Genomic DNA, 144,179 nt, shown 5'->3' on the forward strand with positions numbered 1-144,179 from the left:
TGACATTTCTATAGCCCTTAAACCTATAGCTGATTACCTTGTCTATTTCGCCATCTAAAAGAGAATCTGACTACTACAATAATCTGCATGATGTTAAATTGGAAACTGTGACTGCTTACTGTGGGTTTACATAAAGATACTATAGGTAAGACAATCTAAAATAAGGTACCTGAGCAAGATACACATTTTCAAAAATAATTTAAAAACAAAATAAATAACTTTAAAAGGTCTGCATTAAGAGCTTCAATGATTCCAGTTGCTGAATTTATAAAAAGATTTGAAAAATGTAATTGTGGGGAGAGATGCTTGTAATTTTTTTAGTTCAGTCTGCTATGTAGGTGAACAGAATTTAGCAGAAAAGGGTTAAAGAATCACATAATTTCCAGAAGCTGAGAATAGACATTAGAGATGAGAAATCTCCAGTAAAGAAAATTATCCCAGGCTCACAGCCAGCTAGAAAATAAGAATCTCACTCCTATAGCCTTAAGGAATGCACTTCTGCTAACAACTTGAATAATCTTCTAAGCAAATTTCTCCATGGAGCATCCAGATAAGAGAGTAGCCTGGCTTACACCTTGAGGTTGGCATTGTGACATCCTAAGCAAAGAACCCAATTAAACCTTGCCCAGATTTCTAATCTACAGAACTGTGTACTCACAAATAGGTGTTGTTTCAATTTGCTAATTTTGTGGTAATTTTTTTACACAGTCATAGAAAACTAATACACTTTCCCTGCAAACATCGATTATAAATTTTTTAAAAGAGAGACTGTATTGTTCACAGTCATAATCCCAGAACCAATGGGTAGTGCTTGACAAAATAAATACTTATTGAAAATGCGAATTAATGAATGAACTTCATAGACTTGCTGTGGAATTAAAAGAGATGGTATGAAGTTTATAACTACAAAGTACATAAATGTGAGATTACTTCCTCTAGTTCAAAGGTAACACCTAGCTGTGTCCTGGTACACTATAGCCTGACTTTGACCTGACTCAATGAAAAAGAAGCTATGATATGTATGGATTCTAAAAAATTTGAATTATTTTATATTTATATCCTGTATATTCCCAACTTACATCCTTATAGAGAAGTTTGCATATTAGGAATGCATATGATTAATCTAGTGAAGCAATCTGAATGTTAGTTCATTCTCCATTATATGAGGACTGTGTGTTCAAACTCATAGTAAAATTATCTATTTTACCAAAGAAAAGGTAAGATATACAGAAAATATTGCATTTGCTTATATTTGAAATATAGATACTTCATAAATTATGGTAAAGTAAAAATGTAATGGAATTATTTTCTAATAATTTCCAAAGGCAAATAAATATGTTTAAAACAGGATTGCATCTGGAACATTCTGCCACTAGAAATAATTTACTCAAAGACTAAAGGAGGATTGAAATGAATTTAAAAAGCAGGTCTGTGTTTTGAGATCACTTCTAAAAGTAGGCTTTGGTCATGTAGTCTGAATTAGAAGAGTAGTAATATGAAGGGGAAAAAATGATTTTGAAACAAGAAAATAAGAGGTATTCAAACAGAAGAATTCCTAGGATATTAGAGAACCCACAGTTCGGTGTTAAAGGAGATATATATGCACACATTCACATACATCTTATTGTTCACAATAATCATACCAGAAAAGAGGGCCACATTTTAGTTTTGCCTGGTTCAGAAATGGCAAATAAGAACAAAAGGAACTTAACTGAGAACAAGAGGAAAAACTAAGAAAGCAAACTGGAATAACTCCCAAATGAAGCAAACTACTGAATCTTCAAGAGTTGAGAAAAGGGGTCACTCACAAAAGTAATCCACCCAAAAATTATTGAAGACATTGAACACTCATAGACTGGTATATGGAAAAGGGAAAAGCTCAGAATTGGACTGATATTATACTTCTGGCATAATGAACTGAATTTTAAGGCTATGTAGTTACTATACATTAAGATGCTTTTATGGCACCTGTGCAGAGAGACTAAGAAACATTTAGAGGTGGATCCCTGCAAAAGACACAGTGCTGAGGTACCAAAGGAGTGTCAGGTAGGAGGATTAATCAAGGTCAGGAGTATATTACATCTTAGACTTATGCAAGGGTGCCTTCTAGGTTGATTATCTCAGAGTGGTGAAGACATGAACATTTGTTTGAACAGTGACTCACTCGCTATTGAATATGGAATTCAACAGAATCTGGACAAGCTTTTTAGAAATATACCTGTCAAGGTCCAGAACAGAAAACTAATGTAGACAATATAATCCTTCAAAAATTTTTGTTCTGCAGGTTACAGAGAAAGACGTGGAGCAGATTACATTTGTATAACTCAGCTGAGCTTTCTTGAAAGGTGTAAGGAAACAACAGAGCAAAATAATCACATGGCCCACAGTTTTAGCAATATCATGTTACAGAAATAAATTTCTATGTTTGCCACTCGAGTATCTCTAATCACAAGACATCAAAAAATCAAATTTTTAAGGAAAGGCAATGTTTTGGGAGAGTTGCTCGTTATAGGATAAAATGGTTTTCTCTGGGTATACAAAAGCAAGGACAGGGTTTGGAAGCCCCAGCAGCTGCTCCAGATCAAGATTCACTGAGGCTGATTCTCCATCGGAGACAAGTGCTCTTGCCACAAGGTAGGAACTCAAAATTTCTTGAAATGTTTCAGTGAAGATAATATATCTGTACGAATGCCTATGCTTTTTTAAACTTAGAATTGTATGAGGGAGGCAGGCAAAAGATTTTTTATGTTATTTCCTAACACATTTACATTTTATGTATTTCACAGTAGGACCTATAAGTAGTTTACAGTTATATTAGTAAGAGCATTCATATATACAAAAGCATAAACAAAATTTACTGTCATTCAGATAAAATTTCTATTTTTCCTTATGAGGCAGCCATGTATCCCTGTTAGAAATGCTTCCAGAATGTTTTTCTTAGCCTGGTAATGAATGCTCAGTCTATGAACTTTCTTGCTGACCCTTCAGTGCAGGTTGTCTTCTGAATGGATAATTTTGTAACAAGCATATAACTCAAATTGCGGAGAATTATTAATCCCTCTGCCTACATTAAACATCAACCTTTAATATTAAATACAAAGTAATAATCGCATTGATATAGCTTACAGTCTGAAATGATCTTAAACTTACTACTGGCCATCCCCAGTGGGTTAAAGTAGAATTACTAAAATTTAAGAAATTTTATTGCACCTCAAAGTGTTCCCTATGAAATGCCTGTCTCCAGAAATGGCTTTACAAGGACTCAAATTCAAATGCTTTGAAAATTTCCTTTAGCCTTCTGATCTCCTTTGTCTGTGGGAGAGATTCGGGTTTCGCTCCATTTGAGCAAGTAAGCTTCATTTTATTTGAAATGGCCTTTTCCTAAACACAAAATAATTCATACATTTTTATATGCCTATATTTGAACATCAAGCATCCACCTCACTCTACTCCTACTTGTTGTTGGCAGTTATGGAGTTGCTATTTAACCATTTCAAGCTCACTTCCCTATAAACTAAACTTTTTAACTGAATTTTTTTAAAAAAAACTTGATTAGATGGACTCCTCAACTAATTCAGTAACTTGTCAGTGGCTGAACAGCTCCAGCAAAATAAGGAAAATTCTTTGGAGCTATAGAAACAGAAATAAGTATATGCCAGGAAAATGTGATATGTTTTATAAAATGCCAGACTTTTCTAACTTAATCAAATTAGAAAGACATTTTATCCTTGTTGCAAACTAAGCAACCTATCTCATTTAATTTCAGATATCTGGATTATTCTACAATGAGTATCAGCTCTTAGCAATTAAAACTCAAGCTACCCTCATGAGCCCACGAACTCCAGACCAGGTACTAACCCTGAAGGCCAACAGGTGCCTCATCTTTATTATGTCTCAACTAGATTTCTCATTTAGTAGCAAAACATGGAAATGGAAGCCAATTACTGAAAATAGAATTAATCCCTGTATAATTACCTTGCCCTATAGTTGGTTACTTCTACTCAATAATAACGTAAGACAATTTGATGGGCTTCATCTGTGGGGAAGACGCAGTCACGAGAGAAATGCAAAGACGACTTTCTAAAATTTCCTTTTGTATTTGATTCAACATGCATTTGTGTCGAACTTTACAAGTGTTTATACTACGTAGCCTAAACTCATTGTGCAAACACCACAAATATTAATATAACAAAGGACAAATGGAAAGCTTGATTTATTGTCAAATTGGATAAACAGACCTCATATCATGGGGAATGAACTAACATTCAGATTGCTTCACTAGGTTAATCTTATGCGTTCCTAATATGCAATATTCTCTATAAGGATATAAGTAGGGAATATACAGGTTATAAATACGAAAGAATTGAAAATTTATTAGAATCCAATTAGAAAGTCTTTGACAAATATATTAACAAATAACGGAGAATAGTTTGCCAACATTAACTGTAAGTTTTAAGATTGATATGCAATTTGCTTCAAAATTCAACTTCTAATCATTATATCAAAGAAATACCTGCACCCCCATGTCTATTGCAGCACCATTCGTAATAGCCAAGACATGGAATCAACCTGTGTTCACCAACAAATGGATTTTTAAAATGTGATTTATATACAAAATGGAATCTATTCAGCCATAAAATAGAATGAAATCCTGTCATTTGCAGCAATATGGATGGAATTGAAAATCTTTATGTTAAGTGAAATAAGTCATGCACAGAAAGACAGATATTGTATGTTCTTTCTCAGATACCGGAGCTAAAAATTTGATCTTGTGGAGATAAAGAATAGAATGATGGTTACTAGGGGCTGAGAAAGGGAGATGAAGAGAGGTTGGTTAATAAGTACAAATATGCAGCTAGATAGAAGAATAAGTTCTGTTCAATAGCACAGTAAGATAACTATAGTTAATAATTTGTTGTATACTTCAAAATAGCTAGAAGAGGAGATTTGAAATGTTCCCTATACAAAGAAATGATGTGACAAATGTCCTAATTACTCTGCTTTGATCATTACACATTGCATACTTGTACCAAACTATCACATATGCCCTATAAGTACATACGATTATGTCAGTTACAAATATTAAAAACAAAATTCAACTTCTAAAAATGTATATATCAATAAGGCATAATAATAATGATCACAAAGAGCTGATTAGAAGGCTGGTAATTGAATTTTTATTTATAATAGCAAAAATTTGGAAACAACCCAAATGTTCGAAAATAGAAAATAAAGTATATTACTTTCATATATGTGAATACTATATGGATATTAAAATGTGATAATAAGTAGATAAATCATAGATAGATAGATAGTTAGTTGGCTGGGCCTGGTGGCTCACACCTGTAATCCCAGCACTTTGGGCAGCCAAGGTGGTCAGATCACTTGAGGTCAGGAGTTTGATACCAGACTGGCCAACATGGTGAAAACCCCATCTCTACTAAAAATATAAAAATTTTCTGGGTCTGATGGTGGGCGCCAGTAGTCCCAGCTACTTGGGAGGCTGAGGCAGGAGAATCACTTGAACCTGGAGGCAGAGGTTGCAGTGAGTGGAGATGGCACCACTGCACTCCAGCCTGGGCAAAAAGAATGAGACTCCATCTCAAAAAAAAAAAAAAAAAAGGATAGTTGATTGATAGATAGTAAAATATTTATGTTAAGTTATTTCTAAGAAAAACTAACACCTTGTCCTGCTGCTATTATGGGTATATGTACATCACATTTTATAATCAGAGGGAAGGTGAGGAACTTTAAAACCTGAGCTAGACCAAAAATATGAACAAAAGCAAATGGAAGAAATTCATCCTGTCTAGTTCTAGATCCCAACATAAAAATAACATTAAGCCTTCTTTATTACTGACTTCCTAATAATTTTGCAAGGCTGATATCTGCACATATATAAAAATGAAAACTCTTTCAGATAAGCATGATTATGTGAGAAAATTACTAGCTTCTCTAGGAACAAAATTAGTATAAAATCTAGGAATTTTTCATAAGACATATTTGTTTTCTGTAAACAAGTTTTATTTTTTGTTTGTTTGTTGAATAGTCCTTATAATGCCTGAATTCTCTTATAAAGGTTTATAAAGTCTTTATTTTAAACTTTATTTACTTCTAAATGGTTTGGTGTCTCAGTTTTTTTTTTTTTTTTTTTTTTTGATGATCATTCAGTGTTCAACTTTTGGAGGTAGGAAGTCCTAAAATCAAAGTATAACCATGGATGCATTTTTTCTGGACACTATGGGAGGGGATTCCTTTCCTCATCTTTTCAGCTTCTAAAACACATGTTTACATTTCTTGGTTCTTGGGCCTGAATCACTCTGACCTCTGTTTCTCATCTTATTATCTGAATCTGATCTTCCTTTTAAGGACTCCTGTGATTATATTGTCTCACCCAGATAATCCAGTATATTCTTAGTCCTTTTTTTCATGTAAGGTAACATATTCACAGATTCCAAAGACTAAAATATGAACATTAGGAAATAATTATTGTATCTACCACTTCAAGCAATTCCAACCCTCAGTTTTATCTGTCTCATCAGCTTAAAGTCCCCAAATCTAATAATCCTAATACTTTAAGTTAGATGAGTTAGTCTCTGCATATAGTTGACTCTAGGATAGAATTCCTCTTCATCTGGTGCCTGTGAACTAGAAAACAAGTTATCTGGTTCAAAAATATGATAGGACAGGTATGAAATAACAGTTATAGACGTTCCCATTCAAAGTGTATAAAAATGGAAAGAAAAAAGAAATTACTGCCGTGAGAATACAAAATAGTACAGCCACTTTGGAAGACAAATTTGGCGGTTTCTTACACTTTTATCATAAGGTCCAGCAACTGGGACCGAAACCTATGTCCATCAAAATATTTGGATATTGGCATTTATAGTAGCTTCATTCATAATTTCCAAAACAGGAAGCAACCAAGATGTCCTTTAATAATTAAATGGGTAAACTGTGGTATATCCAAACAATGGAATATTACCCAGCACTAAAAATAAATCATCTATCAAGTCATAAAGAAACATGAAGGAAATTTAAATGCATATTGCTAAGTGAAAGAAGCCAGTCTGAAAGGCCACATGCCATATAATTCCAATTAAAAGACATTCTGGAAGAGGCAACAGAATGAAGAAAGTAAAGATCTCAGTGGTTGTCAGGGATTAGGGGGAAGGCAGGAATAAATACCCATAGTTCAGAGAACTTTTAGAGCAGTGAAACTTCTCTGTAAGATACTATAATGGTGGATACATGGCATTGTACATTTGTCCAAACATAAAAGGTAGAATAGCAAGTGAACCCTAATACAGACTATGAACTGTGTGTGATGATGACATGACAATATAGGTTCATCAATTGTAGCAAATTGTCCCCACTCTAGCCTGGGATGTGGGGGATACTGGAAATGTCAAAAATGTCTATATTGCTATGAACCTACAACTGCTCTAAAAAATAAAGTCTTTAAAAAAAAAAAAAAGAGTCAACAGTCCCAAGCAATTTTGAAGTCTAGCTAGGAAAACGGTATTAAATTTCAAGGTCTGAAAATAATTCTTGTAGTTTTTATCTTCATCCACTGAGCCAAGACCTCTAGTCTCTGGACTCAAGTCTTCCTCATCAGAAATATCCTTCTTTATTTGTGAAGTTTAGTCCAAATTTAAGCTGAATAGCTCAATCAGCCTGTTTCCTGCCTGTAGAGTTGGACTCTAACAGCTTCTTTAATTTTATTCTTTAAGTCCAAACTGGCAGTTTGCTGCGCTTTAATTCTGAAGAAACTTGTGGGGCACCTATTCCTGTCCTGGGATTCACTACATTAGACAAGAGATTCCACCTTACCCTCCCTCGTCCTAGTATACTTCCTGGATAATTCTATATCTATTCCTCATTTCTGCTTACATGGCCGTTCAGGAGGTCAGTGAGTCCCATCCCTCATCCCTTCAAAGATCCATTTGTACAATTGAATACTGTCTTTTTGTGACTTCAAAGGTACTAACAAAAGATTTTCCAGACACATTTGGGTTTACTTACAAGAGCACACTTTTTAAACGGTGAATCTCCTTATTTTATTGTCTTTTATAATCTGGATAAACTTGAGGATTTTCCCAAACATCAAGTTCTGGTTCATTTTGGCTTAACAAGTTTTCTACGTGTTTCTTTCCTCTTGTATTTTACTATAAGCAGCAAGGAAACACCAGGCTTCGCTTTCAGTGCCTGCTCGGAACCAAGCTCATCACTTACAAGTTCCACTTTCTACATAACCACAGGACACAATTCCACTAAACTTTCTGCCACTAATAAGAAAGATTTTCTTTCCTCTAGCTTCTAATAAAATATTCTGTATTTCCTTCTTAAGCCTCCCCAGTGGTACCTGTAAGATTCATATTTCTAAGTCTGTCTTTGGTTATTTAAATATTCTCCGCAATCATTGTTATCTTTATCACATTCTTCACATAAATTATCAGTCCTCACTAGCAGAGTTGTGAACATCCATGTTTTTAACTGCTGACTGAAGGCAATCTAAGTTTTGCCTGTCATTCTTCTGAAAACTTTTTCAATCTTTTCCCATTGTCCAATTCCAAAGCCACTATACATTTTTAGGTATTTGTCACAACAGCACTTCACATTTAATACAAATAAAGTTTGTATTAGTTGTCTGTTGCTGCCATAACAAATTCCACAAAATTTGTATATGTTAATGTTCATGTTGGAGGTCTCAAGTTCTAAAATCAAGGTGTAAACAGGGTTGCGTTTTTTCTGGAGTCTTACATGAAAGTTTTTCCTACCTTTTCCAGCATCTGGAGAATGTCTGCATTCCTTGGCTTGTGGTCCCTTTCTGTCATCACTCTGACCTCTGTTCCCATCATCATATCTCCTCCATCTCTAATCTGTCTACCTCCCTCTTATAAAGTCCCATATGATTATATTGAACCCATGCAGATAATCTATTATAATCTCCCTGTCTCAAAATGCTTAATCACATCTGCAAAATTCCTTTTATTTTGTTAGGTCACATATATATACACACACAGTTTCCAGAAATTAGGGCACAAACACCATCAAGCAATGACTAGTCTGTCTCACCAAGGTTAATCAGAAACATCTTAATTTTTTTCCTATGTCTGTTTTTAAAATATGGTATCAGTCTCAATTTCTTTTTTTGGATTTGAACAAACATTTTATTGAAGAAACAGCATTTAATAAGAACATAAATGATAAGATGGATATTTTTAACTATGTATTTGGTTAAAAAGTAAAAAAAAACTTTAATATTTAATAATGTATGAACTGGATCTTGAAAAAATTATGAGATTCCAATTAAGAAGAGTATGAAAAAGTATGAAAACATGACTCAGTTTTTCTTTCTCTGTTTTTCTCTTTTTTTTCCAATTTTTATTTAATGAATACGTTACATGTGTTTCTCTCTTCATATCATTTTATGAAAACATTTTTTGTTACTTTAGTTCAATTGCTATTACTTCTATGTCGATAACATTTATATTATACCTCTGACCCCAAGCTCTAGTTTTATATTTACAGCTCTTGAGTAGATTTCCACTTGAAAGTCTCATTGTCACCTGAGAATAAAGTCATCAAAAACCTGACATTTTGTTCCGTAAGATCTTCTATTCAGTTTCCAAATCTCTTCATTATAACACTATTTTCTCAGTTGCAGAATGGAAAAGTTAGCATTATATTTGAAATCTCTCTCTAGTGATCCACCCTTATCCAGTTAAACTATAAGCCTTCTCAATGAATCCTTTGAAATGCTGCTGCTGATCATTTTTTCAACTTCCTAAAATGCACCTTTCTGGTCACTACCACGAATCAGACCAATTTTATTTTTTGTAATTAATTGAGTATTTAAAAGTCCAAGCCACTCTAATTGAGAGCTTAAAATGTTAAAGGTTCTGTACTCTTTAAACGAGGGTCTACCCTACAGCTTGAAAACCACAGTTGGGAAAGAGAAATGTAGTCTGCCATTTACTATACCCATCTCACCTCCTCCTCTCTGACTCCCTTGGCCCTTTCAGAATCGGTGTGGAAACTGGGTATGGGAGAGTGCTTAAGGAAAAAAGCTATAAATCTGTTTGGTAGCTGGTGTTATCTATAGGTTTTCTTGGTTGATACCAGTAATTCACCAAATGTTCCAATATGGCAATGACTTTTGTTAGAAGCATTTTCAAGACCTCTCAAGATCCTGTGGGGACCTTTCCTCACACTGTTTCCTGACTCAACTGATGCCCTGTCTGCTTGATTTCCTTTCTCATCCCTCGGCACTGGACACCAGGCAGGAATAGTTGCTTATTATTAGGTTCACCACAACCCAGTAGACTTTCCTTGTATTCAACCAATTTAAAATTTTTGGTCTAATTAATTTTATTATTCACTGTTTCCACAAGGACTTCTATACTCTTGCTCTCAATTGGTGAGTGTGAAGCTTGCCCAATTTCTTTTTGCTCTTTCAAACAATTTTTTTGTTGTTCTTACAAGCCTCCTCTCTTTTTTATTTTTATGAGCAAGAAAGATGTATCCAATTCTAAGGTGCTGAACTTGCTCCAACTCAAATAACTACCTTGGGATATGTTAATTTATTCTAAGGATTCTTTGGTAACAATATAATGTGGGCCTATAAGCTTCTGGCAATCACCAATACTCAGCAGGAATTGAATGCTAATTTTTATTCTTATAGGCATTCTAATCTCTAGGAATGGTTATCTTGGAGGCAATTCAGAACATCGCTGCTTTGATCAATCCCTCTAAACCAACAATATCTAGTGTAATAGTCCCAAAATTAAATTTTGCCTGCTTTTTTTGTGTCTAATATTTCTCTTTTATCTCTTCTGACATATGTTCATCTTCACTCTCCAAATTTCATCCATCTTTTCTGAAAAATTCTTTTTTATATTTTAGGAGATGATATGATATATGAAACTACTGATGAATATTTATAATTCCTCAAAATAAGTTTGATATCCTGAGTTTTTGAAAACATACATTTTATATCAAAGTACTACTTTATCTTCTTGGACAGATCTAAATAAATAGTTCAGGTGCTCCTATAAAGTACTAACTAAACTGAAGTTGGAACAGAAAGATAACTATGAGCCTCATTTCTCATCATTCTCTTAAACCTTCTATGTTGTTTCCTGCCCCAGTCTTGGAGTAGTAAGACATTTCACATTATGTACATTCTCTCTTACAGTTGTTATTGTTGTTGCTACTATTGTTCTTCATGTTCTTATTAGAGCAGGCAGATAGCTAGACATGAGCATCAGGGAAAGTCCCTGAGAAAAGGGAGGTCTAGAAAATCTCACACCCCAGAGGTGACCTAAAACCTGCATGCTAAATAACCTATTCCTGAATCATCATGGAACCAAATATGAAATCAAGATGGAAATTAAAAAATAATTATTTGAACTGAACAGTAATACTGACACAACTTGTTAAAGTATCTGGGATACACCAAAAATGGTGCTAAGAGGAAAGTTCATAGCATTAAACACCTACATCAAAAAGTCTGAAAGAGCACAAACAGACAATCAAAGGTTACACTGCATGGAACTGGAGAAACAAGAATAAACCAAACCCAAACCCAGCAGAAGATATGAAATACAAAGAGCAGAGCAGAAATAAATGAAATTTAAATTAAAACAAAAGATAACCGAAATAAAAAGCTGTTTCTTTGAAAAGATAAATAAAATTGATAAACCATTAGCAAGATTAACCAAGAAATGAAGAGAGAAGATCCAAATAAGCTCAATTAGAAACAGAACAGGAGATATTATAACTGGTAACACAGAAATACAAAAGACTATTCAAGGCTACTGTGAACACCTTTACATGCATAAACTAGAAAACCTAGAGGAGATGGATAAATTTCTAGAAATACACACTCCTCATAGATTAACTCAGGAAGATATAGAAACTATGAACACAGCAACAGCAAGCAGTGAAATTGGAATGGTAATAAAAGATTGCCAACCAAAAAAAGTCCAGGTCTAGATGGATTCCCACCTGAATTCTATCAGACTTTCAAAGAACAATTGGTACCAATCCTATTGACACCATTCCAAAAGATAGAGAGAGAATCCTCCCTAAATCATTCTATGAAGCCAGTATCACCCTAATACCAAAACCAGAGAAAGAGATTAAAAAAAAAGAAATCTACAGACAACATCCCTGATGAACATAGATGCAAATCCTCAAAAAAAAAATGCTACCAAACTAAATCCAACAGCATATCAAAAAGATAATCCACTATTATGAAATGGGTTTCATACCAAGGATGTAGGAATGGTTTAACATACATGAGTCAACAATGTGATACACCACATAAACAGAATTAAAAACAAAAATCACATAATCATCTCAACAGATGCAGCAACAGCATTTGACAAAATTCAACATCCATTTATGATTAAAACCTTCAGCAAAATTGGCATAGAAAAGACATACCTTAATGTAATAAAACCCATCTATGGGCCTGGCACAGTGACTGACACCTGTAATCTCAGCACTTTGGGAAGCCAAGGTGGCCAGATCACTAAGGTCAGGAGTTCAAGAGCAACATGGTGAAACCTTGCCAACATGACGAAACCCCATTTCTACTAAAAATACAAGAGTGAGCTGGGTGTGCTGGACGGCACCTGTAATCCCACCTATGTGTGAGGCTGAGGCAGGAGTATTGCTTGAACCTGGGAGGCAGAGGTTTGCAGTAAGCTGAGATTGCACCATTGCACTCCAACCTGGGCAACAATAGCGAGACTCTGTTTCAAAAAAAAAAAAAAAAGCCACTTATCACAAACCCACAGCCAACAATCAGACAAGAAAAAGAAATAAAGGGCATCCAAATTGGTAAAGTGGAAGTTAAATTGTTGCTGTTTCCAATGATATAAGCATATACTTAGAAAACCCTAAAGACTCATCCAAAAAACTCCAAGAACTGGTAAATGAATTCAGCAAAGTTTCCAGATACAAGATTAATATACACAAATTAGTAGCTCTGCCATACACTGACAGTGACCAAGCAGAGAATCAAATCAACAACTCAACCCCTTTTACAATAGCTGCAGAAAATAAAAAATAGAAATATTTAAGAATATATCTAACCAAGGAGGTTAAAGACCTCTACAAGAAAGACTAAAACACTGCTGAAAGAAATCATAGATGACACAAACAAATTGAAACAAATCCCATGCTCATGAATGGGTAGAATCAATATTATAAAAATGACCATACTTCCAAAAGCAATATAAAAATTCAGTGTGATCCCCATCAATATACCACCATCATTCTTCACAGAACTATAAAAACAATCCTAAAATTTATATGAAGCCAAAAGAGGGTGCACGTAGACATAGCAAGACTAAGCAAAAAGCAAATCTTGGAGGTATCATATGACCTGACTTCAAACTATACTACAGGCCAGTCGCTAAAGCAGCATGGTACTGGTATAAAAATTGGCACAAAGACATAGAACAGAATAGAGAACTGAGAAATAAAGCCAAATACTTACAGTCGACTGATCTTTGACAAAGCAAACCAAAACCAAGTGGGGAAAGGAGAGCCTATTCAACAAATGGTGCTGGAATAATTGGACAAGCCACATGTAGAAGAATGAAACTGGATACTCATCTCTCACCTTATACAAAAATCACCTCAAGATGGATCAAAGGCTTAAATCTAAGACGTGAAACCATAAAAATTCTAGGAGATAACATCAGTAAAACCCTTCTAGATATTGGCTTAACCAAAGACTTCGTGATTAAGAACCCCAAAGCAAATGCAACAAAAATAAATAGATGAGACTTAAACTAAAAAGCTTCTGCACAGCAAATAATAATAATAATTAGGGTATACAGACAACCCAGAAAATGGGAGAAAATTTTCACAATCTATGCATCTGACAAAGGAATAATATTCAGAATCTACAGATAAATCAGCAAGAAATAAATAATCCCATCAAAATGTGAGCTAAGGACATGAATAGATAATTCTTCAAAAAAGATAAACAAATGGCCAACAAGCATATGTAAAAATGCTCAACATTACTAATTATCAGGGAAATGCAAATCAAAAGCCACAATGTGATACCACCTTACTCCTGCAAGAATGGTCATAATCAAAAAATTAAAAACTAATAGATGTTGGTGCAGATGTGGTGAAAAGGGAACATTCTTACACCATTGGTGGGAGTGTAAACTAGTACAACCACTATGGAAAACAATATGGAGATTCCTTAAAGAACTAAAAGTAGATCTACCATTTGATCCAGAAATCCCACTACTGGGCATCTACCCAGAGGAAAAGAAGTCATTATACCAGAAAAGATACTTGCACACTCATGTTTATAGCAGCACAATTTGCAATTGCAAAAATATGGAACCAGCCCAAATGCCCGTCAATCAACAAGTGAATAAAGAAACTATATACATACCCACCCCACAGAACACTACTTGGCCAAAAAAAGGAATAAAATAATGGCATTCCCAGCAGCCTGGATGGAATTGGTCACTATTATTCCAAGTGAATTAACTCAGGAATGGAAAATCAAACATTGAATGTTCTCACTCATAATCAGGAGCTAAGCTATGAGAATGCAAAGTCATGAGAATGATACATTGGACTTTGGGGACTCAGGGAAAAGGATGGGAGGTGGGTAAGAAATAAAAATGTACACATTGGGTACAATGTACACTGCTCTGGTGATGCATGCACTAAAATCTCATAAATTACCACTAAAGGACTTATTCATGTAACCAAACACCTGCTCCCTGAAAAACCTCATTGAAATAAAAAATAAACACACTCTCTCTCTCTCTCTTTATATATATATGTATATGTGTGTGTGTGTCTATTATATATATATATATATATATATATATATATATATATATATATATGCATAGAGAGGGTTGGAAATATCTTGTTAGGAAGAAAAGCCCCTTAAGATGCCCAATAATCTTTCACTCTGCAGTTAACCTGTCAGAATGTAGTTAGCTGCATGGTGATAAGAAGGAAAAGAGGGCAAAGGAGAAATTACTAAGAGACACACAAATGCAATAAGTATAGATTTAATTGCTAAATGACCTTCCTGGTGTGATGGTAATGAGCAATGCCGCCATTAGGTAGAATTCTAGAATTTGTCTCCAACACTGGGCTCATGCATGCTGATTAACTAGCAGTAAGGGATGGTCCCACAAGCATGGTCAGGAACTAGGTGGGGATAAAGATGGGGACATAAGGCAGAAGTGGGACAACTAGACTAAGTAAAAGGGCAGAGATTTAAAACAGAGGTGGAAACTCAAAGAATCCAACATAATAAATATACCAACTCAGAACTCTTGGGGCTGTTGCTTACTCATTCTCTTTCTGCAGCCTGCTCAGTCTCATCTTTCAGAGCATACTGTGTCTCTAAATAAACTCTCTGCTCTTTATTTTCCTTCAATAAATTCTCTTTTTTGGCTAAATTTTCTCTGCCAAGAAAGACAAAGGATCAAGGATTTTCACACTTCCTGGTCAGGTTCTGACCCAATTAACCTTTGTATTAAGGATAAATGAAAACAGAAAAACTAACAGTTTATCTCTGCATCTACTTAAAAGTTAAAATATTTGTTACATTTTCAACAATAACAATATGTTGATTTGTAGAACAAAAATGTCTGTATTTTTAGTAATCTTTGAGATTGGCTTGAGTTTAGAAACATTGTTCTCATTAATTTAATGAATTCTACTTATTTCTAAGTACATTTCTCTATGTTTTCCAAAGGTATAACCTCCTCATCTCACTAATAAAATTGCTTCATATAATAAACTGATTCTACAAACATTGATGTGACACTGTAGGAAAATGAAGAATTTGAGGCATAATCCGATCCTTCCTACTGGCCCTGAATTAGGAAAAAGTTTCAACCTGTCCATTTTTAAATTGTTCAATGTAAATAGAATGGTCTGGCATCCCATGATGAAAAGCCTGAAATTTCTTTGTAGACTTACAGCATGATCAAACATTATAATAGCATTCACCATTCCTATCAAAGGAGCCTACTAATTGTTTCTACATTTTAATTATTTTTTAAAAACTGATAATGGGAGGGCCAAATTCAACACATAGAGATGATTTGTAGGGCCAGTAAAATGTTTTCTTTTATTGTAAGCTTTTGAATAGTGTTAGATGACTTGCATCCTCTAATTTATCCCAAAAAAGATATTAGAGATTTATATTATTTTGCTTCCTCTCCTTTCCTCTATTCCACTATTATGCACAGAGATCTGTGCATGTCAACTTCTCCAGTGTAAGAAAACTAACAAACTTCAAGCTGGAGGAGTAGGGTAAAACAGAGAAGAGAGAGTCAAGAAGAAAATAGAGAATAGTTTTTGCAAATAGCGAGTAGTTGATTCCACATAAAAATAATCAACTGTCAATCATTTAATTCATTTAACAAATAATATTAAGCAACTTCTATGTTCCAATATTTTTTCAAGATATATTTATACAATAATGAAGAAGAAAGACAAAGCTTCTGCCCTCATATAGCTTGCATATTAGTGGGAGAGACAAGGAATAAACCATATCATTTCAACATCATTTCAGTTATTAATTTATGAAAAAAGTTATTAAACAATGTTTGTTTTAGTGATTATCATTTTAAATAAAGTGGTCAGAAAACATCTCTCTAAGGAGGTGACAATTGAGCGGAAACTTTTATAAAGTGAAATAAGATAAACATTTTAAGGCTTAGAATAGATTTTGAAGTTTGCTGGTCATTTATAATACTTGTAGTAGTAATGGAGGAGTAGATGGGCAAAAGTCAGATTTTAGTAGTTGACAGGCACATGAAAAATGTAGGCAGAAAGTAATATGAGTACTAAACTAAAGAAATAATTTTCAAGAATATTGTCTTTGCAGGGAATGAGAAAAATAGAAATATTTGTATCTAATAAATCTTATAAGGATAAAAAACACCAGGCAAATACAAAGAAAGCAAGAAAATGTAGCAATATTAACTTCAGGCAAAGTAGATTTATAGTGATTTGTGTTGTGTCAACTGAGCTAAGCTGTAACTGTGTTCCCCAGAATTTCCTTCGCATTATGCTTCTGGGTAAAGGGAAGGGAAAAATTCCTTAGACCATAAGAAATTTTTGCTTGAGATTTCAAGATGGGGAATGAAGTAAAGCAATAGTCATTACACTCTGAACATCTTTGTTAGTTAGAGGTAATGAGGGTTGAGTACAGAGGTATCAGGGGTTCCAGTTGTTTTCACATTTCCCCTTTTCTGTGCCCAGCTCTGCTTCTGGACTGTCAGTCCTGCTGACAATAAGTCACCCTATCCCTACCCTATCCCTTCACTGCTAACTCACACAGGTAGAAACAATGAAGAGCCAGTAACTTTGTATAGTATTCCACACCACCCACTTGCCACTGTACTCCAACAACTGACATGACTCACTTTCCACAAGCTCTAAACTCATTCACCCATGCCAGTTGTGGTTAGCTCCTCCTACATATTTTCAAGGTCTAATTCCTATTACAAAGTCCTTATTCTGCTATATTCATAATTGTCCTTCTTTCCTGCCTGAAACTTCAATGATAAAGAATGTAAAATAAACACATATTAATAGAATTAAAGAGTTAGACCTAATAGCATTTAAACAGATGCACATGAGAGACAATGTATGAAACAGTACTGGAAACTATGCCTAGAAAAATATATAGGAACAACAAAAAACAAAAACAAAGCATTTTAAGAAGAAGTTGACAAGATTTATAAACTCTAATCCTGGAAATTTTAAAAATCACAATGAATATAGAATATTTAGTCAATGTAAAACAAGCTTGATCTGATATTCAGAGCTCAGTTTCCAAAATTTAGAGAATGGACACTATTTTTTTAAAAACACTCAAATTGTGATGTATGAAGTTACCAAGAAAGTGTCAACAAATTTCAGATTTAATACCAGAAATAACTGTTTTCTGAAAAGAGTAAAATTAAATAAAAAAGAAAATATGTGTCCAAATTATACATGTTTTAATTGTTTTAAACCCAAGTAATTGGGGTGTTAATGAAAATCATTATGATTGAAATTATGTATTGCTGACAATTGATTGGTAATAATAGTATTATTTATAAAATCTTGTGAAATGCAATAATAATGGCATTAAAAAATGTTTTTGCCTTTGAAAGCATTTCTATAGGAATAGGATGACTTAAATTACACTGTTTACATTACAAAGGCAGAAAAGAACAAGACAAGGTGAGCCAAAGGAGTACAAATGATTAAAAAGAAGCAGAAACATAAAAGAAAGCAGCATTAAAAAATAGTCTCATGCCTGTAATCCCAGCACTTTGGGAGGTCTAGGTGGCAGATCATGAAGTCAGGAGTTCGAGACCATCCTGACCAACATGGCGAAACCCTGTCTCTACTAAAAATAAAAAAAAAATTAGCCGGGTGTGACAGCACACATCTGTAATCTCAGCTACTCAGGGCTGAGGCAGAAGAATCGCTTGAACCCAGGAGGTGGAGATTGCAGTGAACCGAGATCACGCCACTGCACTCCATCCTAGGCAACAGAACAACAACAACAAAAAGAAAGTCTTAGATGAGATTAATTTTAAAAGATGGTTTACTTGAAAAGACTGTAAAATTCTATAGCACAAATAAGAGAAAAAGGAAAGAGCAAAGTGAAAGAAAAATAAACTTAGGAAAAGAAAAAGAATGTAACTAAACGTAAGCAAAATTGTAGTGCTTGAGGTGCACAAATTAGGAAAAAATGGAAAAATATATAAATTTAACATTTTTAAGACAACTGATTCAAAAATAACATAAATAAATCTATAGTTATTAAAAATGCAGTTTAAAAACATCTTCCTGGTTTTCCCCTATCCCAACAAAAGACATCAGATTCTCATGACTTCATAAGTCAGATTTTGCAGTGATACTACAAACAAATTACAACGCCATATAAATTGTAAATGCTCAGCCAAAAAAAAAAAAAAAAAAAAGAAAAGGAATGAGAAGGAGAGAGGATCTATCCAATTCATCTTAAAGATAACTATAATCTTTATTAAACCAAAATATCTACAGGACAAAAATAAGAAAAAATGTATGTAGAAACATAGATTGGTTTCATGTAGAAGAGCCAAGGGAGTCTATCATAATTATTTGAATTAATTATATTTAATAAATTTATAAGTACGAATACTGTTTCTACATGCTAGCAATAAATGGGAAATATTTTTAAATCAGTTTACAGTAACATTGGAAGTCACAAATACTTAGACACAAACTGAATAACTGAAATATATACAAAGTTCACAGGAATTCCAAAACAGTGTAGAGAATTAGCAAAGACAGATTTAAAGAAATCTAAAAAATAGTGAAATAAACTGCATTCAAACTATTTGAGGTGTAATTTCTTTAAAGAATCAACATATTTATAGTCATACTCACAGAAAGCATTAGTGTAGAAATTGTAATGATAACTTCAAATTTATGTAGAAATTAAAGAGCTCTATAGTAGCCAAAAAATCATTTTTAAAAGGTTCAGTCAGAGAACTTGCACCACATGAAATAAAAATGTATCAGAAGGCTACAGCCATCAATGTTATATTGCTTTGTTATAGACAAATAAAGGAATAAAAGTATTTTTTAGAAATATTGTTTCATTTATATAGTGAAGTTTTCTAATTTATTTTACTTATATGTAATTTGCATACTATAAAATTCATTCTTTTGCAGTGTACAAGTTTTGTGCATTCACAAAGTTGTACAAACATCACCATTATTTAATTGAGAACATTTTCACCATTGTAAAAAGAAACCTTGAGTCTATTAGCAATCGTTACCAAATCCTCTCTCCCCAGCACTTCAGCCACAAATCTACTTTCTGTATCTATGGATTTGCCTATTCTGGACATTTCATGTCAATGGAATCATGCAACATGATGTAGCCTTTTGTTACTGGCTTATTTCACTTAGCATAATGTTTTCAAATCTATGTGTCAGCATGTGTCAGTAATTTATTTTTATGACTGAATAACATTCTACTACATGGATATATCACATTTTATGTATCCATTCACCAATTGATAGACTTTTCAATTGGTTCCACTTTTTGGCCATTATGAATAACTACACACACATGTATATGTTTGTGCATAAAGATCTATACATATATATACACACACACACATTTGTATTATATATATATATATACACACACATATAATATACATTTTTAATAGACATATATTTTTAATTATCTTGGGTATATGCCTAACAGTAAAATTATTGAGTCAAATGGTAACTCCAGGCTTAACTTTTGGAACTTCCCAAAGTGGCTGCAACATTTATATTCCCACCAGTGATATATGAGGTTTCCATTTTCTTCACATCCTTGCCAAAACGTGCTCTTGTGTATCGTTTTTATAATATCCAGTTCAGGGAACTAGTATCTCAGTGTGGTTTTGATTTGCATTTTCCTTGTTAACCATGTTGAGTATCTTTTAGCATGCTTATTGGCCATTTTAAAATTCTTTTTGAAGAGCAATCTCAGTGTATTCAGATCATTTGCCTATTTTTCAGCTGGAAAACATGTCTTTATGTGTTCAGATACTATACCTTGACTGATATATAACTTATAAATATTTTCTCTGAAGTATGTTTCTTGTAAAAAACATAGTTAAAATGGTTTAAAAACATACAGGTAAAACATTTTTAAGTATTAGAAAATGGGAGTGCTGTTTTTAGTTCCCCTTATATTTCATTACATATATTTCAAATAGTCTAGAATAATGAACTAACAGAACAAGAATGTACACAGAACTATATGTAAATAACATAGAGTTATTCATAAGAAAACAAAGGATTTTGTCCATATTGCCAATATCTGCCTTTTGATTGACATTTTAGCCCATTTATATTTAATGTAAATATTAGTAACAGAATCATTTATTGTAATTTTGTCATTCCATTTTCTTCTGGCTACCTTACTTTCTTATAAGATATCACGTATTGTTTTTGGAGATCCCTTATGTAGAATGAGTTGTTTATTTCTTGCTATTTTCAATATTTTTTGTCTTTTTTGAGTTTAATTATGATAATACTTGGAATTCATTGAGTTTCTTAAATGTATGAAGTTTCTCTTTCAATTTAGAAGTTTGGGTCATTATTTCTTCAAATATTTTTTCTGCCAGTTTGTCTTCTTCCTCTACTGCAACTCCCAGAAATAAGCTTGGTAAGTGTCCCATGCATCTCAGATTTTATTTATTTTCATTAGTTCTTTTTTCTTTCAACTCCTCAAAATGGATAACTATAATTGACCTGTCTTTCACTGATTCTTTATTCTTTCCTTCAAATCTGATCTTGAACTCCTATGATAATCTTTTTTATTTTGGTCATTGTAAGTTCAATTCCAAACTTTATGTTCTTTAAAAATATAATTTATATACCTTTACTGATATTTTAAAATGAGATATAACTTTCATCCTTTATTTTAAAATACTTGATTTAAATTCCTTGTCTAGTAAGTCTAACCTCAGGGCTTCTTCAGAGATGATTTGTATTGGCCTCTCATTTCATGTTTATGGATCATACTGTCTTGTTTCTTTCAATGTCTCATTGTTTTGTAAAAACTGAATATTTTAAATAATGAAACATAATAACATGCTGAAAATCATAATCCTCTCACCTCAGGATTTGATGTTGTTGTTGTTCCTGTCACTTTTAGTAATTTATCTGAACCAATTCTGTAAAGTCTATATTATTTGCCATGTGTGACCAATAATAACGTTTCTTCTCAGCTAGCTTAGGGGTTGACTAGTGATTCAACAGAGATATACTAAAATAAATCTAATGTATAATATTCCAGCCTTTGAAAGCAATTCTTTGTGCATTGGGGCTACACTTTTAATGCTCACACAGTAGTTTATAACTTCACCTTACTCCTCACTTTCTACCTGTACAGAACCTCAAGTTCACCCAGAGGTAAGAACTTTGGACATTTCCAGGTCTTTTCTGATCAGGTGCACAGCTGTCAGAAATTACATATAGCAGAATACAAATCAAATGATCCTTTAAACGCTTGTCCTTAATGTATAAATTTTAACTTTAGGAAGACTAAGTACGGTCTTAATAATGGTGAGCTGAAAGATACCTCATTAAGCGTCAGATGTGAGTTTATCTAGGCAGTACAGCTACTGAGCCTCCAATACACAGTGCAAATGCTGTCACTGAATGATTGTTAAAGGTGACCATGTCATGCATCTGCTCTCAAGACACTGAACCGAGAAAACCAACCATTTCCACTGGTAGTAATAACACTGTGTCCTTTATAATTTGAACTGAAATTATGGGAATAATATTAGACAAATATTCAAAAATTAAAATGCAAGCAATTGTAATGCACTCATACTGACTCTATATAGAATACTCCAAAATGGTTCTAATTATAAAACAAAAAAATTGATATTAAAAAGGCAAGAGGAAAGTTGAATAAAATGTTATCAGATGTGGGCATTAAAAAAGTGATCTTTCTATAGTAATACATAATTTTTCATAATAGATAGTAGAAGTATTTGTGTAAGTACATTAAAAATCAAAATTTATAGCCAGATTTCCCCTCCTTCCTAGCATGCTTATTCATGTAGGCCCCCAAAATTTTAAGTATTAAAAAATAGGAGTGCTGTATTGAGTTCACCTTAAAAGTTCATTACATGTATTTCAAATAGCCTAGAATAATGAACTAACAGAACAAGGTTTACTTCCTATGTGATTCTTACCAGGACTTAATAATGGATTCTGCAACTTTTCCTATTCTCGCATTCTGTCTTTTTTTTTTTTTTATTATACTTGCATTCTTTTTTTTTTAATTATATATATTTTTTATATTCTGTTTTTCTAATCATTTAAGTTCTGGAGTACATGTGCAGATCATGCAGGTTTGTTACATAGGTATACACATGCCATGGTGGTGGTTTGCTGCATCCATTGCTCCATCATCTACAATAGGTATTTCTCCTAATGCTGTCCCTCCCCAATTCCCCCACCCCCTGCTATTCCTTCCCTAGCCCCCCACCCCACAGGCCCTGGTGTGTGATGGTCTCCTCCTTGTATCCATGTGTTCTCATTGTTCAGCACCCATTTATGAGTAAGAATATTCTTTATTAGTAAATGTGTTCCTTTTTTCAACTACCAAGAAACTGAAATTCTGTAATAGAATTCTTAATATGCACCTTCCAATTGACAAGTTTAAAAATTCCCTGTGATATGATTCCATATGGAAGGGTTGTCAGACTATTATGTGGATTCATACCCTATGTTTAGCCTCAACTTTGTATAGTAGCAGTTTCCCTTTCCTTACCCAGACTGATCTTTCAATTTCAGACTTTTGGGGAGACTATTCAAATCACTGCCTCTCATTTTTTTTTAAAAAACCAACTTTTTTGTTGTAATTGGTCTCATGTTCTATTATATCAGCCGTGTGTTGGATCCGTGGAACAAACCAAGTTTCATTTTATCATGTCAAATGTGCACAGACCTTGGTATATTCATTATGACAAAATGCAGTATTCTTTCTGTGCTACTATTGCCCACAATTTAAGATTATGTATTTGTGGCTGTCACCTCAAAAAACGCTGTTCTCTATAGGTCTCTTTTTTTTTTTTTTACTATCTACTTGATTACAAATGCAAAAAAGCAAATAGAATATTTAAAGCCCCCTCAGTTCTCGATTTCTGTCTTATCCCAAGATTGCAACCAGGTAGTGGCCCAAGTGCATCACTCAATTATTATGAAGTCAATTATGACTTCACTTGTAACAATCTCTTCTTAACTGGAGAATGTTTTGATCGCACCCAATTAATATGAAAGATTTAACTCTCATTTAGTACCCAGTCTTTATTCCTAGTTTATGGGTGCTGAATGTCCTTTCTTAGTTCTTCAAATATCAGGTCTCTTTAGGGTCTAAGCTACTAGCGAATTCTTTACCATTTTTGCAATTTAGGACACTTTCCCCTTCTTCTGCCATTTTAATAACATACATTTGTACTTCTATCTATGGCCTCTCAAATCTCTGCATGTATGAATGACCCATGGAGCCAATTAGCGTATATAAGCACATTCACCATCCATCTTTTTATTGTCATCACCACAGCTTGCTTACTTTTGTAAACTTAGTCTGTGGCAGGCGCTGACTACTTCACCAGAAAGTAACTTGATTACCAGAAGGCCCTGCCAGACTAGTTGATATAAAGAACATGAACTGAGTTGAACAGTGAGAGTAGAAAACAATTTTTAATTTCTTCCCCCATTATATGATATTCTAGGGAAGACGTTCAAAGAACAGGCAGAGGCAAATTCATAAAAATTCATGAAACTGGTCAACTCCTTTCATACCTAGAGGTCATTGCTATATATCATACGCCATTAAGCTTTTTGTCAGAAAGAAATGTGCTTTCTGAAAATGTGTCAAGTGTATTTTCCAAAGCACAAACCCACCATTATTAATGACCAGGAATTTGCTGTGAATCTCATTCTGCACAGATAGGAAAATAATATAGCTTAGCAAAATTTTGAATTTGACAGCTTTTGGGAGTCCAAGTTAATTAAAAAAAAGCTCTTACTTGATACAAGTCAGAATATTGTATTTCAAGGCCTAGTGAGTTAACATGCCTGAGGGATCAATATGACTGGTGACATGCAACTTAGGAGCCCCACCACTGTTAATAAAAGATCGTGGAGTCTGTGGAGAAAAAGAGAGCTTTATTTTCTATTTTAAAAAATCTGCAGATGGGGAGATGCAGCATAGTCAGCAGAACAAAGAGGCAATCTGGCTTAAATAGGGAAAGTTCTAGCCCCAGTCCCCAGTCAGCTATGTCCATGCAAATGAACGGTTCAAACTCATCAAGTTCCAACTGATTGAAAACAGCTGAGTCCCACTTGGGTAGTTTCCAAGTCCTAAACCAAATCATTGTGGTACTTGTCTAAAGTACCACAAGTACCTGTAGGATGTCCCCTTCAGGTAGCTGGTAGGAGGAGTTTTCCAGCCACAGCCTCAGCTCTAGTTGTTGGAGCTGTCTTAGCTCAGAGGCGCAAACAGGATGTTTGTCTAAAGCTGCATTTTTAGGTAACCCAGGGGTGCATGTCCACCTTTCTCTAGCCATGGCCAGTGGGCTCCTATTATCTTAATTTGGGTGGTTTATCTGCCATAGGGAGTCCATCTTGTCTGGGGGGGGTCATATTTAGTTTCATTTCACACTAAAATATCAATACTTTATGTTTTTTATTTATTTTATTTTTGAGACAGAGTCTCGCTCTGTCATCCAGGCTGGAGCACAGTGGCACAATCTCAGCTCATTCAACCTCCACCTCCTCGGGTTCCAGCAATTCTCTTGCCTCAGCCTCCGGAGTAGCTGGAACTACAGGTGCCCACCATCACGCCTGGCTAATTTATTGTGTGTTTGCAAGTATTAGTCCTTGGGCATGGATGATGCTTCTCAACCCAGACTGCCCCCCCAAATGCTGGCACTGCACAGACAAAAGCTCGCCTTATGATTAAATAGCTTTGAGAATTCATAGACCTACATAGTCATTCAAGTATTTAAGGAGTAGAGTAGGCTCTAGAGCTATAATTGTGAACAAGACAGGATATATACTGTTTTGTTTTGAGACGGAGTCTCGCTCTGTTCGCAGGCTGGAGTGCAGTGGCGTGATCTCGGCTCACTGCAATTTCCGCCTCCTGGTTTCAAGCAATTCTGCCTCAGCCACCCGAGTAGCTGGGACTACAGGCGCACGCCACTACACCCAGCTAATTTTTGTATTTTTAGTAGAGACAGGGTTTCACCACGTTGACCAGGATAGGCTCGATCTCTTGACCTCATGATCCGCCTGCCTCAGCTCCCAAAGTGCTGGGATTACAGGCTTGAGCCACCATGCCCGGCCAGATACATACTGTTGTAATGGACTCCAGTGGAGAAAGAAATCAGTATCTAAGCAAAAACAAAACAAAACAAAACTGCTAAATGGTGATAAGTCTACAGAATTAAACACTGGTCTGAGAGCACAAACAATGGGCTTCATGAATTAGGGTAACCACAGAAAACTTATCAGAACAGGACACTTAAGCAAAAAGGGAGAACAAGAGAAAGAATTGCAAATGGAAGAAACAGTATGTGCATGACTTGGGGTGATTCCAAGAGGAAAATAATCTCAGAAGATGCACTCATTAAGCACTGGTGCCTACAATACCACAATTAGGGTTTCCAGGTTTTCTTTTTCATGCCTAACTCACTGGAAATGATAATCTATAAAACTATTTTGAATAATATTTTGAAACTATAAGACAGTTTTAAAAATTAATAATGTAGAATTAGGGTGGAAATGTGGCTCTGATGTTTCAAAAAGAGGACAGGTCTTGGAGTCAAGTTCAGGGATTTTATTTAACTGTGACATTCATATGTTGACAATACCAATTAATACATATAATTAATAACAAATCATTTGTCTCAAAGTCAATATCCTCAACTATGAAACAAGGTAATTATATAATCTGATAAGGTAATGATTATACTTTATAAATGCCAAAAATAGGTGGAAGAAGACATGATCACCTTAAAAACACTGACAATTTTGCCAAAACTGACATCTAGCTCCAGTTATGCCTATTGTAACAGAAAGGATATTAATGAAACTATATTGAGAACTTGATTCATAGGCTCTGTCTGACAGTTTCTCTGTAGGGACTAGTCACTAGTCATTTTCTTTAAGATCTGTCTAACGAAGGTACTGATATCTAGTAGCATTCTATTTTTACTGGGGGTTTTTTCCTTAGTCACCTACACACAAGACAAAATTCTTGTTGGTAAATTGAGAATCAGAGGTGACATTTGTACAAAGTACCTTTTTTTCTTAGATCTATCTACAGTAATAGTCTCTACAGTATGAAATAGATTTATCAAGTGTCAGAACATGAGACTATTTTCTATTTCTGTTGATGGTATCACAGAGAGGTTGGTAAATTTGGGGAATGTGCATAGACCAGCAACTAAGCTATTATCAACCCTCAGTCAAATTGTGAATCTGGGAGGTTTATAGAGAGTTAATGGTTTATAGCTCCAGCTTTCAGAATCCCTGTGCTCTTTTTATAGATAAAACTATCATTAAGAAGAATCCAAAACTCACACTGATGTATGGATGTCTAACAAGTTATATTTGACTGGAAGTCTAGAAAATGGGGCTCTTTTCTTGGCTGTGAGATGACTTACTCACCAAGCTTCCTGCCCCTCTGAATCTCTCTTACCTCAAATATAAAATAAAGGGACTAGCTATTGTCATGACTCCCAAGCTCAAGTAAACATAAGAAATACCTGGAGAGGTTTTGGACAGACATATACATGTCAAAACTTCAATCACAGAAACTATGATTTAACAAAACTGAACTGGAGCCCAGATAATTCAAGTTCAAAATTAAATTGGGAATTGCTGGACTTTGTGAGAATTCCAAGCCTCTTTCTAGCATGAAAATTCTAGAATAGAATACAATTATTTAACTGAGAAGAATTATGCTATTAGACTACAATCATAGAGTAATGATCTTATGGTCTCTCAACTAGCCAACTATCTAACAGTGACAATAATAATACCTAATATTTTCTCAAGAGCTTACTCTGTGCCTGATACTCTATGAAGTCCCATGAAGTAGGGACTATTGTTATCCTCATTATGGTGATAGGAAAATTGAGAAATAAATGATAATGTGGCAAACACTTCCAGAACACCTACTTTGTGCTAATATTCTTAGATTCAAGACTGGAATATTGTTAGCCAGGCGCAGTGGTTCACACCTGTAATCTCAGCACTTTGAGAGGCTGAGGCTGGTGGATCACTTGAGGCCAGGAGTTCAAGACCAGCTTGGCCAACATGGCAAAACCCTGTCTCTAGTAAAAAATACAAAAAACAAAAAAAATAGCCCATCTTGGTGGTGTGCTCCTGTGTTCCCAACTACTACGGAGGCTGAAGCATGAGAATCACTTGAACCCAGGAGGCAGAGGTTGCAGTGAGTGGAAATCAAACTACTGCACTCCAGCCTGGGTAATAGCGTGAGAGTCTGTCTTGGAAAAAAATCTTCAAAGATTATCTGTTGTCAGAATCTAGTCTTAAAGTCTATGTTATATAGAGAAAATAATTTATATTTTCTATATCTAATATATATTATATAACTTATACATATATCTTACATATAATATATAAATTTCACAATACTATGAGGATAGACTATTATTATCATTATTCTCATTTTTACAGCTGAGGAATCCAAGGAACAGAAACATTAAATAACATGTATTGAGGTTACATAGTAATTGGCAGATCTAGGATTAAAACCTCAGCAGTCTAGCTCCAGAAACCATGCTCTTAACCACTGTTACAATACAGATACACATACTGTCTCTCAGAAATGTTGGGTAACCAGTTCAAGGTCATATAGTTAGTAAGAGGGCATCAATTAAATGAAGTTTACATATAATTTGATTCCACTGCTCATGTTCATAATTATTACACTATTAGAAATGCCTGGAAGCAACTGGTTCTACCTGATGTGGGAAACTCAAGGGAATGGGGTAGGAATGCCAGGTTCACTCAAGCTATATGTCAGAAACATAAACATAGGATGAAAAAGTATTATGTTCTCCTTTAAGTTCTCAAATATCATCTCTTGAATTCTTTCCCTCTTCCGTGTGGTTCTTCTAATTATTCAGCAATGAGGAATATGAAACAGCTGAATAAATTCATCTACAATCTTCCCCTAATGTTGAATGGAGCTGCCTTGTAAAATGAAAAATCGGCTTTTATTGAGTATCTAGTATATGCCCAGCATCACATCTGTCTGTGACAAATTTTTTAAAAACATGTCAATTTATGTCAAATAATGACAAACCTATTACTTTACCTATAACATATTTTTATGAAAAGTGACAATATTTTTAAAAAATTTGTATTAGTGAGAAAAGTGGCATTGTTTTATATTTTTGCAAATCTTTATAATGTCTAACTTAGGTAAATTCAACTGGATTATCATGTCTGCCTCTACATTTAATCTGTTATACTATCAAACATATGTAGTGCCTGGAAAACTCAGCGTACACGTGGGGGAGTGGAAATCATTTTGATGCCATTAGACCTTCTGAAAGAGGGCTTGCTTAATATTAGTTATTAGGCAAATGCAATTTTAAAACTACAATGAGATACCACTTCACACACACTAAAATAACTAAAATAGACAAGACAGATAACAAATGTTGGTGAGGATGTGAAGGAATTGGAACCCTTATACATTGTTGGTAAGTTTGTAAAATGGGAAAGCTGCTTTAGAAAACTATTAAGCAGGTCCAAAAAATAGTAAACGTAAAGATGAAGCATCACATTCCTTGATATATATTCAATGGAAATAAAAACATGTATTCACACAAAACCTTGTACACAGTATTTATGGCAGCATTATTTATAGGACCCCCAAATTAGAAATCACCCATATGTCCATCACCTAATGAATAGATAAAAATATGTGTAATATCCAAATACTGCAACATTGTTCACTCATAAAAATGAAGTACTGATGCATGCTACTACATGGATGAACCTTGAAAACATGATTCTAAGTGAAATAATCCAATCACAAAAGATTATATATTGTATGATCCCATTCGTATGAAATGTCCACAGAATAGGCAAATCCATAGAGACAGATTTGTGATTGTCAGGAACTGCGAGATGGGAGGAAGGGAGAGAAAGTGCTAATGTTTATGGGGCTTATTTTTTGGTTGATAAACATGTTCTGGAATTGGTAGTAATGGTTGCATAACTTGTTAATGTACTAGAAACAACTGAATTTTATAGTTTTAAAGCACATCTCAATAATGGTTTAATAAAAACAACTACTATTATTACTTCTCCCAGCTTGCCTATGTTCTAATATTTCCCCTGGTTTACTAGCTTACTATGTATCTTGCCTCCTATCCTCCAGACTGTCTTACTATTGAAGGTTGTTGCTTTAGTGAGCAACTGATTAAAGTGAGGGGAAAGTACTCGTCCCTCCAGTATGCTGAAGTGAACTAGGGAAAAAATGGAAAGCTTTACATGCATATTGTTGTATAAACACTACAACAAATAGAAATGATTATACGTTTGCCCATTCTACAGGTCAGCAACTTAGACTATTAAAATGCAGTAAGCAAAGAATGATTGCAGATGTATAAATTTTTTATTTTGATTTAAAATCATGAAATAGTAACAGAATATAAAATATGAGTTGAATTAAAATAAAGGGTAGTTATACTCCTAATCACCACCTCCATCTCTCTTAACTATACTAAGCAGACTCCAGTGTTGGAACAAATAATGTCTGTCTATATTAATTCCTACTTATCTCTTCTCTTGAAACCCATGTCTTTAATGTCAAACCTTTCTCTGTTTCATGTTTTCTTTCTGTCCAGAACTGTACTGACAAAAGTGATTGGCATGGGGGAAACTTATGTCAGTAAATGTGACTCTATTAGCAATTTACAAAAAGAATCAGCTCTACTTGTCATCATTTTTTACTCGCAGGATGCAGAGTCTAGTCCTTACCTTTCCCGAGCTCCAGGGCTGTCAGCACTGTTGTAAATAAAATCTTTTGTTTTTCATCAGCAACAAAAGCAATGTCTGCTTTGCTTTTAAAGGCTTCTGATCTGACAGCAGATCAGAAATTGTAAAATTCAGTCTACATCAACATATTATTTGGAGTCTAATACTCCCTTCCCCACCAGAAGCAATACAATATTATTATTAAACGTATGGGCACAAATTTCAGATGCTTGCATTAAATCCCTTTCCTTCCAACTCTGTCTTCAAACAGATCACTTAACCATTTAAAAGGTCAACTATAGAGTTTAAAACTTAAGAGGTTAATGATACAATTTACCTTATCAATTTGTTATAAAGATATAATCCATGAAAAGTACTAAGAACAGTTCCTGAAATTCTCTAAGAGGTCATGGGATGCTAATAACATGTAAGATTCCCTGTTGGTCACCTAGAGAAAGAGTATATGAAAAAGATGAGATTGAAGAGCAAGGTCATTTGTTTCAAGTATCCAGTTATAGTGTGGATAACTATGATATTCACTGTGATATAAAGGACATATAGCACCATGCATATATTTAAAATGTAAAATTTTGTGAACTTAACATATGTGCATACCTGCAAATGCATCACTACAATCAAGGAAATAGATCCATCACAGCCAGGCACAGTGACTCATGCCTGTAATCCCAGCATTTTGGGAAGCCAAGGTGGGCAGATCACGAGCTCAGAAGTTCAAGACCAGCCTGGCCAGCATGGTGAAAACTCATATCTATTAAATATACAAAAAATTAGCTGGGTGTGGTGGCTGTAATCTGAGCTACTCAGAAGGCTGAGGCAGGAGAATCACTTGAACCCAAGAGGCAGAGATTGCAGTGAGCTGAGATTGCACCATTGCACTCCAGCCTGGGTGACAGGGTGAGGCGCCATCTCAAAGAAACAAAAAACAAACCAAAAAACCCCACACATGTCCATCACTCCAAGAAGCACTTTCACACCACTTTGTAATACAGCTATACCTGTCCTTTGCCTCCAGCAACACTGATATTCTCACAGTGATGACAGATTAGCTTGCATTTTCTAGAGTTTTGGGGAATTGACATAGTTTTCCTGTCTATTTTATTTCATTCACATTTCTTTGTTTGGACATGTGCTTTCATTTATCTTAGCTAAGTAGATACCTAAGAGTGGCAGAAGCATGTTATATAATAGGTGTATATTTAACTTTTTAAGACATGACAAACTGTTTTCCAAAGTTGTAAAATTTTATGTTTGAATCAGCAGTACCTAAGAGTTAAAATTTTTCCACACCCTCACCAGCATTTCATATGATCAAGCTTTTTCATTCTACCCATTATAAAGAATGTGCAACAGTATCTCATTTTGGATTTAATTTGCATTTTGCTAATGGCCAGCAAATTTGGGATATTTTATATATATTAACTCTCTGTATATCTTCTTTGATAAATGTGTTAAACTCATTTGCAAATTTCTTTTATTGTTTATCTTACTGAAGTTTGAGAGTTCTTGATACAAGACAGCATAAGTAATTCATCAAACATATGTCTTGCGAATATTTTCTCATCTGCCTTGCTTTTTCATTTTCTAAAAAGTTTATTTTGAAGAAAAATTGTTTCTGATTTGACAAAGTAAAAAGCATATTTTTAAAACAGATTAGTTTTGATGTCCTATTAAGGAAATCTCTTTCCAAGCCCATGGTCACCAAAATTTCTCTTAGTTTTCCTTCTAGACATTTTACAATTGTACCTGTTTAGGAATATAATCCATTGTGAGTACATTTTTGCATACAGTATAAGGTAGAGTTTAGGGGTTTGGTTTTGGTTTAATTTTGCATTTTTTCCAGTATCATTTATTAAAAATATTTTTCCATTGAATTTTCTTGAAAACTGTAGAAAACAAATTGATCATGTGTGTAGGTCTACTTCTAAAATATCTATTCTGTTTCATTGACCTATATAATGTATCTGTCTTTATACTAATATGAATGTATTCATTTTCATAGCTTTATGGCTAAGTTTTGATATCAGGTCATGTAAGTTCTCCAACTTTGTTTTCTGTTTTAAAGTTTTGGGGGGAAGTATTCTAGCTCATCTGCATTTTCATGTTATTTTTAAAATTTGCTTATTAATCTCTGTAGGAAGAACATGCTGCTCTTTTAAGATTGATTTGAACACAGACATAACAGTCTGGGAAGAATTGACAACATAACAATGTTGAGTCTTCTAGTTTATAAACACAGTTTATCTTTCATTTTATTTATTCTTTAATTTTACTTAGAAATATTTCTGCAGTTTTCAGCATATAGGTCCTGAAGGTTTTTAATCAAACTTATCCCTAATTATTTCATATTTGATACATTTGTAAATTATAGTTTTTCTCATTTCAATTTGTAAATTTTTCATTGCTGGTACATAGAAATACAATTGATTTTTGTATATTGATTTTATCTTGCAAATGTTCTAAATTCACTTACTAGTTTTACAGCCGTTTTATAACTTACCTAGATTTTCTACATAGACTCTTAAATCATCTCTGATAGTTTTACATCTCCCTTGCCATTCTGTATGTATTTTATTTCTTTTTTTTTTCTTCCTCACTTCCTTTCCTCTCCCCCACCTACCTTCCACTCTCTTTTGTTGTTGTTTTTATCTTACTGCACTGGATGATGTCTCTAACATGATATAGACGATTAGAAATGGTAACAGCAGTTATTCTTGTTTCTATATTGGGGGAAAGCATTGTCTTTCACCATTAAAGGTGGTGTTATTGTATGCTTTTTATAAATATCCTTTATCCGATTGAAAAAGTTCACCTCTAGTTCTAGTCCCTTGAGAGTTTTTTTTATCATAAATGGTTGTTAGATTTTGTCACTTGCTTTTTCTCAATCTATTAAGAGGGTCATATAATTTTTCATCTTTAATCTGTGAATATAGTGAAATATATTAAATTGTATGTGTTAATTCAGATTTCCTTTATTGGGATAAATCTCACTTGGTCAGGACATATTATACTTTTTATACATTACTGCATTAGACTTGCTAAAATTTTTTTGAGAATTTTTGCATCTTGGTTAATGAGCAGATGAACCTCTGTAATTTTGTTTCCTTCTAATTTTTTCCTTTTTTTTTTTTTTTTTTTTAAACCAGGGCAACATTGGTCTCAAACAATTAGGAAGTATTCTTTGTCTTCTACTTTCTGGAAAGGTTTTTGTGGAAATAACACTTTTCCCCTTTCTTAAATATTTTGTTGACTTCACCAGCGAATATTTTTGAACCTGGAGTTTCCTTTGTAGGAATGTTCACAAATACATGTGCTCTATTACTTCAATAGATATAGGGATATTTAGCTTTAATAGTTTGTGTCTTTCAAGGAATTTGTTTCATTTAAGTTGTTAGTTTTTATTGGCAAGGGTTATTCATAAAATCCCTCATTATCAATTTAAGTTCTGTAAAATATGTTATCTTCTTTCATTTCCAATATTGATAATTTTTTCCTAATTCATTTTTATAGATTCTTCCAAAAAGGTAGCTTTTGGTTTATTGATTTTCTTGAATTTTTTTCTGGTTTATGCCCTTTGAGTGCCCTTTTATTGATTATTCTTACATGTTTTATGTTTAATCTGTGCTTCTTTCTCTTGGTTCTTAAATTAGAAGTTTAGGTCATTTCTTTTCATCTTTACTAATTGAATTAAACAACTCTGCAACATTTTCTCTAAACATTCCTTTAGCTACCTAACATAAAATTTGATATGTTGTATTTTCATTTCAAAATGCTGTCCGTTTCCCTTTTGATTACCCTCACTTTTTTTTTTTTGACCCGTTAGTTACTAAGACATTATATTTAATTTTAAAATATTTTAGATTCCCCATTCTTTTTAGTTATTGATTTCTAATTTATAATATTTTCATTGTGATCAAAGAATATATTTTGTCGTATTTGAATTCTTACATATTTATGCAAGCTCACTTTTTGATGGAGTATGGTCTATCTTGCTACATGTGCTATGTGTGCTTGAGAGTAATGTGTACTTTACTGTTATTTGGCTGAGCATTCTAGGTCATTTTCGTTGATAGTGCTCAAAAGTACTGTATCATTGATGATTTTCTATCTGCTTGTCCTATCAATTATTTAGAGAGAAATTTTGAAACCTGTCTGTAATGGTGATTTGTCTGTTTCTTTTTGCAGTTCTCTCAGTTTTTCTTGCAAATATTTTGAAGCACTGTTATTAACAGCATAAATGTTTAGAACTATTAAGTCCTCCTGATCAATTGATAACTTTATTATCAAATTATTTTCTTATCCCTGGTAATATTCCTTACTGGTGTAATTCATCCAATATAAAATAATGAATTCTACTCCTCTTTGACTGTTAGCTTGGTATATTCATTTCCGTTATTTACTTTTAATTTGTATATTTATATTTAAAATTTATTTCTTGAAAAAGGACAAAATTGGATCTTACTTTTACATCCAATTTGAAAATGTATGTCTTTTAATCAGGGAATGTTGAAAACCATTTAATTTGATAAGTGATATAGTTAAATCAACCATATTGCTATTTGTTTTCCATTTTCACACTTTATTCTTTTTTACTTCTTTCTGCCTTATTTTATGTTATTTTTTAAATTCTACCTCCTTGCCTAGCTAATTAGCTTTAACTGTTCATTTTGTGTTTTAGTGTTTGCTTTAGTGTTTATAATATGCATGTTCAATTTATCACTGTCTAGCTTTAGGTAATATTGTCTCACTTCACATATAACATAAAATCTTAGTACCATACACTTCATTTCTCTTTCCCAGTCTTGGTGCTGTTGTTATCATTCATTTGGCTTCTACACACCTATACAATAAACTTCAAATGGTTATTATATTTATTTTAAAAAATCAATTATCTTTCAAATAAACTTATAAATAGGAAAATTATATTTTATTTTTACATGCATACTTACTATTTCTGTTGATCTTCATTCCTTGCATAAATCAACATTTTCATCTTTCTGAAGGACTTCCTTTAACATTTCTTTGCAGTGCTAGTGGTGAATTTTGTTAGCCTTTGTATTTGAAAAAAAAAAAGACTAATTTTTTCATTTTTCTTGATAGATATTTTTGTAGAGTATGGAATTCTAGTTTGATAGGTCCTTTTTTTTCTTCCTTTACTTTAAAAGTATTGCCACAGTAATCCTGACTTGCATCCTTACTTTCATTTTCCTATAAATAATGTATCTTTTTCCTCTGGCTGTTTTATAAAATTTTTTTCCTTATTGCTGATATTAAGCATTGTTATTATGATGTCCCTTCTTGAGTTTTTGTCATGTTTCTTAAGGTTGGGGTTTTTAAGCTTCTTGAACCCGAGCTTTATAATTCTCATCCATTTGAAAAAAACGAAGTCATTCTTTTTCTTACATTTCTCTGCCCTCCTCCTCTACTCTGGGATTCCATAATTTGAATGTATTTTAGGCTATTTAATATTTCACAACTCACTGACACTCTTAATTTTTTTCATTCATTTTTCTTGCTTTAGTTCATCCTGGGTAGTTTAATTGATATGTCTTCGCATTGACTAAGATATTCTTCTTCCATTTCTAACCTCCTGGCAATCCATTCAATGCCATTTTCCTCTCAGACATTGTATTTTTCTTCTTTAAAAGTCCAATAATCTACCATGCGTCTCCTTAACATATTTGTGTTTTTCTATCATCTTGAGTATATAGAGAGTATGTCAAAACTGTTTTTTTCTTTTTTAATAATTATATTATTTTTGGCATTTCATTAATTTTTTCCTCTTTATTAATAAGCTTATTTTCCTGCTTCTTTGAATACCTGCTGTTTTTATTAGTTGCCAGGTATTTTGAAATTTATTTTGTTAGGTCCTACATATTCCATCTCAGTGAAATATATTTAGAATTTATTCTTGGGCACAATTACATCATTTGAAAACAGTTTGATCACTTCAGTGCCTGTTTTTTGCTCTGTTAGGTGGATCCAGAAGGGCCACTAGGCCAGAGCTAATTTTTCCTCTTTAGAAGAAATGTTTCTTGAGCACGTAGCTAAAGACTTTACAGGAATCATCTGCAGACATTTGGATGTCTGTGTCTTTCTCTTCTCTTCAGTAACCTGCCCTGCAAATTCTAACCACTTTGACTTCTCAGAATGTTCAACACTGTCCCTTCAACTTAGGCAGATAGCCAGCTGAGCTGTGATATTTGAGTTGTCCTCTGGCCTGGAAATTCTCCAGGCAGTAAGCAGAGCAATCTCAAAACTCATTTCATTACTTCTTCTCTCCTTACTATCTACACTGACTATTCTATAATATCTGAAAGATCATTATTTTTATATATTTTTCTGATAGTCCAGTTGTTTAACATGAGAAGCCAAATCTGTGCTCTGTTAGTCTATCATGGCTGAAAATAGAAATTCCAGTACATTATTACTTAAGAGAATGATTATCCTAAATTCATATCTTAATATGTATTCATAATTCTGATATGTTTTAATTTTACAAATTAATTAAATATTATACATTTTTATCAGGCTTTTATAATTTTAGCCAAATTCAAATATTATTTACAATTCATCTTTTAATCTACACATTCTACAAATTTTTAATAGACATGGCCTATATCCTTGACAATATTCTGAGTTTGGGTAATAGAGAAGTGAACAGACATATCAAATTTCTAAGCTTATGGAACTTCTAGCTATACGATGTACATAGTAATTATACATATGCAAACAAAAATATACCAATATGATATATGCAACAAAGTAATAGAAGAGTGCATGAAGTCAGAAGTGACATGGAGGTGGGCGCCATATTGGCTAGGACAATGAGTGAAAGCATCTGTGATGAGGTGATATTTAAGTGAAGTGATAGTTTACCTAAGAACTAAAAGAGCATGGGGTGAGCTTTAATAATAACTTAGGAAAGCATGTTCAGGAAAAAAGAACAGCAAGTCAAAAAGAGTGCTTTTGACCCCATCATCTCAGCCCAACATCTCCTTAAGATGATAAGCCACTTCAGCAAAGTCTCAGGATACAAAATCAATGTGCAAAATCACAAGCATTCCTATTCACCAATAACAGAGAGAGAGCCAAATAATGAGTGAACTCCCATTCACAATTGCTACAAGAATAAAATACCTAAGAATACAACTAACAAGGGACATCAAGCACCTCTTCAAGGAGAACTACAAACCACTGCTCAAGGAAATTAGAGAGTACACAGCAGATGGAAAAACATTCATGCTCATGATTAGGAAGAATCAATATTGTGAAAATGGCCATACTGCCCAAAGTGATTTATAGATTCAGTGCTATCCCCATCAAAGTACCATTGACCTTCTTCACAGAACTGGAAAAAACAACCTTAAACTTCATATGGAACCAAAAAAGAACCCACATAGCCAAGACAATCCTAAGCAAAAAGAACAAAGCTAGAGGCATCACGCTACCTGACTTCAAACTATACTACAAGGCTACAGTAATCAAAACAGCATGGTACTGGTACCAAAACAGAGATATAGACCAATAGAAACAGAAAGAGGCCTCAGAAGTAACACCACACATCTATAACCATCTGATCTTTGACAAACCTGACAAAAACAAGCAATGGGGAAAGGACTCCCTGTTTAATAAATGGTGATGGGAAAACTGGCTAGTCATATGCAGAAAGCTGAAACTGGATCCTTTCCTTGTACCTTTTACAAAAATTAACTCAAGATGTATTAAAGATGTAAACATAAGGCCTAACACCATAAAAACCCTAGAAGAAAGCCTAGGCAAAACCATTCAGAAAATAGGCATAGGCAAGGACTTCATGACTAAAACACTAAAAGCAATGGCAACAAAAGCCATAATAGACAAATGGGATCTAATTAAACTTAAGAGCTTCTGCACAGCAAAAGAAACAATCATTAGAGTGAATTGGAAACCAACAGAATGGAAAAAAATTTTGCAATCGGCCCATCTGACAAAGGGCTGATATCCAGAATCTACAAGAACTAAAACAAATTTACAAGAAAAAAAAAAACCATCAAAAAGTGGGCAAAGGATATGAACAGATGCTTCTCAAAAGAAGACATTTATTTGGCCGACAAACATAGAAAAAATGCTTGTCATCACTGGTCATTAGAGAAGTGCAAATCAAAACCATATTGAGATACCAACTCATGCCAGTTAGAATGGTGATCATTAAAAAATCAGGAGACAACAGATGCTGGAGAGGATGTGGAGAAATAGGAATACTTTTACACTGTTGGTGGAAGTGTAAATTAGTTCAACCATTAAAGGAAGACAGTGTGATGATTCCTCAAGAATCTAGAAATAGAAATACCATTTGACTCAGCAATCCCGTTACTGAGTATATACCCAAAGGGTTATAAATTGTTCTATTATAAAGACACATGCACACATATGTTTCTTGTGGCACCATTCACAATAGCAAAGACCTGGAACGAACCCAAATGCCCATCAATGATTGACTGGACAAAGAAAATGTGGCACATATACACCTTGGAATACTATGCAGCCATAAAAAGGATGAGTTTGTATCCTTTGCAGGGACATGGATGAATATGGAACCATCATTCTCAGCAAACTGATACAAGAACAGATAACCAAACACCGCATGCTCTCACTCATGAGTGGTGTTGAACAATGAGAACATAAGGACACAGGAGGGGGAACATCACACACTGGGGCCCATTGGGTGGTAGGGAACTTTGGGGAGGGATAGCAGGGGCTGGGATTATTGGGGAGGGATAACATTAGGAGAAAGACCTAATGTAGGTGAGGGGGGATGGATGCAGCAAACCACCATGGCATGTGTATACCCTACGTAACAATCCTGCGTGATCTGTACATGTACCCCAGAACTTAAAATATAATAATAAAAAAAGTTTAAAAAAAGAGTGCTTTAGTAAAACAAACAATAAACAAATATATATATATATACATTTATATGTATATATTTATATTATTGTATGTAAATTATATGTAATATAATTATATAAATTATATATAGAGAGAGAGATTGAAATGTAGGATACAATTTCAGAGTACCATAAAATGGTACTGGAGAGGGAGACAGATAGTTAATTGCATAGAGCCTTGTAGGTGTGACTTATGCTTTCAGGAGAGCAATCTAACCGACATATAAAATGGATTCTAGGGGACAAAAATGGAAGCAAATTTACTAGCTAGGAAGTAGATGCAGTCAGTAGTTCAGGTGAGCAATCATGCTGGATTCATCTTAATGATAAATAAATAGATACCTTGGAGACATCACCGATCAGATTTGCCTATAAAGTCTACATGTAGAGAAAAGAAGGGTGATTTGAGGTAAAGAGATGAATCAAGGAAGAGTTGAAGATTTCCATGTCTTTAAGAACTGGGTACTTGGCATAACTTGTTACTGAAATGAGGACAGTAAGAGAAGCAGGTTTAGAAGAAAAGTAATAAATGTTCTATTTTCACTGTGTTAAATTTCCAAGTAGATGTATTAAATTTCCAAGTGGAAATGTCAAGTAGGTTGCTGAATATATGTTAGGACGTCAGGGAAATGTCAGGATTGAAAGAAAAAAAAACTATTCACTTGGCATTGTATAATTTCATTTTCTCTTACCTGGTGACATTTTTCTATTTAAGAAATATTTGCCCTGCTTCACTCAGGACTCTCCAATTACTCACCTTTTAGAGGTCTAATGGCACCTTCCATCCTCCATGCTACAGTTAAACATAGGCGGGGCTGGAGTGCCCTCTGGTGGATAAACTGACAAGGCTTAGGACATGGAGGATGAACATGCTAAAATAGGAGTTGGGGACTTCCCACACAAGTGATAGAGGAGACAACCGTAAGAGCAGAACTATATGAATTGGGCTAGCTGTTAAGAAGATACATCCAGTAGCTGAGTACTAGTAGAAAAGGGAGAATTTATGTTGTGTAACTGAACTGCTATTCAATTCTAGCCTGATTTTTTATATATAGAATAAAATCCCAGTTTTGAGAAATAGGATTTTTTTTAAGCAAAGTCAGAAATCTATACCATTGAGTAAAATGTTTTTGATTGGTAACTATTAGCTGCTATTGACATGGAGAACACTATAATATATGGGGTAAAATTATGCAATTAAAAACGTCTGTAGATAAGATTGGTGGATTGTAGCAATGTCAATATCCTGGTGGTCTACTCTACTATTGCTTTGCAAGACGTGACTTTTGGAGGAAACTAGGTAGAGTCCATTGGATCTCTCTGGTGTATTTCCTACAACTGAATATGAATCTATAATTAGCTCAAAATAAAGAGTTTATTTTAAAATTAATTAATTTCCCCATGGGTCAGATTCAGCCCAGGGATCACTAGTTTGCAACTTTTATCTCAAGGAGAGAAGACATATACAGTGGTGCAGTTTAAGAAGGGGGCCTCTAAAATTCTATACACTACAGTGAGGCATTTATTTGTTGGCATAACAACCAAATCTTAGGCATCTATAATGAGAAAATGGAGCTCCTGCTCTTTGCCCTCAAACACTACAGATGGTTTTACTCCCAAGAAGAATGGTCAAATACGCAAAATATGGGCAATTGTTTGGGGATGCCAGAGGGGTGGTAACACCAAATTCCAAGAAAGTAAATACTGTTCTCTGGTTCTACCCTGCCAATACTTGAAATATCTGACATAATGCCTTATGTCAGAGGAAACTTTGTAATCCAGAAGGCATGAATGCACCACTCCCTTTTTAGATGGTTATTTATTTGACTAGTTAACAAAATGAGAGAGCATGGCTTAAATGGATTAGCAGTTTATAGACGAGACAATTGACAAGTAGACCTTTCAGGGCTTGAGAAAACATACAGACATACAATTATTTTTTTGTAATTTACTCATAAAGAGGTGTTGCCTCCATGTTTATTTTTCTTTCTTTCTTTTTTCTTTTTTTAATTTATTTAATTGCATTTTAGGTTTTTGGGTACATGTGAAGAACATGCAAGATAGTTGCATAGGTACACACATGGCAGTGTGATTTGCTGCCCTCCACCCCTTCACCTATATTTGGCATTTCTCCCCATACTATCTCTCCCCAACTCCCTACCCCCCACTGTTTCTCCCCTATTCCCCCCAACAGACCCCAGTGTGTAGTACTCCCCTCCCTGTGTCCACGTGTTCTCATTGTTCAACACCCGCCTGTGAGTGAGAACATGTGCTGTGTGATTTTGTGTTCTTGTGTCAGTTTGCTGAGAATAATGGTCACCAGTTTCATCCATGTCCCTACAAAGGACATGAACTCATCATTTTTTATGGCTGCATAATTTTCCATGGCGTATATGTGCCACATTTTCTCTGTCCAGTCTACCATCGATGGGCATTTGGGTTGGTTCCAGGACTTTGCTATTGTAAACAGTGCTGCAATGAACATTTGTGTGCATGTGTCTTTATAGTAGAATGATTTATAGTCCTTTGAATATATACCCAGTAATGGGATTGCTGGGTCAAATGGAATTTCTATTTCTAGGTCCTTGAGGAATTGCCACACTGTCTTCCACAATGGTTGAACTAATTTACACTCCCACCAGTAGTGTAAAAGTGTTCCTATATCTTCACATCCTCTCCAGCATCTGTTGTCTCCAGATTTTTTAATGATCGCCATTCTGACTGGTGTGAGATAGTATTTCAATGTAGTTTTGATTTGCATTTCTCTAATGACCAGTGATGATGAGCATTTTTTAATATGTTTGTTGGCCTCATGTATGTCTTCTTTTGTAAAGTGTCTGTTCATATCCTTTGCCCATTTTTGAATGTTTTTTTTTTCTTGTAAATCTGTTTGAGTTCTTTGTAAATTCTGGATATCAGCCCTTTGTCAGATGCGTAAACTGCAAAGATTTTTTTTCCCATTCTGTTGGTTGCCAATTCACTCTAATGACTGTTTCTTTTGCTGTGCAGAAGCTGTGGAGTTTAAGTCCCATTTGTCTATTTTGGCTTTTGTTGCCAATGCTTTTGGTGTTCTGGTCATAAAGTCCTTGCCTACTCCTATGTCCTGAATGGTTTTGCCTAGATTTTCTTCTAGGGTTTTTATGGTGTTAGGTCTTATGTTTAAGTCTTTAATCCATCTGGAGTTAATTTTAGTGTAAGGTGTGAGGAAGGGGTCCAGTTTCTGCTTTCTGCACATAGTTAGCCAGTTTTCCCAACACCATTTATTAAACAGGAAATCCTTTCCCCATTGCTTGTTTTTGTCAGGTTTGTCAAAGATCGGATAGTTGTAGATATGTTGTGTGGCCTCCGAGGCCTCTGTTCTGTTCCATTGGTCTATATCTCTGTTTTGGTACCAGTACCATGCTGTTTTGATTACTGTAGCCTTGTAGTACAGTTTGAAGTCTGGTAGTGTGATGTCTCCTGCTGTGTTCTTTTTGCTTAGAATTGACTTGGCTATGTGGGCTCTCTTTTGGTTTCATATGAAGTTTATGGTGGTTTTATGCAGTTCTGTGAAGAAGGTCATTGGTAGCTTGATGGGGATAGCATTGAATCTATAAATTACTGTGGGCAGTATGGCCATTTTCATGATATTGATTCTTTCTAACCAAGAACATGGACTGTTCCTCCATCTGTTTGTGTCCTCTCTTATTTTGTTGAACAGTGGTTTGTAGTTTTCCTTGAAGAGGTGCTTTACATTCCTTGTTAGTTGTATTCCTAGGTATTTTATTCTCTTTGTAGCAATTGTGAATGGCAGTTCATTCTTGATTTGGCTCTCTTTAAGTCTGTTATTGGTGTTTAGGACTGCTTGTGATTTTTGCACATTGATTTTGTATCCTGAAACTTTGCTGAAGTTGCTTATCAGTTTCAGGAGTTGTTGGGCTGAGACGACGGGATCTTCTAGATATACAATCATGTCATCTGCAAATAGGGACAATTTGGCTTCCTCCTTTCCTATTTGAATACCGTTTATTTCTTTTTCTTGCCTGATTGCTCTGGCTAGAACTTCCAGTACTACATTAAATGGGAGTGGTGAGAGAGGGCATCCTTGTCTAGTGCCAGATTTCAAAGGGAATGCTTCCAGATTTTGCCCATTCATTATGATATTGGCTGTTGGTTTGTCGTAAATAGCTTTTATTATTTTGAGATACGTTCCTTCAATACCTAGTTTATTGAGGGTTTTTAGCATAAAGTGCTGTTGAATTTTGTCAAAGGCCTTCTCTGCATCAATTGAGGTAATCATGTGGTTTTTGTCTTTGATTCTGTTTATGTGGTGAATTACATTTATAGACTTGTGTATGTTGAACCAGCCTTGCATCCCTGGGATGAATCCTACTTGATCATGGTGGATAAGCTTTTTGATGTGCTGTTGCAATCAGCTTGCCAGTATTTTATTTAAGATTTTTGCATCTATGTTTATCATGGATATTGGCTGAAGTTTTCTTTTCTTGTTGAGTCTCTGCCAGGTTTTGGTATCAGGATGATGTTGGTCTTATAAAATGATTTGAAAAGGATTCCCTCTTTTAGATTATTTGGAGTAGTTCCAGAAGGAATGGTAGTAGCTCCTCTTTCTGTGTCTGGTAGAATTTGGCTGTGAACCCATCTTGACCTGGGCTTTTTTTGTGTGGTAGGCTCTTAATTGCTGCCTCAACTTCAGATCTTGTTATTGGTCTATTCAGGGTTTTGACTTCTTCCTGGTTTAGGGTTTGGAGGAGGCAAGTGTCCAGGAATTTATCCATTTCTTCCGAGTTTACTAGTTTATGTGCATAGAGTTGTTTGTAATAATCTCTGATGATGGTTTGAATTTCTGTGGAATCTGTGGTGATTTCCCCTTTATAGGTTTTTATTGCATCTATTTGGTTATTCTCTCTTTTCTTTTTTATCAGTCTGGCTAGTGGTCTGTCTATTTTGTTGATCTTTTCAAAAAACCAGCTCCTGGATTTATTGATTTTTTGAAGAGTTTTTTGTGTCTCTATCTCCTTCAGTTCTGCTCTGATCTTAGTTATTTCTTGTCTTCCGTTAGGTTTGGAGTTTTTTTGATCTTTCTCCTCTAGCTCTTTCAATTTTGACAATAGGGTGTCAATTTTGGATCAATCCTTTCTTCTCATGTGGGCACTTACTGCTATATATTTCCCTCTAGAGACTGCTTTAAATGTGTCCCAGAGATTCTGGTATGTTGTGGTTTTCGTTCTTGTTGGTTTTGAAGAACTTTTTTATTTCTGCCTTCATTTCATTGTTTATCCAGTCAACATTCAAGATCCAGTTGATCAGTTTCCATCAAGCTGTGTGGTTCTGAGTTAGTTTCTGAATTCTGAGTTCTAACTTGGTTGCACTGTGGTCAGAGAGACTGTTTGTTATAATTTCCATTCTTTTGCATTTTCTGAGGAGTGATTTACTTCCAATTATGTGGTCAATTTTAGAGTAGGTGTGATGTGCTGAGAAGAATATATATTCTGTGGATTTGGGGTGGAGAGTTCTGTAAATATCTATTAGGTTTTCTTGTTCCAGGTCTGAGTTCAAGTCCTGGATATCCTTGTTAATTTTCTGTCTGGTTGATCTATCTAATATTGGCAATGGAGTGTTAAAGTCTCCCACTATTATTGTTTGGGAGTCTAGGTCTCTTTCTAAGTCATTAAGAACTTGCCTTATGTATCTGGGTGCTCCTGTATTGGGTCCATATATATTTAGGATCGTTAGCTCTTCTTGTTGTATTGATCCTTTTGCCATTATGTAATGTCCTTCTTTGTCTTTCTTGATCTTCATTGCTTTAAAGTCTATTTTATCAGAGATGAAAATTGCAAATCCTGCTTTTTTTCTTTGCTCTCCATTTGCTTGGTAAATCTTCCTCCATCCCTTTATTTTGAGCCTTTGTGTATCCTTGCATGTGAGATGGGTTTCCTGGATACAACACACCGATGGGTTTTGGCTTTTTATCTAATTCGCCAGTCTGTGTCTTTTGATTGGTGCATTTAACCCATTTACATTTAGGGTTAATATTGTTATGTGTGAATTTGATCCTGCCATTTTGATGCTGGTTGGCCGTTTTGCCTGTTACTTGATGCAGATTCTTCATTTTGTTGATGCTCTTTACCATTTGGTATGTTTTTGGAGTGGGTGGTACTGGTTGTTTCTTTCTATGTGTAGTGCCTCTTTCAGGAGCTCTTGTAAAGCAGGCCTGATGGTGACAAAATCTCTGAGTAGTTGCTTGTTCACAAAGGATTTTATTTTTCCTTCACTTACGAAGCTTAGTTTGGCTGGATATGAAATTCTGGGTTGAAAATTCTTTTCTTTAAGGACGTTGAATATTGGCCCCTACTCTCTTCTGGCTTGTAGGTTTTCTGCTGAGAATCTGAGAATTATGTCCCTTGGGGTTGCTCTTCTTGAGGAATATCCTTGTGGTGTTCTCTGTATTTCCTGGACTTGAATATTGGCCTGCCTTGCTAGGTTGGTGAAGTTTTCCTGGATAATATCCTGAAGAGTATTTTCCAGCTTGGATTCATTCTCTTCTTCACATTCAGGTACACCTATCAAATGTAGATTTGGGCTTTTCACATAGTCCCATATTTCTTGGACACTTTGTTCATTCCTTCTTGCACTTTTTTCTCTAATCTTGCCTTCTCGTTTTATTTCATTGAATTGATCTTTGACCTCTGATATCCTTTCTTCTGCTTGGTCAATTCGGCTGTTGAAACTTGTGCATGCTTCATGAAGTTCTCATGTTGTGTTTTTCAGCTCCATCAATTCACTCATATTCCTCTCTAAGTTGTCAATTCTTGTTAGCATTTCATCAGATCTTTTTTCAAGGTTCTTAGTTTCTTTGCATTGGGTTAGAACATGTTCTTTTAGCTCACTGAAGTTTCTCATTGCCCACCTTCTGAAGTCTGATTCTGTCATTTCATCACACTCATTCTCCATCCATCCTTGTTCCCTTGCTGGTGAGGAGTTGTGATCCCTTGCAGTAGGAGAAGTCTTCTGGTTTTGGGTGCTTTCCTCTTTTTTGCACTGGTTTCTTCCCATCTTTGTGTATTTATCCACCTGTCATCTTTGTAGTTGTTGATTTTCAGATTGGGTCTCTGAGTGGACATCCAGTTTATTGATGATGAAGTCATTTCTGTTTCTTAGTTTTCCTTCTTACAGTCTGGCCCCTCTTCTGTAGGACTGCTAAGGTCCACTCCAGTCCCTGCTTGCCTGGGGTTCACCTGCATCAGCTGAAGAACAGTAAGGGTTGCTACCAGTTTCTTCTACTATCTTTGTCCCAGAATGATGCCTGCCAAATGTCAGTCTGATCAGTCCTTTGTGAGGTGACTCTGGATATACAGAGGTCAGGAAGCTGCTTGAGGAGACAGTCTGTCTATTATAGGAGCTCAAGTGCTAAGCTGTAAGCTCTGCTGTTCATTCAGAGCTGCTGGGCAGGTATGTTTAAGTCTGCTGCAGCAGAGCTCATAAACCTCCCCGTTTTTTTCCCAGATGCTCTATTTCGGGGAGTTAGGGCTTTATTTATGAGTTTCCATTGTGTTCTGCCTTTTTTTTTTCAGGACTACCCTGCCCAGCAAGGAGGCAGCCTAGTCACTGTCTGCCTGCAGAGGCTTTGCTGAGCTGCTGTGAGCTCCACCCTGCTGCCGTGTGAACTTACCTGCAGTCCTGTTTATATGGGTGTGGTTAGAACTGCCTCAGCAATGGCGGCCCACCTCTGTAATGGCAGACTCTGTCTGTTGTGGTGGGTTGCCTCGGCAACGGTGGGCTGCCTCAGCAATGACAGACTACCTCCATAAGGGTGGAGTGCCTCAGTAATGGCGGACTCCCCTCCCCCACAGAGCGACCATCTGGGGTTCAGCTGTGCTTGCCGTGAAACTCTCAACCCAAAGTGTTTCCAATTGCTGTTTTTGTTTTGTGGGGGTGGGACTCACCTAGCCTGATCACCTGGCTTCCTGCCTCAGAGCCTTTTTTTTTTTAGAGGTGAACGGTTGACTCTCTCCCAGGTGTTCCAGTCACCTGCTGAAAAGGCGCCAGGATCTGTGTGATTTCCTTTGCGGCGACCCACTGTGCTGGCTGAAACAAGGGCGCTGATATTCATGGCGCTTTTTTGCCCTGGAATCTCCTGACCTGGCTCTGTTTAATTGGATGAATGGGTGACTCTGCCTTCCCAGAGCTCCTATTGCCAGCTTAAAAGGGCAACCAGACCAGTGTGGTCTTTTGTATGGAGAAGTGCTGTGCCGGGGCACTGGCAAAACAGCCATGCTGGTGACCTGTGGGGCTCCTCCACCTGGGAATATCCTGGTCTGTGGGCAATAAAGATCAGTCTGGAAATGCAATGTCCACTCACCCTCTGCGCTTTCATGGGGAGCTGCAATCCTGAACTGTTCCTAAGCGGCCATCTTCTGTCAATTTGTCCAGGCTGTTTTCTTACTCCTGACCTCACCTCTGTATTTAATTTAGAAAATACCCACGGTCCCCAACTTACAATGGTTTAAGAAGTTTTTTTTTTTTTTTAACCTAATTATGATACAAAAGCAATACACATTCAGTAGAAATTGCACTTCAGGTTTTTGTGTGTGTGTGACAGAGTCTCACCGTTTTGAATTTTGATCTTTTCCTGTACTAACCATATGTAGTACAATATTTTTTCCAAATGCGGGGCAGGGGCAGTGCACCACAGCTCCCAGGCAGCCACTAGGATGTTTGGAGGGTTTGATGTATTAAATGCATTTTGAACTTACAATGTTTGAAACCTTCAATGGGTTTATTGAGTTTGTCAGGATCTAACCCATTGTAAGTCAAGGAGCATCTGTACATGATATGGTTTTTGGTTTCTTTAATACTTTAATTTCTAAGGTACATGTGCAGAATGTGTAGGTTTGCTACACAGGCATACATGTGCCATGGTGGTTTGCTGCACCCATCAACCCATCATCTGCATTAGGTATTTCTCCTAATGCTATCCCTCCCCCCATCCCCACCCCCACAAGCCCTGGTATGTGATGTTCCCCTCCCTCTGTCCATGTGTTTTCATTGTTCAAATCCCACCTATGAGTGAGGACATGTGGTGTTTGGTTTCTGTTTCGTGTTAGTTTGCTGAGAATGATGGTTTCCAGCTTCATCCATGTCCCTGCAAAGGACACAAACTCGTCCTTTTGTATGGCTGCATAGTATTCCATGGTGTATATGTGCCACATTTTCTTTATCCAATCTATCATTGATGGGCATTTGGGTTGGTTCCCAGTCTTTGCTATTGTAAACAGTTCCACAATAAACATATATGTGCATGCGTCTTTATAGTAGAGTGATTTACAATCCTTTGGGTATATATAAACCCAGTAATGGAATTGCTGGGTCAAATGGTATTTCTATTTCTTGGTCCTTGAGAAATTGCCACACTGTCTTCCACAGTGGTTGAACTAATTTACACTACCACTAACAGTGTAAAAGTGTTCCTATTTATCCATAGCCTCCCAGCATCTGTCATTTTCTGACTTTTTAATGAATGCCATTCTAACTGGTGTGAGAAGGTATCTCATTGTGGTTTTGGTTTGCATTTCTCGAATGACCAGTGATGATGAGCATTTTTTCATACATTTATTTGCCAAATAAATGTCTTCTTTTGAGAAGTGTCTGTTCATATCCTTTGCCCACTTTTGGATTTTTTTTTCTTTTCATGTAAATTGATATATATTTTTTAAATGGCCCTAGTTTCTTATCTGTAAAATTATAGTGTTGCAATCAACTTCAAAAAACATCAAATGTTTTGCAGGAATTGCATTTTTGATTCAAGAAATTCATCCTGTGGCTTACTATACAAGCTCTATGCTACACATTGCTCAGACAGCTTATACTCTTTCCAATTCCTAAGCTCAGAAATTATGTCCATCTAGATTATTAGTGAAGATGGAAAAGACAGAAAGGAAGGAAGAAAAATTTGCAGAGGAGTCAGCAAGAGATCTTGGTAATGGAAACTAATAAACGAGAAAACTTTATCTCAAACTGTCATCCTCAAAAGCACACCTTCCAACCCAGCATCAATGCCATAGACATTGGGGTTGGGGTTTGATAATTAGTCACACTCTTTCTTCTACCCCATAATTTGACATAGGCCAATGGAGAAGTAGACATTTGTAACAGGCTTATGGAGACCAAATATCAGCATCACCACTTATAAGGCTAAATTAGAAATTAGACGAGAGACAATATACTTTCTCCCAAGTCTAGCTATTGGAATTATCTGTTGGATGGCAAATGTCGGTCTTCAGAGTTGATGCTAGAAACTAGAAATGATTATCAAGTTATGATCCAGTGGTAGACAGAAGATGATAATGGGGAAAGGGGAATGTAGAGAGGGGAAGAGAGAGAAAGAGACCTCCATTCCAGGACATAAAAGACAACGAAAAGTAAAACTGTAAAATATGCAACATGCCTTAAAACAGCCTCACTTAAAAAATAATATTTTAAATTATTCTATATATGTTAACCCAGAATTGTGCTTGGCTTTGAAATACAATGATCAACAAATAGTCCTTGTACATAAAGATTCCACAGTCTAGAAGAAGAGCTAGAAATAGACATGGTTAAGATATACTTATAATCTGAAATGCATATATAAATATTAGAATATACTTAATATGCATAATAATATAGCATGAACATAAATATATTAAATGAAATAAACATAAATTTGTTCTTTAAAAAATATGTGCTTATGTATGCTGGTGTATGTAGTACAAAAATTGTCTCAAAAATATTGAATTTAGAAAACAATAATATCATTTTTAGTTGGCCAGTTATGTTTCATAGTATTTCTAATTCAATCTTGAGGTGTCTCTTTGGAACCTGGCTATAAACCCTAGCCATGTCCCTAATGGAGCTCCAGGGGATTTGGTCATGGATGTTTACATCCATGGTACTTTTTCATCTTGGTGAATTGCCTGAAGCCTAAGTATCCATTGACCAGGTGTCCCTCTCACAGGAAACTTGTTTATCCTGAAAGACACCCAATGGCTTTTGTCCTACCTGAATCTCATTTATTCCTGACAAGATAGCCACTCTCTAGGAGAGCCCTAACTGGGAGAGAAGTTAAATCTATGTGTCAGTCAAGTAAGAGGAGGCCATACAACAAAAACACATGACATAACAAAGTTTATTATTCTCAGATCTATGAGAGTAGAGGGACGGCTCTGGGAGCCAATGAGAGGTCACCGGACAATGTGTTTGAGCAGAAGGTAGGGAGCAAGAGAGAGAGAGATAGACCTACAGGCTGAAGCCTTACTGGGATCCAGGATGTTAACCCAGCAGGTTTCCCACATGGAGTTCCAATTGGTGGGTGTAGAGCCAAGTGGGCATGGGTTGCATGTGGTAACTGGAACAGGGAATTCTCACTGTAGCACACCTGCACAGTCTGAGTCAGTGACTCAGTGGAGTCAGTGAGGTGAGTCAAGGAGGTTATATCTGCATATCCCATGGGGAGCTGGACATTTGGAGGGGATTACTTAAGGCAGATATCTAGGTGGACCACATTTAGGAATCAGAAAGAGGTAGAGAAATCAAAACTGTGTCAAGAGTGACTAAGCCCTCCTAGTATAAGAAGTTAAACCTAGGTTCCAAAAGGATGCTGAGACAACATAAAATTATAAGAATTGACTGAATGTCTGCATTCTATGGAGGAGGAGACTGGCTTCTTTCTTTAAAATAGATTCTTCCTTTATTCTGATAGGGGAAGCTTTGTTGATTTCTTTTACCCAAAAAGAGAGGTAAAAAACTGCCAGTTTATAAGGTAAATCAAAATGTCAATATTCTGTTCACAACAGTGTAAAGACAATTGTCTCTGAACGTATTATCCAGATATTCACAGTTCCCAGCACTACATATTATTACATACTTGTTGCCTGACCAATCAGTTTGTTTATCTGATCTCAGCAGACACTTGAGTTTTGCCTATGTTACTGTTAATAACTCTTTCTATTCTTGGGGAGACCCTGAGAAAGTGACAGAATCTAAGTGCAGACCCTTCAGTCTTACAGTATGTGCTCTATTTAGTAATAAAAATGATTATATGTTTACAACAAATCCTCCCCTACAAGGTTAATTATTTTGTTCCTAAATCTAGATTTGTATTATTTTTCTTAGGTTATTGAGTCTACATAGATCTAAACAGTTGTTTACATTTAAATCCCTCTCTCTTCAATTGTGAGTTTGAGGAGGCTTCTATCAGAAATTCAGTCTATCCACTTTACTTTGATTTTTTTGTTATTTATCTTCAGAAATTTCTCTTTATAAAAGGAAAATCTCCTCCCCCTCTACTATATCCCTTGTTTTGAAGCCTATGTTTCCTTCAGTGACAAAAATCTATTCCTAAAATGCCCTTTGAACTTGAGCATATGAATTGTTCTCATCATTTTTTTTTCCTTTGGCAACACACATACAAGTTTAAACTCCCATCCTGAACCGTAAGTCACTGATAACTGTGACTTAAAAGCTAATAAAATCACAGTCTAAATTCTGGTAAGCTAGTAACTGTGACTGGTAAAGCTAATAAAATCACAGTCTAAATTATGAATCTGGGCAATAGTGACACCTACCTACATTTTACATAATTTTCTCTTGGCAAATCCCCATCTAAAATAGTGTGGGGGTCACTACTTTTCACTTGTATAGCTGGGTCATTTACTTTGTAAGTGGCTTAGAGGCCACAAATGTGAAATATTCCACAAAATGATTTGTGTTTAGCAAGAGAGGCTGCCATTTTTGAGTTTCTCTTACTTTTGGTTATAGATTGTGTGTCCTCAGGCTGTGAGAATTAAAAACAGAATTCAGTGATGGGATAAAATGAGATCAATGGTCACTGCAGCTAAAAGAATGGAATTCTAAATCAGCAGCAGCCAAGCAGGGTCTTTAGTAGAAAGACCCCTATACTATGATTAATTTATGAAGACATTTAACACAATCGGACCCCCCCCCAGAAAAGTTTATTTCCCCCATCAAACTGCAAACTGCAAAGTCCATCCTCTACTTTCCCTGGTGTGGAGATTGAGCGTGCCCTCAACAAAGGTTACCCAAGTAAATGCATTAACAAAAGAAAAATGGGAGAAATACAATCTGTGTGGTCTATAGTAATGTTTCTTCTTTCTTCTCTTCTATCTTTGCAACTTTGTGAATCTTTCTATAGTACATATTGATTAAGTAAAGCAACAATTTTATATGTTAAGTAAACATTTTAGTTGCTAAATATACTTTAAATCTATTATTTGGTTGCTTCAATAATCATTCAATATAAGCACTTACTATAAGCCAGGCATATCAGGGAATAAACTAAATAAAAATTGCTATCCTTGTGAAGCTTAAATTCTAGAGAAGGGAATAATAAACAACAAACAGTTTATTAAAATGTATTAAGTACTCTGAAATATAGTGGTGAAGGAAGCTAGCTTGAAATATTAAATGTGGTGTCCATGGAAGGCTTTGTTGGAAAAGAGGCTATACGTGCAAAAACTTAAGGAGATTGAGCAAGTTAGCAAAGTGGACATTTGGAGGAAGTTACTCCAAGCAAAGGCAACAGCTACTACCTACACAATGATGTCTGACATCAGTGGGGAAATAAGGAGTATAGGTCTTACCATCCTCATTTGTGACTGTCTTACCGATCATTAGCAAGTACACCAAGAATGTGAAGAGAATAAGTGGTATAACCAGGACTCACAGTTAGCTGCTATGTTCCATTCTTATTTTGCTTTTCATTAATCAGACAATGCCCTAGTAGATTTACTTGGCTCAGCTATATTCTACTTTCCTGCATGAAAAAAAGAAGGACAAAATCACGTCAATGTATTTATCTCTGTTAACAATTCAGAACACACAATTGGAAGCAGAGGAAATAGTTACAGAAATTGTGAAACAGATGCACCTGTAGAGCTCAGGCGTTTGGTTCAATGGTCCAAGTCTAATTGGAAACAACCTTTCTATCCAAATCTGATACCAGAACCAGGTACCATATCTGCTGTATCCCACTTGATGACACCATTACAATGTCAGTTTCTCACCAGAAAAATGTTATCTATCCTGGTACTAAAGATTACATAAAGACTTGGAGGTAATAACTTACCATTGAAGGAATGTTGCTTCATCAGCACTGTGTTGTGTTTAAGGACAAAATGAATATTAGTGATTATTAAAAGATTGAGGCTCACAGGTATGTGCAAACTCTAACTTCAGCATAGAAGCCCTACACATCATTGGGATACTTGGTTATTACAGTGAGGCCAGTGGATAAAGGTCCTCTCTGACCAGGTCAAAATTTGTTAAAAACCCAATGAGTATTGACTAACATTCTTAGTTTTAGAGAACATTTTAAAGTTAGACAAGAAAAGGGTCTTCAATGACACATATTTAATCTTGTACCCTCTCTTTCCTTTGAACTTTACATCCTCTCTTTATATGGCAAATCTTATGTATGCATATCCAATTGAGCTAATAAGTAGACTGTCTCTGTGCTCAATCCTGAAGATAAGTTTTACCTCTAAACTATCTGAGCATTACCCTTCCCTTAACCATGTATGCCTATAACTGCTAGTATCTATGTAAGTCCACCCAAATTTTCACAGTGATTAATTCCTACTTTTATACCCTGGGTATCAATATTCAGTAATTTGCTAGAAAGAATTTAAGTTGGATGCCCATTGAAGCCACAAACTAATGTAACCCTCTTAAGACTGAAACATTTTCCCTTCTTTTCATCCTCCTTTTTCCTTTTTGCTGATGGAAGAACAGAGAGGAAAAAAGAAACTAAAACCTTTTAAGCTTCCTCTCAGTTATTTTTTATCTGCGTCTTTTTCCATTGACTTTCTTTCCTCTAGCTTGAGACTATTACATTTTTAAGAGAGAGTGAGTATTTGGAACTGGTTCCATGCAATTTACTGTTAGAACTGGAGTTTATGAGAAAGAAAATATAGTGAAGGGAAATATTTTTTTAGAATTTCTATCTGATATAGGAAAAAAATGAATAACAAATTATATTTCTCCATGTTTGTAAACATGGAGAAATATTTCTGAAATTACTCTGTGATATTTCTTTGGGAATGGGAGTTTCACTTTTATATATTCAATATAATCACCAATATTTCTTTAAGGTAACGTATCATATATGCAGGAGCCTGAAAATTCACAGTCCACCTAGCACATTCATATTGCTTTCAAAGTGGTTTTTACATTGGTTTTAAACAATACAGTTCTTAATGTTTATAGCCACCTTTTCCAAATGCATTCAGAAACTGAGTTTAGGAACATCTGATTATGCCATTGGGAGTTTTATCTTGGCTAAACATTAGAATGCATATTTGAAAGGAAAACCCCACCCAGCAGAGAGTTTAATTTTGAAGCTGTGAAGTAATATTCTGTTTTATTCCTGTTGTGTTCCCAAATCACTTTGTCTACAGAGATGTGTAAATCTTAGTTCCAATAAATTCAGAGAATAGACATTTGAGCCTTTTAGTCCTTGGGGAGTCATAGTGAATGCATTAACTGCTGCTACAACAAGTAATTATATCCACACAATTCCATTTCTTTTGGTCAGGCATCAAAAGCTGCTGAGAGGCAAATGTTAATAGATAAAAACTGCTTTCTTAAGTGGTAGATGTATTATTTACACAGTGATGCTTAGTCAGTGTCAAAGAGTTCTTGCAAACAAACATAAATCCTTTAACTGAAACAGAATGTGCCCAATAACTTGATATTAATGACATTGAATCCTCTTGAGTTTTCATTTTTAAAGGCAGACAATGACAGATTTGGAAAGATATCAATAATAGAGCAAAACCCTCAGTAACGAGAAGGACAATCTGACTTTTCCATCAACACATTAAAACTGTATTATGTGAATCTGCAAAGCAAATCATCCACCTCTTAGCTTCTTCGTGTTGTGACTTACTACCAGTAAGGCAGAGACCAGGACGGCTTTCAGAATCTTGTGCAATTTTAGTGGGCTCATGTTCTATAGATGTTGCTATCATAGGAATAGTTTATATTTAATTTAACCTTAGAGCAACGTGTATATTTTGTTGTCATTGTTGCTGCTGTTTTGGATTTTGCATTTGCTGTTCCCACTGCCTGGAACACAAGTCTCTCAGGCCTTGGCATGGATGGCTCCTTCTCATCATTCACATCTTTGCTTGAATGATACTTTTTTAGGGAAGCACATCCCCCCAACATATGATGTACATTCTGCTTTATTTTTATTTGTTTGTTTTTGAGATGGAGTCTCGCTCTGTTACTCAGGCTGGGGTGCAGTGGTGCCATCTTGGCTCACTGCAGTCTCCACCTCCCAGGTTCAAGCGATTCTCCTGCCTCAGCCTCCCAGGTAGCTGGGATTACAGACGTGCGCCCCCTGGCCCAGCTAATTTTGTATTTTCAGTCAAGATGGGGTTTCTCCATGTTGGTCAGGCTGGTCTTGAACTTCCAACCTCAGGTGATGCACCCATCTCAGCCTCCCAAAGTACTGATATTACAGGCATGAGCCGCTGTGCCCAGCTTATTTTATGCTTTATATCTGTCTGTATTTAAAATTATCAGTGATATTTTTATCACTGATTATTGCTTGTTTTCTCTCATTATTTCCCCTATTATTTTTATTCACTGTTATATCCTACAACTCATTCAGTGATGCTCAACAGGGGTGTTGAATAAAAGGAAAAATAAAAGAAACTAAATATGCCAATATGTGTTCAAATCCAGTAATCTTTGGGGCACAGTTGTTAAACACTTAGCTTACAGAAAAGGACACAGGAGGAATATATGTTCAAAAGCTTTCTGTTTCATATGAGACACTCGTCTTTAAAGTGGCTCATAACTGTTCTCCCAAATATAACATTTTAGAATGAATTATCTGTCTTATATAAGTTTCCATTCTTTCAGAAATGGCCAAATTACCAAGTGACTTTGCAACTATTGACCAAACAGTTTTTGGTTAGGGTGTTGTTAAAGAATCCCTGAAGGCTCAGCACATAAATGAGAGCCTTTTTTGACTTGTACATAAATTATGGCTTGAGCTAAGGGGACTCGGGTCCCAAGAACTGTATGTGGACAACAATGACCACAGAAGTTACAGGCTTGTATGAAACCCTCTGAAGTTAAAAGTTTTAAACAGATAATAAAATATTTAAAAAGAAAATAAAGCCTTTCTGAAAGACCTACTATTAGGGCAGCTCTTTCATCTGGGAGATGAGGATTTTCTCTATTTATGAGCAGTTTACCACTTTTGTGGTTTGGGTTTTATTTTTTCATAAAAGTCAGTGACTTGAGAAGTTTCAAGGGAATTTTCCCTCTTATCTGACAAATAAGAAGGACTGAACTAACGTAGAGATGTCAGAATTGCCATCACAGAATTCTTAATTATTCATTAATCTGCTTGGATTCTATATTACTAAACAAGTATGTGCACAAACAAAATTACACCCATAATTTCAGCCCCTCACTGGGACAATCTGGGAATTCATTAAGGAAGCACAACCAAATTGAATTATTTCTTCCTCAAAGACAATGCAGTAGTTTTAGAGACAATGCAGAAGAGACATTTACTTTCTGTAGTGCATGATTAGTGATAACACCAATGTATCCCGTTAATCACCAACTTATGTCACCAGTTGCAGGTACTTCTGTCATTTGTAACTATACTATTTTTGAGCAACTTCCAAAGAATATCAAATCACTAAATGAATACCATGTTTCAGATTGCTCTCATGAGTAAAACTGGTTCTTTACGAAGCTAAATGCACTCCTGAGATATGTATATCCAAAGCCACAATGCACTTTTCTTGGATCATACATCTTTTCCTTGCTTCAAACTGCCATTTGATATTTCAACGTCATTAATTTGGGAAGAAGATGATAAAGGATGAAAATGGATAAAGCAGGGGGGTTTTGGCCTATGAAAAGTAAAAGCAGGATTCTCAGTCATCGCCTGGCACTTTCACTAATGCTAGGAATAATTGGCAACAAGGCCACACAGTACCTTATTATATTATTGCTATTATACTTTTAGCTTTGTAAAAAGGTAATCATTTTGGTTGCTGCAATTACAGAGAACGTTCTTACTTTACTGCACAGTGTTGAACTGAGCTTTCTGCTCCATTGGGAGCTGATAGGAGTGTGGTATTTACATTTTCTTCTTTAAATAATAGTGCAAAGAAGTTATTAGACTGTGACTCTCACAGTACAGGGCATAGGTGATTATTTTGGGCTCTACTAGTGGAATTCCAAATAGTAGGATCCAGGCACCTACCAAATCACTTGTCCATTTACCCTACATTACTAGAATCAAATCATTTTTGATAAGCATTTTTGCCTTAGGACACATTTTCTACATTTTTGCCATATTGAATTGAAAGCATTTCCATTTTAGTTTGCAATTATAAGATGAACTTTTGAAAAATGTACCCAGGGATTATATAATATTAATACAATTCTCTTAGTGTAAGAACTGACATGCGTTTACTTTAACAATAGTAGCAATGCCTCAAAAAACTTCCATAAAAGGAAAAGATTCACTTTAAAAACTCATCGAAGACAAATTCATATCAAGTAAGTGTGTTTTCCTAATTATATTTGATTTTAATTAAAAAGTAATTATTTTCCCTGATACCTTAAATGTTTTATTTTTCAGTAGGATAAGTTAACTTTACATATAATAAGTACAAATTACATTTTGAAGTTTTAGGAACATATTTGGAAAAACGTGAGCAAACTCTGAATCTAAATTGGTAATTGTTTACAGTAGATATATCCCATGATTATAGTGAAGTTTTTCAATTATTAAGGCTGATAAAATATACTGAACTTCTAAAATCCTGACTGAATACAAGAACCAGCTGATTCTGAACTAACACTCTACTTTCTAGTTCCTCTAGGGGATAATAGCAACTAGGAGGTGATAGACTTTGTGTGCAGCAGTGCCTATGTAAACCTTTCTAATTCTGACTCAGCTCTCTCAGAAACCAGGGAACAGCAAATGGTTTTCAAAAATGAAAGAGAAAGCAAAAAGAAAAAACAAATATGCTTCTTTTATTTTGTAAACTAGTTAATAGGAAAAAAAGAACTTGGACAAAGAATAAAACAATAATTTAAAATACAACATGAGTTGCAGTCAATTCTCCTCCTCCAAGATGATCAGATAAAATGAAATTGAGTCAAAAGGGAAAATTCCATCAAATATACTTGGGACTACATAGGAGCTTAGGAGACAACACTTAAATCCCTACACATGCAGTGGCCTCTCCACTGAGTTACAGATTGTTGATCGTGGAACAGCAAGTTAATAGACTCTGAAAGGAAAGAATAACCATGAGATGAGATGGCTAATACATCAGCAACCATTGAGAAAGGAATAATTATTACTTCTTACTTTCTAGGATGCTATAATCCTCTAAATTTCAAAAGAGAACGCATTTACTGTGGCAGTAGAGATGGAAAAAGATACACGTTTAAGGGCAATTTTTATGACAGTCTTCATTTAAATAGATTTTGGGAAGAACAGAAACAAATACTAGAGGTGAAGAGTATTTTGGCTTCTGTTTTCTAATGTAATGGGAACAACAATATTCCTCTTTGAAGTACTAATAAATCTTGCCTTTCTAAATACAGTGAAATTTAGGGGAAAAAAATCATCAGAATCTGATTGATAAACCTTTGACAGCAAGAGTTGTTTAAAACCAAATAAATATGATGACTTACATGAATTTTAAGACACATGGCCTTTAGGAAAAAGGCAGAGGATTATCCCTCAAGTTTTCCTTTATTCAGCTCTCAAGCAATCTACAGACTCTGCCTTTTATAATAGGAAGGACTGTGACCAGTCTATTCCAGGATTTCTCCCAACTCTATTTAGGGAAATGGCTTGGGTCCTGGCCTGAAGCTCTTAGAGCTTGAAGTATTTATGAGTAGTACAGTGATTAAAAATGCTAGGTAGGTATTTCCCTATAGCAATTCTGAATGCTAGGAAATAATGGTACAATATCTTTTAATTCTTTGAGAAAAAAGTATGTACTCCAGAACATTTATTCCCAGAGGGAATACTATTTTTATGTACCCTTCTTGACTAAAGTATTAGAGAATCAACTTCAGTGAAGCAAGAAATGAAACCTCAGGAGTGGAAAAGAAGGGAAATGTCTCAAACCCTGATAGTGCTGGAAGCAGGAGGATAAGAGATGATAAAGGATGAATTTATCACCAAAAAATAGCCTCAAATTTTCAACTTTCCCTGGATCAATGTCTTTTGCTGTATAACTTCTCAGTGCCCTTACATTGTAGCTGGTCATTCAGCCCTACCTCTTTAAACTCAGCTATGTTATATGTTTTGGCCAAAAGCATCATATATATGTGTGTGTATGTTTTTTCTCTCCATTCATTCTCTGCGTACACCAACCATATTTGCCTACACCCCCTGGGAAAATTGTTATGAGCAATAAAGTTTTAAAATATATGTGTATATACACACGTATACACACACACATGCATGCATACTGTGTGTGTGTAGATAGAGACTGAGAGATAGATAGAAATTGTGTTAGGAGGTGGGCAAATTAGGTATAGGTATAATATAGAATGAAATGCATACAATTTTATTTCCTTGTTGATTTTTTAATGTATGCTCAGAAATCAAGGACTAAATCAGTTCTCTTGAAATTTCTTATTTTTTTAAATTCTAATTTTAAAGTGAAATATTTATAGCTTACATGACCTCGTTAAAATTTAGGCTGATATCTCTGAAGTAAGGAAATCCATATATCATTAATCTCTTTTCTGAAGAACTAAACAGCTTCCATTTACAGTTACAAAATTAACAGATTAGCTTTTTTCTCAATTAACAATGGCATCAATAAAGCTTATCTCCTTCTAATTCCGGCAAAGAAGATTAAAAGTAATCTAGAGAAAATTTAAATACAGGTTAAATTTTGCCAAGTAAAGCATATTTCTATTAGCATTATTAAAGAAAATTTTAATTGTAGGAAAATGTATATAAACAGAATTTGTTCTATAATTTTCTAAACAGAAACATCAGTAATAATTGCTTAGAGTATCAACAAGATGATGGTTTTGAATTCATAAAATTGAATTTGCCTTCAACTTGCAAAATTCTATTTTTTCTTTTCATTCTTTCTATGTCTACACCAACCATATTTGCCTACACCCTCTGGGAAAATTGTTATGAGCAATAAACTTTTAAAGTTATTAGTGATTGGTGAAGAGATTATTGATGGTATAGCAAGTTAACTTTTAAAAGTAAACATGTAACTTACTTTATAGGTTAGTAACACCAGCTATTATTTACTATATCACAATCTCCTACATTAGTGGATTTCAGCCTAATCCGGAAAAGTTGCCATATAAGAGTGTATAATTACTCTAGAGACTTGGGAAATAGTATATGAAGGTGCCAAATCTAAAAGTGGCAAAAGCTGCTATGATGAAGAGACCTATCAATACAATTTCTTGATCAAGATAGATAGCTATTGTGCTTGGTAGTAGGCAAATTAGGGTAGGTGTAGGCAGAGTATAGAATGGAATGCATACATTATTTTTCTCTTATGAAACAAATCCAAGATACAAAGCTCAAGGATTTTAGACAGAGACTCCACTGTCATGAAAATGGGGCTTCTATGACAGCTGTGATTGTCATCATTTCTAAGCTAGTAGAAACAGGGTGAGAGAAGTCAATGACAGGCAAGCAACTTCACTTTAAGCAAGGGTCTGGAAAATGTGCATATCACTTCATTCACATTTCCTGGCTGGAACTTTATCTCATGGCTACAATTAGCTTAAAGAGAGAAAGACAGCTAGAAAATGAAGTCTTTAGTGAAATAGCTGTGGGCCCAGTTATAACTCTGAGAATTAGTCTTTAAAGGAATAAGAGAATGTATATTACAAAACAATGAGCATTCTTACCACAGAAGATGTGGAAGACGGTATTTTCCAAGAATAGTCTAAAAATGTATCTCATATCAGATGTTCTTTTTAATGTGATCTCACTACTCCTACAGCAAAAGATAAAGTCTAATAACCCGTCTTGAATGTAGGCTATTTGACCAATAAAATGTGGCAGAAGTGAAATTCTGTGACTTCTGGGGCTAAGTTACAAGCAGCTTTATAGCTTATTTCTGGATCTCCTGGAATACTTATTTTTGGGCTCTTTTTGCAACCAAACCATTCTGAGGGAACCCAATGCACATGGAGAGTTCGGCCAACATATGTAGGTTCTTTAGTCAGCAGACTTACCTGGGCTTCCAGTGCACAGTCATCATTAATCACCAGCCATATTAGTGACCCATTTTTAATAAGCAGCCAAGATAAGCCTTTACATGACTGGAGGCTCAGCCTCCATCTGACTGTGACTGCATGAGAGTCCTCAAAACAGATCACCTAGGTGTCAAACACAGAATCATCAGAGATAATATGTTGTTTTAAATATCTACATTTGAAAGAAGTTTGTTAAACAAAAACACCTGGAAAAGATGATAAGTATTTGTTGTGGACATTGAGTAAAATCTCTGTCTTCATTCCTCTCAGAGTTGAATAATGAATATTACCCTAGCAAAAGGTAATCCCCTCCTTTCATATTTAAGTGGTTATTTTAATCTAGCTGCAGTGGGATGACTTCAGGGTTCTAGGCTAGAATACCTTTCCACCATTTCACTCTAGATCTTAGTCATTATTAAATTCAACTGCCCCAAGGAGGGGAAGACTTTAGATTTTATCAATAATTTTTGCCTTCATAGGAATAAAAAATTTAAGTTCAGGTATTAAAAACGGGTATGAGATATGGCTGGGCACAGTGGCTCACACCTGTAATTCCAGCAATTTGTGAGGCCGAGGCAGGCAATCACTTGAGGTCATGAGTTCGAGACCAGCCTGGCCAACATGGTGAAATTCCGTCTCTACCAAAAATACAGAAATTAGCTAGGCACTGTGTCCCACCTTCTCAGGAGGCTGTGGCAGGGAAAATTGCTTGAACCCTGAGGCAGGGGTTGAAGGGAGCCAAGATGGCACCACTGCACCCCAGCTTGGGTGACAGAGCAAGACTCCATCTCAAAAAAAAAAAAAATGAATATGGGATAGATTAGATTGCAGGCTATGAATATGTGAGGGAAGCAGAAATGTGACAGCAGGATCAACTAGGGGACAAACTAGGAGCAATCAATGCAAATTTTACTTCATAATTTTTTCTACAGTCTATCTGGTATTCAGTAATTGCTTACAGTAAAGCAGAACTCCTAGGAGGCCATAAGAATCAACAAATTGCTTTATTTTATAGATTTGTGCATTTTGACCACAGTGTTTATTGTTCTTTTGAATTATTTTTATTTGTATCTACTTGGGTGCCTATAGTTATCCATAGGACATAAGGTGTGAAATGTGCCATGGTTTGCACGTGATTACTCCCTCTAGCAGGCTTGGGTTCCAGAGATGGTCGGTCAGAGAGGTTGCATTATCTGGTTAATTATACTTCCTTATCATTAATATATCAATTATTTTCCAGTAACTGCTTGGCTAGAGCTGTCTTCCAAAATTGAATGAAAATTGTTTTTATTCTTGAAAAGAAATTCAGATGAAGATCACCTCCAAATTACACATATATTTAATGATTCATATACTTGCATGATCTGTAATTAATTTTACATTCAATGGTGTAATTCAGTAACAAAATGGATAGTAGTGGTTTATCAGTGTAAATTACATTATAAGGGAAAAACCCTGTACTATAGTGTGTATGTATCTTATCTATCTAGTTATCTGTCTGTCTATCCATATCTAGTTATCTGTCTGTCCCTGTGTTTTTGAGAGCGTTATTAGTCTGGATTCCTGAAACTGGAAAAGTCAACAGTCTATTATTACCTGACTCTTCTTTCTTTTTTCTCTCCCTCTTTTTTCCCTTTTAAACTCTGTAATTTATCAAGATGAAGCTCTCTGAAGATTTAATTATAGGCAAAGCATGACTTAAGCTATGCAGACAAAGAAGCCCAATGTACCTTGTTAATATCATGCTGAAAGTGGGTAGACCTTAAAATGTCTATGTTATCAAAATTAAAATGTCAGATTTTTGTAACACATTAAATCACAGAAGGGAAGAGGAGAAAAGACCTAATTTCCTTATATACACAATTTTTAGCATTCCAAAGTCTGCAAGTTATAATTCTGATAATATAGCATTTTAATCTTGAAGGTGATTGGTTGAAAAAGTCACTGCCCTTTCTGACAGAAAATACGATTACAAAGTCTAGTTATTCTGGAATAGTTGCACCTACACTCTAGATATGTGAACCCCTTTAGGATTGCATTCATCTTTCTGAGGCAGAAAACCTAGATGCCAGTGACTTTAAGTGTAATAAGAAACAATTTTTCTCAAGAAGTTCAAAGATAACCAGAGCTGGTAATTTGGCTCCGAGAAATGCCTAAAAGACCTAGTCATCAGCAGCCTTGCTAGCTAGTTTTATCATTTTTAACAAAATTTTATTCCAATATCTTATAAAGTGATCACACACCAGAGAAAAAAATGGCCAGAGAAGGGCAAGGTAAATGCTGGAGCGTTTGTCCCTTTGTATGGAAAAAAAATGCTAATTTTCTATCAGCTCCAGTCAGTGAAACACTGCTTATATTATTTTGGTCAGAGTTAGATCACAGGGCTACTAAACCTGGGAAATTAAATGTGAAGGTGGGTACATTGCATCCCAAAACTAAATAGGGATTTCCTTTGTAATAAAGGAGAGAACAACGGAGATTGGGCAGCAAAAGCAGCGTCTGCCACAGTCCTGGATGCCCTTTGTTCCTGTGAAAGTAGACTTTCTCAGAGAAAGAGTAAAGGGGACTTTTACTTTCCAAAGCATTGTTGAGAACTTCACTATGACAGGGTAACAGGGAAATCTTTGGGTGGCAAAAGTGATCAGTCATGGAAAAGGAGTTGGACAGGTCAATAAATAGAACACTGGCAAGCAGACTTTGATGTATGAGGGAATAACACACTCTAACTTCCGATAGTGCTGTGCCAGGCACCTTGATGGGAAACAAATGCATCATTCAATACACTGCTTAGCTGGGAATTGCCATACGTAAATGGGCAGCCACCTTTCATTACTGTGATAACAGTCGGAAGTGCTGAGATGGGCCTATCATCAGTGATGTGAGTGTCCTCATGGGACGAGATATGACCTTTATGATTTTATTTATAATTTTGTTCACAGAATATTTTCAGTGACCAGAATCATTACCTACTATAACTGGCTCTGTCATTCTGCTAGAGACATTCACCTTTTTAAAATAATGATGGTGAGATAGCAGGTATATGTGAATCTATTGTTTATTCCCTATGTCAAAAAAATTAAATGATGAAGAGGAACCACCACTGAAGCCACATGGGAAGTAATATGCACCATAAATAGTTGAACAAAAGAACTGACTTTATCTCTAGGATTTATCATGTTAATAAGTTTTTATTTTCCATAAAATATCCCTGTAGATGGGAAAATTTAAAAGTTCTTTTCTTTATATTTGTGTATCTGTCTTCCTGTGTATTGTTATTCTTAAATTATTGCTGCTGTTTCTTTTTGATTGTTACAGTGTAGTAGTTATATATTTAAGCAGAAATTGATAGGGAACTGTTTTAGCTGTTGGGTCATGTTCAAAATGCTGCAGTTGGTCAATATTATTTAGTAAATATCCCCTATGTTTCGGCCTTGTATGAAAATGATAAGAAAAATAAAATGAAATCTAAGGACATTCTGTCTACTCAGGAGACTTGTAATCTAATGGAGGTTACAAGACAAAACTCTACAAAGAATGAATAATAACCAGTAAGTGTTATAGTATGGCTCCTAAGTAATATTTCTCACATTTCCTGAACTCCAATTTGAGGAAGAAGTTGCTCTCATATTTTATTTTTTGAGATGAAATTTCATTCCTCTTGCCCAGACTGGAATGCTATAGCACTATCTCAGCTCAGTGCAACCTCCACCTCCTGGGTTCAAGCGATTCTCCTGCCTCAGCCTCCTGAGTAGCTGAAACTACAGGCGTGCGACAAAATGCCCAGCTATTTTTTTTTTTTTTTTTTTTGTATTTTTGGTAGAGACAGGGTTTTACTATATTGGCCAGGCTGATCTTGAACTCCTGACCTCAGGTGGTCCACCCACCTCAGCCTCCCAAAGTGCTGGGATTACAGGTGTGAGCCACCATGCCCAGCCTATATTGTTTTCTTTTTATAAAAAAAAGTACAATCCTAAACTCTCATTCCTAGCCTTTTCTACCTGCCTTAGAAATGCACTCTGTCATACATCCTCCCTCCTCTTCACCCACCCCACACACCTTTCATCTTCAGCTTCTTCCCATTCTTTGGTTACTTTCCTCAGCCTAGAGACTGAGGAAAGTCTTTCTAGTCTCTAGAAAATGGACTTTCTCATCTGCATTAGTGTGTTGGGGCTGCCATAACAAAGCACCACGAACCGGGTGACTTAAGCAACATAAAGTTGCACAGTTCTGGAAGCTAGAAGTATAAAATCAAGGTATTGGCAGAGTTGGTTCCTCCCGAGGACTCTGAGGAAAAGACCTGTTCCAGGCTTCTCACCTTGGCTTGTGGATGTCCATATTCTCTCTGTGCCCCTTTATAATGTCTTTCTTCTACATGTTTCTGCATCTGTGTCCAGATTTCCTCCTTTTTATAAGGACAACTCTAATATCACCTCAGCTTAACAATAATTACAGCTACAATTACCCTATTGCAAATAAGGTCAGATTCAGAAGTACTGGAGGTTAAGACTTCAATGTATAAATTTTAGGAGGATATAATTCAACCCCTAGCTCCATCCCAGGAAATCTTCCCATCTTTTGAACTTCTGTTCCAGCTCTCATTTTCCCATTAGTTTCAAACTTCTTCAAAGTATAAATAATTATTAGTTCTGTGAAGCTTCCCTACACATATTCCCATCCAATTATATCCTTCTTGCAGCAGCGTTGTGAGATATTATACAGTGAATGGTGTCACCCTTTCATAAATAGGTGAAGTAAGAAAGGCTTACAGATTTCATGTGATCAGATCATTGGGCAAATAGGTGGTTACGCTAGGACAAAACTTCATGTTTTCTGACCCCCAAATTCCAAGAGAGTTTCAATATCTTATTCTTCCCCTTCTTTACTACGTATGCATTTTTCATTTCAGATGTTATGCTCTTTTTGGTCTTTTTCTGCCCGAACTTTTGGTTTATATATATATATATATATATATTAAATTTAAGTTCTGGAGTACATGTGCAGATCGTGCATGTGCCATGGTGGTGGTTTGCTGCATCCACTGCCCCATGTTCTACACTAGGTATTTCTCCTATTGCTATCCTTCCCAAGACCCCCACCCCCCAGTGTGTGATGTTCCCCTCCCTGTGTCTGTGTTCTCATTGTTCAACACCCACTTATGAGTGAGAACGTGTTTGATTTTCTGTTCTTGTGTCAGTTTGCTGAGAGCGATGGTTTCCAAGTTCATCCATGTCCCTACAAAGGACACAAACTCATCGTTTTTGATGGCTTCAAAATATTCCATGGTGTATATATACCACATTTTCCCTGTCCAGTCTATCATCAATGGGCATTTGGGTTGGTTCCAGGTCTTTGTTATTGTAAACAGTGCTGCAATGAACATTCATGTGCATATGTCCTTATAGTAGAATGATTTATAATCCTTTGGATATATACACAGTAATGGGATTGCTGGGTCAAATGGAATTTCTATTTCTAGGTCCTTGAGGAATCGCCACACTGTCTTCCACAATGGTTGAACTTATTTACACTCCAACAGTGTAAAAGTGTTCCTATTTCTCCACATCTTCTCCAGCATCTGCTGTCTCCTGATTTTTTAATGATCGCCATTTTAACTGGTGTCAGGTGGTATCTCAATGTGGTTTTGATTTGCATTTCTCTAATGACAGTTGATAATGAGCTCTTTTTCATATGTTTGTTGGCTGCATAAATGTCTCCTTTTGAGAAGTGTTTGTTTATATCCTTTGCCCACTTTTTGATGGGATTGTTTTTTTCTTGTAAATTTGTTTAGGTTCTCTGTAGATTCTGGATAATAGCCCTTTGTCAGATGGGTAGATTGCAGAAATTTTTTTCCCATTCTATTGGTTGTTGGTTCACTCTATTGATAGTTTGTTTTGCTCTGCAGAAGCTCTTAAGTTTAATTAGATCATATTTGTTTATTTCGGCTTTTGTTGCCATTGCTTTTGGTATTTAATCATGAAGTCCTTGTCCAAGCCTCTGTCCTGCATGGTATTGCCTAGGTTTTCTTCTAGAGTTTTTATGGTGTTAGGCCTCATGTTTAAATCTTTAATCCATCTAGAGTTAATTTTTGTTTAAGGTGTAAGGAAGGGATACAGATTCAGCTTTCTGCATATGGCAAGCCAGTTTTCCCAACACCATTTATTAAATGGTGTTGGGGAAAGGGAATCCTTTCCCCATTGCTTGTTTTTGTCAGGTTTGCCAAAGATCAGATGGTTGTAGGTGTGTGGCATTCTTTTTGAGGCCTCTGTTCTGTTCCATTGGTCTCTATCTCTGTTTTGGTATCAGTACCTTGCTGTTTTGATTACAGTAGCCATGTAATATAGTTTGAAGTCAGTCAGGTAGCGTGATACCCCCAGCTTTGATTTTGTTGGTTTTCTTTTTGCTTAGAATCGTCTTGGCTATGTGGGCTCTTTTTTAATTCCATATGAATTTTAAGTGTTTTTTCCAAATCTGTGAAGAAGTCATTGGTAGCTTGGTGGGGATAAATTACTTCAGTTAGTATGGTCAGTATGGCCATTTTCACAATATTGATTCTTTCTAACCATAAACATAGAATGTTTCTCCATCTGTTTGTGTTCTCTCTTATTTCCTTGAAGAGGTTTGTAGTTCTCCTTTAAAAGGTCCTTCACATTCCTTGTTAGTTGTATACCTAGGTATTTTAATCTCTTTGTAGTAATTGTGAATGGGAGTTCACTCATGATTTGGCTCTCTGTTTGTCTATCATTGGTGTACAGGAATGCTTGAGATTTTTACACATTGCTTTTGTATCCTAAGACTTTGCTGAAGTTGCTTATCAGCGTAAGGAGATTTTGGGCTGAGACAATGGGGTTTTCTAAATATACAATCATGTCATCTGTGAACAGGGACAATTTGATGTCCTATCTTCCTATTCAAATATGCTTTATTTACTTGTCCTGCCTGATGGTCCTAGCCAGAACTTCCAATGCTATGTTGAATAAGAGTGGTGAGAAAGGGCATCTGTGACTTATGCCAGTTTTCAAAGGGAATGCTTCCAGTTTTTGCCCATTCAGTATGATATTGGCTGTGGGTTTGTCATAAATAGCTCTTATTATTTTGAGACATGATCCATTGATACCCAGTTTATTGAGAATTTTTAGTACAAAGGGCTGTCAGATTTTGTCAAAAGCCTTCTCTGCATCTATTGAGATAATCATGTGGTTTTTGTCTTTGATTCTGTTTATGTGATTGATTTTGTTTATAGATTTGCAGATGTTGAACCAGCTTTGCATCCCAGGATGAAGCCGACTTGATTGTGGTGGATAAGCTTTTTGATGTGCTATTGGATTCTGTTTGCCAGTATTTTATTGAAGATTTTGCATCAATGTTCATCATGGATATTGGCCTGAAATTTTCTTTTTTAGTTGTGTCTCTGCCAGGTTTTGGTATCAGGATGATATTGGTTTCATAAAATGAGTTAGGGAGGATTCCCTCTTTTTGTATGGTTTGGAATAGTTTCAGAAGGAATGGAACCAGCTCCTCTTTGAACCTCTGGTAGAGTTGAGCTGTGAACCCTTCTGGACCTGGACTTTTTTGGTTGGTAGGCTATTATTTGCTGCCTCTACTTCAGACCTTGTTTTTGGTCTATTCAGAGTTCCTTGTTTAGTCTTGGGATGGTATAAGTGTTCAGGAATTTATCCATTTCTCCTAAGTTTGCTGGTTTGTTTGCAGAGGTGTTTGTAATAATCTCTTATGGTAGTTTGTATTTCTGTGGGATTGGTTTTGATATCCCCTTTATCATTTTTATTGCATCTATTTGAATATTCTCTCTTTTTTTATTAGTCTAGCTAGCAGTCTATCTATCTTGTTGATCTTTTCAAAAAACCAGCTCCTGGATTTATTAATTGTTTTAAGGGTTTTTTATGTCTCTGTCTCCTTCAGTTCTGCTTTAATGTGAGTTATTTCTTGCCTTCTGCTGGCTTTTGAGTTTGAGCTTGCTCCTCTTGTTCTTTTAATTGTGATGTTAGGGTGTTGATTTTTATATCTTTCCTTGCTTCTCATGTGGGCATTTATTGCTATAAACGTCCCTCTAGACACTGCTTTAAATGTGTCCCAGAGATTCTAGTATGTTGTGTCTTCATTCTCACTGGTTTTGAAGAACATCTTTATTTCATTACTTATCCAGTAGTCATTCAGGAGCAGGTTGTTCAGTTTTCATGTAGTTGTGCAGTTTTGAATGCATTTCTTAATCCTGAGTTCTAATTTGATTGCACTGTGGTCTGAGAGAATGTTTGTTACAATTTCCATTCTTTTGCAGTTGCTGAGGAGTGTTTTGCTTCCAATTATGTGGTCAATTTTAGAATAAGTGTGATGTGGTGCTGAGAAGAATGTGTTTTCTGTGGTTTGGGGGTGGAGAGTTCTGCAGATGTCCATTAGGTCCACTTGGTCCAGATCTGAGATCAAGTCCTGGGTATCCTTCTTAATTTTCTGTCTTGTTGATCTAATATTGACAGTTGGGTGTTAGAGTCTAAGTCTCTTTGTAGGTCATTAAGAACTTGCTTTATGTATCTGGGTGCTGTTTTATTGGGTGCATAGATATTTAGGATAATTAGCTCTTCTTGTTGCATTGATCCCTTTACCATTATGTTATGCACTTCTTTGTCTCTTTTGATCTTTGGTGGTTTAAAGTCCATTTTATCAGAGACTAGAATTGTAACCTCTGGGGTTTTTTTCTCTCCATTTGCTTGTTAAATCTTTCTCCATCTCTTTATTTTGAGCCTATGTATGTCTTTGCAGGTGAGATGGGTTTCCTGAATATAGCACACTATTGGGTTTTGACTTTTATCCAATTTGCCAGTCTGTGACTTTTAACTGGGGCATTTAGCCCATTTATATTTAAGGTTAACAATGTTATATGTGAATTTGATCCTGCCGTTTTGACGCTAGCTGGTTGTTTTGCCCATTAGTTGATGTAATTTCTTCATAGTGTCGATGGTCTTTACAGTTTGGTATGTTTTTGCAGTGGCTGCAACTGGTTGTTCCTTTCTATGTTTAGTGCTTCCTTCAGGAGCTCTTGTAGGGCAGGCCTGGTGGTGACAAAATCTCTCAGCAGTGGCTTGTCCATAGAGAATTTATTTATCCTTCATTTATGAAGGATATGAAGTTCTGGGTTGCAAATTCTTTTCTTTTAGGATGTTCAATATTGGCCCCACTCTCTCTGCTGAGAGAGAGAGCTGCTGTGAGTCTGATGAGCTTCCTGTTGTGAGTAACCAGACCTTTCCTCTGGCTGCCCTTAGCATTTTTTCCTTCATTTCAACCCTGGTGAATCTGATGATTACCTGCCTTGGGATTGCTCTTCTTGAGGAATACCTTTGTGGTGTCCTCTGTATTTCCTTAATTTGAATGTTGGCCTGCCTTGCTAGGTTGGGGAAATTCTCCTGGGTAACATCTTGAAGAGTGTTTTCCAACCTGGTTTCATTCTCCCTGTCACTTGGTTCAGGTACAATGACCAAATGTAGATTTGGTCTTTTGACATAATTCCATATTTCTTGGAGGCTTTGTTCATTTCCTTTTGCTCTTTTTTCTCTAATCTTGCCTTCTTGCTTTATTTAATTGAATTGATCTTCAATGTCTGATATCCTTTCTTCTACTTGATTGATTCAGGTAATGAAACTTGTGTATGATTCATAAAGTTCTCATGCTGTGTTTTTCAGTTCCATCATGTCATTTATGTTCTTCTCCACTCTGGTTATTCTTGTTAGCATTTTATCTAATCTTTTGCCAATGTTCTTAGATTCCTTGCATTGGTTTAGAACATGCTCCTTTAGTTCAGAGAAGTTTGTTATTACCCACCTTCTGAAGGCTGCTTCTGTCAATTTGTCACACTCATTCTCCATCCAGTTTTGTTCCCTTGCTGGTGAAGGGTTGTGATCCCTTGGAGAAAAGGCATTCTGGCTTTTGGCAATTTTAGCCTTTTTCACTGATTCTATCCCATCTTCATAGATTTGTCTACCTTTGGTCTTTGAAGTTGGTGATATTTGGGTAGGGTTTCTGAGTAGATGTCCTTTCTGTTGATTTTGAAGCTGTTTCTTTCTGTTAGAAGGAAAACTAACAGGCCCCTCTTCTGCAGGTCTGCTGGAGTTTGCTGGAGGTCCACTCCAGACCCTGCTTTCCTGGAAATCACCCATGGGGGTTGCAGATCAGCAAAGATTGCTGCCTCTTCCTTCCTCTGGTACTTCATCCCAAATCGGTACCTGCCAGATATCAACCAGAGCTCTCCTGTATGATATATCTCCCAGTTATGATACACACGGAGTCAGGGAGCCACTTGAAGTGCCAGCCTATTCCTTAACAGAGCTCATGCACTGTGCTGGGGAATCCATCACTCCCTTCAGGGCTGCAGGGCAGGGACATTTCAGTCTTCTGAAGTGGAACCCACAACCACCCCTTTTCCCAGGTGCTCTGTCTCAGGAAGGTGAGGGCTTTGTAAGTCTCTAATAGGCTTTTTTTTTTTCCCTGAGATGCCCTGCCCAGCAAGAAGGGAATCTACTTGATAGTCTGCCTGCAGAGGCCTTGCTGAGTCTGCCCAGCTGCTGTGTAAACTTCCTAGGGGTTTTGTTTACACAGGCAACATTGAAACCTCCTATGGGGAGCTTCGGCAATGGCAGGCACCCCCCCTCTACCACACTGGAATGCCCCAGGTCGAGCTCAGTCTACTGTTCTGGCTGCGGGAATTTCAAGCCAGTGGATTTTATCTTGGAATTTTAGGAGCCAGAGAAAGTCTCCTGGTCTGTGGGTTGTATAGACCATGGGAAAAGAGTGGTATCTGAACCAGAGTGCTGGAGTGTCTGGCAAAGCCCTTAATGGCTTCTGTTGGCTGGGAAAGCGAGTTTTCCTGCCCCTTTGCGCCACCCGGGTGAGGCAATGCCCCACCCTGCTTCAGCTTGCCCACCTTGGGCTGTTCCCACTGTCTAACCAGTCCCAATGAGATGAACCTGGTACCTCAGTTGGAAATGTGGAGACCACTCATCTTCTGGTGTGCTCTCTCACTGGGACTGCAGACCAGAGCTGTTCCTATTCAGCCCTCTTGGTGGAAGTTCCCAATATATCTGGTTTTATAATACTGTGTTATAAAACCGAATGAAAGTTAAAGAAGTTAAAATAAGTCTCTAGAAAAATTCATATCAGGTCAGAAAAGATTATGATAAATTGCTTACCATACAACCTATTAAACTCTTAATATCTCTTACTCCTCACAGCCTTCTCAGACAAATGGCTTTTGAATTTATGGTCTATTAGAGAAATCTTTTAGAAATGATATATCTGTGCGCATTTTAAATTCTCATTAATGCTAGGATATTGTGACCCCATTGCTTCCAAGAGGAAAATACAGACTATATTTTTTTCTAAATATCCAGTAAAGAATATTCTGCCTAACACACTACTCTTCAGAGATCATCTGCATGGGATGGGAGATAAGGAAATGGTATAGTTTACTTTATCGGTTACATCCACAGCTTTGTCATGGAATTCAGTAATGTCTGTGAAGTTTTTTTTTAAATTCAGTTTATTTCTAAATTTGTATTATTGAAGAGAAAGTAGTCTCTGCAAAACCTTCACATCAGAAGTCAACATTAGAAGTGCAAGATGACTATGAAATATGAAACTAGGCCCCTACACCTTAAGAAGCAGTGATGTGAAGAAGGGTAAGAGTACTTTAAACAGCAGCCCAAGTAAAGGTTATCTCTGCTTATATTATTTTGAAAATCAGATATTAATTTATATATAATTTAACTCCAGGACATGTCTTAGAGGATTATACTGTGATAGCAGAAACTGTTTTTAATTTTACTCTCTTATTCTGGATATTTAGCAGAGTACTGTGGATATCGTAAATGCTAAAAAATATTTTTGAATGAATAAATGAAAATTATCAAATGATTTTATACATCAGTTTAAAGAAAGGGAACTTTTACATTAATCTGCCAGCCATGAAAATACCAGATTAATTCTCTTTTTCCAAGGCTAGAATCTTACCTAAGTATTTTACTCATTTTATCTAGACATCCATACAATCATTAAATGCATTTGTTCATCTGAAACAAATTTGGCTTTCTAGTATAAATGAGGGGCTGAGATGCTACAGAAAAATAAGTTAGAACTTCTAAAGGTGATAGTAGAGGTAAAGGTTGTTAGAAAATATTTATACTCCAATATGTACAATGTCACATATTGGATATACATACATACAGAAATACATGTGTGTATGTGTATATACATGATATATACAAACACGCATGTATATTACGATGGCATTAGGAAGTACCAAGAAAAAGACATTAACATGATGCTATAGAAAATAAACAACAGGCCGGGCGAGGTGGCTCAAGCCTGTAATCCCAGCACTTTGGAAAGCCGAGACAGGTGGATCACGAGGTCAAGAGATCAAGACCATCCTGGTCAACATGGTGAAACCCCGTCTCTACTAAAAAATACAAAAAATGAGCTGGGCATGGTGGCACGTGCCTGTAATCCTAGCTACTCGGGAGGCTGAGGCAGGAGAATTGCCTGAACCCAGGAGGCAGAGGTTGCGGTGAGCCAGGATCGTGCCATTGCACTCCAGCCTGGGTAACAAGAGTGAAACTCCATCTCAAAAAAGAAAGAAAGAAAGAAAAAGAAAGAAAGAAAGAAGGAAGGAAGGAAGGAAGGAAGGAAGGAAGGAAGGAAGGAAGGAAGGAAGGAAGGAAGGAAGGAAGGAAAAATAAACAACAGAAAATAATTCCTCTAACTGAAAACATCAGTCGAGGCACTTCATGCTGTTTTTACTCACCTCTGATTCTTATTTAAATAGTGCTACTGATTCAAATACATGTACAGGTCAATGTGAAAGATGCTGTTCAACTAAGACCTTTGCCTTTCTCTTTGGACAGTCTCCAGACAGGGCAAAAATCAGAATTGATCTTCTGCTCAAGAGACATCAACCGCAAAGCCTTAGGCATGTCTTGACCATTCTGGTACTGAGAATAAATAAGTTTGAAAAAGAGATACTTTCTTTGCTACCACATTCTTTAACTGGTGCTAAACTTGTTATCAGCTTTATGTCAAAAATGAATGCCCAGGTCAAATTTCAGGTTCTTACATTTTCTTTTTGGTATTGTTTGTGTGTAAACACACACCCATATTTATTTGTATAAGTATATAATTATATAATTAATACATATATAAAATATTTGTATATAATTGTATATAATTTGTCATTGTTATATGCTAGTATCAGTTATTACCAATAAAGTGCTTAGAACAATCAAAATCAACCTAAAACAATAAAGACTCTACTTAGATACAACATCATTTTTAAGTAATACACAAGGAAATTTATAAGGCATAGCTACAATGCCTCTTACGAATTTAACTTCCACAAAAGGTCATTTTTTTTCTAAAGTATTATCTCTTTTGAGCCTCATAAGAACTTTGCAGAGAAAGTATTATTGACCTGTTTTATGGTTAAAAAAATATCTTTGCATGGTTTGAATGACTTCACTGAGGTCACACAGTTGAAGCCAGCTCTCCAATCCCAGTGTGCTCCCTATTACACTATGACTACAGCATTCTTTAATGAATGGCCCATAGCCTGGTGGAGAACTCTGTGGGTTCTTTTAGTGTACTAAAAGTTGTCTAAAAATAAAACTCTTTCTTCAGATATTATAGTTGAATAAAAACCAAAGTTTTTTGTTGGCTTGTTAGTTTTTCCACTTCCCAAACCAGGAATTGTCTTTTTTGTCTCCTACATTAAATGCATAGCAATTTCTTGTGGCCCTAATATGTATCTTAAACCCACAATACTTTATTCTGATGACTGTCATCTCTTGCCTGGCTTCCTGTCTCCTGTTTTCACTGTGGTGCTCATTTCCATAAAGGGCAAAGTATGTGGAATTTAAATTATAAAAAATTATCACCCTAATTTCTTTTTCTTTGAGTTGAAGTTTCACCCTTGTCACCCAGGCTGGAATGCAATGATGTGATCTCAACTCATTGCAACCTCCGCCTCCTGGGTTCAAGTGATTCTCCTGCCTCAGCGTCCTGAGGAGCTGGGATTACAGATGCCCACCACCACGCCCAGCTAATTTTTGTATTTTTAGTAGACATGGGGTTTCAGAATGTGGGCCAGTCTGGTCTCGAAACCCTGACCTCAGGTGAGCCACCTGCCTCGGCCTCCCAAAGTGCCTGGATTACAGGCATGAGCCACCGCATCTGGCCTATCACCCTAATTTCTATAGGTTCTATTAACTAGCATATCCAGACAGAGTTTTGCTCTTTTGCCCAGGCTGGAGTGCAATGGCGCTATCTCGGCTCAATGCAATCTCCGCCTCCAAGGTTCAAGTGATTCTTTGCCTCAGCCTACTGAATAGCTGAAACTACAGGCATGCCACCATCATTGCTGGCTAATTTTGTATTTTTTTTTAATAGAGACACGGTTTTGCCATTGGCCAGGTTGGTCTCAAACTCTTGACTTCAAGTGATCCGCCTGCTTCAGCTTCCCAAAGTTCTGGGATTACAGGAGTAAGCCACCACGCCCAGCCAGGTGAATTATTTTAAAATCTAAATGTATACTTGTTTTGATAACAAACATATTTTCAAAATACTAAAGTCTTATATATACGCTTTTAACAGGAATAGGAGAAAAAGAGTTTATGCTCTGGGTTTCTTGAAAGTATTACTACATCCCCCAAAAGTAGTAAATTTTCAGGCAGATTACCTTGGATATGCTCAAGAATTTTCAACTTGGAGAAAATGGCCTAGGTGATAAATCCTAATGGTATGGTTTAATTGACTTCATATAAATATTGCTTTGTAATTTTGATTAGCAGCTCTGCAAGGCAACTCAAAATGAAGTGCAGCAGTAGTAGACGGGTATTGTTTCTGTGGCTGTGTTATTTCTGCACTTCCTAATATATGAATAAAAATAGGAAAATTGAGATTTGCATTGCACTTACTTGGCAGCTGCTGTGCAGACATTGACCAGTTCTTGAGCGTTATTACTTCCCTGTGTATTGTATTAAATGAACAGAATTCTCATTAGGGATACAATTCTCATTAGGGATAAAATTTCCAGTCTGGTAAATTTCAGCAAAAGCAGGCTCTCTGTCCACAGTTGGAAGTTGCTGGGAAATAGGTTGTTACCAATGTATTATTTTCAGTCTCTCCACTTCTAAATATTTCTCCATGCTCTTCTTTCTTTATGAGGCAAAGTTCAGTTCAATGATCCTCATATTTTTAAATCGAAGGGCTTTAGCCTGTAAGTCTGTTGAAATTTACAATACAGTCATCTCAAGGAAGATAAAGAAAACAAGGGAGAGAGAAAGAAGTGTTGGGATCAGTGAATGAAAAAAATTTTTTTGTTAAGTTTGAACTGTACTTTGTAAAATCGTCCTAGCCATTAATTGTCATCAAAAATGTGGAAAATAGTTTGTAAAGTATAATGAAATGACTACATTCTGGAATATCTATGGAAGAAATCTAGGATAGGAATTTATTGGTTTGTCCATAAAATGTGCCTGAAAGATTATAAAACTTGGCAAAAGCTGTAAGAAACCAGCAACAAGCAGCTAAATCAAGGGCACTTGTCTTTCAGAGAATGGTTGCTGGGAATGCTGATATTTGAAATGCATTATAGCTGCCTGCAAGAATTAACTAGCATATCCAGAGAACTGGTGCTTCATATTGTGAAAATTTCAGCCATCATCTTCCCACCTAAGTAGAATAGAGTTGAGTGAGAAAACCGTTATGTTTTTATTACTAACAATAACCATGTATTTCTATTATATATTTTATGAATTACTAACTACTAGAGTTTCTGAGAAATTATCAGAGAATATATAAACAGTAATACATTTTTCCATTCCATCAGAGTGTATTTTTCTTCCATTTAAAGAATAACAAGAAATTTTAGGGCCCATACAAATGGATGAAGCTAAAAGTATACGTCATTCCTTATAAAATAGGATCCAGCCGGAAACTGAGGAAAATTTCAAAACTAAGATACCTGTGTATATTTTAAAACATTTAAATGCTTCTTGAATACAAATGTTGAATATAAACCAGCAGTTCTCTCCTCATAAGAATTTGCTAGTTTATCTGTATATCTTTTATCTACTTATACATGATGTTTTAAGATAAATTATCAAGAATTTGTATGTAGGATTACAGTTACAGTAAGAGTCGCTTGACTGACATAGAGTAGCAATCAAATAATTAAAATACCAGGGCTAGACACTAAATATTTCAGGAAGATCCATCCCAACTTACATATACTTATAACGAAGTTTCAGACAAGAAGCTGGGAATAGGTGTCTTGGCACACTTCTGAGATCTCCAGCCACCATTCTCATTTTTCTTTCTGAGTTTGTGAAAAACATTATGGTCTGACACTGACTTCTAGGATTCTCTTTAGATATCATATGTTGATTACTTCTAGATCTTATTTTGGATTTTTACTAACAGTATTTCATTATTTGTAATAAGTGCAATGCACAAATCAAGTTGAAAACTCGAAAATTTTAAAAAAGGTAGACACAGTGTAATCATTAGATAAAAGAAGAAAAGGAATATTTCTGTCATCCCAGAAAGCACCCTTGTTACTTTGTCCAACACATCCTGATATTTGTCAGCATAGATTTAGTTTTGCCTATTTCTGAACTTACTTACAATTAAATCATACAATCATACTTTTCTATGTCTGTCCTACTTCTTTCATAAGACATATTTTTGAGATTCATTTATGTGTCCGTACATAATGTCAATAGTTTATTCTTTTGTATTGCTCAGTCCAGTTTCTTTGCTGTGAATATTCCAGTGTGTTTACACTTTCTCTTATTGATGAGCATTTGAGTTGTTTCCAATTACAGGCTATTACGAATTGAGCTGCTATGAATATTCTTGAACATGTCTTTCTGTAGACATACGGGTTTATTTGTGTAGTTCCTAGGAATGGGATCACTGGGTCATAGAACGTGTTTATGTGTAAACTTTTAAGAAATTGACAGTTTATCAAAGTGACAATAGCATTTTACAATCCTACCAGCAGTTTGTAAAAGCTGGTTTTGTTCTGCATTCTTACCCACACATAGTCTCATCAAAATTTTTTATTGTAGAAGATGTGTAATGGTGTCTCATTGTGGCTTTTAGTTTCTTTACTCCCTGCTGAGTAATAATGTTTATCAAATTTTTATATGGTTATTGATCATTTGGAAATCTTTTCCAAACTGCCTGGGAGAATTACTTTTGTCTCTTATTTTTGTTTGTTTAGATAGGGTGTTTGTTTTCCCCTAATTAATTTGTAGAAGGTTGTTATGTATTCTGTATATTAGTTTTTTCATATCTCATATTTAATATGCCCAGTCTAGGTTTTGCATTTTCACTTTTACTTCCTGACAGTTTTTAATTTTGAAATATTGCAATTTTTATATGTTTTCTTTTATGGTTCTTATCTTTTCTTATCTGTGTTAAGAATCTTTGGCTCTCTGAGAATCACAAAAATATATACCTGTTTTATTTCTAGAAAATATATTGTTTTTGCTTTCAGATGTAGGTCAATTATTCATTTCAATTTAACTCTCCCATCATACCATATCTAAAATTTAAAGTTTATTTTCTATTCTCACTTGGATATGCAGTTGTTCTGGAACCATTTATTAGAAACACGTTGCTTTCTCTATTGAATCATTTTGCTATGTTAAAACTGAACTGAGTGAAGATGTGTGGTCTATGTTTTGGACTATCTGTTGAGTAAAGATGTATGGTCTATGTTTTGGACTCTGTTCTGTTAGTTGATCTATGTAAGTATCATCATGGCAACTATACGAGATATATATATATATATATATATAATTTTTTTTTTTTTGAGATGGAGTCTTACTATTGTTGCCCAGGCTGGAATACAGTGGCGCGATCTCAGCTCACTGTAACATTCCAGGTTTGAGCGATTCTCCCACCTCAGCTCCCTGAGTAGCTGGGATTACAGGTGCCCAAGACCATACCTGGCTAATTTTTATACTTTTAGTAGAGATGAGGTTTCACCAGGTTGGCCAGGCTGGTCTTGAACTCCTGACCTCAGGTGATCTGCCCACCTCAGCCTCCCAATGTGCTGGGATTACAGGCATGAGCCACTGCCCCAGCCCAACTATATGATCTTAACGCTTGTGGCTTTTTATACACTGTCTTAAAGTCATGTAGTGTAAAACCTTCAATTATTTCCTCCTCCTTTTAAAATATTTATGTGGTTAAGTCCTTTAGATTTCCATATAAATTTTAGAGTTAGTTTTTTCAATATTTACAAAAAGAAAATCCTTTAAGGATTTTGAGTGGGATTATATTAAATTTCTAAATCAACTTTAAGAGAATTAATATCTTAACAATATTAGTCTTCTGACCTATGAGCATAAAATCTATCCTCATTTTTTTGAATTTCATCTAATTTCTGTCAGCATGTTTTTTAGTTTTAAGTGTAAAAATTTTATATTTCCTGAAGTAAACCTATGTCCATATAATTAATGAAATATTTGATGCTATTGTAAATAACATTTTTATCAGTTTCCAAAACTATATACTAGTTTCTTGCTAGTATATAGAAATAGAATTTGTTTTTGGTGTACCATCCTTATACTCAGCTATCTTCATGAATGCATTTATTACTATATGATTTGTTTGTAGATAGAGATTTTCTCTGTACAGAATTATGTCATCAGTGTATAATGACAATTATTACTTAATGTAATTGTTAATATAAACAAGTTTGTGTTTACAATCTAGTTATTTGTTTTTTATAGTTTTCAGTAATATTATATGTATGTTTGTTATGGGGATTGCAAATGCATCTGTAGCTTATGACAGTTTTTCTTCAACTATTGTTTTACCAGTGAATATATAAGGACCTTAAAACAGCATCTATCCTCTTTCCCATCCTTTGTTGCATTGTTGTCTACATTTCATTTCTAAATGTTATAAACTCTAGCATAGTTATTAGTTGGGTTTAAACAATTTTCTGTATATGTAGGGTATGTATATACTATTTCTGATAATATTCGTCTCTGAAGATCCAGGTTTTGTTTTTCTTTTCTTTCTTTCTTTTTCTTTTTTTTTTTTTTGAGATGGAATTTCACTCTTGTTACCCAGGCTGAGTGCAACGGGGCGATCTCGGCTCACCCCAACCTCCGCCTCCTGGGTTCAAGCAATTCTCCTGCCTCAGACTCCTAGATCCAGGTTTTTAACTGGAATAATTGCTTTTCAGCTGAGAGAACATTAGTATTTCTTGTACAGCTAACTGCTAATCAAAAATTCTTGCATATTTTTCTAAAATTGCCTTTATTTTCACTTTTTAGAATGAATGTTCACTTAGTATAGAATTCTGGGGTTTTCTTCCAGGCTTTTAAAGATATTATTCTACTGACTTCTGGTTTTGTTGCTTCTGATGAAAAGTCAGCTGTAATTATGGTTGTTCCTCTGGCAAAAAGTTCTATATGACTTTTTCCTCTGGCTACAACTAACATTTTCCAATTCATTTTGATTTTAAATCTTTTATCTATGGTATGTGTTTAGTAATCTTTGCTTTTATCCTGATAGAGTTTTAACAAACTCAGTCCATGCACTAATGTTTTTTACTAATTGGGGACCAAAGTTTTGTCCCCAATTCGTAAAAATCATTAGTGCATGGACTGAGTTTGCCCCAATTTTGGACAAAATTATATCTTCAAATATTTTTTCTGTCCCTTTTGATCATTGTTCTCCTCTCCTCTTGCATCTTGGATTATATGTATATTTTAGACCATCTGTTACTGTCCCACAATTCTCAAGTGCTCTGTTCTGTATTTTATCATTTTTCTCTCTGAGCTCTTTCACTTATATTGTATAACCTTGTTACAGTTGTTCTCAATGGAAGAGAAGGGCAAGTTTGCCCCCAAGAGGACATTTAGCTGTGTCTGGAGTCTTTTTTTTTTTTTTTTTTTTTTTTTTTTTTTTGATGTCATAACTAGGTTGGGTGGGAGAAAGGGATTTTCTGCTGGCTAAACATCTCATAATGAACAGGATAGCTCCTCACAACAAATAATGATCATATCCAACATGTCTGTTGTGCTGAGATTGAGAAACCCTAGAATAGAGAGATATACGACTTTCATGAATCAGAAAACTCAATACTATAGTATTTCAGTGCATCTCAAATTGGGAAATATAGCATGAAATCAACCAAAATTCCAGCCAGATTCCTCTATAAAAATAATAAGCTTATTCTAAATTTTATGGAAAAATGCTAAATTTGGACCAGGGATTTTATAGTTTTTTTTTTTTTTTACTCAAAAATTTGGAAGGGTGAATCCTCTGTTGTATGAAATGCTCTTTTTTAAGACACTCCTCTTGAAGTTTATTATTGCAGTTATATGCTACATAACATTTTTGGTCAATGATGGCCAGCACATGACAGTATTCCCATAAAGATTATAATAGAGCTGTCTAATAGCATAGGCTCTACCATTTAAGTTGGTATATGTATTCTATGATGTTCGTATGTCAAAAATCTCCTGACGCATTTCTCAGAATGTATCCTCTTTGTTAAGCAGCATTTGAGTGTAAATTGTTTGATTATATTTCTTATATCTCTCAAGTAATTTTTTTCAGAAAAGATGTATGGATGATAACATTTCAAGGTTCTCAGGTACAGAAATCTACATTTTCTCTCAAATCTTTGAAATAGTTGCTTATTTTATTCCAACTAGAATTCTTGGTTGTAAGATATTATTTAATCTATTAGTATTAGAAAGCTTTTAAATCTTCAACGGTAACACTTCCAATAAGAAAGTTTCTCTGTTTCGAATCAGAATATAGTAAAGATATCATAGAAAAAAACAATGAAATGATAAAATTTAAAAACAAAAGATCTTCAGAAGAATGGGAGGAAATTTGTTTAAAAAATTTCTGGAATATAGAGAAGCAAGACAGAAGAAGCAAATATAAGAGAAAACTGAAAAAGATCTAGAATGTTGCTGGGCAGGGTGCAATTTTAAATAAAATGGTTAAGTTAGCTATGTTGAAAAGTAGCATTTAGGAAAAAGAGTTCAGGTAAAGAGATCATTGGATATCTGAGAAAAATCACCACAGACAAAAACAACAGCATTCCAGGTATGTTCAAGGAACAGCATGGAGGCCCATAGTTAATTCAGTTGGATCAGAGACCGCAAGATAGAAACTGGTAGTAATGAAATCTTGAAAGTAATAGAGGATGTGTTTTTGTAATGTTTAGAGATATGCGGACCATTACAGTAATTTGTATCTTACCTTGGATGAAACGGGGAGTCATTGCTAGCTTTTGGAAAATAACATAATATGTATTGCATATTTTAATGGATCACTGCACTGAGACAAAATTGGATATAAGTTATACAAAATGAACTCATGGAATAGTCCTGTTCATTTTTTTTTAGAATTTTAAAATTTTTATAAGTTTACACATCCTGAACCACTAAACTAGAGTACAACAGGTCTAAGAGGTACACCAAGGGTTCAGTTATAGATATATTGCTTTAGATGCCTATCATATATCTTTCTTTAAATTTTAAGTTACGTGATACATGTGCAGGATGTGCAGGTTTGTTACATAGGTCAATATGTGCCATGGTGGTTTGCTGCATCAAATTGTCTGTGTTTGTAGATGACATAAGCCTATATCTTGAAAACCCCATCTTAGCCCAAAAAGCTTCTTAAGCTGATAAGCAACTCTAGCAAAATCTTAAGAAACAAAATCAAAAATCAATGTGCAAAAAATCACAAGCACTTCTATACACCATCAACAGACAATGAGAGAGCCAAATCATGAATGAACTCCCATTCACAATTACTACAAAAAGAATAAAATACCTAGGAATACAGCCAACAAGGGAAGTGAATCTCCTTGAAGAGGTCAACTACAAACCACTGCTCAAGGAAATAAGGGAGGAAGACACAAGTAAATGGAAAAACATTCCATGCTTATGAATAGGAAGAATCAATATTATGAAAATGGCCATGCTACCCAAAGTATAGATTCAATGCTGTTCCCATTATAATACCATTAACTTTCTTCACAAAATTAGAGAGAGAAAAAAAACTACTAATTTTATATGGAACCAAAAATGAGCCCAAATAGCCAAGACAATTCTAAACAAAAAGAACAAAGATGGAGGCATCATGCCACCAGACTTCAAACTATACTACAAGGCAACAGTAAGTAAAGTAACTGATACAAAAACAGATGCATAGACCAATGGAACAGCATAGCAATCTCAGATATAAGAGTGCACATCTACATCCATCTGATTTTTGACAAACCTGACAAAAACAAGCAATGCGGAAAGGATTTTATATTTAATAAATGGTGCTGGGAAAACCAGCTACCCATACGCATAAATATTATTTAAGTAGTTGTTTATGTGATTCTGAAGTATGATTATATTTTCAGGAGAGTTCTGTGCTGGAGATTTAAATTTGGGAAACATAAGCATGGATAAAGCATGAAATCACTTAATTTGCTCACATTAAACTATAATTGCCTTTATTCTCCTTAAAAATAGTGTTACTGTTTTAAAACTTAATATTTAAACAAATAGTAACAATATTTTAGCAAACTTAACAGTATTTAAACAGTAGTATTTAATATTAAAAAAATTATATAAAACAATATTCTTAACCATAAAAGAAACAGTTCTTAAGAATAAAACAATTATTGTTTTAAATTTAGTGAAGTTTAAAACTTCACTAACTAGAATAATTTGTAGAATGTTTAAATTTAAAGAAATACATAGGGTTACAATTAGAAACTTAAAATATTTTGATAGTATTTTAATATTCTGATACATAGAACTAAAATCAATAGAAGGGAAACTTACTTCTCTTTAGCACATAAAATCAAAAAGTACCAATCAGTAACAATAGCCAAGTAATTCTGTATCTAATTGATGACATCTGTGTCTATGATACATTATCTATATAAATTTGAACCACAAAAGTCATACAAGTTTGTGCACTTACACAAACGTAGATGATATAGCCTACTTCGTTATAATCTTATGGGGTCATCATAGGATTTGCAATCTATCACTGACCAAAATGTTCTTTGTCACTGAAATTCAAGAGGAATATCTTTAAAAACACAGAATCCAAACTCAGGGAATAGTAATTACCTCAAACTTTGCATGTTTCTTTCTTATGTAACCCTTGTGTAAATATGTTTCATGACTTGAATGCTTTAGCTGAATTCATTTTTTAAACTTCCACAGTACATTTTTTTCACTCAACTTTTAAATATCAATGGCTAGTGAGTGCACATCTATATAAAAATACTCAAACTTAAGTTTTTAAAAAGTTGTCTTTAAGTTTTTAAAAAGTTTTCTTTTAGTCATATTTAAATGTTTTCTGATATGCTGGTTTATCCATCTTCCTGAATTTGTTTGTTCTGTTTTGCTTGCTTTTGGTAAATTATAAAAATTTAGTGTCAGCTAAGAAATAAAGGAAAGATAATAGGGAAAAGTCATGAATTAATAAGATTTAAGACACAACAGGTTAAGTTTTATATGATGAAATCCAAAGGAAATGAAGACTACTGTATGTACACGATGATGCTGATATCAACTTTACCTAGTAGAGTTCAGTGTTTTCAAAATGTTTGAACAGTCTTCACCTAGGTGCTTGTTAAAAATGCATTTTCCAAATCCACTGTACCTACTGAATGAAACTCTGTGGAGCTTGGGGGCAGGAAGCCAGGGAGTCTATATTTTAATTACTTTTTCATTTTGGGAACCTCTGTTTGAGTTTTATAGTTTATGAATTATTTATTAATTCATTTGATCATCATAATACCTACATACATATAATATTCTGGGCAGTTGCTATTATCTTCTTAACTTATGATGCAGTTATATCCCAAGAGACCCACTGTAAGTTAAAAATATCATAAGTCAAATGTGTTTCTGAATGATAATTTCAGTTTAGAATGGATTTATCCAGACAAAACATCTTCATAAATCAAGTAGCATACTGAATGTGCATTGCTTTCAACACCATCAAAATGATAAAAAAAATCACAAGTTGAACCATTCTAAGTAAGTTCTGTGTGTATATAAATTAAAAACAGACTCAAAGTGGTTAAGTGAATTTGTGACAAGGTAAAAACTTTAACACAATATTTGTCTCTAGTAAAAAGAGCCCATGAACTAATTAAGAGAACAAAAAACTAAACCTGCTTTAGTTAGGTTTCATATCTATCTCCCTCATTTATCAAAAGTGTTGTCTTAGAAAAAATATTTAAACATTTTATTTTGCATTTTCCTTACTTTATTTTATTTATTTATTTATTTTGCAATGGAGTTTCGCTGCTGTTACCCAGGCTGGAGTGCAATGGCACAATCTCAGCTCACCGCAACCTCTGCCTCCTGGGTTCAGGCAATTCTCCTGCCTCAGCCTCCCAAGTAGCTGGGATTACAGGCGTGTGCCACCATGCCCAGCTAATTTTTTGTATTTTTAGTAGAGACGGGGTTTCACCATGTTGACCAGAATGGTCTCAATCTCTTGACCTCGTGATCCACCCACCTCGGCCTCTCAAAGTGCTGGGATTACAGGCTTAAGCTAACTTTGGTGATCAACTTTATTTCTTATGTTGGATTCCTAAAACACCAATCCTGAAATAAGGAATTATGTGCAAGTGATTTATTAAGGAATAGCTCTCGAGAATAAACTGTAAGGGCTGGGAGATGGAGAACTTGAAAGTGAAAGAAGCCAAACCAAGTTATAATTATAGAAATAGTCCAGGTATCAACCTGATCTCACAAGGAGCTCTGGGGTATAAATGCATATCAGTTTGTCCTGATCCAGGCAAGGGAGCTGGGCTGGACTGCCTGCTCTAGTCATTGATTATGAACCATACTGGGAGAGACATAAAATCCAAACATTTCCAGCTCTCTGTGCATGCAAGCAAAGTAGCTCAGTAGCCTTTGGGCAGGCCTCCAAAGACTTGCAGGTGCAAGCTATTAGATAAAAGAGAAAACAGAAGCTGAGGAAATATGGATTACTTAAAAATAAACATGTTTTTAAAAAGTAAACACTGCAGATTCTAGTACCAACAATACAGCTTACTAGTAATTAGGAATTTGTCCTACAGTAAATTATTTCACCTCTTTCAAATATTTTTAATCTTTTTTAATACAAAAGGTTAATTGTAACCTCTTCCCTGCTTCTTGTAGTATTGTTGATTAGATCAAGACAATAACGAATATTGTGCAGTATTTTGTAAATGATATTCTCATGCAAAATTTTCTTTTATTACTGAAGAAACAGATGTTGGAAAACCTGTTTCCTGAGGTTTATTATGCTGAGAGCCCTTTGTTCTTTCTGTAAGCATGCAAGATAAGAATTCTTGAATATAACTGTTATGTAATACTGATAGTATATGTGGTCCTAAATTTATTATTGTGCACAATATTTTACTTAAGATTAGGATGTTTAAACAACATGAAGATTATTAAAAGCACATTTCTCACCAATATCAACAGTCGATATTTGGTGATATATCAGTTCAAAACTGGATCAAGAGATTGCATTTTCTAGTCTGATGATATGTAAGAAGATAGAATTTGCCACTGCATCCCAGCAGCAAGTAAAAACCTGGACAAACTGAAAACTCAGTAACTCTTCTTAGATGCCTCAGAGAGATGGACTCACAGGGCAAACCACTGCCCCTGAAATTGGAGAAACTGACAGACAAATGCAAACAATCGTGGCTTGCTGGATCAGAAACGCCTAGCACAGACCTCCATGGGAAGCAGTGTTGAGGTAGGGAAACCTGAGCTATAACTGGTTGCTAGAGGCTCAGTATGGACCAGTCCGAGAGATTAAAAACTCTAGAAGGATCCAGTCATTGCGAGTCCACGTACTTTTGTGAGTTTTATCTCCGGGAGTTCAACCATATTCTCACAGTAAATATTAGAGAAAAATCCTATTGTGGTTCCAGAAGGAGGAAGGGAAAAGGAGCCATTTTGAAATATGCCAGAGCATTCTTTTCTTAAGGTCTGCCCTCAAGAGAAATTACTTAACTGGATCTAAGCTGCTGGAGTTTTATCAGAGCTTAGATAAAACTAACTGAGCTGAGGGTAGGTAAATTACCTACTCTAGTCCCCTCTAGCCTTCCATGTGGAAGAAGGGGGATATACCCAACTCCAATCCGCTCTAGCCATTTCATTGCACTGAAGTGGGCAGGGGAGACTGAGAAGCAGTTGTTAAGTTCCCAGTCCACTCACACAGTCTCATTAAAAGCCTTATACTTTCTTACAGGACTATAATTGGTTCCCCTCACCCTGTTCACACACATCTTTTCACCACTTTATCAAAAGCCTTTTTATAGCAGTTTCTTTCACCCAGTGTATCATGTCCAGCTATGAAGAAATACTACAAGTATATCAAAAGGAAAAAAACAGAGTTTAAAGAGACAGAGCAAGCATCAGAACCAGACTCAAATAAAGCAGACATGTTTGATTATGAAACTAGGAATTTAGAACAACTATGATTAATATGCTAAGAGCTCTAATGGAGAAAGTAGGCAGCATGGCGTGAAAGAACAAATGGCCAATGTAAGCAAAGAGATGAAATTCTAAGAATAATCCAATAAGAGATTCTAGAGATCAAAAATACAGTAACAGAAATAAAGAATGCCTCAGCCAGGCACCGTGGCTCATGACTGTAATCCCAGCACTTTGGGAGGCCAAGGCGGGTGGATCACTTGTGGTCAGGAGTTTGAGACCAGCCCGGCCAACATGGCGAAACCCCATCTCTACTAAAAATACAAAAATTAGCCAGGCATGGTGTCGCACCTCAAGTCCCAACTACCCAGGAAGCTGAGGCAGGAAAATCTAAAAACCCAGGGGGTGGGGGGGCAGAGGCTGCAGTGAGCCGAGATTGTGTCACCACACTCCAGCCTTGGTGACAGAGCACGACTCTGTCTCAAAAAAATATATACCTCTGATGAGCTTATTGGAAGAGTGGACACAGCTGAGGAAAGAATCTCTGAGTTTCACCAAAACTGAAAACCAAGGAGAAAAAAAGTGACTGACAAAAAAACAGAACAAAATATCCAAGAACTAACTGAGAGACAACTACAAAAGGTGTAATAAACATAGGAATAGCAGAAGAGAGAGGGAGAAAAAGGAATAGAAGCAATATTTGAGACAATAATGACTGAGAACATCCTCATTTAATGTCAGATGCCAAACCACAGACCTAGGAAACTCAGAGAACAAGTAGAATCAATGCTGACAGTCCTACACATAAGCGTATTATTAGGTTGGTGCAAACGTAATTGTGGTTTTTGCCATTACTTTCAATGGCACCAACCCAATATTTTGGGTTGATCTCACGTGAGGGTCGGGAGTTTGAGACCAGTCTGGTGAACATGGTGAAACCCCATCTCTACTAAAAATACAAAAATTTGCCAGGCGTGGTGGCAGGTGGCTATAATGCCTCAGCTACTTGGGAGGCTGAGGCATGAGAATTGCTTTAACCCAGGAGGCAGAAATTGCATTGAGCCAAGATCATGCCATTGCACTTCAGCCTGGGAGACAGAATGAGACTCTGTCTCAAAGAAAAAAAAAAAAAGAGAGAGAGAAAAAACGCTTTCTTGGAAAAAGCGGAGGAAATTTGTTTTCAAGAAACTTACATGGAATATTGAAAGAAATTCTTTACATGGAATATTAAAAGAAGGAAAACAATAAAGGTCAGAGAATCTGACTTACTTAAAGACATGAAGAGCATTGAAGAAGATAAAATAAAAATATACAAAGAACTCTTAGGAATATGAATGACCCAATTTAGAAACTGGGCCAAAGACCTTAGCAGACACCTGACCAAAGAAGATATATGGATGGCAAATAAGCATATGAAAAGATGCTTCACATTATTAAGTCATTGGAAAATGCAAATTAAAACAACAAGAGATAGGTACAACCACACATGTATTAGAATGGCCAAAGTCCAAAACACTAACAAATGCTAACAAGGATGTGAAGCATCAGCACCTCTTATGCATTGCTGGTGGGATGTACAATGGTACAGCCGTTTGTAAGACCGCTTGGTGATTTCTTACAAAATAAACATATTGTTATCATACAGTCCAACATTCATTGCTCCTTGATATTCACCCAAAGAAATTGAAAAGTTGTATCTACACAAAAACCTGCACACAGTTGCTCATAGCAACTTCATTAAAAATTTCCATAATGTAGAAGCCACCAAATGTCTGTCAGTAGGTGAGTGGATAAATAAACCGTGGTATATCCAGACAATTGAATAAAAAGAAGTAAGCTGTGAAGCCATAAAAAGACATGGAAGAAACTTGCATTTTCTTTCTTTTCTTTTCTTTTTTTCTTTTTGAGACGGAGTTTCACTCTTGTTACCCAGGCTGGAGTGCAATGGCGCGATCTTGGCTCACCGCAACCTCCGCCTCCTGGGTTCAAGCAATTCTCCTGCCTCAGCCTCCTGAGTAGCTGGGATTACTGGCGAGTGAAAGAAGCAATCAGAAAAGGCTACATCCTTCATGATGCCACCACATGATACTCTGGAAAAGGCAAAACAAATGAGCAAGTAAACAGATCAGTGGTAGCCTGGGGTTAAGGGGAGGGAGGGATGAATATATGGATCACAGGGGTATCAGGAAAGTGAAACTTTGTATACTACAATAGTGCATACATGTCATTAAATATCTGCCCAAACTTGTTGAATGTACAGTGGCGATATGAACGATAGACTCCAGGTGACAATGAGGTGTCAATGTAAGTTCTTCAGTGGTAACAAATGTGCTGCTCTGGTGGGGGATATTGATAATAGGAGAAGCTATGCACGTGTGGGGGCAGAGGGTATATGGAACATCTCTGCATCTTCCACTCAATTTCACTGTGAACCTAAAACTATTCTAAAAATAGTCTATTAAGTTAAAAAGATAATTAAATCAAAAAATTTCTGAAAGAATTCTGTTTGTCACAATATCTTTCTACATTTTGACAAGAGACTTAGGAATTCCTTAGATACTTTGAAATGTGGACCTCATAAATGAATAGGCTACGTGTGTTAAACTTCTCTTAACCAAATTTAACATTTATAATAGTTCAAAAATAGGCTATACTCATTTGTCTTTGGATAAAGGAATATGTTCTAATATAAATGGCTCCTGAAATGTTCCGATAGGAAGTTCACAGCAGCAATAACTACACATTGTAGAATACTTATAGATCCATTTAGAAATGCCATTCTCTGCCCAAGATGTGGAGGTTTACATTCCAGGAATTGGTTTCAAATTTAGCATTGCATAATATAAATTCTGAAATAGGCAGTGATGCTTGAAGCAAGGGTGTATTTTATAAGGCATGAGAATGGAATCCACAAGTTGCCAAGGCTGCTTTTGTTACATAGAATGTAGTGATTTCATTTTTTTAGCATAATCAAACAGAGAATCATATTCACAAGCATTTGGGCAAAATATCTCTAAGTAGAACCACAACTTTCAACTTAATTCAAAAAGATTAAAACCTGAAATTTGGAAATCAATTCTGATTTTTATCTGGTATTATTAGTAAAGAGATCTTAATACATATTGTTTTACATGGTCTTTTACCACAGTTGTTGGAGCTATGTGACTATTTGTCTCACAATTATAATTTTTGGAGTTTCATGAATGACTGCATTGGTATTGTTGGAAGCTCTGCTATAAACGTGTAGTGACAAAGGCCAAAATTTGGAAGAAATATTCTCATGACTATCTTGTCAACGGCCTTCATACTATTAGGAAGTTCTGAAGAGAAGAAATTGTCAAATAAAAAAAGCCTAATTTCTTTCATTAGATTCCGAGTTTATCTTAATTCAGCTGTAATTAGAATTAAAATTTTAGCCCTAAGGGATACAGAGAAACATAAAAACGTGGGCAATTGGTGATTCAATTGACTGTCTTTGCAGCTGTCTTTTCTCTTTACTTGTATAATAGGGGCAATGTGGCATGATTTATATTTTATTATATTCTTTGGCTGCTGCATAGAAAGTATTATTCAGGCTTGGAGTCTCTGTTCATATTTCTAAAACTGCTTTTGGTCCCAACTTTCATCTTTCAAAATCCTCTAAAGTTGCATTCAAATGCTATCTCCTTAAATAAGTTTCCCCAAGTTTCTTATAGGAGTTACTCATTTTTGCACAAATTTTATTTTTGTATATTACATATTATTCTTACTATGTCTGTGGCTTGAAACATTTTTGAGGAGAAACAATTATATTCATGTCCTTGATACCTTCCACAAAAGTAATGCTCAATAAGTGCCTGCTGAGTAGAATTTAAAAGATAATTGGACCAATTACACTTTGCCAAAGAACTCCACAAGTTCTAACATTTAATATTTAAGTAAGATTCTAAATCCTAGAATATGTTAGAAATAAAAACCACCCTATCTAAGTGGACACTAAGTCCATACATTCTTTGCTGTCTTTGTTGAGGACCTGTTGACGTTCCCCAATCTCACAAAGACCTACTATAGGAACCAAACTTTATATTTTAAGGTAAAGCTTCTGTGTTCAGAATTTCTCTTGCTGTAGAGATTTTTTTCAGTGATTTCTGAAGGTCATCTTTTTGGTATTCTAGGTGTAGAGGAGAGGTTTAGTGTTTTCTTACTGTGGGATGAACACACTGCACTCACAGAAAGATTTCAGGACACTCATCACATGAATGAGACATAAGAATTAAAATCCTACGTCACCACTTCAACATCACTGATATTTTTCCTTCATACATTCAAAAGGACATTCAATCCATCACACATTTACTCCAGCCAATAATAAGGTTAAGCCTCCTTAAATTCCTCACTGCTATGAAGACTTTTGAGAAGAGATAATATTCCTGAACAACAATATGGTCCACTAAAAAGAGGATATGAAAATGTAATTCTAAGATGTAAAACAGCCAAGCACTTCAACACATAACAGTAAAAACAAACTACTGCCCCTGATTACCAGTATCTTTGATGTGTGAATTGCCCTTAATAATGAGTGCAGAGGAGTTGGATAGTATCTTCTATTAAAGATACCACAGGTATTGTAAAATTCAACACATCCACAAATAAACATTGTCAGGTCTCCATATGCAAGCCTGGAGCCTGAAAATCTGAAGTCCTGCTTGCCTCAGCTGAAATCTCCCACCCTCACCTGTGTTCGCCATTGTCCCAGATCACCAGTCGAGCTTCCCACAAGCCCCTCACCCAACCCCGCCATCTTCACTGTTCTTATGATAATGGAAATACCTCTCACCCAACCCTGCAATTGTAACTGAACTTGTATACTCCTTGCCCCATCCCCTACCACTGTAACTGAACTTACTCTGCAATACCCCCACCCCCCAAAAAACTACCCAAACCTATAAAACCAACTCCTATCCCACTGCCCTTTGCTAACACCCTTTTTGGCCTTAGCCCACCTGCAACCAGGTGAATAAACAGCCGTGTTGCTCACACAATGCCTGTTTGGAAGGTCTCTTCATTCAAAGTGCATGTTTTTCAACAAACATTATTTCCCCCAAATTTAAATTTTTTGTTTTAAATTTGCTCAGTGAATGTCATGTCAAGTACTATGGCTAATTGAGAGATCTGGATAGAATCCTTGATTCTTCCCCTCCTTCAGCATATGCATAAAATTCATTTCCAAGTCTTGTTGACACTCAGTGTTCTCCAGTATTCAGCCTCTTTCCAGTCTTGTGTATTGCCTTCTTTCTCATTGGATAATTGCAACAGCCTCCTGCAAGTGCTGCCTTTCAGTTTCTTCTCCATATTGCTGTTAGTGATCTTCCTAAAATACAGTTTGAATTGTGTGGAACTACAGATTGAAAGCTTTTCTTGGTTTTTCATTTCTTTCATAATAAAGTTCAAATTGAAAAGGCAGGCATATAAAAGATAGGATCTTTTGTCCTCCTGAGTCCCTGCCTCCTGACACTTTCCTACTATCACATCTTCTTTCAGGCTAAGCAATTTACAGGTTTTTGTTTTTGTGTTTTTTTAGTGTACCCTGCTTCCTCTAAACTCTTGTGTTTGTAGGTAGGACTCTCTCTTCCTAGAATACCACCATGCATATAATCCTCTTTTTGCATATGACTCCCTTTATTTAGTTTTTCAGGACTTAGTTCATTTACTACCTTCTCACCCAGAGGTTTCCCATCCCATTCAATTGAGTATTTGGGATGATTCTTACTGCACCTTACACATAAGCCTAATTGAATGCCATTTTATTTTAATTGTCAAGGCACTTGATCTCATTTCTACCTAAGATCCTTGAGAGAAGCAATCATTTCATATATGTTGCTGACACCTAGACCAATGCCTAAAGATTTATAGGCATTTAATATATAATCTTATGTTTAGGTAATTTGTTTGTTTAGGTATATATTGTTTAGGTAAACATATTTTTGAAAGACAGAAAGGCAGACACAATTCTTTCTGGTTAATCCTAGAAACAAGACATCTACGATAAGACGATGTCCCTTAATTTGTATTGATCACAACCTTTTTCTAAGGAAATTTTTTTATGACATTAATTACTCAAGAGTTCTGATGACTCAATTATTCAACGGGGGTGGAGGGGGAAGCAACAGGTGATTCAAATACCTAAAGCCACCTGTCTCTGCAAATGGTAGATATTTTACCAAACTCACCAGACTTTTGTCAGGTTTACTAAATTATACCATCAATTTTGCATTCAAAATTTTGCACTTAACAATAGGATGTTGGCAAGGTGGTAGAGACAAATTGTCTGGAAACTGTATGCTATTTATTAGTGTTGGTATGTGATCAGATTATAAAATTGTCATCAAAAATAGCTGTTATTTCAAAACACAGATCACTGTTGTCTCATCACATTACAGAGAAAATTTATGGTTTGTTCACATAAATACCATCTCTAAAATGCATTTGCTGACTCACAATTGATTCTGACATATACATGACTAATATAGGCAATGGAAATCCATGCCAAAATTTATCATAGACATCTGCATTTACTACTCTACATGAAGTGGTTAAGGAACACAGATCAAGAATCCTTATGAATTTCTGGATCATGAATGAAAATTTTTATATGTGGGAGAATCATCTACAAAAGGACTCAAATTGCTTATAGGTGTTTTTCAAAACCTGTGACACTTAAGCCTCACATCTGTTTCCATTATATCTAACATGTAGATTAGATTGAGACTCCACGTACCATTTTTATGCAGAGTCTCAATATAACAAACTGAACTGAGCCTTTATATGTGTTGCCATTATTCACCTCCTTATTGTCAAGGATATTGTCAGGATGGAAGAACAGCACCAATTAAAAAGAATATTCTCACTGTTATGATTGACTTGCAAGAATTTGGTAAGGAAAAGGGAAAGTTAGAACTCCTTCTAAAGGAGGCTGAAAACATACAGTTTGTATCAGGTATCAAGAAGTTCTTTCAAAACATGGCAGGTTAATGTCACTTAGAACTGGGAAGACCAATTTAAATTATCCGAAGGAAAAAGGAAAACAGTGAATACAGTATAATAAACTGTCAATTCAACCACTCAAGTGACTCCGATATGTGATCATGTTGTTTACCAATCTCAGCCACTTCCCTAACATGATGCTTGTGTAACTGAAACTATGAATGTTTGGTACATTCTGCTAATGGTTTCTCTTATACTCACTCTAAAAATGTTTCCATTTGTCAATATCATGGTATGTGCATGTTTTTGGTTAGGAATGTGTTCTGGAGCCGCCACTCCATTTCACGCACCGTGCACTTGCTGGGCATTTTCAGAGCTCTAAAAACCCAAGAAAGGAAAAGATTGGAGGAGGAGGTGAAGACGTCCCAGAAAGTAGAATAAGAAGGCACCGAGATCAAGAGAGGTCCGGCCACCAGGAAGAGAAGTTGTAGAAAGTTCCAGAGAGTGGGAGAGAATGGAAGGTGCCCAAGCAAGATTTACAGGAACACTTTCCAAGCTCAGGCCAACCAACTCCGTCTGGACGCCATGGAGTGCCTCGCCCCAGGCAAGGGCCTGCGTTTGGCCTTCGCCCAGTGCTGTCTTCATATGGGATGCTCCGCGGCTTCCCGGCCAGAAACCAAAGCCCGAGCACCACAAAGGGCGCAGCACGAAGGCACCGGTCAGAAGCCGCCACGGAAGAGGAAATTCCACCTCGAGACCCAGCCCATCCTCACCCGTCCCAGCTTCTCATCCCCTATAACTGCACCAATCAATTCTTTGAAATGAATATCTTAACATATGCAAATATACACACACAAAAATAAAAAATAAATTAATCAATTTAAAAAAAGTATATGTTCTGTTCACTTGAAGTTCCAATTAGCCCTTAGAAAATTTTTGAATGTGTACAAGGTTTAGTCAAAGGGGAAGATATTTAAAATCAATTATCGTGTGTTTGACAACTCACCAAACCAAGAGCATTATATGTGTATTAGCAGAATCAGGAAAAAGGAAGCTACATGAAGAAATCTTAAGCAGTATAATATATCATCTTCAAAGTATAACATAACAACGAATTCTCAAATAAATATAATCATCAATTAGGGATTTAGAAACAAAAACATAGACTGCCAAAAGATGTTTCTAAGAATATGTAATAAGACAGTAACTGAGACCCAGCACGGTCCCTCACGCCTGTAATCCAAACACTTTGGTAGGCCGAGGTAGGCAGATGACCTGAGGTCAGGAGTTTGAGACCAACCTGGCCAAACTCCATCTCTACTATAAATACAAAAATTAGCCAGGGATGGTGGCATGTGCCTGTAGTCCCAGCAACTCAGGAGACTGAATACGAGAATCATTTGAACCTGGGAGGCAGAGGTTGCAGTGAGCTGAGATTGAGCCACTGTACTCTAGCCTAGGCAATAGAGCAAGACTCCGTCTCAAAAAATAAAAAAAAAAAAGACAATAAGTAAGAGAGCTTGTATTAATTAATTCAAGAACCTTTAGAAAAAATATGGGTGCTGTAAAAATTCAAATTCAATGAGTATTATCCTTAAAAAAAAGTGTCTTCTTTTTTCTGGTGATTTAATACACATGGAAACATACCTAGTGTGGGCTCTGATATATCATTCTCTAAGATGGTATCATAATTTGTTTTCATCATGTTGGTGTATTATTCAGAAGCAAGAAATACATAGAAATGCCTCCGCGAAGTTCTTTAGTTTCATTCAGAAGTCTGAGGTAACAAACCTGGAGGGCCTAGACAGTGACATTATACCTGGGGCCTAGGAAAATGGAGTTGCAAGCACTCAAGCAAAAGACTAAAACAATTTAACAAATAAGAAACATTCTTTTTATGGAGGAAAGCCTCAGCTGACGACATACCAGATTATTGCTAAGCAATCACCAGACTGTTCTGAGCAGAGACCTTCTACTGAATAGTCAATAAATCTGAAGTGAATCTAGCTCTTCTATAACAAATCACTGTTTAAAGAACCATATTTTGACCAAAAAAAAAAAGAAAAAAAAAAAACAAACCAGGTACTTGGGAAAAGTGACTAAAGGTAAAACTCTGAGAAATAAATAAGACATATCTATAGATATCTACATCAAGGACATAGTAGTATTAAATATTCATATATTCACAGAGGAAGATGTGTTCGGTAGTCTTGGAGTTGAATGTAAATTGAAGGCACTCTTTTTCATATTTCTAAGGTGCTTATAAATGTGTTATGTTAGATCATACAGAAGAATATTAAAATAAATCCTGTATTTCAGTTTATATATATAGAAAAGGAAATAATATTCAAGAAAGCTGCTGGTGTAGGGCCAGGAGTACGGAAAACAACACAGTGAGAACAATAGAAGAGCAATTCATAGTACTAAAGAATACAAATTAAGCCATGCACCATATGACTAGAAAGTCAAAATCAAATACAGTATCTGAAACTCAGATATATTGAAGTTTATTGAAGATGGCCTTTTTGTCATGTCCAAAAGAAGAATTCAAGCATTATTGAAGGTGACTTCCATAATTCAGCAGCAGCCATTTAATACTTATAGCTAACAGTTATTGATTACTTACCTTAAAAGAGGCATCTGTTTTATATTCATCTGCTCCTTAAAGCAACCCTGTGAAAAAGTCTTAATATCATCCCCAGTTTAGAGCATGGAAGTCTGATGTTCAGAGAGGTTGAGTAAATTGCTCAGTGTCACACAGCTAGTCATAAGAAGTGGTGACAGACGTCTAATACAAGCAATGTGATGTCATTGCTTATGCTCTCAACCACTACCTGATTTTGTAATCCAGGAAGTGACCATAAAGAAAAACAGAAGGAACCTTGAATGTGGAAAACTTATTTTGGTATTATTGGGCTGCCAAACAAAAAGAGATACAAATTTAAGAGAAAACTTGAAGAAATTGTGAGATTTTCCCTAAACTCCTGTGATACTTATCACATGTATCGGTGGCTTTCAGATTTTTTAAACACATTTTACATATAACCTCACTGAGTACAACAAATAAAACTGAAGCTGTTGGATTTAAATTACTAATTAGAGAACCTGCAATAGTCTTAACAAATCTGTTCCCTGGTCCCCTTGCAGCTTCCGAGACACTTCAAAAGAATCCTAGGATTCTGAAGAACACAAACTGAAACCCTCTGGGAATTGGACTAGCAGGCTTCGGAGGAACCTTTAAGGTGATCCAATCCAACTATTCACTTGATGCTTGAACAACAAGAGCTGTTACAATTGTTTCTCATTTTGAATCTGGATTAAAGTATGAGTCATCTTTAAAAGAGTAAAGACAAGTGCTCTATAGACAAGAAACATGGCTTATTCATTCGGTTTGTTTCACAATTCTTAGGTGCTTATTGTTAATTGAATGAAACAATGTGAATTGCTGTGTTTGGAAACAACAAAAATACTAATAATTGTGTAATTATAAAACTGGGAGAAGTCGTCCTCAATTTTCATATCAATAAACTGGTACAATACTCATAAAAAACTTGAAGGGTGTCTTAGTTTTGTGTTGCTATAAGGGAATAGCCAAAACTGGGTAATTTCCAAAAAAAGTGTTTAGGTCGGGCACAGTGGCTCATGCCAGTAATCCCAACACTTTGGGAGGCCGAGGTAGGTGAATCACCTGAGGTCAGGAGTTTAAGACCAGCCTAGCCAACATGGCAAAATCCTGTCTCTACTAAAAATACAAAAAAAAAAAAAAAAAATAGCCAGGTGTGGTGGTGCACACCTGTAATCCCAGCTACCTGTGAGTCTGATGCAGGAGAATAACTTGAGCCTGGGAGGCAGAGGTTGTAGTGAGCCGAGGTCAGACCACTGCACTTCAGCCTGGGTGACAGAGTGAGAATCCACCTCAAAAAAGAGTGAGGGGGTTATTTAGCTAATAGTCCTGCAGGCTGGGCCATTCAAGGACATCGTCCTGGCTTCTGGTAAGGGCCTTGGTCCTGCAAGACAACATGGCAGAAGGTCAAACAGGAAGCAGACGTGCAAAAATGGGACCAAACCAAAGGAGGAACCTCACTTTATAACTAATTTCTCTAATTGAGACTGCATTAATCTATTCATGAGGAATCCACCCCTGTGACCCAAACACTTCTCACGGGCCACAACTCCCAACACTGCCACATTGATAATTAACTGCAACATGCGTTTAGTGGGACACATCCAAACCCTAGCACAGGTAACTATAAAGATTAGAAGCAGCACATATAAAGTGTCTTATCAGCACACAGCACAAAGGAGGTCTCACAAAGGGTAGCTCTTTTTGTTATAATTTCTATTGGTTTTTATTTTATAAAAATTACAATGTACTGAACTGAAAATGCACTATACATTTTGCTCATGTTTTTTTTTTTGATGAGTGTCCAAGTGTTATTTTTCTATTTTTGTGTTCTATTACTCTTAAGACGAATACAAAAATTCAACTGGACTTCTATAGGAGGGCATGGATGAAAAGAGAAAGCCAAATGTATTAAAGTAGAATCAATCTGGCATAGGTTATCTTCCTTTGAGTTAAGAATATATTTTTATCACTGTGCTCAGAGATGTAATCAGTTGGTAAACGCTCTGGTAATTCTGGTTTCAAAGAACAGGGCTGCTTAGAAGAAGAAATAAAATGCCACACCAGATATTACAGGATATTAGTTTTCTGGAATAGTAACTATAGGTGTTCATTTAAAGTGGCATATGTAACAGAGTTTGCTGCTTGAGCCTGTTCATCACTGGGATTGCAACATGTCAAGGCATGGCTAGCAAACTAGTAGGATGAGCCAGCAATGACATGTTTGCAAAAGCAATTGAGGAGTCTCCTAGGGGAGAAGTTGTCCTCAGAAAACAGGCCGTCAGACAGACAGTGTTGGCTTGATAAGAGCTGGTCGTCAAAGGGAAAATAAAGCATAAGCACAGCACAGAGTTTTTTCCTATTTTTCCTGTGACATAAGGAAAATGATGTAATTTCAGATGAACTCACATCTCCATCTAATAGAGAAAGGAATGATACAAAGTCCTGACAAAAGAATGTTCACCAAAATCTCTATAAAATTTGGATAGCACAAGAATAACATCTTGCCTTTTCTTTTTAGTACCTGTAATTAACATGTAATTTTTCAAGTCTAAACAAAGAGAGATTGTCTCTTCATTTCTACACAGATGCAACATGACTTTATCTTACTAAAGAACTTATACTTTCAGGAGAGTTTGACATTTTTAGAATCCCAACAAAACAGCTGCCCAAAGCAGCTATTGGTGGCATCTATTGTAAGAAGACTAGAATGGAAGAAGTTTAAAAATCAGATGCTTCATAGAAGGTAACACAATTTGGTTGTGGAGTTGAAGGACATTCCCAGAATTCATGAAACCGTTTAGCAAAAGGTAATTTGTGGGAGGCAAAAAGTAATTTAACTGTAAGTAAGTAAGGCAAGTGCCAGAAAAACTTGGGTTGTATGAAATGCCAGATGCTGCAGAGACAGGAATAAACCTCATGAGAGCAGCTTCTACTCCTAGGTGCTTTCTGTTCTGGGGTCCAGCTTGTTTCAGATAATTCTTAGAGCTAATCTGGGGCAATTTTGAAAACTGGCAAATGTTCCAGTTTGCACTTCCACAGAAGCAAATTTGCACCCTCTTTAGGATGAGTACAACTCTCTCTCTTCTAGGTAGAATTTGAGTAGTCTTCTAGAAGTACCAGAATGTACCCTCTTCCACCTACATTATTATAAGAAAAATAGGGAGAGCTGATACCTTGTTTTTGATTCACAAGAGTGCTCTTTCATTTATCAAAAGATAATTATGATGAAGATGAAAAATGTCTCTCTCAGTTCTCTCAGTGCAGAGTGTGTAACTAACTAGCCTTCCTGGTACACTCAGAAATTCATCAGCAAGTTGGTGCCAAAGCCACGCTGCTGACAGGCTGCTGCAAGCTGATAACTGAGCATGGTAGGGCTACTGAGGTAGGCTCATTCATGGGGGTACTAGGCTATACTGATAGGCACCTTGGCTTGAAGCCTCCTCATCAACTTTTCCAAACCTAGCTTAGAACTCTGTTATAGTCTTGTGGTCTTTTCTACCCAAGCGTCCTTCCTTCCCCTCTCCTCTGCAGGGGTAAACCTACATCATGGACTTACAGCTTTTCCAACTCTGGCTTTTTTTTTTCCATCAAAGGGAAAAGAAATCATTATGACAGCATAGTGTTTTTCCCTAAGGTTTTTCCTTTGACATAATTCCAAATAAACACATATCTCCATCTAATAGAGAGGGAAAAGACAAAGTTCTTCAAAAAGCTTGTTGACTAAAATCTCTATAAAATTTGGATAACACAAGAATAATATTTCACCTTTTCAGTATGTATAATATGTAAATATTCAACTCTAAACCAATAGAAGTATCTTTTATGGTCTCACACACATTTTCCTTAATTATGCTCTTGCACACTTAATCCCAACTTGGTGTACACATTCCACATAACTGAAACTAATACAATAAATAAGTGAAAATATTTTCCATAATTGCCATTGCTATTGTTGGAAAGCAAGTGGATATCTGGTGAACAAGTTCGATCCTGCGATCAGACCCCATGGTAGTATGCAGTGTAGCTGAGACCTAGGCTCCAATCCTACCTTTGTTTTTCATCTGTAGCAAACTGTATTCTCCTCAGATTCCAGTCATAGCTGTGGCATACAGTTACAAGCTACGTATGTCCACTCTCTCTCAAAACCCTCAACCAGTGGAATCATGCACCAGTGGATAAGTGACTCTGCACCCACCCCGTCACTGCCCCTGGCTTTAGATAGATAGCTCCAAAAGGCATTCCATGTGTCTTCCAGAGGTCCTTGCAAGGTTGACTCCTCTTGTCTACAGTAGCAGCAGCAGCCTCACACCCATTTTTGGCTTTCTTCCCTCTCCCACACTTCATCTCTTGCTTCCTGGGATAACTTCTAAATAGGCTACCTACATCTGTCTTTGTCTCAGGTTCCACTTTGGGAGAACTCATACATATACATTGCACCATTCCTATAAAATGAGGAAATACCTTTGAAGATGATGATCTATCTACTTCCATCATGAACATTCCAGCCAGCATGAGTATGGCATCTATGGCACCCTGAGCTACATTTAATCATTCAACTCTTCTGCACACTCTGGGCCCCAGCCATACCAAACAAAGCAAACCAAAAGATCTGGACTGCCCACATCACTATACCTTTCATATATTAATCTTTCCTTTTTCATTCATCTGACTGAAGAAACAAGGAACAGTCATTTACCAGTTCTCAGACTTCACCTCTTCCACTCCAAGAGCCACCCTGGCAGCAAATCTTTGTAGGTGCAGGGGCCTCTGCAATAGAACTTATTATCTGACATTACAATTGTTAGTTCCTATGCCTGATTTCCATATTTGAATAGAAAATAAGGGAAAAAATCTTGTCTTCTAGAATGACTTGCACATTGTCTAGTCCTTGGAAGTTTCTCAATACATTTTTTTTGGCCCATACAAGAGCAAAACAAATGACAAAATAATATGTTCAGCAGAGTTAAAATATAAAATATTTATTTGAGTTATTAAAGAACTGATTTATCCCAATAGTTTTATTCCCTATCTGTTATGATGAGAAAATCTCATTTACCATGTAGAGTTTTAAAGTGAGAAAAAGAAATTCACTACCACAGACTCACTCTGTAGTGCCAGCAAAAATTCTAAAGAAATTTTAAAAGAAAAATTAAATCTTTAGCAGCAAAATTAATGAAATAGAAATGTTCATGAATGGTAATGATCAACTAAAACAAATATGAACTTTTGAATAAATTAAAACAAGCACATCCTCCATAAGAGTATTCAAGAAATGAGAGAAGGAATAAATGAACACTATGAGACAGAAAATAGTATGTATAAACTATAAATGTATTTAATGTTTTAAATTAAATGAGATGTTTTCCATATTAGAAGTGAATTATATTTGGGAGGCCAAGGCAGGTGGATCATGAGGTCAGGAATTTGAGACCAGCCTGACCAACATGGTGAAACCCTCTTTACTAAAAATACAAAAATTAGCAGGGCATGATCCCAGCTACAAGGAGGCTAAGGCAGAAGAATTGCTTGAACCCAAGAGGCGGAGGTTACAATGAACCGAGATTGTGCCACTGCTCTCCATCCTGGGTAACAGAGATTTCACCTCAAAAAAAAAAAAAAGTAAATTACTCAAATATGTTTATATCAATATATTTTAAAACAAATTAAATATTCTTGAAATATATCATCAGATATATTCAAAAATTAAAGTGAAAGAATATATGAAATATAATATACGTGTATTTTACAAAATGATTATTTCAGAGAATACAAAACAGGAATGCTATTCTATACATTTTGTAAATTTATCATCAATGTCATGAAATCTAATCAAGAAATATTTTTAAAAGAAAATTGTAGACCAATCTCACTTATAGATACAAAAGTCCCAAATAACATATATTAGCAGATTGAATCAGTATTCAAATGTAATCACCAGATCCAATTTACTTTCAGAAATTAAACTATTTCAATTTCCAAACATTGATGCAAAAATCTTAAATAAAATACTGGCAAACCAAATCCAACAGCACACCAAAAAGCTTATTCGTCATGATCAACTCAGCTTCATCCCAGGGATGCAAGGCTGGCTCAATATATGCAAATCTATAAATGTAATCCATCACATAAACAGAACCAAAGACAAAAACCACATGATTATCTTGATAGATGCAGAAAAGGCCTTTGACAAAATTCAACAGCCCTTCATGCTAAAAACTCTCAATCTACTAGGTATCAATGGATCATGTGTTATATAATAAGAGCTATTTGTGACAAACCCACAGCCAATATCATACTGAATGGGCAAAAACCAGAAGCATTCCATTTGAAAATTGACACAAGACAAGGATGCCCTCTCTCCCCACTCCTATTCAATGTAATATTGGGCGTTCTTGCTAGAACCATTGGGCAAGAGAAAGAAATAAAGGTATTCAAATAGGAAGACAGGACGTCAAATTGTCCCTGTTTGCAGATGACTTGACTATATATTTAGAAAACCCCATCGCCTCAGTCCAAAATCTCCTTAAGCTGATAAGCAACTTCAGCAGTCTCAGGATACAAAATCAATGTGCAAAAATCACAAGCATTCCAATACACCAATAATAGCTAAATCATGAGTAAACTCCCATTCACAACTGCTACAAAGAGAATAAAATACCTAGGAATACAACTAACAAGGGACATGAAGAACCTCTTCAAGGAGAAATATTCAAGGAAATAAGAGAGGACACAAACAGAAGGGAAAACATTCCATGCTCATGGTTAGGAAGAATCAATATCATGAAAATGGCCATACTTCCCAAAGTAATTTATAGATTCAACACTATCTTCATCAAGCTACCAATGACTTTCTTCACAGAATTGGAAAAAACACCTTAAACTTCACATGGAACTAAAAAAGAGCCTGCATAGCCAAGACAAACCTCAGCAAAAAAAAAAAAAAAAGCTGAAGGCATAACTCTACCTGACTTCAAACTATACTACAAGGCTACAGTAACTAAACAGCATGATACTGATGACAAAACAGATAAATAAACCAATGGAACAGAACAGAGGCCTCAGAAATAACACCACATGTCTAAAAACTGGCTAGCCATATGCAGAAAACTGAAACTGGATCCCTTCCTTACACCTATACAAAAATTAACTAAAGAAGATTAAAGATTTAAACATAAGACCTAACACCATAAAAACTCTAGAAGAAAACCTAGGCAATGCCATTCAGCACATAAGCAAGGGCAAGAACTTCATGACTAAACACCAAAAGCAATGGCAACAAAAGCCAAAATAGACAAATGGCATCTAACTAAACTAAAGAGCTTCTGCACAGCAAAAGAAACTATAAATAGAGTGAACTGGCAACCAACAGAATGGGGAAAAAATTTGCAATCTATCCATCTGACAGTGGGCTAATATCCAGAATCTACAGAGAACTTAAATTTATAAGAAAAAAACAACCCCATCAAAAAGTGGGCAAAGAATATGAACAGAAACTTTTCAAAAGAAGACATATATACAGCCAACAAACATTAAAAAAGTTCATTATTACTGGTCATTAAAGAAATGCAAATGAAAACCACATTGAAATACCACCTCACACCAATTAGAGTGGCGATCATTAAAAAATCAGGAGAAGAGGATCCAAGATGGCTGAATAGAAACAGCTCCGGAGTGCAGTTCCCAGCAAAAACAGTGCAGAGGGTGAGTGCTTACCGCATTTCCAAACAAGCTTTCACTGCCCACAGACCTGGAGATTCCCGGGGCCAAAAAGTGCCATGAGTTTTCAGCATGGTGGTTTCAGCTGGTTCTGTATTGGTGCACAGAAACTCACACAAGTCTGTGCAGCTATTTTGACTGGTGCCTGGAACACCTGGGAGACAGAGTCGCTCATTTAACTGAAAGGGAGTGGGCTGACACAGGGAGCCAGGCGATCTGGCTCAGTGGGTACCACCCCCACAAAACAAGCAATCTGAAGCGCTTTGGATTGAGAGTTTCACAGTAAGTGCAGCTGGACCTAGGACAGTCCAGCTCAGTGGGGGGAAGAGTGACCACCACTACTGAGGCAGTCTGCCACTATCAAGGCAGTTCAAACAACAGCTGGGCAGAGCATGCGGCAGCTCAGCAATGCCTCTGCTGGCAGACTGTGACTCAACTACTCTGTGTGAGGCAGGGCATCTATGAAAAAAGGCAGCAGCAGAACAGGAACTTATAAATAAAGCCAATATTCCTAGGACAGAGCACCTGAGAAAAGAGGCAGTTATGAGTTCCGCTGCAGCAAATTTAAAGGTACTTGCCCAGCAGATATGCATGGAAAAATGGAGCTCCCAGCACAGCACTTGAGCCCCTATAAGGGACAGACTGTCTCCTCAAGCAATTCCTCAACCCCCATATACCCAAAGAGACACCTCATAAAGGAGAGCTCAGGCTAACATCTGGCAGGTACCCTTCTGGGACAAGGATAACGGAGGAAGAAACTGACGGCAACCCTTGCAGTTCTGCAGCCACGGCGGGTGATCCCCAGGAGAGAGGGCTCTAGAGTGGACCTCTAGCTGTCCTGCAGCAGAGGAGCCTGACTGTAAGAAGGAAAACTAAGAAGCAGAAATATATAAATAGCTTCAATGTCAACAAAAAGGACATCCACTCAGAGACCCCATATGAAAGTCACCAACTATAAAGACCACAGGTAGATAAAACCACAAAGATGGGAAGAAACCAGCACAAAAAGGATGAAAACACCAAAAACCAGAATGCCTCTCCTCCTCTAAGGGATCACAACTCCTCACCAGCTAAGGATCAAAGATGGATGGAGAGTGAATCTAATGAATTGACAGAAACAGGCTTCAGAAGGTGAGTAATAACAAACTTCTCTGAGATAAAAGAACATGTTCTAACACAGTGCAAAGAAACTAAGAACCTAGAAAAAAGGTTAGATGAGATGCTAACTAGAATAAACAACTTAGAGAAGAATATAAATGATTTGATGGAGCTGAAAAACACAACACAAGAACTTCATGAAGCATACATAAGTTTCAATAGCCAAATTGATTAAGCAGAAGAAAGGATATCAGAGATTGAAGACCAACTCAATGAAATAAAAGGAGAAGGCAAGAATAGAGAAAAAAGAGTGAAAAAAAATGAACAAAGCCTCCAAAAAATATGGGATTGTGTGAAAAGACCAAATCTGCGTTTGATAGGTGTACCTGAATGTGACAGAGAGAATGAATCCAAGCTGAATAACATTCTCCAGGATATTATCCAGGAGAACTTCCCCCACCTGGGAAGCCAGGCCAAGATTCAACTCTAGGAAATACAGAGAACACCACAAAGATATTCCTCAAGAAGAGCAACCCCAAGGCACATAAATGTCAGATTCACCAGGGTTGAAATGAAGAAAAAAATTCTAAGGGCAGCAAGAGAGAAAGATAGGGTTATGCACAAAGGGAAGCCCATCAGACTCACAGTGGATCTCCAAAAGAGTGGGGGCCAATATTCAACATCCTTAAAGAAAAGAACTTTCAACTAGAATTTCATATCCAGCCAAACTAACCTTCATGAGCAAAGGAGAAAGAAAATCCTTCATGGACAAGCAATTGCTGAGAGATTTCATCATCACCAAGCCTGCCTTACAAGAGCTCCTGAAAGAAGCACTAAACATAGAAAGGAACAACCACTACCGGCCACTCCAAAAACGTACCATATGTTACAGACCATTGACACAATGAAGAAAATGTGCCAACTAATGGGCAAAACATCCAGCTAGCATCAAAATGGCAGTACCAAATTCACACATAACAATATTAACCTTAAATGTAAATGGACTAAATGCCCCAATCAAAAGACACAGACTGGCAAAATGGATAAAAAGTCAAAACCCATCAGTGTGCTGTATTCAGGAAACCCATCTCATATGCAAGGACACATGTAGGCTAAAAATAAAGGGATGGAGGAAAATTTATCAAACAACTGGAGAGCAATAAAAAAGCAGGAGTTGCAATTCCAGTCTCTGATAAAATGAACTTTAAACCAAAAAAGATCAAAAGAGACAAAGAAGGGCATTACATAATGGTAAAAGGATCAATGCTTCAAGAAGAACTAACAAACCTGAATATATACACACCCAATAAAGGAGCACTCAGCAACATAAAGAAAGTTATAATGACCTACAAAGAGACTTACACTCCCACACAATAATAAAAGGAGGCTTTAACACTCCGCTGTCAATATTAGCCAGAATAACAAGACAGAAAATTAACAAGGATATCCAGGACTTGAACTCAGATCTGGACAAAGCAAACCTAATAGACATCTACAGAAATCTCCACCCAAAATCCACAGAATATACATTCTTCTCAGTGCCATGTGGCACCTACTATAAAATTGACCACATAATTGGAAGTAAATCACTCCTCAGCAATTGCAAAAGAATGGAAATCATAACAAACAGTCTCTCAGATGACACTGCAATCAAATTAGAACTCAGAATTCAGAAACTAACTCAGAACTACAACATGTCATGGAAACTGAACAACTGGCTCTTGAATGTTGATAAACAAAGAAATGAAGGCAGAAATAAAGATGTTCTTCGAAACCAACAAGAACCAAGACACAACATGCCAGAATCTCCGGAACACATTTAAAGTGTCTAGAGGAAAATTTATAGCATTAAATGCCCACATGAGAAGCAAGGAAAGATCTAAACTCAATACCCTATCATCAAGATTGAAAGAGCTAGAGGAGCAAGATCAAAAATACCCAAAAGCTAGCAGAATGCAAGAAATAACTAAGATAAGAACAGAACTGAAGGAGATAGAGACACAAAAAAACCCTTCAAAAAATCAATAAATCCTGGAGCTGTTTTTTTGAAAAGATCAACAAAAGAGACAGACCACTAGCCAGATTAATAAAAAAGAAAAGAGAGGAGAATCAAATAGATGCAATAAAAAATGATAAAGGGGTTATCACCACTGATTCCACAGAAATACAAACCACCATCAGAGATTACTACAAACAACTGTATGCACATAAACCTGTAAACCCAAAAGAAATGGATAAATTCCTGGGCACCTGCACCCTCCCAAGCCTAAAGCAGGAAAAAGTGGAAACCTTGAATAGACCAATAACAAGGGTTGAAGTTGAAGCAGCAATTAATAGCCTAAAAACAAAAAAAAGTCCAGGTCTAGATGGATTCACAGCTGAAATCCACTAAATGTACAAAGAGGAGCTGGTAGCATTCCTTCTCAAACTATTCCAAACAATCCAAAAAGAGGTAATCCTTCCCAAATCATTTTATGAGACCAACAGAATCCTGATACCAAAACCCAGCAGAGACTCGACAAGAAAAGAAAATTTCTGGTCAATATCCATGATGAACACAGATGCAAAAATCTTCAATAAAATACTGACAAACCAATTGCAACAGCACATCAAAAAGCTTATCCATCACAATCAAGTAGGCTTCATTCCAGGGATTCAAGACTGGGTCAACATACACTTTATGTGGTAATCCACCACATAAAGAGAACCAAAGACAAAAACCACATGATTATCTCAATACATGCAGAGAAGATCTTTGACAAAATTCAACTCTCTCAATATGCTAAAAATTCTCAATAAACAAAGTATCAAAGGAACATATCTCAAAATAATAAAAGCTATTTACAAAAAACCTACAGCCAATATTATATGGAATGGGCAAAAACTGGAAGCAATCTATTTGAAATCCAGCACTAGACAGGGATGTCCTCTCTCACCACTCTTATTCAATCTAGTATTTGAAGTTCTAGTCCAAGCAATTAGGCAAGAAAAGAAATAAATGAAGGGTATTCAATTAGGAAAAGAGGAAGTCAAATTTTCTCTATTTGCAGATGACATGATTGTATATTTAGAAGACCCTATTGTCTCAGCCCAAAATCTTCTTAAACTGATAAGCAACTTCAGCAAAGTCTCAGGATACAAAGTCAACGTGCAGAAATCAAGAGCATTTCTATACACCAATGACAGACTAACAGAGAGCCAAATCATGAGCCAACTCCCATTCACAATTGCTACAAAGAGAATAAAATACCTAGGAATACAACCAACAAAGGATGTAAAGGACCTCTTCAAGGAGAACTATAAACCATTGCTCAAGGAAGTAAGAGAGGACACAAACAAATGGAGAAACATTCCATGCTCATGGTTAGGAAGAATCAATATCATGAAAATGGCCATGCAGCCCAAAGTAATTTACAGATTCAATGCTATCCCCATCAAGCTAACAATAACCTTCTTCACAGAACTGGATAAAACCACCTTAAACTTCATATGGAACCAAAAGAGAGCCTGCATAGCCAAGACAATGCTAAGCAAAAATAGCAAAGCAGGGTGCATCACACTGATTTCAAACTAGACTACACAGCTACAGTAATCAAAACAGCACGATACTGGTATCAAAACAGAGATATAGACCAATGGAACAGAACAGAAGCCCTGGAGGCAATGTCACACATCTACAACTATCTGATCTTTGACAAACCTGACAAGAACAAGCAATGGGGAAAGGATTGCCTGTTTAATAAATGGTGTTGGGAAAACTGGCTAGCCATGTGCAGAAAGCAGAAACTAGACCCCTTCCTAACACCTTATACACCAAAATTAACTCTGGATGGATTAAAGACTTAAACCTAAGACCTAACACCATAAAAACGATACAAGAAAACCTAGGCAAAACCATTCAGGACTTGGCATAGGCAAGGACTTCATGACTAAAACACCAAAAGTATTCGCAACAAAAGCCAAAGTAGACAATTGGAACCCAGTTAAACTCCAGAGCTTCTGCACAGCAAAGGAAACAATTATTAGAGTGAACCAGCAACCAACAGAATGGGAAAAAATTTTTGCAATCTACCCATCTGACAAAGGACTAATATCCGGAATCTACAAAGCACTAAAACAGATTTACAAGAAAAAAAAACAAAAACCCATTCAAAAGTGGGTGAAGGATTTGAACAGACACTTTTCAAAAGAAGACATATATGAGGCCAACAGACATATGAAAAAATGCTCATCATCACTGATGAATAGAGAAATGTAATTCAAAACCACATTGTGATACCACCTCACACCAGTTAGATTGGTGGTCATTAAAAAATCTGGAGATAACAGATGCTGGAGAGGATGTGGAGAAATAGGAACACTTTTACACGTTGGTAGGAGTGTAAACTAGTTCAAGCATTGTGGAAGACAGTGTGGTGCTTCCTCAAGGACCTAGAAATAGAATGGAATTTGACCCAGCAATCCTATTACTGGGTGTATATCCAAAGGATTATAAATCATTCTATTATAAAGACACATGCATATATATGTTCATTGCAGCACTGTTTACAATAGCAAAGACCTGGAACCAACCCAAATGCCCATCGATGATAGACTGGATAAGGAAAATGTGGCATATATACACCATGGAATACTATGCAGCCATCAAAAACGATGAGCTGGTGTCCTTTGTAGGGACATGGATAAATCTGGAAACCATCATACTCAGAAAACTGACACAAGAACAGAAAATCAAATACCACATGTTTTCACTCATAGGTGGATGCTGAACAATGAGAACACATGGACACAGGGAGGGAAGCATCACACACTGGAGTCTGTTGCGGGGGCAAGGGAGGGACAGCAGGGGTTGGGGAGGTCAGGGAGGGATAACATGGGGAGAAATGCCAGATAGAGGTGACGGGGGCATGGAGGCAGTACCACATTGCCATGTGTGTACCTATGTAACAATCCTGCATGATCTGCACATGTACCCCAGAACCGAAAGTACAATAAAAAAAATTTTTTTAAGTAAAAATAAAATAAAAAATTAGGAGACAACACATACTGAAGAAGATGCGGAGAAATAGAAATGCTTTTACACTGTTCATGTGAGTGTAAAATAATTCAGACATTGTGGAAGACAGTGTGACAATTCCTCAAGGATCTAGAACTAGAAATATCACCTGACCCAGCAATCCATTACTGTGTATATACCTAAAGAATTATGAATCATTCTATTATAAAGACACATGAACATATATCTTTACTGTGGCACTGTTCACAATAGCAAAGACCTGGAACCAACCCAAATGCCCATCAATTATAGACGGGATAAAGAAAATGTGGCACATACACACCATGGAATACTATACAGTCATAAAAAGGGATGAGTTCATGTCCTTTGCAGGGACATGGATGAAACTAGAAACCATCATTCTCAGCAAACTGATGCAAGAAAACCAAACATCACATGTTCTCACTCTTAAGTGGGTGTCAAACAATAAGAATATACAGACACAGAGAAGGGAACATCACACAGCAGGGCCTGGGGGTTGGGAGAATTGGGGAGGTATAGCATTAGAAGAAATACCTAATGTAGATGATGGGGTGATGGATGCAGCAAACCACCACAATGGCATGTTTATGCCTATGTAACAAACCAGCACGATCTGCACATGTACCCCAGAACTTAAAGTATAATAAATTTTAAAAACTAAGTATTAAAATTAATCACACTAATACATTAAAATTTCTAGAATTATACTATCTAACCATATTCAGTACTTGTTTATGCATTTTTAAAAATCTTAAAAAACTAGAAATTGAAAAATATTTTTCATATGACAAAAGATGTGCTCTAAAAAATAGTAAAAATGTAAAAGTATTTTCATGACAGACAACATGAAATAAAGGATACTATTCCTTTCAGTTATTACTTGAGTTGTCAACAATGCAGAAAATGGAATGGCATATAGATAGTGAAAAAGAGGAAGTAAACCTCTCATTTTTTATGGACGATATGATGATCTGTCTAGAAGTTCCAAGAAAAACATAGCAAATTATGAGAACAATGAAAAACTCAACAAATTTTTAGCTGCAAGATTAGGCTTCAAAAACATATAGCATTTTATATACCAAAAATAATCCAAAATTATAGTAGAAAAGATACTAGGTACAATAGCAATAATAAAATAAGAAATTTTTATTATAAAGTAATCAGGAAAGAAACAACCCAATTAAAACAAATATATATTTTGATCATACACTTCACCAAGAGATGACAAATAAATAAGCATATAAAAAATGCTCACAAATGGATGCTTAACATTGTTATTCATTAGTAAATGAATGTAAATTAAAACATACATAAGATGCCACCACACATCTATGATAATTGCCAAAATTATATAAAAGTGAAAATACCAAGTGCTGGTGATACTACACAGCAGCTCATAGTGTGTTCACTCAATGGAATACTACTCAGACTAAAAAGGGGCAAATTACCCTTACATAGAACAACATGAATGTATCTGAAAGCATCATTGTAAGTAAAGAAAATCATACATGCTGTATGATTCATTGATATGACATTCTGGAGAAAGTGAAACTATAGGAACATAAATCAGATCAGCGGTTGCCAAGGGCTACTGATAGGAGAGGGGGTTAACTACAGAGGGGTGCAAGAGAACTTTCTGGAGCTGTCTCAGTCCATTTCATCTGCCATAACAAAATACCACAACCTTTGTGGCTTATAAATAACACTCATTTCTTATAGTTCTGGAGTCTAAGAATGCCAAGATTCAGGCACCAGCAAATTTAATGTCTGGTGAGGACCCCTTTCTCATAGATGGTGGCTTCTTCCTGTGTCCTCACATGGTAGAAAGGACAAGGCAATTCTCTCGGATCCCTTTTACAAGGGCACTAATATCATTCATGAGGATGGAATGCTAATGACCTGATCATCTGCCCAAAGCCCCATCTCCTAATATCATCCATGACCTTGGGGGTTAGAATTTCAACATATGAGCTAGGATTGGGAAGGCACAATTATTTAAAATGTAGGAGGAGTGATAGAAATTCTACATTCTGTTGTAATGGTTACATGACTTTATATATTTGTCAAGACTCATTGAACTGAACACCTCACAACAATTTCTTTTAACATACAGTTAACTAATGTACTAAAATTAATATAATTTCTATGTAAATTATAACTCAATACACCCAAACTTTAAATATAGAAGGCATACAGGGACCTAGAGAATGCATGAATAAATGGGAAAATATATGTACAACCTTTAGATTTGAAAAGAATTAATAAAGATATAAAGCTTTTTAAATCCCAAATTTAATGCAATTACAATTCAAAGGCCTTGTAATTTCAAAAGCAATTTCTAACATTTATATCAAAGAGCTAAAGGACTATTATTAAGCATATATTTTGAAGGAGCTTTCATCAGAAATCAAAACTTACAAAACTATAGTAGTTAAATCTGTAATATTTGTTCAGAGAAAGATTAATAGGAAATGGATGAGCAATTAAGAAGACACTAAAGGTTTACGGAGACCTTTTTATACACTAGAGGAGGAATTGAAAATCAGAGGGGAAACTGTAGTTCCTCGATAAACAATGCCAGAGCAATACATGTCCATAATAAATTTAATACCTGAGTCAAATCATACATAAAATTACTATGTATAAGATACAGACAAAAACATAAAAAAGAAAATCTTTAAAACTATACTTAAGACTAATATTATTATAACATTTTGGCTGAGATTTTTCTTGAAAACATGAATCATAAAGTAAGAAATTAGCAATTCTAACTATAACAACATCTCAGGGGACCATAAAGTTACAAGAAAAGCAATAAGCTGGAAAAGGTAACCAATATGTATTATAAACAATAGAAAAATTCAATAATTCTTATCAATATGATAAAAGAGAATTGAATAGAAAATAGGCAAAGGACATGTATTGTTTATTCAAAAAACAGGCAGCAGGTCAGTGTAGTGGTCGGGAAAAAGAATGCCAACAAAAAGAGATACCATTTCAAATTCATTATAATGGCAAGTTATAACTATTCCAAATGATAGTAGGATGTGAGAATGAAACACAGCAGTTGGAGATGTAAATCAATACAAATTTCTTTTAGAGAGCAACTCTTGAAGTGGAAAATAATCATATCCTACAACCCCACAGTTCTGTTCTCATCATACTCTCACACATGCATGTAAAGATATGTGCAAAGGGTCATCCATTCACTTTTGTAATAGGGAAAAATGGCAATAACTCAAAAACTTACCAATAAAGAGATGAAGAATTAAATGATAGTACGTATATACAATGGTATACTTACTATATAGCACCAAAATAAATAAATTAGATTCACTATATCTAAATGGTTTAATTTACATGAAGTAATTTTAAAATGTAATGTTGAGTAGATAAAAGCATGTTATAGGATAATATGCAGAATATAATATTATTGGATATATGTTAAAAACAGTATTTTGGTATCTTTTCATAGATATATGTATATGCAATAACAATTTTAAAATCTGGACAAATGAGGTACTAAAAACACATATTTTGTATATGTATTATATCCTGCATTCTTACAATAAAGCTAGAGGAAAGAAAATGTTATTAAGAAAATAAAAGGAAGAGAAAATACATTTACAGTACTGTATTTATCAATACTGTAAGTTTACACCATCTGATTACAAGATGAATTGTCAGTCTGAAATGGTGGGCAACCTCAGCAGCAGACCTCAATCTATGGTACACATCAAGCAATTCAACTTTTTCTTATAATGTCGTAACCTTTTTCAGCTTCTTGTGAGCACTTCCAGCATCACTAAGTGGCACTCTGTATGGGTCCCCTGGCATTATTTGAGGTTTACTGTATAGCGCTAAATATGATTAGAAATATAGGAGAACCACAATATATCACTTTTTATTGTGATATGTAATTTATTGGAGAAATGAGCTGCTCACAGGATGATTAACGTCACAGTGTTTTAAACAGATTCTTGACACTTGAGCTCACTGCAATAGCAATAGAGGTGGCTACAAGATCTACAAGATTATTAGAGTAGTAAAGCATTTACTACAGTTTGTTTTATGCAGTCAATAGTTAATACCACATATCTGTCTTTGTTTAGATTTCTCTTAACTGCAAATAGCCCCCATGTATGTTCTACAAATGTTTGTATGCATAACTTGATAAGTTTGAAATTTTTATAATAGATTTGTGTATATTTTATGGTAGTAAATGATCAAATAAAATAGTGTCTACATTTATTGTATGCATTTATAACACATCTAACTTTTTCTTGATATTTTTACTATTTCTAGGCAATGTACTTTGCATGTTTTTCAAATAGTCACAAATCTAAAAAAAATCCAATATATTTATTGAAAAAATTTGTGTATAAGTGGAGCTGTATAGCTCAAACCTGTGTTATTCATGGGTTAACTGAATACGAGTAGGATTATTGTTGATAAACAGAGTGGATAAACATCAAACTCCAAAACAAATTTCCAATTATCTACTGGACCCAAGCTTCTCAAGTCTCAGAATTATGTCAGTACTGACTCTTTTAAAATTTGAAGTCATTACTCTAATGTCCAAACTTAGGATCTTACTCCCATATAAAAATTTGTCAGGAAGAAATTTCCACATATTTGATTTTACATAACAAAGAAATGGAACATAAATGAAACACTTAAGTAAGGCTTTACCCATGTTCCTTTCTTTATACAGGTTTTTACTATGTATAAAGACATTCAGATACTAAAACAACTCCGATTTTAAAACTCTTGGAGGTAAGACAACTGAAAGGAAAGGAGTCAAACAAACGTACTTGAAGGAAACTACTATTGTCATCAATATATTTTTCTATTTTCTAAAGCACTTTTATGAAGGCAAAAAAAAGAAAGTATTTAATAAAACAAGTGTAAGTGATATTTCCCAACATACAGTACTTTTAATAATTAGCCTGCATTTTGAACTTACAGGTTTAAACTCTAAGGCTCTTCATGTAAATAAATTACCTTCATGCTTTCAAGGCACAGAAGGAAATTTTTGTTCATGATACTGGGGTCTACTGTCACTCCTGCACGTCAAAGGAGTGGGATTATTAGACCAATTTTTGTTCTTTGTATTTCCCAAAGATACTCTATATGGTGTATATATTTGTGCTATCTAGTTCTTGCTTCTCTTAATGATATTATTCAGAAATTTGCAAGATGATGCAATGGAGTTCACTCAGTTTTTGAGTTTTATATGTGATCTAATTATAAGTAAACTTCAACTCCTTATTTAACAACAATTTCAGAAATTACACACTTACAAATAGAGTGTAAAAATAAATTAGAGGAGCCCAATAACAACTTTATATCCCTGCTTTTCTCTTTTTTAAATAATAAATTTATTTTAAAGATAATGTGGCTTAATAGAAAATGCATATGCTTAGGAGTCAAAAAGGCTAATTTATAATACTTGCTGTAGCCCTTGACATCTAAGTGACCTTGGGGAACTAACTTACTGTTTCTGAGCTTCCTTCATTTTTTTAAGTTGAACTAAAGATACCTTATACCAACCATACTCTCAGACCAGAGTGGAATAAAAATATATGTCAATACCAACAAGATCTCTCAGAACCACATGATAGCATGGAAATTAAATGACTTGCTCCTGAAAGACTTTTGAGTAAATAATGAAATCAAGGTAGAGATTAAAAATTATTTGAAATAAATGAAAACAGAAATATAACATGCCAAAATCGCTGGAATGCAGCAAAAGTAGTGTTAAGAGGAAAGTTCGTAGTGTTAAATGCCTACCTCAAAAAGTTAGAAAGATTCATTAATCTTTATGCAAAAAAATTAAAAATTAAACTGATGATCTAACATCACACCTAGAGGAAGTAGAAAAATAAAAAACTAATCCCAAGCTAGAAGAAGACAAGAAATAGCTAAAATAAGAGTAGAACAGAATAAAACTGAGATCCAAAAATCCATACAAAGGACCAACAAAACCAAAAGTTGGTTAATTGAAAAGATAAACATAATTGATAGACTTCCAGCAAAATTAACAAAGGCAGTCCAAATGAACATAATCAGAAATGACAAAAGTGACATGATAACCAATCACACAGAAATACAAAAGCTCCTCAGAGACAGTTACAAACACCTCTGTGGATGCGTATAAGAAGGTCTTAAAAAAAAAAAAAAAGGATAAATTCTTAAAAACACACAATCTCCAAAGCTTGAATCAGGAAGAAATTAAAACACTTAACAGACTAAGATTGAGCTCTGAAACTGAATTGATAATTAAGAAAACCTACCAACCAAAAAAAAAAGGAAGAAAGAAAGAAAAAAGCCAGACCAAGGGAATTCATAGCCAAATTCTGCCAGACATACACCAAAGAGCTGGAATCAATTCTACTGAAACTCTCATAAAATATCGAGAAGAGACTTTTCCCTTCCTCCCAATACAAAGCCAGCATCACCCTGATACCAAAAGCTGACAAAAACACAATAATTAGAGGAAATTACAGGCCAATATCCCTGATGAAAATAGACACAAAAATCCTCAACAAAATAATAGCAAACCAAATTCAATAACACATCAAAAAATTAATTCGCCATGATCACATAGACTTTATTAATGGGATACAAGTTTGGTTCAACTTATGCAAATCAATAAATGTGATTCACCACATAAACAGAATCAAAACCAAAAACCATATGATTATCTGAATAGATGCAGAACAAGCTTTCAATGAAATCCCACATCTCTGTGTTAAGAAAAAAAAACCCTAAAGAAACTAGGCATCAAAGGAATATACCTCCAAATAATAACCATCTATGACAAACCCATAGTCAATATCACATTGAACAGGAAAAAGCTGGAAGCATTCCCATTAAGAAACAGGAATAAGACATGGATGTCCACTCTCACCACTCCTATTCAGCATAGTACTGGAAGTCCTAGACCAAGCAATTTGGCAAGAGAAAAAATATTTTTTTAATCCAAATACAAAAATAAAGAAGTCCAACTGTCTCACTTCATGGTCAATTTGATTCTGTATCTTAAAAACCCTAAAATCTCCACCAAAATTCTCCTGGAACTAAAAAATTGATAAATGACTTCAGCAAAATTTCAGGATACAAAATCACTGTATAAAATTTAGTAGCATTTTTATATACCAATAACATTAAGCTGAGAGTCAAACCAAGAATGAAATCCCATTTATAATAGCCAAACAAAAAAACTAGAATACCTAGAAATATATCTAAACAAGAAGGCGGAAGAGCTCAACAAGGAGTACAAAACACTGCTAAAAGAAATGATAGATGGCACCAAAAAATGGAAAACATTCCAAGCCATGGACTGAAAGAATTAGTATTGTTGTTTAAATTACCATACTGCCCAAAGATTTAATGCCATCTTTATTAAACTACCAATGTCATTTATTACATAATGAGAATAACCTATTCTAAAACTCATATCAAACCAAAAATGAACCTGAATAGCCAAAGCAGTCCTAAGGAAAAAGAGAAAATCTGGAGGCATCACATTACCAGACTTCAAACTATACTATAAGGCCAAAGTAACCAAAGCAGTATGGTGTTGGTACAAAAACAGACACATAGACCAATAGAATAGCATACAGAACACCCACACACCTGCAGCTATCTACTCTTCCACAACGTTGACAAAAATAAGCAATGAGGAAAGAATTCCCTATTCGATAAATGGGCTGGGATAGCTGGCTAGCCATATGCAGAAGAATAAACTTGGACCCCTACTTCTCACTACAAACAAAATTAATTCATGATAGATTAAAGATTTAAAGATAAGACCTCAAACTCTAAGAATTCTAGAAGAGAACCCAGGAAACAACATTCTGGACATGGGCCTTGGAAAAGAATTTATAACTAAGTCCTCGAAAGAATTGCAACAAAAATTGACAAGTAGAACCTAATTAAACTAAAAGCTTCTGCACAGCAAAAGAAACTATCAACACAGTAAAATGACAACCTACAGAATGTGAGAAAATATTCACAAACTATGCATTCAACAAAGATCAATCTCCAAAATCTATAAAGGAACTTAATTTAACAAGCAAAAACCAAATAACCCCGTTAACAAATGGACAAAAGACAAGAAGAGACATTTCTCAAAAGAAGTGGCTAACATATGAAAAAAAACCTCATTATTATGGATCATCAGAGAAATGCAAATGAAAACCACAATAAGATACCATTTCACAGCAGTCAGAATGGCTACCATTAAAAAGTAAAAAAAAAAAAAAAATAACAGATGTTGATGAGGCTGTGAGAAAGGAGAACACTAATACTGTTAGTAGAAATGTAAAATTAGTTCACCCACTATAGAAAGCATATTTGAGATTTCTCAAAGAACTTAAAGCAGAAATACCAATTGACCCAACAATCCCATTAGTGTGTATACATCCAAAAGAAAAGAAATTGTTCTACCAAAAAGACACATGCATTTGTACATTTATCACAGTTCACAACAGCAGAGACATAGAATCAACCTAGGTACCCATCAATAGAGGATAGGATAAAGAAAATGTGGTACATATACACCATGGAATACTATGCAACAATTAAAAAAAGTCATGTCTTTTTCAGCAACACCAAATACTGCATGTTCTCATTTATGAGTAGGAGCTAAACATCAGGTACTGATGGATGTAACAATAGCAACAGTAGACACTAGGAACTCCTGGAGAAGGCAACGAGGGAGGCAGGCAAGTGTTGAAAAGCTATTGAAACCATTCTCAGTACCTGAATGATGGGATCATTTGTACCCTAAACCTTAGCATCACACAATGTACCCAGGTAACAAACCTGCGCATGTACCCTTTGAATATCTAAAATAAAATTTGAAAAATAACAATAAAAAGGATTCTTACTTTATAGCAATGTTTCTTAAACTTGAATTGTATCAAAGTCACTTGGAGACCTTATTAAAACAAAGAATTGTTGGTCCCCACGTTTGAAATATCTGATTCAGTAGGTTTCTAAAATTTGCATTTCTAACAAGTTCTCTGCTGCTGCTGGTTTAAAGACCACTACTGCCTTGCAAGATGATGGAATTTGAAATGAAATTCAGAGACTATAAACATTCAATGAATGACTACTTTTGTCATATTGATTTATGGATATAGAAATAATGTATGGTCATTTTGAAACTTTACCAAATCAGGAAAATATTAAAAACCCATTATCCCTCCAGCAGATTTTATAAAGATAACTTGGTCTCTTCACTGTTTTCTGGCTTAACTAGCATTTCTACCTGTTTGTATTAGTTCTATCCATCTATTCCTGACTGTGGGTTTATACATTTGTACCTCTGACTATTACACATTCTTCAATACTGAGCACAAATTATCTTCTCTATAAATATTTTCTAGTATGTATTGATATAATTCATATTTTTCACTTCTGAACTCCTGAACAAATTGGTAATTAGGCAAACAAAAGACCTCAGAGATTAAAATTCATTATTTGTATGATATATGTTTAAGAAAATCAAATCCACAGAGATTAACCAAGACCAAAAACTAAAGTTCTCATAACCAGGAGGTCTTTGTGTCTGTAGATTGCCAGCAAACTCCTTGCCAATATCTATTTACATCTGTTCAGTTCAATTGCTGGACCATCTCTGGGTGAAAATTTCCTATCTTGGCTGGGCACGGTGGCTCATGCCTGTATTCCCAGCACTTTGGAAAGCCGAGGCAGGTGGATCATGAGGTCAGCAGACCAAGACCATCCTGAACAACATGGTGAAACCCCGTATCTACTAAAAATACAAAAATTAGCTGGCCATCGTGCATGCACCTGCAGTCCCAGCTACTCAGGAGGCTGAGGCAGAAGAATCACTTGAACCTGGGAGGCAGAGGTTATAGATTGCACCACTGTACTCCAGCCTGGTGACAGAGTGAGACTTCATCACAAAAAAAAAAAAAAGAAAGAAAGAAAGAAAGAAAATTTCCCATCTGGTAGGAAGAGATGTTTCATTCTATTTTCTGAAAACTTCAGGTATACATCATGATAGGTTAAGTGCAATAAAAATGATAATTAACTTATAGATGTGCTCAAACTTCAAAGTCCCTTTTCAAAACCAAAAGTAAGGTACAGAATTCTGTTTACATCAAACTGACTTATGTTTCAGTGGCTTACTATGAACAGCATACTTTATTAAAAATGTGTTTTTAAGCTAGAGCAAACCTTGAAATTACTGAAGCATTATTTCACAAAGATATGGGCAGAGGTATTGATTTATTTTTAATCTGGAAGCATAAGTCTGTGTTTGTTTTTTCTTTTGCTGGTCATTACACTGATCCAGTACATTTTAGCTCCTCAGAAATTGTGTAAAAATACCATTTCTCAGGTATAGATAAATTATATTATTAGACAATTAGCACATGCTATCCACATGAAGTCTCAGCAGTAAAAGTGCAAACCCAGCCTTCCTGAATGCAGGAAAGGTAAGAAGATCATTTGATACATTATTTTTTCATTGTTCATTTTTTATGCTCTTATTCTAGTAAAATGAATATGATATTACTATAGTCAACATTTATTCTGAATGACATTATTAGACCATTCAGTCATGTTGCTTAAACATTATTATTCCAATTATGAAAATTAGTACTAGAGTCCAGTTGTCTTACTGTCAAAAATTTATATACAGTAAGCTACAGAAGTCTGAGTATTCTCAACCCAGCAAATCTATGTCCAGGAATTTATCTTGAGGATATAATCATCAATAGGTACATGGAAATGGAAACAAACCAAGGTTGCTAAATGTATGTTTCTTATAATTAAGTAAACCATAAATGATATAATGACTAAGGAAGTAAATTAGTTAAGTAAATAATGATACATCCTCAAAGGAAATACTTTTTAATATTAAAAAATTATTGTGGCCAGGTGTGGTGCTCACTCCTATAATTCCAGCACTTCGGGAGGTCAAGGTAGGTGGATCACTTGAGGTCAGGAGTTTGAGACCAACTTAGGAAAAATGTTGAAAGCCTTGTCTCTACTAAAATTACAACAATTAGCTAGGCATGGTGGTACATTCTTGTAATTCCAGCTACTTGGAAGGCTGAGGCTGGAAGATTGCTTGAACCAAGGAGGTGGAGGTTACAGTGAGCCAAGATCATGCCACTGAACTCCAGACTGGGTGACAGACTCTATCTAAAAAAGAAATTGTTGAATAAATAGATAATTGACTTTGAAGAGTGTTTCCCAAAAATGTGTTCCATAAAACATTAGTCCTGCAAGATGCTCTTAGGCATTCTCTGAGGGAAAAGACATTTATGATTAAATGTGTAGGAAAAGTTCAGAACACTGTCTGTTGGGAGAAAAAATATAGCTATTTCAGTCTGGCTTACATTCTTAAGCAAATAACGTGGCTTATATAATTGAAAGTCTAAAGGAAGTCTAAATATGCAGCAATACTTCTGCCAAGGCTCCATCTCCATTACTCTGTGTTGATGCTCACAGCTCTGTCTTTCTCCACGTTGGCTTCATCTTCGAGCTGGCTTTTCTCATGGTTACAACTGTTGGGGAAATATAATTAAAATCTCCTCACAACCTAGAAAAACTCTTCACAAAGTTAGAAAAGGATAGGTTATTATTGAATAAGCATTAAATCAGAATGAGATGGGGATCACAAGGCAATTCACCAGGAAATTGCAAAACCAGAAAGAAATCTCACTCTTCTTTATAGCCAAACAGATATGCCCATTATATGCATATTCTCAGAAAAAAATAACCAGTCCTCAACTAAGAGGACCTGACAGCAACATTTACCACACACATAGTTCATCCTAAATCCACTTAGTTATTGGGATGATCATCTGTTTTAGCTCATTGGCTTTCACATCTTTGTAACAAAATGTAATTTGCAACTTAAAGTGAGGTGCCCTGAGATGGGGGTGCTATCTTCCTTGATAGTTACATCTCAAAGAGATAGCTCTTAGATTCTTGACAAAAGACATTCCTGGGTCATAAAACTGGCAAAAGTCTTATTTAGTTTTTAGAGGAATTTACATATCAAAGAGTCAGAAGAAAACTTAGAGTTTTCTAAAGTAAACGCACTAAGAAAAGAAAGGAGGAAAGTCATTTTCTTATTTTCAACAGAGAGAATTAAGTCTCTCCTTTTTTATTTGTATTCGTCCTCATACAACAAAGCTGCCAGCCCCAATCTGGGCAGCATGATTCCTCATCCAGATCAGGAATAGGGGGAAATAGAGAGAGAGGATATTTTTGCCATGTATAGAGCAAAAGTCTTTCTCTTTAATCTGATGGAATAAATCTGGCAAACAAAATGTTACCTAAAACAAACAAACAAACAAACAAACAAACAAATGGGTTCCTTCACCTGATGGGCAACAGGAGAGCCTCCATAAGAATGCAAGTTTTGCTCAAGAGGAGTTTTATTATTTATCACAGGTAAGGAGGACACTGAGAGTATTCGCCAAAGCAGTGCCTGTCTGAGGGTACGTGACAGGAGGGTTTTATGAGGCAATGGAGAGGGAAGAGGGTGTGTCATCACATGTAGATGAGGGGTCCCAGTTGCACAGCTACAGTGAGTCAGCACGCCATCATATAGGTTGCATATAATGGAAATGAATCTAAAGCTCCTCCCAGGATGAAGACTTTAGCATGGTAATGAGACAAGGTCACTGGGGTTCATCCATAAGTTGCCAGGAGTTGGCTCCAACCGAGTAGGTGACTGTATTTATGGTATTTCACGAAAGGTTTGGGAAAAACCAGGCTGCAAGGCAGGAAGCTACAAAACAGGCTGATTGTTCAAGTGGATTAAATCCCTATCATTCCTAGAGACCCTCTCTGCTTACAAAAGAACGATATACTCCTTGGCTAGAAGTGGTAAACTATCAGTCTCTGCAACAATAACTCTGACAAGAAAAACTGGAATGACCTGGCTGGTTTCAGTTTTTCAGAACACACTCTTAGAGGCAGAGGTAAGTTCATTCAGCTTAAACCACTCAGATATCAAACAATACAAGAGCAGGAGATGTACCATAGAAGGCAGGGCAGGGAGCATGCATCCTGTTAGAAAATCAGCAACATAATTGGAGATAATATTTTCAGATTCTCACCCCAGCATTCCTTTCTTCTACCTGCCATCCAGGTAGTGTTAAGGGGCTGCACATTTATTCATTGAGGTGGCCAAAGCCCAGTGCCATCCTAGAACTCTTCTCTTGGATTGCCCCCAAAGCTATGGTCCATTATTTTGATAAGTAAGGGCAAATCATCCTTTGTGGGTGAATTCTATACCAAGTAATGGCCAAAAGTAGTTACTAAAGCCAAGACAAATAAAAAAGGACGTTATATTTTAAAAATCTGCTAGCCTCAGATATGGGAGAAAACTGCTAGTAGCTGGAAATATTTTCTTGTGTAGTTTGTGAACCTCCCTTGAAAAGCAGCAGCACTGTTTTAACTGGGTGCATTTTCTCCAAATGCACTGTTTGAATGTGAATATCTATTTGAATGTAACTAAGTTATAAACTCCTTGTTTGAAAAATGTCTTTTCTTTACAGTAAAGGAAATCAATATGTGGGAGATACACTAATTATTAATATGTAAGTACCCCCAATTTGAATATTATAAACTTCTAATCTACATTGCTAATTAGTCTAACCAATATTAAATGTCATCTATTGCAATCCTCTATAAAGTTAAACCTCTCTTCTTGGCATTCTGGATGAATCATGAAATACCACCTCTTGTGGATATCACAGCTATAAAATGTAAGTTGGCTAGATTGTTGCATTTTACTTAGCTGTTAGTAGCAGCACACAGGTATTTTAGTGCATCCTGGTGCACTAATAATAAAGAGTCTAACTATTCATTTCAATACTGCAAAATTAGGTTGTAAGAAAGTCAGAATTAGTCATTTCCTTTATGTTCCTGTGGGTAAGGTATAATGATGGTTAATTGTATATGTCAATCTTGAATGGGCTGTGAGATGCTCAGCTATTTGGTTAAGCATTATTCTGAGTGTGTCTGTGAAGGTGTTTTGGGATGAGATTAACATTTGAATTGGAGACTGAGGAAAGCAGATTGCCTTCTCCATGTGGATAGACCTCATCCAATTATTTGAAGGGCTGAATACAGCAAAACGCCAAAGCAAAAGAGCATTTGTGCTTGGCTGTATTTTAACTAGGACGTGGGTCTTCTGCCTTCACACACAGACTCAGCCTGGAACTTATACCATCAGCTTTCCTGGGTCTCCAGTTTGCTGACTGCAGATCTTGGGAATTCTCTCTCTCTGGCCACATAAGTCAATTTCTTATAACAAATCTCTCTCTCCATTTTTTTTTTTACAGCAAACATGTTTTATTTAATAATCAGAAAAATAATTTTCATGACCCAAGTTTTCAGTCTATCCATATTATTTCAGATGTAAAACATTGTATTTATGTATTAATGCTTTTATACACACACACACACACACACACACACACACACACACGGATATATTCTATTGATTCTGTTTCTTGGAGAACCTTGACTAATATAGATGTGGTGAGTGAGGGGATAAAATACATATGAAGAATTACTATTTTTCAATGTTATTCATTTATAACCCACATTATTCACATACATATATACACACACATATACACACACGAATATGCTTTCACTAATATTGTTTAATCCTTAGAGTATAAATTTGAAACAAGTGTTCATACAACTTCACATCTACTATGTTTTAATCCGGTAATTTAAGACAGAGGCAGTCCTCTATGGTAGGAACTAAAAGATTCCTTTACTAAATACTTTAGAGTATAGAATACACGTGCTCAACAGGGCTTTTCCTTTACTTAAAACTACATTCCAACTGACCCTACCAAGATAAGTTTCTGGTTGCTTCTTTCTCCTCTTAACCTGTTTCTGAATGTTCTTTGCCTTTTAAACAGGCCAGCCTCTTGCAACCATTGCCTACTAATTTGCTCACAGTGAATAAGTCTCACAAGATCTGATGCTTTTATAAAGGGCAGTTCCCCGGCACACACTTTCGGAGCAGTGATGGTCCTGGCTCTCTTCTGCCTGGACCTTTTAGCTTACCTTGGTAGCAGAGCACTGCCAGGACCTACATTTAATGGCCTTGAGGGTCAGATTCTGCCTTTTCCCTCCCTGTCTCCCCAGCCAATATCCTCTTGCCTTACCACATACCACTAACTTATCCATTTATTCAGTTAATCAGAGCCACTCTGCTGGCTACCAGGTGCAGAGTAACAAACAAAAAAGATACCTGATTCTATGAAATTTACAGTCCAAGAAGGATTCAGATGTTAAATAGATAAATAATGATATAATTGCAAATTTAGAGAAGGTGCTACAAAGGAAAAACAAATACATCCAACATTTTCCCCTTTCGAACACTTTTTTTTTAATTAACCTGAGGGTCTCTAGCAGGCAGAAAAAATATTATAAATTAAGAATGAGTTATGGTGATGAAATGGATTTGTATAACTCATTTCTCCAGGTTTCTTCTGCTGAGGATACCATTAACCCACAATGAAAGGAGAAAAATCCTTTCTCTTCTGGGTCTGAGAAGTAAACCTGTGTATCACACCTGCCTGGACAATGTGATTGCCAGTTTCTTTCACTTAGGGCCGTCTTCCCTAGTACTGCTGAATTCATCTTGGACGTATCAGATTCTCTGCTGATGTTGCTTATTACTTTATTATTAATAGTTTGGTCATCCCTTCTGTGCTCTAACAGTTTGGGGGCATTAAAGCAGTTAACATGTGCACATCTTGTCTTGCAGAAAGAGTAGACATTCCATTTATTTATTTCACACATTTTATACACCCCATCTTTCCTATAGAGTTCTATAAAAATCCCTGGTGGGGAGAATACCACATGGGAGACACATTATGCCCTATGCAAAATACTTTGCCCCTGCCTTCTTGCTGCTGCCCTCACTCACCCTTGCTGACTCCAATCAGCCCATATACTTCAACTCTCTTCCTCCTTGAGTGTATTGTTTCTAGCTAATATCTGCCTCTGGTAGGGGTAAGGTTTAAGAGAGGGATCCTGTCAAAATTGGGAGTCAGTGATTATGCCCAAAGTGTCCTTTACTTGGCCTTTCCATAAAATCTGTTAGGTGGGCATACATCTATATGAATGCCTTATATATGTTCACTGCATATGTCAGACTTTGCAGTAGACATGACCAGGGCCAACAAACTGATATACTCAATTATTGGTGCTTACTGTTGTATAGTTTATGAAATATTCTCATCGAGTTTATCTTACTGAAGCCTTCACCTTCCTTTACTCTCCATCTAATCCATGAGACAACTCACACTAAAGAAAAAGCATTAACACAGGTTTTAAATCTAAAAAAATAACATGAACAGAGTTGCTGAGAAATGGAGAAACAGTTATCTTTCTAATTATTTTTAAAAGGCTTATTTATTGTAAAAAAGAAACTGTAGAAAAGTATAATGATAACTACATCATAATTTACTTGACCTTTACCCTATTTTTGAACATTTAGGTTATTTTAAAATTTTGCTATTAAGGAAAAATGCTTTAGTCAACACTTTTGTCCGTAAAAGCCTTATGTACCCCAGGTTTTTCTTTAGAATGTTTCCCAGATTAAAAATTAGTAGGTGAAAGAGATGAGCATGTTTCAGATTCATGAGAATACAGTACCAATTTTCATCTTAAGTGGTTGTAATTGTTTCTAAGTTCAGTGTTTAATAGTGCCTGTCTCACCATAAACATACAAACTGGGAGGTTTTCGAAATAATGTGATTATTTAAAGGTAAAAACAGGCATAAAAACCTGATTGAGAAGGTAACTCAAAAAGATAAGCATACAAAAAGGCAGAGTTCAGGCATCTGGGAAGACCTTATAAATCTGGATTTAGTGGCTATAAAGAGACATTTGGAACTTAAAAAAATGACTTTCTCTGGAAACGAAGTTAGTTTTGAGACATGTCCAACGGTCCTGAACTCTGTTCAATTTGAATACCCAAATGTCATTGGCTCATGTCGATGTCTTGCCTCTCTGCTACTCCCATCCTGGTTCACCTTCCCACCATGTCTTCTGACTTTTGCCATATATGTGTAACTAGTTTCTCCGCTTTCATTTTTATTCTCTCCAATTCATTTTTCTTTCTATGCTTTGTATAATCTTTTTTATTTAACTTTTATTTTAGGTTTGGGTGTATATGTGAAGGTGGTAAACGTGTCACTGGGGTTTGTTGTACAGATTATTCCCTCACCCAGTAATTAAGCCCAGTACCCAATAGATATCTTTTCTGCTCCTCTCCTTCCTCCTACCCTTCCCCATGAAGTAGAACCCAGTGTCTGTTGTTTCCTTCTTTGTGTTCATAATTTCTTCTCATTTAGCTCCCACTTACAAGTGACAGCATGCAGTATTTTATTTTCTGTTTCTGCATTAGTTAATAGCCTCCAGCTCCATTGATGTTCCTGCAAAAGACATGATCTCATTCTTTCTGTGGCTGTATAGCAGCTCATGGTGTATATGGACAACATTTTCTTTATCAAATCTGTCACTAATGGGCATTTAGGTTGATTCCATGTCTTTGCTAGATAATACTCTTTAGGTGAAATTCTAATTTGTTATTTTCCTTATTGTATCTTTTCAGAAGCTTCCCATTACTCTTAGGATACTTTGGGGATAAAGTTGAAAATCTCCAGTACTGCCACCAGAGACTGGATGTGCTGGTCACTGCCTCTGTCTTGAGCATCAGTGCATTCTACTTTCTCATCTTCTCTCTGCTTTGGAGAACTCCACCTTTTTTCCACTGCTTGAATAACCCATGCTCTCTCCTATCTCTGAAGAGAGAATATTATGTTCTATCTGCTTAATATTTCCTTTCTAACTCCTGTTTATTTTTCACCTTTCAGATATCATATCCCCAGCATAGACAGCATCTGTATTTTTTTCTTTAAAATACTTATCACAACTATGAATTACTTTTTCATGAGACTATTTGATTGATTATCCACATCAGACTGCAACTCTTGGTTGTATCAGATCTCTCTTGCTCATCTTTAAATCCGCAGCACATGCAGAGTGCCTAGCATGTTGCTGAAGTTTAATATTATTTATTTATAGGATAAAAATATTTATATATCTAATGATGCATAAACTTAGATCTAGTTGGGAAGCTGAGAGAACTAATAGTTAAGGAGAGTGACTTCAGATTATAAGGCATGGAAAGTGCTTACATTTCCAAACTGAGCCAAGCCAGTTGAGTGGCGTGTGATGCTGTGACTGACTTCAGACAAGTTATCCAACCTCTTTGTTACCAAAATGCCTCATCTCCATAATATTAATAAAACTACATAATTTAAGGATTTGCTGATATCAAAACACCATATAACCTTCATGTTAAATTTGATTCAAACTGCAATAAATAATTACACTTCGATATATTTGTCTGTGTCTGTGTGGGTTATGTTATAATAAGTGAGCCAGGAAGGAAACTGTAAGAAAAAGAAAAGGAAGAATCTATATAAATCACTGCAGGACGAACTTTGAAGGAAAAATTCCTGTTTTTTACTTATGAAGAAGACTTCAAAGAGTTAGTGTTCAAAGGTGTGCTATTGCTGCTATTTTTTAATAAGAGAAGAGTAAGTAAAAACGTAAAGATAAATTAACTTTTGAGTTCTTATTCAGGCGAAAGCTCCTCTATAAACAGTTCCAGCTTTTCTACAACCTAATTACTGGCTTCTCTTTTCAGACAATTAGATTCTCCTACTTTATTATCTTCATTTTCTCTGTAAATAACTACACATTATGACCATGATTCAAATGTATAACTTTAGCAGAAAAAACAATTATAGCATGAGCAATGAGTGACAATAGGGAATACAAACCTGCAATAAACCATATTTGGGGCTGAAGATAATCTGAGTTTTATATAATTTATGCTAGAAAAATATTTAACTGGCAGTTAGGAATCAACTAGGAAAATTATTTGAACCATTTTTTAGCTTAAAGTGTGAAAAAATACATCCACTCTGGTGCAATTTTCTCATGATATTTCCAGGAAGTAGAGGGTTTAAACGATGACAAAACACCCAGGGGTTGCAATGTCCAGTTCTTAAGAAAAACAGTATAAAACTCTAAGAATAAAGTGAAATCTAACTTAAGGAGCATGGTGTAATTGAAGAAGTCTTAATTGAGACCGTTCCCATTTCTCCAACCATAAAGCCCTTCAGATGGAATCCAAAGTGTTACAGTCTGTGTTGCATTATTAAGCAACTTCAGAGCAGAGTTCCAATTACAAAGGAAAAGGTCTATCCATGTCTTTCAAGTTCAATACTAAATCAGCTCTATGAAGTGCTTGCTTGGGACTCCTAGACTCTTCCTCTCTTAGGAGAGAGTCTTATTTTCAGAGTCCTTATGTAGAAAAATAATGGAGGTCGGAGTTGACAGAAATTACAATCAAGCTGAAATTAACATTATAGCTGTTCTACTTTTGAAGAACTTCTTTTTCTACAAATATTCTGACACACAGAAAAGATTCAGACATATGTTATACACAAAGTAAAAGAAACTTAATTTAAGGATTTTTAAAGAAAACAAGCCAGATGATTGTTTCCTCTACTTTTTAAGAATGTGCAATTTTTAAAAATGCTTATTTACATAATAGAAGTTGAAATATGTTTACAGCTATTGTGAGATAAACAGAGGAAAGGAAAGCAAGAAAAGAGAATTGTTTAGGAAACCCTGAGTGTGTTTTAATATCAGTTAAGTACCCACCAACACTAGAGGGGTCTCAATGTTCCACCACAATCAGAATGTATATTATCATTGTCTTCTGATATTCTCATTAGCTCTCTAGGAATTAATGATCCTTCAGTTTGTCTGAGGTAAAGCTTTTATTGTCATTTTTGATCTGCAAAGATTTTTTCAAAATAAAGACTTATTTTTTTTATCTCCTGAGTTTTTGCGCTAGTATGTTAAAATTATTTAGATACTTTTGAAATATGATTTCTCATCTTGGAACAATAAATAAAATTTGTCTGTTATTTCTAGGTAAGTGCCTTTAACTTTGAAAACTTCCTAGATGGACTTAGGTCAGTCCCTTGTAGATTGAGTGCTGTTGACTTCTGTTTTCAGGCCAATCTCTAAACCTTTCCGGGTATTGTTTTCCACTTAGAAAATCACTGGATTGACTTGGATGATCTTAAGGATTCACACTATCTTTAATATTTAATCACAGTTGTCACTAAATTTACACTTGGAATCAGTATTTATTTTTAATTCTAAGCATTGCCTCCACACATTTAAAGTTCAAAAATATTTATTGTTGGATCAGTTGTAATCGAAATAATCCATGTCTCCTTTTCTAAAATTAAAGTTTTTCTAATAAAATATACAGACTCTATAAACTCTCATTTGATACTCCAATTTGAATTAAGAAAGTGCTTGCAAAGCCTCTTGTGTGGAGGGTGGTTTGGGAGCTACAGCTGCCTACTTTAGTCTCTAAGATCCTTCCTGACTTGTTTCCCTCTGACCAATTTCAGCTACTACTAATTGAACCATGGCTGCCTTTTGAGTCTCTCCATTAATTAACAAACAGTATTTTCTCATTATTTTCTAAGATTAAAGAAAAAGGAGTAAGACCCAATCCTGGCCCTCAATTAATTTAAAATTTGGAAGTAGGAGTTTGTAATCAACTGCCTATAATGTAGAATACCCATGATGGAAAAGAAGACAAAGAAACCCATACAGGAACATAAAGAAATGACAGTTTATGACAATTTGAATTTATTAAAGAAGGCTTAAAAATAAGTTATTATTTTAGTTGAACTTTGAGGGAGGAGTTGGTTTTTAATCCATGCAGTAACTGAGTATCTCAGCAGGAGCCACAGCACCCTCTCTTCTTCCATTCCAACCCAAGTGTGTTCTTCATAGATAAAGTACAATGGCAGATGACTTTAAGTCCTGATGGTCCATTCATTCAAGCAACAGTCATATTTGTTCTTCCTCTGAGCACCTAATGCATGCCCAGCACTGGGCTAGGCAATGAAAAATATAGCAGCTAGGAAAATAACATTCTGTCTGCCCTCATGGGGATGAGGATGGAACATTGATTAAATGATGCTTTTTAGATCTCCATTGACTCAAAGATACTATGAGGCATTAACTTTCAAACTTCTATTTACTTCTTATTGAGTTTTATTGAAAAAAATCTAGAAAAAAATCTGCTTTATGCAGTTACATACATGGTAGTTAACATAATAAAATACCTACTGAACTTGAATATATCTAACTTGAAAATAATCAGATGCTATTTCTCTTTGAAGCTGAGAAATCTGTAGCAAACACTGAGACTTGGTCATCAAGCTTTTGATTATTTTCTGTTTTTGTCATGCTGTGGGGTGGATGGAAAATTTTGAGAATCTGTGAACTAAATAAAGTATCCCAACTGTCTATTTCCTTCCACTTACCCCTTAGGCTGTTTTTTTTTCTTGTGTGTGTGTTTTCTTAAGCTTTCCCATAAGAGATGTGACAGCTATTGTTTATTATTGATTTGGGCATTTTGGTGACATGGCATATGCAGGCTTTTGCATTGGAAAGTATGAACCAGATAAAAGAAGCAGAAGAGGACTGGACACCCAAAGTTATCAATAACCAAAACTCTAAGGTTTTAAGCTATACTTTTGAAACAGAGCAACTGACCCACACATTAAATGAATAGAAATGTCTTTTACATATTCTCAAGTATGTGGGAAAATGTGTGATCTATATGTGACCTCTTCCTATCTTTTGTACAAGATATGCATCATTAACTAAAAATGATGCTTTTTCTAGCTGAACCTGAACACAGCATCAAAATTAGCATAAAGTTAGTGCCATGAAACTATTCTCAATCAGAATTATTAAACACATGAAAACCTATTTACTATCAGTGACTTTGACCAAATATGTCATCTTACAGATATAAAAACAGGATGAGAGTGTATTCCTGTTGTGTCCATTTATTTAATTAATGGCAAGACATGAATAATAACCTATGTGTTTGTCCATGTCTTTTCCTTATGAAATAATTCATTCATCCAATATTTATTGAATACTTGCTATTTGCTAGATGAGGCACTAGATATAGGGTAATGCATATGAAAAAATTATGAAAGTTTCATTGACTTTAAAAACATATCAGTGAAATAGATTTTAGTTTTTCTGATTGAGCAGGGGAAAGATTTAAACATAAAGTTATGAATTTAGACATCTCCAGTCAACTTTGAAAATAAAATACTTTCTAAATTTTTCCAGAAGTACTGTAAAGGAAATAACTGATTCTTAATTCATGTATAGTTTTTCTAGACTACCTGGTTTAAATAGGTCAAATTTATATAACACTGAAACTCTCTGCTTTTTTATATTGTACTATTGTATTTATTTCAATAGTTACATTGAGCTTCTTAAATAATTACTAACTCAGTACACATCTGCTGAAGTTATAGCCTTGGGATTTGTTATGAAAGAATTTAAACTAAGCTGGGAATCAAAAGAACATGGTTCTAATATCATCTTTGCCACTAATTAGCTATGTGACATTGGCCAAAAAATTTGATCTCAAAGGTCTTAGTAAAATGAGAGTGGAAAAAGTGACATTAAAAGTTACTTCTAGTTTTAACAATGACTAAAATTATACCATTAATATTTTATCATTAAATTACTTTAAATAAGTCTAAGTTTTACAGTTGTTCTTACATTTTAATTTTGTAGATTATGTTTGTCTTCATCTACCATTTTATGTCTGTGCTAGTCTGTTTACAAATAAAACAAAATCAGCAAATAAAAAAAGAGTCAGGATATATAATATTTGAATAATCCATATAAAAGTATTAAGAATAAAAATATGGTTATTGAAATTAGAATGTTAATAGATAGTATAAACACTGGTACAGGTACTGCTGCAGTAAGAATAAAAAGAAGATAGAAAAAAAATGAAGACAGACCTGAAGAAAATGTACAGAATGAAGCACAAGAGAAATACACAGTTTGTACTTTTTATTTTAAATTGATTCATGGACATTTTCTAAAATTGTTCATATTAGTATACTAGTGTTATATCATTGCTTTAAGTGTCATAAAGTGTTTTTATTAAGTTGATATAATTTATTAACTGATCTCTATTCTTGTACAATCGAGTTTTAATTACTTTTGCTGGTATTCTGACATTCAGTATTGTGAAACAGATAGCTAAGAACAGTCTGACTTTTGCAAAAGATGATTTTTTAGGTCAGACATAAGTTCACAGCAAAATTGAGAGGAAAGTACAGAGATTTATCATGTAAATCTCTTACCTCCACCCACGCTAGCCTCCCCCAATGTGAACATCCTGCACCAGAATAGTACTCTTTTCACAATCCATGATCCTGCATTGACACATCATTATCACCCAAAGTCCACAGTTTGCATTACAGTACACTGTTAGATGTTGCATACTCTATGGGTTTTGACAAATGTTTAATGACATGTGTCACTGTTACAGTAAAATGCAGAGTATGTTCATTGCCCTAAAAATTGTGTGATCTGCCTGTTCATCCTTGCCTCCCCTCTAATCCCTGGAAGCCACTGACAGTTGTTTTTTGTTTTTTGTTTTTATTGTCACCACAGTTTTGTCTTGTCCTGTCCAAATATCATATAATTGGAATCATACAGTATGGGGTCTAATTTTCTCCAATATGAAAATATATTTTATCTTTTTCAATTCTAACATCTGTACTTTATTTTTTAATCTCAGGAATTTCATGAAGCAATATCTAATTGTCTGCTCTTCCTTTAATTTTTCTTATAATTTATGGATTTTGATATTCAAATTCAGGTCTTCTCCCATTTCAATAATGTATTATTATTATCATCATCATTGTATTTGAATATTCTTTCTGTTCACTCCTGGATTATCAATTATTTGCTTTTTTATAACACCTATTTAGTCTTTCATATATATTCTCTCTGATTCACTGAATCGTGGATGCATCTCAAACTTATTAATGTAGAGCTAATTTTATGCAGAGTTAATACTGTTGTTCTTTTCACTGACTCTAAGGTAGTTTGTAATTTCTCTATGAACATCTCTTACCCTTTCCAGTTCAACTCTGCTTTGCTGGAAACGTGGCCTATTAAAATTATATGTATATGTAGTTTCACTGCTAGCTTTTACAAATATGAAGTTAACTAGAATTTCTTTGTTTTCTTTAATCTAACACATAACAGCCATTTAGTTGGCATTTTCATTCCTGTGTTGGGAGTGGAAGTCTTTCTCTATGGAATTTGTGTGTATACTGACTTTGACAACTGAGTTCAAAATCAATTTACTGAGGATGGTTCAGAGTCTGAGGTTTAACCCTACCTACAAACTGACAAGTAATACTGCCACACTGTTATGGATGCAGGCAGAGGACTTGAAAGCCCTGGGTCTGAGACAAAGTACTTTTTACTCAAACCAATAGTAGTAGTCACGGTTATTAGCATTTTCACCAGTTCCTTCAACCCCAGTTCCTTCAGAACAATGTAAATAGGGCCAAGTAACACCCACAAACATAGTGGGTTTTGTTACAGGACAGGAACTTCAAGCTTAGAAAATCTGTACCTTTTATAATGGAGAATAAGTCCATTATACCTGAAGGAAGATTATCTTTATTATACTGTGGTGTAAACAAACCACACTTTGCTCTCAGAATGGAGACAGTATGTTTATCTTCTAGTTATTTGCTATAGTGTAAGCAAGCATCTTTGAAGAGACATCCAGAACAAAGCAGTCAGTGCTTCTGCTTGCAAGATGTGCAGAAACAACAGACTATGAAGGGGTGTCTCCCAATATATATAAGTTGCAGTTCAGTTACACATAACAGAAATCCTAACTAATGATGACTTAAATAATGACATATTTGCCTTATTGCTCATGTAAAAAATGTCCAGGGGTGAGTGTTCCCATGCTGGTTTGGTGGCTCAGTGACACCATCAAAGACCAAGCCAGCCTCTTTCTCTCTTTGTTTTTTATTCATAAGCATTCTGTTCCATCGTGGCAACATGGCTCTTAGATTCCATATATCATGTCCACATTTAAGACACCAAGAAGACAGAAGGGTCAGCACCTGAATCAAGAAAGGCAAAACCTTTCCTGAAGACCTCAGCTTGTGCTCGTTCACCAAAATTATGTCACATAGTTTCCATAATTGCAAAGTAGTTTGATGAAGCAGGTATTGTTCATCTGGGCACTTTATTCTTGACTACTGTATGATAATCCTTCCTCTTTGATGGCTATCAGTATGCTATTATTCCAAGTTCTGATCTCCAGGTGGTTGAAGAATTTCTCTGAGATCTTGTGTAAGTGGTAGCCCCACTGCTATAGTTTTCTTTGTCTTGCTGGTACAATAGCTACTGCCCTTGGTGAATCAGCAAAGTAAAACAAAGCAGATTGGTTTTTTCTCAGTAGTTGGAGAAGTGCATTGCTGCACCCAGGATATTTATGAAGCAGGGACTAAAAGAATAAGTGATAAATGTTGGAACAGGAACTAAAAGAATAAGTGATTTTCAAAATATAAGTCAATATCAGAAACAGACCTAGAATGCCAGGGTGCAGAATTACAGCTTTGTATTTGATGCTGTTTCTATGGATACATTACTCATTCCAAATTGCTATTGATCTTTCTCTGAAATAATCTCCTAAAGCACTGTTCAGCTATCTCTTCTTTGTGAATTTGTCTAGGTCTTGACTGGCACATGAAAATAAATGTGAAAATACTCTCATCTCCTGTTCTGTTATTGCCTGGGAAGTTGAACACTCACTACCACCAGTAATGACCAGAAGGAATGAATTTCCTTTACCAGATCCTCAGACTTATGTTTTATTTTTCCTGTAAAAGCTTCATTATTGCCCTACTACAAAGGACATTTAAAGCAAGAATTCAACATAACTCTCTCTCTTTTCTACAATTTTAACATTTCTACAAAAATGTCTCAATTAAAAAATTACTCAGAAAACATGTATATCCTTATATACAATTGTTTCCCAAATATATCCCATTTATAATGCAATGGTCCAGAGCAGAATCTTTGAAATATGAAAAAATTGTGTTTGAATTGTCCTCCTGGCACTTAAGCAGACCATTTCTGAATAAGTAGATTGTGTGTCTAGGTATATGCTTAATACTCAGGGCCTCACTTAATGCTAGGCTTATCTAATGGCTTAGCTAGATATAATCTCAAAGATCATTTGACCAAATAAAGAAAATAAAGTGACCTCCTACTTCTTGGGGCCTCCCACAAGGAAGGTACTCATTGAGAAGTTCAACCTCCTCCCCATCTAGTTCATTTGTTTTTTATTTTCAGAAGTGTTTCTATGCTGTCAAACTCTTTTATAGTTCCATGATACTCTCTAGTAATTCTGATTCCAAAATTCATTAGGAAATCATCCTAATATCCCAATTCCACAAGGGCAGAGTATAGCATAAAATGAACAAGAACACTTTTATACACTGAATAAACTGAGAAATATAAAGTTTGTCTTTAAAATGCAGTCAGGATACTAAAATTAGTTCTGATCTGCTGTCCTCTCTAACTCAGTGGGTCAGAACTCTCTTATCTTTGTGGCTAACCACTAGCCAGTGTCCCAAAGTATGAACTACAAACTGCACATACTCTATAACACTGAAATACATATGCAAAAAACATCATCCTGGTCTTCATTAAAAATATTTGTGGATTTTGGAATGAGTAATATTGTATGCACTTTTATTATTAGGCATCAGAGAATAGCATATTTCCAAATGACTAAATAGTAAACTTCAAAAGTACTATGATTTTGTTTTAATCCAGTAGCTAGTGGTCATAATTTAAATTTCAATTGATTTAAATTTTCTCAACATAATACCAATACAGATGATGACAAATGAACTGTTTAATCAAACTAATCATTTAATTTCATAGTCAGTATAAGCAAGTTTTGGGCTAGTTCTGCATATTTTTAATTTTATTTTTATTGACCAATGTTAAATCTTTTTAGTATGTAATAAGACTGAACCAATACTGCCTCCAAAAAAGTGTTAGTAACAACCTCCTTAATACCAGTGCCTTATTCAATCTTTCTCTCAACAGGTAGAGTGCAGCAGTGCCTATTATCTTCGGAACATTATTCCTCATGCTAAGGAATCAAAAATAATGAGTTCTTAGCTCTGGGGGAGAAAGTTCACAGTATTACATGAAATTTTGTTATTTAACTTGGAAAGAAAATGAAAGCCCAATTCTTGATTATAATTGTAGGTAAACATCAATAAATGTAGTCATTTGTGAAATTACCCTAGGACATTTTACAAGTTGCTTTTTAAAACATCTTAGAAAAACTGTGGAAATTGCGGAGATAGCATCTACTTATTGCTATAAAATTACTCCTGAGGTCGTGGCAGAGGTGATTCCTCCAAATGAGTGCAGTTTCCACAAAAATGATGTCCAAGGCAGCTCTTTTAGGATCAATGTATATTCTACCTTTATCATTTGATTGCATTTCTACATAAATGTCTATGAATTAACTCTAGACTTCAATAGCTACCTTTCCTACCTGCCTCCTACAAGCTTAATCCCAGAAAGGAGTTTATGCTCTTTATTACATATCTACACCTGTTTCTACAAAGTGAAGCCAGCGGCATGGCAGAACAGTAATGGTGCTTTGTGTTTGTCAGTTATAAAACCCAGCATCCCAGAGAGATGCAAGGACTCTTGTCTATGGACTTCCCCCTATGAAGTGTGGCCTACAGCTGCACTCTTCATGTCAGATACTTAACCCTCAGTTATATGACTGCTCTGTCACACAAACACACAAACATGAGAGAGAAAGAAAGAGAGAAAAAATCTCACTGGTAGCATATGATGACCTGGCCCTACAAAATAATCATGCTGTCTGCCAGAATTCTAATATAAAGGAGCATATAAAACAGTTTGAAAAGTTTGAGAAATCAGACTCAAATGTGAAATAAGCAAAGTACTTATTCTACTGTAAAGGAGCATACAAAACAATTTGAAGAGTTTGAGAAATCGGACTCAAATATGAAATAAGCAAAGTGCCATCAGGCTACTAGAGACCTATTTCTTCCATGTCTTATTGAGGACAGAATAGAGGACAAGGGGAAGAAGATAAAGCAAAGATTCTTAATCTCTATGTGCTTGGCATCAAAATGATATCAAAATAGTATCAGAGCTCAGGCCTGGGACGCTCCAAAGCACTTTGATAGTACTGAATTTTTATATTGCCACAATACCTGGAATTTGAAGATGCAGTCAGCTTTTTCAATAATTCTATTGACTTTAATAAAAATCTGTACATCTTGTGACCTAACCAGTTGATGGCTGAAATTCTAGGAACTTGGAAAGCAAAAATAAGATCAAAAATGTTTTTCACTGTAAAAACTGGCTAACTGTATACACACGAATGAAACTGGACCCATGCCTCTCACTGTGTATGTACAACAATTAACTCGAGATAGATTAAAGACTTAAATGTGAGACTGCAAACTAAAAACTCTAAAGGAAAACTTAGGAAATACTTTTGTGGACATTGATGCAGGTAAAGAATTTATAACTAAGTCCCCATGAGCAATTGCAACAAAGACAAAAATTGACAAGTGGGACCTAATTAAACTAAAGAGTTTCTGCACAGCAAACAAAACCATCAACAGAGTAAATAGCCTACAAAATGGGAGAAAATATTTGTAAACTACACATCTGACAAGATCTAATATCCAGAATCTATAAGGAATTTAAACAATTCAACAAAAAAATCAAAAAATGGGCCAACAACATGCACAAAAAATACTTCTCAAAATAAGATATGCAAGCAGCAACAAACATATGAGAAAATGCTCAACATCACTAATCATCAGAGAAATGCAAATCAAAACCACAATGAGATACCATCTCACATCAGTCAGAATGGCTATTATATAAAAGAAAAAATAACAGATTTTGGGTGAGGTTATAGAGAAATAGAACACTTATTTACTGTTGATGGGGATATAAATTAGTTCAGCCACTGTGGAAAGCAGTTTGGAGATTTCTCAAAGAATGTAGAACTACTGTTAAGCTCAGAAATCCAATCACTGGGCAAATATCCAAAAGACAAGAAATAATTCTAACAAAAAGACTTTCATTCACATGTTCACTGCAACACTATTCACAATAGCAAACACATGGAGTCAACCTAGCTGCCCATCAACAGTATATTGGGTAAAGAAAATGTTGAACATATACACCATAAAATACTATACAACCACAAAAAAAAACACAAAATTATGTCTTTTGCAGCAACATGGTGCACTGGAGGTCATTATCCTAAATGAATTAAAACAGAAGCAGAAAACCAAATACTGTATGTTCTCCCTTGTAAGTGGGAGTTAAATATTGGGTACAAGTGGAAAAACATATGTGAACAGTAGACACTGAGGACTACAAAGTTAGGGAGGGAGGGAGGAAAGCAAGGATTGAATAACTACCTACTGAGTACTATGTTCACTATTTGGGTGTCAGGATTAATAGAAGCCTGCACCTCCGCACCATATAGCATATCCCTATAACAAACCTGCACATGTACTCCTGAACCAAATTTTTAAAAATAAATTAAAAAAATTTTCTTTTGTATTTAGGATCTTATTGGTTCAATGTGTGATTCCTCTTATGCACAAGCAAGTTACTTCCATTCCTTATATTTTGCTTATTGACAAAACTGCATTAAAACTCTTGGCTCTGAAGAGTTCACATATATGTAGATTCTAATTTACAAGGTAAGTTAATGACCAATTATTAACTGCCCTTCATCAAATATTCAAGAAAAGATAAATTCAGAATTTAGATAAATAAAAATCTTGCTTGACAATCATGTAAATAGTAGATATAACTATGAGTTATTCAAGATAACTTTTTTTGTCTTTCTGCTTGCTGTGTATTTTTATGTCAGTTATTTATAATGCAAAGAATGTTTATCTCCCAATAGATCTATACAGCCAATAAAGCTGTGGCTAGACAAGCTGGGTATTCTCATGCTTCACCTCTAAAGCTTACTTTTAATTACAGAATGTGTGGTTTATTGATGATGTTAGGTAGAGAAAGCACAGCTTGATTTTCACATCACAGGCTGGTTTCTCAGCTCTAATAGTTTTTTTTAAACATCAGCCTGCAATTTAGAAACTGAAAATGTACCGTATATGTAAATAAGAAAGAATAAGCATGGAAATCCTCAAGGTCAGACTCCTCAGATTCTTGTCACATTTCAAAACTAATACAGCAGAAACTATCTACAATATTATAATCATGTTTCAAACATTTATTTACTTGCTCCTCAAGTGCCCCTTGAGTGTCTACAATGTATTGGGCTTATTATTCTGCTACCTGGAAATACAGTGATATAATGGGCATACCCCAGTTCCTCATGAAGCACACTGATATAAATATTATTAAACAAAAATGTAGGATGCTTGAAAAGTTATGACAGGAGAATCTGACTATGGACATAAGAAAGTGCCCAAAGAAAGCCATTTGAGCTAAAATCCAAATACCTGTAATAAGTGGAAGTTAAGTAAGTGAGGATGGCAGTTGGGGATGGTTTGCCAGGAACAGCATGTTCAGTCCTCAGAGTAGGAGGATCCATGGCTCAATAGTGGAAATGAGCAAAGATGACTATTATTGGGACAGATTAATTTAGAGAGAATCACAAGAAATATCGATAATATGTGAGTAACTAAAAGCATGGAAGTAACAAGATGAGAATTAGGGCTTTAAACGACTTACTTTCATGCAGTAAAAAAAAAAAAAAAAGGAGGGTGTAGAGCAAGAGTGATTGCATGGGGACTCGGTATGAAGCTTTTACAGTCTAGTTTTGAGATGAAGGTGGCTTGAAATTAGATTGGAGTGGATGAAATACAGAGGAGAAGTAAGATTCTACATGGTAAGATTATTAGGATATATGATAGAGGAATTGGGAAGAAGGAAGTGAAGCAAAAGACTATGAAGAGTATTTTTAGATTTTAGCTTGTGCAAATGAATAATGATGTTCTTTACTAAACTGGGGAATACGGGAGGAGGGCAGATTTAGGGGGAAGATCATGAGATACGTTTTGGACCCATTGCCTTAGAGGTGCTATTGAGAAAACTGAGTCAACATATTAAAGAAATGGTGGATTAAAAGGTCACACATGAGATGATAATACACATTTCAGTCGCTGACATATGGGTGGATGGGAAAGCCCTATCTGTGTGATAATATTCCTAAGAAGAGAATATTAAACAAGAAGGAAAATTATGACTGAAACATGAGGAGCTAAAGGGAAGAAGAAAGGGTCTAAGGTGAAAGTAAGTTTGATTGAAGTGTGTGTTTGTTTTAAGTTTTGAAGGCTGTAAGCTTGCTATGAGCGAAGAATAAATTACTGACCTCAGAAACAGTTTATTTTCCCAGAAGGCATATGCTACTCTTTTGGTTTGAAATTCATTCTTTTTGAAAATATGCATAACATATTCATAGAATCTTTCCTTCTTAGAGTGTATACATAACAAATTAACTATTAGGAAATTGTCTAAATTGATTGATGTGATATGATTGAATTTTCTAATCGAATGATAATTTGTACACACTTATCAGAAAGAAAGTCTCACTTGTCTCACTTGTTTTTTGTAAGTATATCATTTAGGGTTCAACCAGAAAAGAAAAATCAGCAGGAAAGAGAAGAAATTTTATATACCTACACATACACACATGTATATAAATTTTGGACAGACACAATTCAGCCCATAACATCATGCATCTGGCTTAACACTTTAAAGAGTTTATGTAAGATCCAGTTACTCCCATTCTATATTTACTTCAGTGACTAGGAAAGTCGAACAGTTTCAAATCATTTGTCATTACACTCAAAAAAACCAAAGCTAAGAAAAAACTATCAATAGAGAAGCAGCATTCTTCCCTTCAATAATTCACAGTCAAGGAAGAAAAAAAGTTTCTTGGCCAGCTATTCCTACTCACTTATCACCTTTCAAATGAGGCCTGACGTGGCCACATATGCCTTCCCTCACTTTCTGCCACAACCAATGTTTAACCTTGATCTATGTTTTTATAGTACCTATCATAGAATTTCTATGTTTATGTTTTCTATTTTTTCCTATTGTAATCTAAACTCTATAAGGGCAAGGGTTGTTGTCTGGCATCTAGTAATGCTCAGTAACAGAGTGTATCCTCATGCCACTATAAAAGCTTCAATTTTCTTATTTCTTTTTTTTTAGTTATCTTCTTCTTAAGTAGATCATAGCCCTTACAAATGGACAGCTAAGGGAAATTGAAAGATGAACTCTCAAGG

At 35.5% G+C, this 144,179-nt stretch overlaps 1 long non-coding RNA gene across 1 annotated transcript; it reads left to right on the plus strand.

Annotated features, from left to right (window-relative positions):
• The first annotated feature begins 2,474 nt into the window (after positions 1–2,474).
• On the plus strand, positions 2,475–76,423 carry LOC144581596 (uncharacterized). Its single transcript, XR_013532631.1, has 3 exons — positions 2,475–2,634; positions 3,767–3,850; positions 76,308–76,423. It is a non-coding gene; the product is annotated as an uncharacterized LOC144581596 (long non-coding RNA).
• Positions 76,424–144,179: the final 67,756 nt, after the last annotated feature.

Source organism: Callithrix jacchus, chromosome 2 (genome assembly GCF_049354715.1).
Source record: "Callithrix jacchus isolate 240 chromosome 2, calJac240_pri, whole genome shotgun sequence".
Classification (NCBI taxonomy): domain Eukaryota; kingdom Metazoa; phylum Chordata; class Mammalia; order Primates; family Cebidae; genus Callithrix; species Callithrix jacchus.